We start from the raw sequence: 121,896 nt of genomic DNA on the forward strand, positions 1-121,896 counted from the left end.
AGCTGCTTTCTACATAGCTAAAAAGTACAGATATAGCGTATTTTCTTAGCTTCAGTCTGAAAAGGAGACCTGTTTTCAAAACCCATTGACCTAATAAGGCTTTTTTTGTACAGAAATAAATTTCCCTAAATCTCCTGCAACTGTACAGCAAACATCTCCAGATGAATCAGCCAAAAGCAGTTTTAAAACCCAGTGATAGCGGTGCATCCCCTCTTTTGCAAATGCTGTTTTCATCCCTTAGAGAACAACAGCTGCTTTGTGATCGCTTGGCTCTTTGTGTCTTTGTGCTGGTAGGTCTAAGATTGCCAGTGCCATCACATTCGTATTCCTGAACATCCAGTACAGGAGCTGAGTCATTGCGAGTAGAGCAGCCCCACAAAACTCCGGTAGACAGGCTCCCTTTCTGCAGCTTTGCTCTCTAGAGTGGAAAAAAAGGACTAGAGGAGACAGCAGTAAAAGTGCCATTCCTGGGCAGGGTGCAGAATTCGTATCAGCTAAAACTCTTCACAAATACGGAATAATCAGGGCAAACAATCAACGACATTGTAAACAAAAAAACCACAAATTAAGAATCATGTTCAAAGCATTATTTTAGTGCCTTCACCCTTTCACTCCGAGTTCACACCTCGGGGATTCCTCTAGGATGAAGAGCAAGACTACTCATTCCTTCTATGCTTGATTTAGGGAACAGGTTTAGTTCAATTCCCCTTGCAGACCAGAGCTCAGGTATTCTACAAGATGCTCTCAAGCTGTTCTGCTGAAAACATCCTGTTCCTTTAGTCTAGTCATTGGACTAGAGGAAAAACAAAAAAAAGATTCATATCTAGAGGTGTACAGGGACATGGATCTGTCACAGTGAGTCTAGCCGAGGCCATGAAGATGATCAGAGGACTGGAGCACCTCCCATACGAGGTCAGGCTGAGAGAGTTGGGCTTGTTCAGCCTAGAAAAGAGAAGTATCCAGGGAGACCCTCTAGCAGCCTTAAACAGGAGCCTACAGGGAAATTAGAGAGGGGCTCTTTTATCAGCAAGTGCAGGGATTGGACAAGGGGAAATAGTTTTAAGATGAAAGAGGGGAGATTTAGATGAGATATTAGAAAGAGATTTTTTCCTTTGAGGGTGGTGAAGCAGTGTAATGGGTTTCCCAGAGAAGTTGTACGTGCCCCATTCCTGCAGGTGTTCAAGATCAGGCTAGATGAGGCTTTGAGCAACCTGATCCAGTAGTGGAAGGTGTCCCTGCCTGTGATGGAGGGGTTTGGAACAGGATAATCTTTAAGTTCCCTTGTAACCCAAACTATTTTAAGACTCTACAATGATAATGTAACTAGGGTTTTGCTCCAGTAACTTCATACTCACATGGTACGCATGATGTACAACAGTTCTCCTAAATGGTCATCTACTATTCTTCTAAATAGATACGGTAACAATAACTAAAATCAAAGATGTAATTTTTTTCTCATGTGGCTACAGGAAAAATATAGCTAATTGCACTTCCTAATTTTAAAATTTCTGGTAGCATACACAATTCTTTTTTCTTGTGCTTTCCCTATTATACTGTACCCTTGATCAATAGTGCTATACCCCTCTCTCTTTATCAGCTTGCACCCTTGTTCCTTGTTTGCAAAACACAAGGGTTGCCACAGTGTCACTGTTAAATGCTCATGCATTTATCACTGCAGTGTAAGTATTACACCTCTGGGAGGTACGTGCAAGGCATAGTTTACTTAGGGAGTCTGTCTTGAGAGGTCTGAAAGTACCCAAAAGAAGCTTGAATTTAAGCACGTGCTCTGTGTTAATGCCCAGAAAAATCAGTCTCTCTAGGGAGTCTGAAGAGACTAGGCTAAAAACAGTCATTGCAGAAGCCCTGATGCCCATGACGACAATGATAATGGTATCTGTACCAAACATCTTTATGCCATTGCACTATTTTTTCTAGAAATAACTATCATCTGGTTAGATTTCTTATTGTGACTCCAGGTTGGTGTTGAACCTTAATTCTACATGAGGATACATATTCTGAATACTTTATTACTCTTGGCAGTCACTTAAACCTCTATCAGAACTTTTCTTCATACTGAACTTTCATGACTCTTTCCCCAGTTGGGTGGTTTAGAAGCACGAAACCCCTTTTTTTTAAAAAAAAAATCTTTTATTTTTGAAAGGTTTTGTGTTTTTTTTCTCTGCGTTGGGTAATAGTGTTAACATTTTTTCATACTCAGCACTTAACTATGACATCTGCTATATTTATCTGAAGAGCCACAGGGGTCCTGGAGTATAAGTGTTGCTTTTGACCTCAATTTCAGCCTAACTTTTAGCTTTTCCAATCTGATTCAATAGAAGCAGCAGGTATACTTGTGCAAATAAAAGGAGTGTGACAATTTGGAACAGGGTGTCAGAGTCAGAAACTGCAGACAGAGAAGCTCCCTGGCAAAACCTTCCTGCCAGAGGTTTAACCTGTGAATAAAGATGACAAATAGATACAGCTGTAGGGAAAGCTATAATGGGTTTAAGGATATTTCTTGGATGTAGAGGAAATTCAGAACTAACTAGTAAGGTTAGAAAAAAATGCAGTTTAGCGTTAACTTCTAAATTATTTCATCTTTTTTACATTACGATAAATTATCAAGAAAGTTATCATAGAATCATGGAATGGTTTGGGTTGGAAAGAACCTTAAAGATTATCCTGTTCCAACCACACTGACAAAGGCACAGACACCTTCCACTGGACCAGGTTGCTCAACATCCCACCCAACTTGGTCTTGAACTCCTTCAGGGATGGGGAAGCCAGAATTTCTCTGGGCAACCCATTCCTGTGCCTCACCATCCTTACAGGAAAAACCATCTTCCTAATATCAAACTCAAATCTGCCTTCCTTCAGCTTAAAACCATTACCCCTCATCCTATCCCTGCATTCCCTGATAACAGAGGGAGCCCCCCGGCTTTCCAATAGGTCCCTGTTTAAGTACTAGAAGGCTGCTGAAAGGTCTCCCTGGAGCCTTCTCTTCTCCAGGCTGAACAACATCTGCTCTCTCAGCTTGTCCTCATATGGTAGATGCTCCAGCCCTCCGATCATCTTTGTGGCCTCCTCTGGATTCACTCTAACAGATCAGTATCTTTCCTGTGCTGAGAACTCTAGAACTGAAAATGAGACTCCAGGAGATGTCTCACAAGAGCAGAACAGAGTTGAAGACAGTATGCATGCTGTGATGGCTTTCTGGGCTGCAAGTGCACACTGCCAGCTCATGCTGAGCTTCTCATCCATAAACGCTCCTAAGCCCTTCCCTTCAGGGCGGCTCTCAATCCATTCTCCACCCAGCCTGTAGTTGTGCTTATAGCACGACAGAGACATATTTGGATTCTACCTGGTATATAATTATTATCCTGTACTGTTAAGAGAAGGATTTTGAATTGTCCTTCTACAAGTCTGTTACTTATACAAGGCTTTAGTACCTGTTATGCTTACCTCTGTTACAGACAGTAATATGCAAAGTAGCTTTGCTACTGTTTCATAGAGCTACAGGAGAGACAATCAAAGACCTCAAGAAGTCAGGAAGCTGAGCCCAACCGTCTGTTACCAATTGCAGGTAACAACACAACAGATAACTACATTACTATCACCCACACACTACAAGCCATAAAATCCTACCTTGCACCCATTACAGACTTAAGAGATGTTACAAAGAAAAAACAGGCTGAAGACAAAAATCACAAATAACAAATGCCAAATAAATAGATTCTTTTTAAAATGAGATATGCTACCTGCCAGGTGTAAATTCATAAGTCTCTAAGCCCATACTGTGGTAGTACCTTGAGCCCAATGAAACTGGAACAGCATTATGTGAGCCACTCCTGAAGGATAAAACAAATGACAGTTCCTAGCCTTAATGGCTTACTTTAATTTCTGACAAACTCTTTACACAGCTTTCAAGTGATTCTAAAAGAAGCAGCAAGCAGTTAACGCTACTTAAAAGTCTAATGATGTGTTAAAGATATTCAAGTTATCTTGCACAACTTTTCTTGTGTGCTGAAAACTATTCAGTGACACAATAGCATCAATACAAAGCGCGTGCTGAATTTCTTCATATGTAAAATGTGATTTTAAATAGAAAAGACAAAATAATGAATACATATTGCTGTATAGTATACAAAAAACCATGACAGCCATATGCCAGCATGCTAATAATTTAAAAGCCACAGCATGAAGCTACACTCAGAACTAATTAGAAAATAATTACATATTTTCCTTCCAAAACTATTAAAGTACTTCCATCAACTTAACAGGTCACCTGCAATGTTAATGCATGTATTGTGGAAGAGATTAATTCTGCTACCAGTAAAAACAATGTTTATTGAAAAAAATAACACACTAACACATATATCTCTAAGGAGAAAAAGGAATCAACCCTCTCTCATAGGACAGTTCTAGGTCTTCATTACTACCATTCATACTAACTTATTATCTATCTTATTATCTATCTTGCAACATAAAAAAAGATTAGGCAAAGCTGTGAATGCCCAGGCCTCAGAAATATTCAGATTAGAGCTTACTGGCTACATTTCATTATCAGGTAGAGTAAAAAAAGAGAACTTTTGCACAGCCTCTAGGTAAAAGCGAGTTACTGGTCTAAATATTGTGTTCCCACAAGATATGAGCAGAAACAGGCTGGTCGTGGAACACTTGGTAAAGCAAGTGCAGATAATCATCTTCTTTCTAATCTACTAAAATTTGAGGTCAGCTACCAAGGAGAAAGACCGTATGGCATGTATACAGGACTGTGGACTATTTCCCAGAATTAACCGACCAAATGATACTTAGGGTTTATTTTTTAACTTCTACCCAGGAAAGTAGTTGCATAGTTTGGAAAGACAACCAGGGATGAGTACTCTGCTGGAGAACACTACTCATGCCTGTAGTTTTAGCATAACTATCAGGGTTGATGCTACTACCATCACTTTCAGACATATGTTGCATTACAGACTTTGAACCTACATTGCAAGCATAAGTTATTCTTATTCTAAATAAGCCTACTGAAATCCTCACACAAATTTGACAGTGTTTAACCACTCACAATGAGTTGAAAGTCCCCGCTCGGTAGCTAGAGTGAATTAATAGAACATTTGTATTCTAAGATGAGATGAGTATTTTTTCAACTAAGATTTGACAACACCTCTCTATCAACCTTATCATAGAATGACTTGGGTTAGAAGGAACCTTAAAGATAATCCTGTTCCAATCATCCTGTCATGGGCAGGGACACCTTCCACTGGATCGGGGTGCTCAAAGACTCATCTAACCTGCCTTTGAACGCATCCAGGGAACGCATCCATGACTTCCAGTGCCTCATCACCTTCACAGGAAAAAAATTCTTCCTAATATCTAATCTAAATCTTCCCTCTTTCAGCTTAAAACTGTTCCCTCTCGTCCTATCCTTGCACTCCCTGATAAAGAGCTCCACCCCAGATTTCCTGTAGGCCCCCTTCAAGTACTGGAAAGCTGCTATGAGGTCTCCCTGGAGCCTTCTCTTCTCTATGCAATACAAGCCCAACTCTCTCAGCCTGTCCTCATATGGCAGATGCTCCAGCCCTCTGATTATCTTTGCAGCCTCCCCTGGACTCACTCTAACATATCTATTTCCTTCACATAAACTTCACAATTCATCATCTTCTTATGAGTGTAATGAAACCAGACGTCAATTTTAAGAAAATACTTCATTATGAGCTGCACAACAACCAATACTCATTTACAAAATGAAATTTTTCAATAGTATATGTATAAGAATTCAATAAAAAGTAGGAGTCACAACTAACAGTGATATTAAAAGGGCAAGTGATATCTGTGAAATGAATAAAAAGTGAAGTGTCTGATCTTCTATACATTTGTTGCCGTAAGGGTTTTCAACAAACATTTCTATACTGAGGGTACTAGCAGAGTAGAAATGTTCCAGTGTTAAGACAGAAATATTTTGTCTGACATGCAAGCGCACTCTTCTAAGTAAAATATCAAACACAGGTTTTTCCCTATTGAAACATACTAATCATCCTCAGAAGCTGTGTTAGAAAATCCAGTGATACCAACATTTGCAAAACCTCTAAGAACTGCTTGGAATTATGCAGCTGTTGCAATAAATTAATGTCAAATAAATTAAATCTAATAGAAAATAACTCCTCTGATATGGGTGTGGGAGCCGGACCCCGAGTAACGATGACTCTCAATATGAGTATGGTCGTTCTCCTTTATTCGTAACACAACACTCCTTATATACCTTTACAGCAGAGCATGCGCCAAGAAACAACTTACAATTGGTCCAATTGAACTGTCCACGCCTTAAAAGTTACAGGATTGGCTCAAGAGGTTTGAGCGCGCGAAAGGTACCGGTCCGGCCGTTTCAGGGACTTTCCGGCGCTGAGTCCCAGGCTTTTGGTACGCGCTTCTCTCGGTCAGCATACCGAGGAAGGCTTAAAGGGGAACGCCAGGTTTAATCCTGAATGTTGAGCCCTGGATTGTTCACTGCTATTAAATCATATAATCACCCTTCCACAAATCCCCCTTTTTGTTTTTGAACAAGCCAGGCTTCAACATTACGTGCAACATTATTTTTCTTACATATAACATTACACAGCTAAAAGTGCTGTCCCTTAAATAACCATTATCAACAACATTAATCCAACTATAACAAGTACACAAAACATCAGGGTAACAAACTTCTCATCTCATCACTTATTCACTCGCGTTGTCTTCTTGCGTTGGCAACTGGTCGTGTGCCATAGATGACTCTCGATAGGGTCGAATACTTCTAGCTGGTACCCATTTTGGACCACCCTCTGTGGAAACACACATATACCCTCGACCATTGAATATAACAGTAACAGGTCCTTTCCATACCCCAGTTATCGGATGCCTATATAGCACTTGAAAGCGAGGAATAGTTGTTTTTTCACTTAACTTTATGCTCTGATGGTGTATCACCACTGATGGCTCTTCTCTGTTACCCATTAAACACAAATAATTCAACGTAAACAATGCTTTACTTAACCTCATTTGCGCATCCATGTTTTCCCCTTTTTGCTTTCGCAAATAATCTTTCAAAACTAGATGCGTTCGCTCTACTAAAGCTTGTCCAGTAGGGGAATGCGGAATCCCTGTAAGGTGTCGAACTCCCCATTTAGACAAGAAGATCCTCGTTTTTTGGCTACCATAAGCAGGTCCATTATCTGTTTTTATAGTCTCAGGCACCCCCATAACCGCAAAACAAGATAACAAATGTTTACAAACATGTTGTGCCTTTTCCCCAGGTAATGCAGTCGCCCAGACAAATTTTGAGAAGGTATCAATTGTTACAGGAACATATTTCAACCTTCCAAATTCTGCAATATGTGTAACATCTGTTTGCCAAAGTTCTAACATATAGCGAATCTGTGACAACATTGAGAGGAACATTCAACCAATTTAACAAGGCCCAAGCTACGGCAGTTAACTCCAAAGTCTGAAGAGAATCTTGAGGTTGTCCCTCTTTTAAACTAGAGAATTAAACAAAAATAATTTCTAAAAAAGAGAGACCACTCCCAGATTCTTCTGGAGCCTATCCCTTTGGGACATGAAAACAAATCATTTTTCAGAATATACCAAATTTAAGATGATCTTTAAGGCACCGATTGCAACATTTATGGAAAAGGACACGTGAAAACAAAATATATTACAACATATTAATACAGTTGGAAAATTCTAATTGAATGTGAGGTCATGAGAGATGCTGTTATCTCCCTCTTTCCTTATCCGTTTTCTTGAATTACAGGAAAGGCTAAGTGCATAAGCCCTTCACTGTTATTTGGAGTCATCAAGTGTCCCTGCATTATAGCATCCTTAATGACCCTGCTACCAGATGTGGGTGGCGCTGAAGGAATCAGTTCCTCGATGGGAGGAGTAGAGGGCCGCAGTGAAGGAGGGGCGCCAGAGCGTGGGCGGCGACCGCAGAAAGCCGTTCCTCCCTCCCGACGCACTGCCGCGTCCTCCTCAGTCGAGCCGGAACCGCTCAAAGAATCAACTTCCGGTTCGATCGGCTGTTGCGCGGTGATCCCGTTCCACTCCTCATCTACTTCATCCTCCCTTTTCAAGTCAGTGACAGTTTTACACACAGTTCCTATCATGCCTTTTACCGCAGGCAGTCCGAATAACCGCGAAATCGGACCTGGTTTGGCTGGAACCCTTTCAACGTTAGACGCAGGTCCCAGCATCCGAATTGCTGCACGAGCTACCTCCCTTTCTGCGTTCATCTCCTTTAATGTCTCTAAAACGAGACGCCAATCTGCACGGACGGCTTTAACTGCTTTTCGTTCCTTTTCGGAACCCGAAATAGCTTTATTCCGTAACGTATCCCCGTAGTTTTGCCAGTCCGTGACCGAAAATATCATCTGCAGGTCTTCAAAATGACCCAATCTTTGACCTAACTGTATTAAAACTACTACCTGCTTTACGGGTATATCATGCCCTCTCTTAGAGAGGATTCCCGCCAGCAGAGTGGCCGCAGCATCTGTTTGCATAGCTGCGCCTAAGGGGTGAGTCGCGACCTCACACTCCAGCATCTATCCTGCCCCTTTGGACCCAGATAGTGCTACCCTTAGCCGGATTTTTTCCCAACACCCCCTCCTCTCGCTACTTAGAGTAGTCACGGAGAAATTAAAAAAGAGGAACCTGAACCATCCTCTGCTACCAGATATGGGTGTGGGAGCCGGACCCCGAGTAACGATGACTCTCAATATGAGTATGGTCGTTCTCCTTTATTCGTAACACAACACTCCTTATATACCTTTACAGCAGAGCATGCGCCAAGAAACAACTTACAATTGGTCCAATTGAACTGTCCACGCCTTAAAAGTTACAGGATTGGCTCAAGAGGTTTGAGCGCGCGAAAGGTACCGGTCCGGCCGTTTCAGGGACTTTCCGGCGCTGAGTCCCAGGCTTTTGGTACGCGCTTCTCTCGGTCAGCATACCGAGGAAGGCTTAAAGGGGAACGCCAGGTTTAATCCTGAATGTTGAGCCCTGGATTGTTCACTGCTATTAAATCATATAATCACCCTTCCACACTCACCCATGCATAGATTATTTATAATAGATTCATAGGATTGTTAATGTTGGAAAACACCGAATTTCCTTGCTAGAATATTTCTTGATAGCCTCTTTGACAGTTCTGCCTTATTTAAAAAAATGGATTTTAATAGGATTAAAAGAAATAAATTGTGAAAAATTAATTGACCACTAATTCCTGGGGAAGGAGGTGATGGAGCTTATAAAATATTTATCAAAAGTTTAACTTAGTATTTTTCCTTTGAAATTACACATTATTTGGCTTTTACAACCTTAAATTCATATAAATTTCCTGTAAGCTGGATGAGCAGAAAAGGATGGTGTCTTACTGTGGTGTTAGAAGGAAATTCATGGGCTATGAATGTTACTTCTGCTTGAAATTTGTTGACATTTTTCCCCATGAGGAGAACTTGAGTCACTGTCCCTTTTGGAATCTGGATTACACTTGCTAAGCACTTACTGAGGATATGAGTTATTGGTCTGGGAGGTGTGATCTTCAGAATTCAGTTTTTCTTGGCTTCAGTTAAAAGGTGACAAATCTCTTGAAAGAAGAGAGAAGCTTTGTTGTTGCTGTTTGAGGATATCAGCATGTCAAAAGTAGAGTCAGGCTGTAAACTCTCCTGTTATCCGGGACAAGGATTTCCAACCTACGCATCAGATTAGGCTTGATAATTCTGCACATCTTTATGGGGCACAAAGGATGTTCTGTTGTACTGCTGATGCTATCCAGTGAACTAGTGCTCACTGCCATCCAACAGTCAGAATGGTTACTCTTCCAGAGGCATTTGAAACTGTCCCTGGGGAAGTGCTGTCAACCTCACCTGTCAGCCTCACTTCTGTGCCTGGGAAGATCATGGAACAGATCCTCCTAGAAGCTGTGCTAAAGCACATGAAGGACATGGAGGTGATCAATGGCAGCCAGCACGGCTTCACCAGGGGAAAATCCTGTATGACCAACATAGTAGCTTTCTATGATGGGATGACTGCAGCAGTGGACACAGGTAAACCAACAGATGTGATCTACCTAGACTTCTGTAAAGCCTTTAACACGGTCCCCCACAACATCCTTCTCTCTAAATTGGAGAGATATAGATTTGATGGGTGCATGTTTCAGTGTATAAAAAACTGGTTGGATGGTCGTATTCAATGAGTAGTGGCCAATGGCTCAAAGTCCAGATGGAGATCCGTGACAAGTGCTGTCCCTCAGGGGGCCGTACAGGGATCAGGGCTGTTTAATATCTTCATCAATGATATTGATAGTGAGATCGAGTGTACCCTCAGCAAGTTTGCAGATGACACCAAGTTGAGTGGTGCAGTTGCCACACCGGAAGGACGTGGACAGGTTGGAGAAGTGGGCCTGTGAGAACCTCATGAGGTTCAACAAGGCCAAGTGCAAGGCCATTCATCTGGGTTGGGGCAATCCCCATTTTCATTACAGGATGGGGGATGATGTGATTGAGAGCAGCCCTGCAGAGAAGGACTTGGGGTGCTGGTTGATGAGAAGCTCGATACGAGCTGGTAATGGGTGCTCACAGCCAGGAAGGACAACCGTATCCTGGGCTGCATCAAAAGAAGCGTGGCCAGCAGGTTGAGGGAGGTGATTCTGCCCCTCTATTCCTCTCTTGTGGGACCTCATCTGGAGTACTGTGTCCCGTTCTGGAATCATCAACATAAAAGGGATATGGAGCTGTTCAAATGGGTCCAGAGGAGGGCTAAAAAGACGATTAGAGGGCTGGAGCACCTCCTGTACAAGGACAGGCTGAGAGTGTTGAGGTTGTTCAGCCTGGAGAAGAGAAGGCTCCAAGAAGATCATACAGCAATCTTCCAGTACCTGAAAGGGGCCTACAAGAAAGCTGGGGAAGGACTGTTCACAAAAGCTTGCAGTGATAGGACTAGGGGCAATGAGTATAAACTGGAGAGGGGCAGATTTAGACTAGACATTAGGAAGAACTTCTTCACAATGAGAGTTGTGAGGCATTGGAACAGGTTGCCCAGGGAGGCTGTGGATGCCCCATCCCTGGAGGTGTTCACGGCCAGGTTGGATGGGGCCTTGGGCAGCCTGGTCTAGTGGGAGGCGTCCCTGCTCATGGCAGGGGAGTTGGAATTAGATGATCTTTAAGGTCCCTTCCAACCCAAACTATTCTATGATTCTAAGTGCTGCTGCCAGAGCTACATTTTAACTGGCACTAGGAGAAAACAGCACAGCAAAGGAAGCAGATACATTATTCAAAAATGTGGAATTTTATGGGAGGGTACCAATGCACACACATTTTGTACTTCTGTAGGCAGCGAGCCTTCCCCAGGGGAATAGTCCCAGAGCATCTTTCCCCTTGGAGCAGCAAAATGTGTCTTTCCCAGACCTGCACCACACTGGGCTCAGGTTATATGGGGGCTGTGCAGGACAGTGTAGGTGTGGTAGATTTTATGGGATGTTGGGCAAGGAGGCTGAATGGGATGGTAGCCAGAAGGCTGGTTGAGGAGGCTGTCTAGTGTTGGGGATGATGTAAGGGAGGCTGGGCAGGGATGCTATACAGGATGCTGAGTGGGAATGGTGTATGGGATTCTCAGCTGGAGTTCTGTATGGGATTCTCATTTGGAATAGTGTATGGGGTTCTCAGCTGGACTGGTGTACGGGATGTTCAGCTGGGATGTGTATGGGATGCTGAGCAGAGATGGGGTATGGGATGCTGAGCTGGGATGGTGCAAGTGATGCTGCACTGGGATAGCGTGCAATGTGCTGAGTGGGGAGATTGTACAGGATGCTGAGCTGGGATGGGATGTGGGATGCTTTGCAAGGACGTTTTACAGGATGCTGAGCAGGGATTGTGTTTGACATGCTTAGCAGGGATGGAGTATGGGATGCTGCAGCTGGGATAGTGTATAGGATGCAAACGGGGATGGGTTAGGGGATGCTAAGCAAGGATAGTATACAGGATGATGACCAAGGTTGGGTTGTGGGATGCTTAGCAGGGATGGGGTATGGGCTGTATCATCCACACAGCTCTGCCCTGCAGGGCTATGGGTCCCATGACTCTGCCCTGCATCTCTGCTCCAAGACTCTGCCCTACGGTGCTTTTGGTCCCACAACTTTTAGCCACAGCTCTGCCCTACATCTCTGCCCTATGGCTGTTACCTTCAGATTTGTCCTATGGCTCCTCCCCCAGTGCTTTGGGCACCATGGCTCTGCCCCACAGCTCTGACTTCTGCCTCTGCCTTATAGCCCTCTTGGCTCCACAGCTCTGCCCTACAACTCTGCCCCACAGCTCTGCCCTACGACTCTGCCCCACAGCACTATGGGCACCACCACACTATGACAGCCAAGTACCACTGAAATGGATGCAAAATGGCTTGGAGAAAATCTGAGCAAAATCACCAGTGAGGGGTTGATTGTTAAAACATTCTTAGAAATGGATCATTTATTTAGGAGCATGTCTTTGAAATGCAAGTATTACAGAGGAAAGGGGGTCTTGAACACCAAATCTTTCCTTGCTCAGACAATGAAATAATGCCTTTTTTTTTTTTTCTGCTTTTATTTGCCTTAATTTGAACCTTAAATGTTGTTGATGTCCTTTTCAGGCTGCCCAGAGAAAGAGATCAGGCCTACTGGGTTTTGATCTTTTCAGCATTCTTGAAAGTTCATCTGCTTCTGTAGGCTTCTACAGCTGGATGCTTCTGACTTGAGCAAGTTTCAAGTGCATCTCTCTCATCTCATCAGCACTCATTGTTTCTTTAGCCAGCTGAATTTCAGAATAGTTTCGCTGAGTTAACCACGGGATGTTTTCAAGTGATTTTGGTCTAATTGTTCTCACAGCTGAGAAGAAAGCTATTTGTAGAACTGAACGGACAAACACATTCTCAACAAAGGAGGTGATAGAAGCTAAAAGCCACTCTTCTGAAGTCTGATATCCATATGATAAACCATATAACACAATGAAAGATGAGGATATTCCAGTCACAGCAATAATCAGTAGCCACGAGAGATAGACACCCCACCAACAAGAAACTGTGCATAGTCTCTTACAAAAGGGCATGGAGGGAGTGCTTGGTGGTTTCCTTTCTTTCTGAAAGTTGCCCTCTTCTTCTGCATAATTACTACAATTGGAACCTGATGGTGGCATTCTCTGGCCAGCCTTCGCCAGGGGGTGGAGATTCCCAGACATTGTCTGTGCCTCAATTTCAATTACATTTGCGTCTCTTTCAGAAATGGTGCAATTTTGCCAGCTTTGGGGACCTCCCTTTCTTCTTGTCTTTCTGGAACATGGTGGGCTCCGTGAGTTGCCAGTAGCAGGAAGGTTCTCCACGGAACTAACATTCCTCGATTGTGCTGTAGTTTCAGAAAGGTCCAATTTTCGCAGATGTTCTTTGCTGTTTGTAAGAAGGGAATAAGCCCACACGAGGGGTGAATGTAGCTTTGAGGCCTTGTGAGCCACACCACGAGGAGGAAGCTCCTTCTGGGAATACTTAAATAAGGCATTGATAGTCATTTCCACAGGCATAGTAACCATAGCACATTGAGTTCCCACTGCTACTGATGTCAAAATCCTCAAGTGTTTTGGACAGGCTTTATTCCTCTCAGCATTAAAGAACACAATGTTACCAAGCAAGTTCAATAATAATGTTGCTAAACAAGAAGACAACCTTTGGAACCTGCTGAAAGTGCCACTGAGAACACGAGCGAAAATTGAGAACCACAGATGGTCCTCTCTCAGGCTTTTGGTAAGACTAATCAAAAAGTAGTCCATTTTGGGCACACGTGCCTTGGGGTTTGTGACAGCAAAAGTCCCTGCTAGTAAATGATCACCCTTGTCAAGAGAAAGCCATTTCCTGCACATGAAGAACCAGGTTTTCCTTCTGGATATGTTCTCAACTGTGGCTCTGCTTAAAAACCAGCTTGGAGATGGGCCCTTGTTATTGTGCCAGACCCTGATGGAACAAATGTCTCCCAAGTCTTTCTTAGGAGTTAAGAGAAAGCAATCAATACTTCCTCGTTGGAAAGATGAAAGATGTGGGTGGCATAAACAATGGACATCACTTGTGCCATTCTGGCCAACAAGCTGAAGAAAGACATCTGCTTTTGTTCCAGCTCCCCAGCGACTGCCTGTGTATAACGTGACCAAACAACTGGCTGGATCCAAGGGTTTGTTGTCCGGCAGAACTATCATCTTCTGTTTGCTGTCCCTGTCAGTCCTGTCTTTTCTCATGGCCCAGAGGGACAGACAAAAGTAGATGGCAGAAATCCCAAGCACTGTGCAGAGTGTCACAGGGTTTCGAGATATGTCTGTTAGCAGGATTTTTCCCAGATCTACTGGGTTGGGGCTTACTATTACTTTGGCTGCCAGGAATCTTATGTTGAACACGGATGCATGTGATGCAGCGTGGGCAGACGGACTCGTTTGACTCTGTTCCATGTTGCAGATACAGTGCACCTGCTGCCAATTAGTCTTGGGGCCAAGCCTGCATATATCATCTCTCCATAGACTTTGATCTCCATCCAGAGATAAGCACTGATCACTAAAAATGTGTATGCTCACCAGACTCTGTGTTTGATGCCTGACAACATAGGGAGCCCGCAAGACAATGGAGATGGTAGTAGTGCCTGTACTGCTGCCTAGAGCCATGGCTGTCAGCAATGGCTTTGGGAGGCAGATAAGATAGGGATCCTTAATGAGACAGCCAGAACTACCTGTCTTATTTGTGCTGGCAACTGTTGGTCTGTTGTGAAAAGCAGTGAAGGAAGCTCTGTGGTGAGCATGGGTGATTTTGGTGCCTTTAAATACCAGCACCTGGAAAGATACTTCCAATTTTGTTAGGATCTGGATGTACACTGTTTCAGTATTTCTGTTCACTTTAAAAGAAAATCCTCCCATTGTGTAATTTTGTGTTTTATCAGGTCCTATTGCTAATGGAAAAGTTGAAGAATCCTTCTCTCTCCTTGCTAGAATAACTTCTGCTCCTTCAGGCACGATCCCACGTAGATTGCCATGAGCTTTGTCCTCTGCCAATGCAAATCCCAAGACCATGGTTGGGTTTTCTGATGTGCCTCCTAACCAAGGGAAGAAGTTCTCCTCAAATTCAAAAAGGGCAGTGGAAATGACAGCATCAGGAGGCAATCCTGAATTATTTCCCTTTCTCAGGGATGGATAAAAGCAATTCCTGCAAGTATTTCCAGTAGAGGAAGCATTTGCAATGTTTCCTGCTTCATCTTTCCTCAGAGTGATAGTCCAGTGTTTTGTTTCCATAAGAGTTTCTTTTTCTCCAGGGACTTTGCCCTGTAAGACTATGTCTGTTAATTTTTCCATGATGGAAAAGACTTTTTTCACTTCGCTTCTACTGACATTCCTGTGATGCAGTTCAGCAGCTCTCATAGTGTTGGACAAGCATCTCAGTATTCCACTGCTCTGCATTTCAGCTTCTTCAGATGAATAGCTCTCATTCCTCCGTACCTTCAGCACTGCTGTTACTTCTGCCAGTTTCTTGATGACCAGGTCTTGTGAGCGGGGCTTCACTTCTGCAGCTTCCTCTGTGATTTGAGAAAGAGCTGCAACTACTTGCTTGATTTCCATTGTGGTCTCAGCAGAAATATTCAGGCTGGTTTGAATCAGATTTTCCCGAAACTGAGTCCTAAGGTGCTGGAGAGTTGGTGTGGCTTTCATAGAGTTTAAGACTGAGGCTGTCAGATAAGCTAAATAACTGGCACTCAAAGAATCTCCAGTCTGGAGATAAGATGTCATTGGTGCACTTGAACCGTTCACTGCGGCCAGTAGTTCATGAAAAACAGCAGTTTGTAGCTGACTGTCAGTTGGTTTCCATACAGCAACACATAAACTCACTTGGGTAAATGCCCCAAGGGAATCGTAGACTTGAACATAGAGTGTCAGGGTGTACTTCTGAGAGGGCTCTCCAACTGGTAGAAATGATGGAGGAGTTCTAGGCTGATAACCAAAGTACAGAATCGGACCAAATGTATTTTCCTCCAAAGACGTTATTTTGGTAGTGCTGGGCACACTGGAAGCTACGATCACTTTATATGTCAGAGGTAAATTGCTGTCTGAAAATCCACTGCATTGAACAACAAATTTTGTATGGAAGGCTGTACCCCAGCGTGGGTTGATGGCACACTTGCCACCCCTAGGAGGAGAATTGACTACAAATGTGTATCTGTATATTGAGGACCTGCCATCCCAGGTGGCTGCTTTTAACTGAAGAGTGTAGGCTTGCTCCGCAACCGTTGTAAAAGTCCAAGGGCGTATTGAGAGGTAAGGCCCAGACCTCCCTGTTGAGGTTCTAGAAGACCAGTCCAAGCTGATTTCTGTAGAGTTTCCTGACAAAAGGGACCAGTGGTAGACTGGCTGGCTATTTGTTCTACAATTTAGGCATTTTCCAGACAAGGTAAATCTCTGTGTTGGAATTAGAGTGCTACCACAGTTTTCAAGGCACCTCCCATCCAGAAGGATTGGGGAGCCGGGCTCCACATCTACAGTTTGGTCAGCATAACTCCTCCTACTGTCCTTTTGAATCTCTAGACGAAAGTAGTAGATGGCATGTCCTGGGAGGGATTCTGGTGCCATTGTTTGAACTGAACCTGAGGACTTTAACCATTTCAAATCCTTCTGGGCCGGATGGCATTTCTTTCCTGGGCTGATTTTCATGTTTGTATAGTCTGTCACCTCTTTAGTGCAGTACCAAGTAAATGTGATTCCCTTTGCTCCTTCATGTGAATCAGGATCATAGGATTCAGAGCCATCAAGAGTCCAATTATCAGAAAAACCCACTACGCGATATGCGCCTCCTGCAATCTTTGCCACTAGCCTACTCTTCTCATATTTAACATAAACATGATCTGAGGCCCTGAGGACTAATTTGGTATAGAGCGCGGTTATCTTAGTACTGAAAAGAACCAGATACATCCCATATTCTAAGGTATAACTGGGAATAGTGAACAGTACAATATCCACACCCTGAAACAAAGAACTATTCAGGGGTTTTTCCCAGTCTGGAGGAGTTTTTGTGTCTACAACAGGAAAGACTCTCCACAAGCACCGGACCATTTTCGGGATGTTGCAGTCTATCTTCAGTCTGGCAAAGAAGACATAAGATGTCCCCCTTTTGCATTCCAAGACAGAGGAATAAGGAGGCGTCTGGATATGCAGGCTGTATATGTAACAGGTTTTTTTCTTGGTAGGTGCTGGTGTTCCCATGGCTTTTGCAACATGGCTGTTGGCTCCGGCTACTGAAAGAGCCAGTGGAAGCACAGCTGTGGTACCTTTTGCCACAGAAAAAAGAGGCAAAAGGGTTTGTTTTCCCCAAAGGGGAGCAGGGGCCCCCCAGCCTCGAGAACAGTAGGTGAGCAGCAGAAGGAGGAGAAGCTGGAGCACTGCCATTGCTGTGTGAGCTGAAGGGAAGGAGGCAGCAGAATCCCTGGTGCACAGCCTGGTGGAGGCTGGCAGTTGGGCAGTGCCAGCTGCTGGAAAAGAGCTCTAGAGAAAGTGAGGCCTGCTCCCCACCACCCCCAAGCACAGCCAGAAAGAGAGGTATCGAACCTTGGGAATAGCAGATCTTGTGCAGGTACAGCCAGTTCCAACAGAAAATAGAATTTCAGGGCCAACAACCCACAAAAAACACACTCGCTGGCAGCACCGCAGCCCCTCTGTGCTGATGTGCGCGGTGCTGCCAGCAGGCCAAGTGGCACACGACTCTCTCTGACCCATCCCAAGTGGCTGGTGGCCCCACCCCTAGATGGCCTGCCTCTATGATGTCATAAAACACTACCAGGGAAGGAGACTCCACCACTCCCTTGGGCAGCCTTGTCCTATCACTTGTTACCTCGGAGAATAGACCAATACCTGCCTCTCTACGACCACCTTTCAGGTAGTTGTAGAGTATCACAGAATCATAGAATGGTTTGGGTTGGAAAGGACCAGGAAGGTCACCTAGTCCAACCCCCCTGCAGTGAGCAGGGACATCTTCAACTAGATCAGATTGCTCAGGGGCCCATCCAACCTGAACCTGAATGTTTCCAGGGATGGGGCATCTACTATTTCTCTAGGTAACCTGTGCCAGTGTTTCACCACACACAGCAAAAAAATTTCTTTCTAATATCTAGTCTAGATTTCTCTTTTATTTTAAAACCATTACCTCTTGTCCTATTGCTGCAGGCCTTGATAAAAAGTTTTTTCCCACCTTTCTTATAAGCCCCCTTTATCGCTTGAAAGACCGCAATAAGTTCTCCTCATGGTCTTTTCTTCTCCAAGCTGAACAACCCCAACTTCCTCAGCCGCTTGTCATAGGGAAGTTGTTCTGGGCCTTGATCATTTTGGTGGCCCTCCTCTGTGTGGGGACACAGACTCCAACAGATCTGTGTCTTTCCTGTGCTGAGGACTCCAGAACTGGACACAGTATTCCAAGTGTGGTCTCACCAAAGCAGAGTAGAGAGGCAGAATCACCTCCCTTGAGCTACTGGCAACGTCTCTTTTGATGCAGCCCAGGGTATTGCTGGCCTTCTGTGCTGTAACTGCACATTGCCAGCTCATGTCCTGCTTGTTATCCACCAAGACACACAGGTCCTTCTCTGCAGGGCTGCTCTCGATCTCTTCATTCCCCAGACTGTTGGGTTTGCCCCTACCCAGGTGCAGGACCTTGGACTTCCCCTTGCTGAATCCCATGAGATTTGCACAGGCCTAATTCTCCAGCTTGTCCAGGTCTCTCTGGATGGGTTTGCATTCCTCAGGGGTAAAGAGAGGGAAAAAATAATTTCCATCAACTCAGAGGCTGCCGTCTCACTAATGCAGCCAAGATCTTGGTAAGCATCTTTGCTACAAGGAACCATTGCTGGCTTATATTTCAGCTCATCTGTTAGAGCCCCAGTGTCCCCTTCTGCAAAGTTGCTTTATAGGCAGTCACTCTCTAGCCTGTTCTGGTGCATGGGATTATTCCAGATGTGTGACTTCTCCTTTGACGTTGCTGAACTTCTCAGGGTGTCAACCTCACCACTCAGTTGGTGTGACCCACAAGCTTGATGAGGGTACACTCGATCCCATCATCTATGTCATTGATGAAGATGATCATTGATGATATCTATGTCATTGACGAAGATGTCATTGATGATCATAGATGATGGGATCCACCCAAGGGTATTGAAGGAGCTGGCGGATGTGCTGGCCAAACCCCTTTCCATCATCTTTCCATCAACTGTCCTGGAAGACTGGGGAAGTTCCACTGGACTGGAGGCTGGCTGATGTGCCCATCTACAAGAAGGGTCGCAGAGAGGATCCAGGGAACTACAGGCCTGTCAGTCTGACCTCAGTGCCAGGGAAAGTCATGGAACAGGTGATCTTGAGTGCTATCATGAAGCACATGCAAGAGAACCGGGTGATCAGGCCCAGTCAACACAGGTTCACAAAAGGCAGGTCTTGCCAAACTAACCTGATCGCCTTCTAGGACAAAGTGACTCGGGTGCTGGATGAGGGAAAGGCTGTGGATGTATCTTCCTGGACTTCAGGAAAGCCTTTGACACAGTTTCTCACAGCATTCTGCTTCGGAAACTGTCAGCCTCTGGCCTGGACAGGCGCACACTCTCCTGGGTGGAAAACTGGTTGGATGGCTGAGCCCAGAGAGTGGTGGGAAATGGTGTGAAATCCAGCTGGAGGCCAGTGACAAGTGGAGTTCCCCAGGGCTCGGTGCTGGGTCCAGCCCTGTTCAATGTCTTTATCAATGACCTGGATGAAGGCATCGAGTGCACCCTTAGCAAGTTTGCGGACGACACTAAGCTGGGTGGAAGCGTTGATCTGCTGGAGGGTAGGGAGGCTCTGCAAAGGGATCTGAACAGGCTGGACCGCTGGGCTGAGACCAATGGCATGAGGTTTAACAAGGCCAAATGCCGGGTCCTACACTTGGGGCACAACAACAGACATGCAGCTACAGACTAGGAGAAGTCTGGCTGGAGAGCTGCCTGGAGGAGAGGGACCTGGGTGTGTTGGTTGACAGCCGACTGAACATGAGCCAGCAGTGTGCCCAGGTGGCCAAGAAGGCCAATGGCATCTTGGCTTGTATCAGAAACGGCGTGACCAGCAGGTCCAGGGAGGTTATTCTCCCTCTGTACTCGGCACTGGTGAGACCGCTCCTCGAATCCTGTGTTCGGTTCTGGGCCCCTCACCACAAGAAGGATGTTGAGGCTCTGGAGAGAGTCCAGAAAAGAGCAACAAAGCTGGTGAGGGGGCTGGAGAACAGGCCTTATGAGGAATGGCTGAGAGAGCTGGGGTTGTTTAGCCTGGAGAAGAGGAGGCTGAGGGGAGACCTCATTGCTCTCCACAGCTACCTGAAAGGAGGTTGTAGAGAGGAGGGAGCTGGCCTCTTCTCCCAAGGGACAGGGGACAGGACAAGAGGGAATGGCCTCAAGCTCCGCCAGGGGAGGTTTAGGCTGAACATTAGGAAAAAAAATTTTACAGAAGGGGTCATTGGGCAGTGGAACAGGCTGCCCAGGGAGGTGGTTGAGTCACCTTCCCTGGAGGGGTTTAAGGCACAGGTGGACATGGTGCTGAGGGGCATGGTTTAGTGTTTGATAGGAATGGTTGGACTCGATGATCCGGTGGGTCTCTTCCAACCTGGTGATTCTATGATTCAACAACACTGGTCCCAGAACAGACACCTGAGGGACACGAATCATCACTGATCTCCATCTGGACATTGAGTTGTTGACCACTACTCTCTGAGTGTGACCGTCCAATTTCTTATCCACCAAGGAGTCCTATCAAATCCATGTCTCTCCACTTTAGATCGAAGGATGTTGTGGGGGAATTCTCTAAGTCATAGGCCTTAGAGAAGTCGTAATAGATGACATCCATCGATCTTCCCTTGTTGACTGATGTAGTCACTCCATAAGGCCACTAGGTTGCTAAGGCAGGACTTGCCCTTGAGGAAGCTGTGCTGGCTGTCTCGAATCACCTGCCTGTCCTCCATGGGCCTTAGCGTAGCTTCCAGCAGGATCTGTTCCACAATCTTCCCAGGCACAGAGGTGAGGCTGGCAGGTCAGTAGTTCCCCAGGTCCTCCTTTCTACCCTTTCTAAAAATGCGTGCAACATTACCCTTTTGCCAGTCACCAGGGACTTTGCCTGACTGCCATGACTTTTCAAATATCGTGGAGAGTGGCTTGGTGACTACAGTATTCAGTTTCCTCAGAACTCTTGGATGCATCTCATCTGGTTCCATGGACTTGTGTACATCCACGTTCCTCAGGTGGTTGCAAACCTGATCCACTCTTAAAGGGGGAAGTTCTTTGCTGTACCAGTCTGTGTCTTGCAGCCCACCCCCTCAAGAGATGTGAGAAGTGAGGTTGCTAATGAAGACTGAGGCAAAGAGATTGTTGAGTACGTCAGTCTTCTCATCTGTTGTTGCCAGTGTGGCAGCCTCACTCATCAGAGCTGGTACCCTTTCTTTGACCTTACTTGTCTGATTTACATACCTGTAGAAGCCCTTTGTGTTACTCTTTGCATCCTTCACCTAGTTCAGCTCCAGTTGTACCTTGGCCTTCCTGACCCCATACTTACACAAATGGTTAGTGTCCCTATAATCTTCCCAGGATATCTGACCCTGCTTCCAGTGCCTGTGCATTTCCTTATTGTCTTTTAGTTTGAGCCACAGGTCACAACTCAGCCATGCTGGTCTCACCTTTCTTGCCAGACTTCGTGTACCTGGGGATGGAGAGCTCTTGCCCTCCATGGAAAGCATCCTTAAAGATCTTCCAGCTCTGCTCTGCTCCCTTGTCCCCAAGGGCAGTTTCCCAGGGGGTCCTATTGACTAATTCCTTGAAGAGCTGGAAGTTTGCCTTCCTGAGATTCAAGGTCCTGACTTCACTCTTTGCTTGACCCATGTCCCTCAGGACCACGAACTCCACCAGTCCATGATCAACACATCCCAAGCAGCCTCCAACTTTGATGTCCTCAATCAGGTCACTCGCATTGGTGGTCACCACCTCAAATACTGCATCTCCCCTGGTAGGGGTGTCTTGTACCTGGCTTAAAAAGTTGTCCTCAGCACATTCCAGAATTCTCCTGGATAGCCTACAGCTCGCTGTGCTACTCCTCCAGCAGATATCTGGGTGGTCAAAGCCCCCCAGCAGGATGAGAGCCTGCACGGGCCATGCCTCCTGAAGCTGGAGTAAGAAGGCTTTATTGATCACCTCCTCTTGATTGGTTGGCCTGTAGTAAAATCCAACTGCTAGATTCCCTTTGTTGCCTCAGTCTCTGACTCCTAGCCATAAGCTTTCAACCTGCTCATGGCTATTCCTCAGAGACAGCTCTTCACACTCTATCAATTTCTTGGTGTAGAGGGCAATTCCTCTGTCCCTCCTTCCCCACCTGTCCCTTCTGAACAGCCTGTAGCAGTCAATAGCCGCACTCCAGTCATGGGATTCACCCCACCAAGTTTCAGTAATGGCAGCCAGGTCATAGCTTTCCAGCTGCACGATGTCTTCCAGCTCCTCTTGTTTGTTGCCCAGGCTGCATGCAGTGATGTAGAGGCACTTCAGCTGGGCTGTAGGCTGTATAGCCTTCTTAGAGGAGCACTTCTTATTCCTCTGAGCAACTCTTTATTCCTGTTTCACTGCCGTTTCCCTCAGTACTCCCTCTCTTCAAGAGCTCTGCAGTGTGCTCCGTACATTTCTGAGACATAGGCTGAGGACCCTCACTGCACTGTGGTGAGGAGCACTGAGCACTCAGATAATCCAAGCAGCTGGGCCAGGCAGCAGCTCTGATACTCTCTGCGATGGGATTAGGATTATTGCTGCCCGCTGCTGTGATTACTTCTCTGTCTACGTGGGGCACCAGCCGATTCCAGGACTTTGGGCTTAACTTTAAGACCTGCAAATGAGCTGGGTCCCAGATAATTTTCTCAGTGTCTGGATCCCCAAGGCCAAGAGGATGAAGCTGTGGGAAGCAGGGGTTGGTGGGGCAGGATTAACTCTGCCCCTCCTATGTGTCAAGCGCTGCAGCAAATCTCCCTCTGCCTGGATGGTGGGTGCTGCTCACCCGTATGACACGGCTGCATCTCGGAGGATGTGCAGTGTGGCACACTGCCAGGAGCTTAGCTGTCTTTGGGTCACAAAGTCAGGGATTTAATGTAGGGATCGTTTCTCTTAGGGAGGGGAAGGAGCAGATACAGCCAGGGGTGTGCATTGAAAAACATCGATGTCCAACTTGGTCATCAAACAGAGAATTCTGCCAATTGCGGAGAGGGGCAAGGCAGCCAGTGGGCAGGGACTACCAGCTCCTAGGGAAGGAGGTGATAGACTTTATAAAATATTTGTCCTCCACAGTGGGGGACATCACTGAAGGGAGCTTGGAGGTGCTTTGCTTGCAATAGGCACAATGCAGTCTGGCATCAATGACTTAGATCTGGGAATCTCCTTCAACACTCCATGAGAAACTGGTAGTGGGATGAGTTCAACTACTTAATAACTCCTTCTAACTGTATTCCACAGAGGGGACATAATGAGTAGCAACAAACATGGAGTGGTGAAAGCAGCGATATGGTCAAAGTAGAAAAACAGGAAAACAATCTTACAGTTTTACTTCAGACAGATCTCACCTGTTGAAGACACAACAAGGCCAAAGATGACTTCAGGTGAGGAGGCAATAGATGAATGCACCATTGCTCTCAGCAGAAGCCAGGAGAGCTGGTGAATCTGGGAGGTTCTGCAGCCCAACTTGTCTCGGGCAGAGTGCAAAGTATCCCCAGACCTGGCTCTACAATCCTGCCACAATCAGCCTGGAATCGAGACAAACCATCCAAGACAATAGAGATAGTCCCCAAATGGCCAACTGCTTTACCCAGCAGTTAATTTCTTCTAATTAAATCCTCTTACGAACAAGATGAGTACAGTGCATTGCTGCTGAAATACTCACCTGTGCAGGGATAATTTCCTTGCTGGAAAATTTCTTGATATCTTCTTCTGCCTTTTTTTTTTTAAAAAAAAGGACTTTAACTGGATTAAAAGAATGAAATTCTGAAAAATTAATTGGTATCTCTGTTAAATGACATTAAGTTGCGCAGAGTTACTGCTAACTGTACAGTTACTTGGCAGTGTAATGAAGGGTTTACTCACCAATAAATGCTTCTCCTTTGTCTTTTACTTTAGCTTGGTCTTTTAAGAAAAGCAGGTCCTTGAGCAAATTCAGAGCCATAGTGAAAGACCCACTTGGTATACAATCTCTGTTTCCCACTGCCAGTTGCATCTGCACTTGCAGAACTCAAACATTAAATTGAAGCGAAAAAATCTAAGCTTATAAGACTGATCTAAAAATACTACTTAGCTGTCTTCTATGCATACTATGGCTTCATAACACAAATTTAAAAAATTTTCTGATAAACTGTTCCTGTGGAAAAATCCAGCATAATCTAAATGCTCAGTAATAAATCCATCAGGAGTTAAGCAGATGTCAGTTACTAAACTCTGTCAAAGTTTACACTGCACACTCAAGAACAGCATTATTGCTGAAATAGATTCTTTATTTCTGAAACATTCCAAAACAGCAGTTTACACAGTTGTACTCAAATATTAAGTCATATGCCATTATAAGAAAGCATTGATTAGTGCAAGTGGATTTTGTAAAAGATCTATCAAAAAGATTTATTCACATTAAAACTCATTTTCAATAAGCAACTGTTAATAAAACATTACAATTTTATTCTTTGTCATAAAGTACTGAAAACCAACTGTAGTTTTAGAGATCACTGTATCTTTGTAAGTGCAACGTGACTTATGCTGCCATTTTAAGTATAAAACACTATGACAATAAATTAACAATTGAACAAATGGTGAAAGACCAACAAAACCATGCTGAGCCAGCTGGAAGGCAATTTCCAGTGAATGCTACTTGTTTTGTGCTTCTGCAACATAAATATACTGTTTCATATTGCCAATGGTACAATTTTGTAAGATAGGTTCCTAGCACTAAAAAAGTACATTATCCCAAAAATATTATTTATGGCACAGAAAAGTTAAATTATCTCTCTGTTGTTCAAGGTTCAGGCAAGTTTAAATGGACTCAGGGATACAAAATAAAATGTACTGGAAACACTAGAAAAAAAATCAAGCACATACGTAAGTCCCCCCAAATTCCAAATAAAAAGCACGATGTCTTTACACTGAGTAAATTAGCTTAGAATTTCAGTATGGGAAAGCTGCCCAAAAGCATTATTTCCCAGTTCTCTCCGAGGAAATCTTCTGGTACTTTGCACATCTCTAAGACTTTCTTCAGTTCCAAATGCCAACACTGCCATCGTTAGTCTGCTAACAACACAGCTGGTCAGGGAACTGATTAAGTGCAATATTTAGTATTTCAAAAGATGCTCATGTTTTTAAAATGACATTGTATTAGGGGTTGTTACATATTAAAATCCCAGGGGAAATAATACTGTATGACCCTCCTTTCCCAAACCATTGTTACCCAGCCAGCTGGGTAATGAAATCCAGATTATTTTTCCTCCACTGTTGACGGGCATCCTTCATCAATAGCAGCCATCTCTCCAACTTCCATCCCGCATCGTACTTAGTGATGAAAGAGGCTTTGGAGGCTGAAGAAAACTGTATTAGACAGATAGTAAAAAAAAGACAAAGTCATATTTCATGTGAAAGATCAAGGTAAGAAACACCATTTACTTCTACAGCAAGACGGCCTTTGTGGCTTGCTTGAAGACATCACTCCAAACAAGTGTATTCCTGGGTCTATGCTAATGTGAATGGAAAGCACGATGATGAAATTAAGGCCACCTCTAATGACAGCGCAGTTCTGTTACTGGTCTCAGGAAGATAAAAGCTTTGTAAAAAGCAATTTAGTGAATAATTCTCATGATGCGTGAGATCCCTCTAAGTGGGAGAATTTGGTTCTTCAGGGCTAAAGGCAAAAAGAAGCAAGTTTGTTTGTCACAACAGACAACAGAGATCTGACGGGAAATATTGTCCACAAAGCTGTTGTGCTCAGCACGCTCATCAAAAACCAGCACTTTATTAAAACCCTATGCACTAACACTAAAGAATTTAGGCATCTTAGCAGCTGAAGAACTCTGAAGACCCTTTAGTGCTGATGCAGGCTCTCTCTAGTTTGCCACAACCATATTTTAGTTAAGTCACCAGAGCAGCTTCTTACCTCTCTGCTACGACTGGCTTTTTATGGACAAAACAGAATCACAGAATCACAGAACAACCAGGTTGGAAGAGACCCACCGGATCATCGAGTCCAACCGTTCCTATCAAACACTAAACCATGTCCCTCAGCACCTCATCCACCCGTGCCTTAAACACCTCCAGGGAAGGGGAATCAACCACCTCCCTGGGCAGCCTGTTCCAGTGCCCAATGACCCTTTCTGTAAAGAATTTTTTCCTAACGTCTAGCCTAAACCTCCCCTGGCGGAGCTTGAGGCCATTCCCTCTTGTCCTGTCCCCTGTCCCTTGGGAGAAGAGGCCAGCACCCTCCTCTCTACAACGTCCTTTCAGGTAGTTGTAGAGAGCAATGAGGTCTCCCCTCAGCCTCCTCTTCTCCAGGCTAAACAACCCCAGCTCTCTCAGCCGCTCCTCATAAGGCCTGTTCTCCAGCCCTTTCACCAGCTTTGTTGCTCTTCTCTGGACTCGCTCCAGAGCCTCAACATCCTTCTTATGGTGAGGGGCCCAGAACTGAACACAGGATTCGAGGAGTGGTCTCACCAGTGCCGAGTACAGAGGGAGAATAACCTCCCTGGACCTGCTGGTCACGCCGTTTCTGATACAAGCCAAGATGCCATTGGCCTTCTTGGCCACCTGGGCACACTGCTGGCTCATATTCAGTCAGTTGTCAACCAACACACCCAGGTCCCTCTCCTCCAGGCAGCTTTCTAGACAGACTTCTCCTAGTCTGTAGCACTGCATAGGGTTGTTGTGCCCCAAGTGCAGGACCCGGCATTTGGCCTTGTTAAACCTCATGCCATTGGACTCTGCCCAGCGGTCCAGCCTGTTCAGATCCCTTTGCAGAGCCTCCCGACCCTCCAGCAGATCGACACTTCCACCCAGCTTAGTGTCGTCCGCAAACTTGCTAAGGGTGCAACCGCCCAGACTTAAATAAAAAGGTGGTTAAACTTAAGTTCAGCCAAGTGGTGCAACTCCACTTTGTTGCAGGATCACTTGTCTTTGATATCACAGAATCATCAAGGTTGGAAAAATCCTCTAAGAATGTCAAGTCCAACTGTCAGCACAACATCACTGTACCGACTCAACTATGTCCCAAAGTGTCATGTCTACACATTTTTTGACTTCACCGCTTCCCCAGGCACACTCTTCCAAAGCTTCACCACTCTTTCATAAATAAATTTTAAAGTTTAAAATGACACCAAATCGGGCAGAAATGTCGATCTGCTGAAGGATAGGAAGGCTCTTCAGAGGATCTGGACAGGCTGGATAAACTGTCTGAGGCCAACTGTATAAGATTCAACAAAGCCAAGTGCCAGGTCCTGCACTTGGGTCAAAACAACCCCATGCAGTGCTCCAGGCTTGGGGAAAGAGTGGCTGGAAAGATGTTTGGCAAAAAAGGACCCTGCAGTTGCTGGTCGACAGTGGCTGAACATGAGCCAGCAGTGTGCTCAGATGACCAAGAAGGCCAACAGTATCCTGGCTTGTATCAGAAATGCTGTGGCCAGCAGGAGTAGGGAAGGGATTGTCCTGTACTTGGCACAGGCGAGGCCACACCTCGCATGCTGTGTTCAGTTTTGGGCCCCTGACTCCAAGAAAGACCTTGAGGGGCTGGAGCATATCCAGAGGAGGGCAAGGAGTGGGGAAGGACATGGAGCACAGGAGTTATGAGGACTGGCTGAGGGAATGAGGCCATTTAGCCTGGAAGAGGCTGAGGGGAGACCTTATCGCCCTCTACAACTACCTCAAAGGAGGTTGTAGCAAGGTGGGGGTTGGTCTCTTTTCCCAAGCAATGGAAATGGCCTCAAGTTGTGCCAAGGCAGGTTTTGACTGGATATTAGGAAAAAATTCTTTATTGAAAGAGTGGTGAAGCATTGGAACCTGCTGCCCATTGGGGTGATGGAGTCTCCTTCCCCGGAGGTGTTCAAAAAATGTGTAGATGTGGTGGTTCAGGACATGGTTTAATAGGCACAGTGGTGTTGGGCTGACAGTTGGACTTGATGATCTTGGAGGTCTTTTCCAATCTTAATAATTCTATGGTTCTGTGACACAACTGATGTAAGTTTCTTTTTAAGAAATGTCATCATCTATTAATCACAGAACATACAGCTGACTTTAACTCCCAGCTGCGATAAGGTGATTAAAACACAGTCTCTTTCCTCAGAATTATTTTATTGCTTGCTCTAAAAATATACTCATTTGGGCATTAAAGTCTCTTGGAAAAATGCAAGAATACATTTCCTTAATGGTATAGCTCATTACAAGCATATGGTCCTTCAGGAATTCCCTGTTTGCCTATGGTCTCCCATCTGGAATAGAAAAGTTGCTGGTTCAACCCAAGATCATAATATCCAGGATATTTCCTTCTTCACAATGCTGTAATGTCACAAGTAGCATTTTTACAGTATACTGCTTTATGCAAAAACAGGGATGCAGCTCTTTCTATTTGAATACTTTAAGATGTGCTCATCAAACAGCAGCTGGCACAAGTCTGGAAGAAGGCAAATCACGTATGTCAATGGTATGAGATTTCCATTTGGTTTTATTTCTTATTCATAGATGGCAATCCATTCTTATTTACATGGGATTACATTCTATCAATGATTACAGTTTACTTGGAACCACCAGCTGGCATTGTCCATCACTATTTCTGGAGAGAAATTTTCACTCATTCAGTGACTCAGCATCGGGATCTAGAAACTCTCCATTTTCACAGCCTAGCTGCACATTCAGGAGAACCCCCCTTCACACACTCTAAACCAAAATAATCCACTCAGGGAAGGATGCCTATTTAACGCTTACCTTCGAACTGGCTGTGCAATTTTACTTCTGGGTATGCCACTCCCATTGATGGCCAGTGACGGTCTTGGAAGAGCACTGCGCGCTACAATCCCTTGACTGGCAGTCTTGTTTGGCATTGGGATCCCAGTATTAGAATGTAACTGTAAGTTGTTGGACACTGGAATACTGCTGCTACTACTGTTATTGCTACTACCTTGTACGGTTGGGCTTACGTAGGCAGTAGCTTTGAGAGGCTGTCTGACAGACACTGGAAAATGTCCCACACTGTGAACTCTGTGTTGAAGCTGCCCTGGTGATGGAACTGTAACGAGAAAAAGAAAAGGAAGCAACAAGGTTAGTCTAAAAAAGGTGAGGCCAGATAGTAATGCTCATTCCTAGATAGATCTGAATAGGGATAAACACAACATTATGTAATTTACTTGCTAATTATAAACCACTGAAAACTCCCTTAGATGCAATACTGTATCCAGTAACACTACACTGAATTAAAAGTACTCTGTTCCATCCCCATCCTGAAGAAAAATCCCATCCCATATTCATTGTTCTTTCTCCCCTCAAAGAGGTTTCATTAACCATTACAAGCACACTAATTCCACCTATGCAATTAGGAGAAATTGCTCAAGCTATAATGCAATTATTGTTAGATCACTGAAATTTTTGTCAGCTTGCTTGCAATAACTGCATCTTGGTTAAGGAACATTGCACTAAGAGCCCTATAAAACATCACAGAAGTCTAAGCTTTACGTATAAAATAAATAACAAGGCTATGAAAAGGTCTCAAATATAACAGCATATTCCAAAGCTGATGTTATATGAACTGTCATTTAAAATCCATGCTACAGGTTCCAGAAGCTTTATATATAGATTTTCTGCACAATCCTGCCCTCTGGTGTACGTCAGACACGCATCTGTTTCAGAGTCCACATAGGAAAAGTGAACTGTCGAAGCCTGAAGCACATAAACTAACAGAGCACATACAGGCCAATCCTTTCTCAAGTCTCTGAAAAATGACATCTTAATTTAAAGACACAGAAAAAATAGAAGTATGTGATTAAATTAAACAATACCACCAATATATTCCTACAGAACTCATAATAACACAGCTCCTTAAATACCCAGCACAGAAAATGACTGGAAATGTTTTTAAAAAAATCACTTCAGAAAAATCAAATTTTATACACATGCACACACATACATATGCAAACATATGCACACAGAGAAACAGGTGTTTTTAAAAGAGTGAATAAAGTTAAACTCTCAACACAGTACCATGCAAATTCAAGTGGGAATCTGAGCAACTACTTCCATTCTCCTATTCAAACAGGACAAAAATAAACCAAAAAAAATTCATCAGTCAAGCATATTTTCCAGAAAAGACATACTTTAATAGTTTCGAAGACATTTGTAAATTGTGCTCAAATTTGAAAGAAAACACCTACAGGAAAAGGTTTTGCCAACTTCTCCCTCCAAAACCTCAAAGGACATGGGAGGAAGAAGTTCAATTCTCTCTCCTGTCTCTGTCAAAAGAAATTCACTTCTTCTATTTCCTCTCAGAGTACTTCAGCCAGTGCGCTAGAGAAGATTGGTTTGGATCTTGATATACTTCGGTCACATTCTACATTAATAATTCAATATCCGCTAGATCAATACTCCCTCCATCCACAAGGTGACAAGAAGTCACTTAAATTAAACTAGTTACAGCTTTAATTCCCCCACTCAACAAGTATCTTATACTTGAGGATATAACCCTCTGTTTACCGCATTTGCTTGGAATAAAGTAGCTCAACTTCTGTAGGAAAGAGGTCATGTATTTTAAGGTAGTATTTATGCAGCGTACTGTAAAACCAGCATTGTATAAATTATCCAGAAAAGCAGTTTTCAATTCTAGTACCAAAACTAAAAATGTAAGCTTACATGAATTAATTCCATTACTGGTACTTCTACAGTACTACTAATAATACTTATTCTGTAACTTTAGACACAAAATGAATGGGCAAATAAAAAACAAAGGAGGTGATGAAACTGTCAATACTGAAAAAAAAGACTGGCAGAATTTCCTTTCCAAAATAGAAACTTTGAAAATCCTTTTCAAATCAATCCTTTCAAAAAAACTTTGAAAATGAGCTATATTAAAATCTGGTACAAAATGAACAGAGCCAGCTTTTCATTTTGCACTGGGACATATATTTTACCACTCTATCGATTCTTTGCGCTCAAGCAAAGAACATGGGTACTTACTACACGACTGCATCCTTGAAATCCCATTACTCGCTCCATGCAAACTGGAGTCGAAGCTCTGACTGTTCCTCACAGTGACTGGAGAACTGGCAAAGCCAGTGTTACTACTAATAGTTGGGGTAGTTGGCATCCGAGTGAGGTTAGGCATGCTTCTTCGAAGTTTATCTGAAGCAGAAGAAAACAATATCTATAGTCATATCAGAATTTCCAACAAACACAAGCAGCCTAGGAATAATTTCCGTAGAAAATCAAAATTAAAACAATTACTTCAACGCAAAGAAAAGGTTTCCTCTGCAGGACAAATACAGACAGCCTACTAATTCAACCCTTTTGATGGCTGTTAACAGCATCATTACTCACAAATAATTTTAAAGACACCAATGAGCAGCACAGTTTTGGAATCACATGGGTTTAAACGCTATAGTGTCATAATAAGGATGACTCTCACATAAATGTGTAAAGTAGGTCAGACGAATCCTGCCCTAAATACGCCTGTTTCTTTGCAGTGAATACAAAGCAAAGCTGCAGTGACAAAGTCAGACACAGATATCTACGCTGTATTTGTCTAAAGATAGGTGAGAGGAATTCACCCTAAGTGACTAAATCTTACTTTGATGCTAAAAAATTCCATTCAATACCCAACCTTACTAAAAGAATCATAGAATGCTTTGGATTGGAACAGACCTTTACAAGTCATCCAGCTAAAACTCCCTGTGGTGAGCAGGGACATCTTCAACTAGATCAGGTTGCTCAGAGCCCCATCCATCCTGGCCCTGAATGTTTCAAGGGATAGGGCGTCTACTACCTGTCTGGGCAACCTGTTCCAGTGTTTCACCACCCGCATTGTAAAAAATTTCCTTCTTACACCTAGTCTAAATCAAATGTGTTACATTTCTGCAGGTGGCTATGTGCAAAACCTGCTGAGTTTTGATGCTTAGAGCCCTGGGTTGACATCAGGATTTTCAAATCTGGTTGTTCTCTCTCCTCCCTCACTCTTATGGAACCTTATTTGGCAGGCACTTTCAGAACAGGCCTGTAGGGTGTCTCACAAAAAGAAAGCTGCAAATGCTCCAAATGTTTTGGGGCAGGTTCAACAGCTAAGGCAAGTGTCTGAGAAGTCCGAGGATATCTACAAGCCCTCTCACGCTATTTGATTTGGAGAGAGAAGCTGAAACCAAGTCTGACATTTCAAGAAGCCTTCCCAACCACAACAGCATTGGATAATCTAAGGTGAATCTTTTTTGGTCTCTTCAGCTCTGGGGCCAAAGGGAGATAACTCAGTTCTGTATAATCAGAAGAGATTGACAGGGCCAGAAAGACACACATTGAATGACCTGGTCTGAATGGCCTCCTGTGACATGACAGACTTCAGTAAAGCACCACTGTGGGAAAATTACGAGTCATTCATTAAATTGTCATTGACAACATGACTAATACTGGCCTCTTGGCCAGGTTCAGGAGCACAAGTACTGTGCTCTGCTAAGTAGGCTACGTTTTTCCTGGTACCATCATAAGAGTGGAAGCCACCAGCTCCTGCCCCTGCCGTAGGCTCCAGCGCCTGGCAGCCTGCCTCCAGCCCTTGCACTCTGACAGAAAGCAGGGGTGTGCTTGTCTTCTCATAGGCAGCTATGACTGCTCTCTGCAATGGCAAGCAAGGTATTTCAAGACTGATGTTTCGAATTTATCCACAGCAATGATACATCACACATGGTTTATAACTGCTGGTTTGGGTCAACCAAGCTCACACAGGGCAAGTCCACAGAAACATCGAATTGACATAGGAGTCTCTGTTTATCAGTCCACATAAATATATAACCCATTAAGCACCATCATGAACTCCTCTAATCCTTAAAGCTGCTAACAACTGACAAGTAATAAGAAGTGACAGTACAGTTCTATCTATACAATGTATTAGTAGTCACTAACAGCAACTTTAATGCATGTGATGCCTGTCTAACTCCAGTGAACTGAGGTACAGCAACGCTAAAACTCCAGCTGGTTTTTATGATCAGTTTTCATGATCAGAGCTGGTACAGAATCCTGCAAATAATCAAAAACATCCTTGCACTTCAAGTACAACGTCCTTGTACTTCAAGTGTTCAAGGCCAGGTTGGATGGGGCCTTGGGCAGCCTGATCTAGTGTGACATGTCCCTGCCCATAGCAGGGGGGGTTGGAAATAGATGATCTTTAAGGTCCCTTCCAACCCAAACTATCCCATGATTCTATGACTGATTCAAAGCCCCAGTGTTTCTTATATTTGCATGTCCCAAGTCCCGGTTACTAGTGTTTACCTACCCTTAACACTGTATCATGCACACTTGTCCTGGAACAATGAGACTTTTTTCCTTTCCATCCCAATTAAGAATGACTTTCAGTTACCACAGACAGACTGACACAGAAAATCATCACTGTCTAGGAAACAGTTTAAAACTTCCCATGAATTAAATACAATACATTTTCGTATTTTTTAAATCAAACAGTGGGCATGGGAGGTGAGCTAGGGAGGAGTGCGGTGTAAGAAAAAGAAATGCAAGGTTTGAGTTCCCAGAAACTAGAGTACAGTCAAATCCTAATAAAGAACCACTGTAAGGGTAATCCTTCATCAAATAGTCAGAGGTGCTTCCAGTGTCTCACCACTGACACAGGAAAGCTCAAACTGCTAGAAGTACAGCAATGAACATTAGCAAAGGGATTATCACTGTGGTTCAATCACCTGGTAAGTACTAATATCACTGATAGAACAATGATAAAATAGTTACCAGGCTTCCAACACTGTCATGGGGATGCAAACAATGGCATCCATACAGCTACTACACATCCCTATTTCTGAAAAACTCATGATTTTACAGACTGGAAAGGGAACTCTCTTCCTACGATGCAAGCCTTGGCTCAGGGTGGCAGAAAATTCATGAATACATGTGTAGCTACTGCTAATTTTGGAACCCTAGCCCATCCTTTAAAACCCTGAGTCTTGAAATCCCAGGTTAACATTACAGCACTTGGCAAAAAAGGTTTGAGCAGTAGGATGATGCTAGGGAAGATGGAAGTGCAGAAAATAGCTTTATGTCTAATACTATCCACATATAAGCAGGTATTCCTTGGGATCTACATGATCTTCCACTCAGGGACTGCATCAGCCACCGTAGGCACAATCTGCTCTTTGAATTGCCCAGTGAATGCAGCTACAACAGCAGGAAAAATAGGTACAGAACTGGCTTGGATTCCTTCATGTCTTTTGCCTCCTGTTCATTAGTCCTTTCCCATTCCAGCAGTGTGCTGTGCTGCTGATTCAGTCCTTTGGCAGCACATTCCTGCTGCACCTGCAAATTCTCATTCATTGAGCATCTGCGTTAGTTCTTTGATGGGTCCTTGTGTCTGCTGAGATAAATGGTGTTGAGAAGCAATGAAAATAAGTTTGGTGTTTGGGGAAAACCAAGAAATGCTTGTATTGATAGAATTTTGCAGCTTTCATCTCCTGGGATGCCTTTCATCTCTTTCTTGAAGTTTGTTCTGTCACCTGTTCCCCTCCTAAGAACAGTGCAAAGAGTCTTACAGACACTTTGTAAATGAAACACTGTATTCTGGTTTCAGCTAAAGCAGAATCGGTTTTCTAACTTCAGCTAAGTCTTGTCCGAGTAACCTCATTTTCTGAGAGTTAACTACATAATTTCAGGCAGTTTTGTCTCTAGAAGTGATAACACAGGGCATTGGCATGCAGAAAGACAACTGCTTATACTTACTCCTGTGGAAAATGAGGCTATTCTCAAGTTGGTCAAATGCCACCAGTGAAAGGGGTGAAAAAGGTCCCACCCGTGGGGAGAAGTGGACAGGACAGGTGACCCCAAAACTGACCAACACAGTATTCCATCTCACATACGTCATATTTAGTATAAAACTGAGGGATCACAGGGGTCAGCTTCTCTTCTTTGACAAGTGAGGATCTCGTCTGTCTTTTTGCCTTTATCTTGGGTCTGTGCATTTCTGAGTCCAGTTCCTGAGTCTAGCTCCCTCCTGCCACTAAGTCCAGCCCAGGACCTTTCTTAACGCCTGCTCTGCAGCATCTGTGGTGATGTAGTTACTGAGGGGGGAACTTTGTATATTTGTATATATTTTATTATTTTCTAATTCATAGTATTTTCATTATTATTATTATTATTTCAGTAAAGGTATCTTAATTCTAGTTTCCAGTCCACAAATCTTTTTTCTCTCATTTCCCTTTCCCCTTTCCTTGGTGGGGAAAGGCAATTGTGACCACCAAAACTGCTCCTGTTTAGCTGCCTATTAGGCCAGGCTAGGGCTAAACCATCATACTTGTGAGCTTGATATATGGAAAATGAAAAGGGAAGTTATGTGCTTTTCATATTATTTCAGGCCACTGAGGCACGACTAGATAAAAACCTGCTGGAAATATAAGAGATGAAAATAAAATATTTTTCTAAGCCACTAGCAGAAAACCTTTCATTTCTAGAGCTCTTTGCTCTCCTATGACTGATGAGAAAATTAACAGAGTAGAGGTAAGATGTATTCTCAGGTGAGAAGTAATCTGCTCAAATAGTTTATGATGTTTATGCTGAATGCTGAAATTTGCTACAGATTTTGCTCCCTCTCAAGCACTAATTCGGTTCAGTGGGAAACCTAAAAAATTATCAGTTGCTTACAGTTCGTTCTTTTAGGAAGACATGGCTATAAACACCAGGAACATCAAAAGACCTGCATCCAAGGTTATTGTGACCAACTACTGAGTCTTAACTACAATCTAGGCCAAAACAAAGATACACTGTTTAAATAGGATGCAGCCATATAAAGCATAAGAGATGTAACTTTGCCTGTCCCAGTCTTCTTTGAGATGTAACAGCATGACCTACAGATATCCTCCTACCAAGATATTTGAAAGTGTGAAGAAAATACAAGGACAGGTCATGCAAAGGGGTTAATAATCAGCTCTTGGTTACTGCTGCCTTCAAAGAACAATCCATGCTTATACACACATGCTGGTCACTCCATGAGTGTTCTTTAGGCAGCATACGTTACCCTTGTTTCACAGATCTCCAGCAGAATGACACAACAAAAATTGCCTACTGTACGTTTACACTTTTTTTTGTCAAATGTTACACAAAATTATAGTAAACACTGCAGTTTGCCTCTTTCCCAGCTGCTTCAGTTCTGATTTTGTCCAGAATGTTCTTCCGCTGATGCTGCCTATTCCATGAAGTCAGCCTGGGACTGGCAGCCCAGCTTCTTTCTAGCAGGACATCAGCACAGCAGCATCTGCCTTCTGTCTTCTGGTCCAGGCCCTGCTGGTTGCTGCCCTCATTTGACCGCTTCTTTTTTCCTTCCTTGACCTAATACAATCACCAGCCCAAGATTAATGTCCATGTATCACGTAAATAGACCTTGCCCTCAGGGCAAAGCTGCCACAGAAGAGAATCACAGAATCATAGAATAACCAGGTTGGAAGAGACCCACCGGATCATCGAGTCCAAACATTCCCATCAATCACTAAACCATTCCCCTTAGCACCTCGTCAACCTGTGCCTTAAACCCCTCCAGGGAAGGTGACTCAACCACCTCCCTGGGCAGCCTGTTCCACTGCCCAATGACCCTTTCTGTGAAATTTTTTTTCCTAATGTCCAGCCTAAACCTCCCCTGGCACAGCTTGAGGCCATTTCCTCTTGTCCTGTCCCCTGTCACTTGGGAGAAGAGGCCAGCTCCCTCTTCATGAGGTTCACCCTTCGGTGAGCTGCCAGACTGGAACTGCCCAGGGAAGTGCTGCAGTCACCATTCCTGGACATGTTGAAAAAGTGTGTAGATATGACACTCTGGGACATGGTTTAGTAGGCGCAGTGGTGTTGGGCTGACAGCTGGACTTGACAATCTTAGAGGTTTTTTCCAACGTTAATGATTCCATGACTCCTTGATTCTATGATTCTATGTATCATGTCTCTCCCAAGATACTTCACCCATTAAGGCTCTCCTTGCAAGGAGGACAGCTTAAGTTGACTCTACAGTCAAGTGCCTTAAAACATATTTATTCATTCACTGTTATTCTCTGCAAGCATTGTCAATGTTATTTGCATGAAAGGATCACAAGACTTGCCAGAAGTCCACTACCTTTAAGGAATATGATACCATCAATCATAATTATTAGTATCTCGGACAAATCTATACCACTGTTTAAGCTACATTAACAGTTTCTTACACACATTTAAATCGTTCAAACAATCCTGCAAATTCAGATTTGCCTTATCTGTATTGTATGCACAAACATTTTGGGGGAAAACTATAAGGGAAAAAATCTGTCCTTTTCTGTTTTAAATATTATGTTCTATGTGCTGTAGATATTCAGTTTGTTCTGAAATCCTTAACGTACTTGTAGTCTCAATAATGAGTTTACTTTAAGGGATTAATTTATCTTCCTCATCTTTAAAGACCTGAGTTCAGTGTCTGCATTACATTTGTTATGGTTATAACATTTATGACATCCCAAATACACCAGTGTCTAGTTCAATGTCAGTGGAATTGTCAGTTGACACAACAGGGAGCTCAGTGTGTAAATATACAAATACAGATTTAGAACTAAACTCAAGTCTTCCATTTATGAGAGAGACACCATTCTTCATAACTGTATTAACACTGTACACTTCCATTTTATTTAGAATTATTCTTTCATCTCACTCTGGCTTCACAGGCATGTATCTCTCTCCACAGATAGTTACAGCAAATTAAAAGTTTTTCCATTATCCTTCCATGACTTCTCCCCACTGATCACTATACTCAATATAACTCCAAAGATTACTAAGTAACATTTTCTTCTCCTTTTCTCTAATAGAGTCTGCAACAATTTCCTACAGCAAATTCTCCCTTTATTACTGAACAAGAGAAGTCAGGAGTAGAAAACCTCTGTAAATCAGAAAGAAAAGACCTTTTCCCATGTCTCCAAACACACAAACCAACGTTAGTCTACACTGAACTGATGCCCAAACACCAACCTATTGCCCCTGAAATGCTGCTTTTCTATATCTGCCTTGAGAGTACTTGGAAATAAAAAAGAAGAAAAACATTCACAGCTTTCCAAATGAAGCAACAGCCAATGATGATCACCATATTTCTTTTGGTTCCTGAAGGAAATCTGTAGGAAAACTGGCTCTGGGCTCTTTATCAGGAAGAGCAGGGATAGGACAAGTTGAAATGGTTTTAAGTTGAAAGAGGGGAGATTTAGATTAGATAACAGGATGAAACTTTTTACTGTGAGGGTGGTGAGGCACTGGAACAGGTTGTCCAATGAAGTCATGGATGCCCCATGCCTGGAGGTTTTCAAGGCCAGGTTGGATGGGACTTTGAGCAAGCTGATCCAGTGGAAAGTGTCCCTGCCCATGGCAAGGGGGATTGGAACTGGATGATCCTTAAGGTCCCTTCCAACCCAAACAATTCTATGATACTATTACAAGGAACATGAAAAAAATATTCAAAAAGCATTTGGGGACTATATAAAAAAGATCACAGCACCACACCTTGTCCTTATTCTTGCAATCAAAAATGTCCCATAACTTTCCTTTCTACCTCCCCAAGAGATTTTTCTGCAAGTTTTTCAGTGCTGTTTCATTCTTGCATCTCACCAGCAAAAAAATAACATTGAAAATAATATGGCACACATGTTATACCCACATCGCTCTGCCCTCCGTTAACCTCAGCTGCTTTATACACTGCCACTTGTTGATTTTACTTCCACCCCATGTCTTACTTTGAATGTAAGTGCTTTTGGTACCAACCTGTCATGTTGTATTTGTCAGGAAAGCAACATGCATACCTGTAGTGCTCTATATGTAGCTCTCGTGCCCAGAAAAGGGCTGCAAAGCTGGTGAAGGGTTTAGAGCACAAGCCTTATAAGGAGCAGCTCAGGGAGCTGGGGTCATTTAGCCTGGAGAAAAGGAAGCTGAGGGGAGATCTTATCGCTCCCTGCAGCTACCCAAAAGGAGGTTATAGCAAGGTGAGGGTTGGTCTCTTCTCCCTGGTAGCCAGTGACAGGACACAAGGAAATGGCATTAAGATGTGCCAGGGGGGATTTAGGTTGGATATTAGGAGGAATTTCTTTACTGAAAGAGTTGTCAAGCACTGGAATAGGCTGCCCAGAGAGGTGGTTGAGTCACCATCTCTGGAGGTGTTTATAAGACAAGTAGATGCTGTACTTGGGAACATGGTCTAGAGGTGGACTTAGCAGGCCATTGATGGATTGATGGAGGGACTCAACGATATCAAAGGTCTTTTCCAACTAAAAACATTATATAACTACATAACTAGTAACTGTTTCAAAGAACGCATTTATTTTCTTGCACAAAGGTAAGCTGTAACCTGTAATGTTACAAACAAGACCTTGACTGAAAACTGACTGGTCTGAATTAGCTTGGTGAAAAGACAGAAGGAACAGGAAAGGAAGATGCAGCAGGAGGAATAAAATTGTGATCATAATAAGGAATGACAGGAAGGTAACAGCAACTACAGAGGGAAACTTCAGTTTTGAGTAAGCACTGAGGAAGAGATGTTTCAGAGATTCTGTAATGCATTTCAAAAAGCAGCAATGGCTCATGGTAGTTTAGGAGTGACATTATCTCCCACTACTTCAGCAGCTTTCCCTACCAGGCCTGGAACAGGAGTAAAGTGCCAGAAGCACTCACTGCAGATACTGGAGTCCTCAGCACAGGAAGCACATGTATCTGTTAGAGCCCAGGGGAGGGCCACAAAGATCATCCAAGGGCTAGAGTATCTCCCATACAAGGACAGGCTGAGAGAGTTGGGCTTGTTCAGCCTAGAAAAGAGAAGGCTCCAGAGACACCTTATAGCAGCCTTCCAGTACTTAAATAGGAGCCTACAGGAAAGCTGGGGAGGGCTCTTCTATCAGAGGACAATGGCTTAAGATGAAAGAGGGGAGATTTAGATGAGATATTAGGAGGAGACTTTTTCCTGTGAGGATAGGGAGGCAATGGCACAGGTTGTCCAGAAAAGTCACGGATACCCCATGTCTGGAGGTGTTCCAGATCAGGCTGGATGAGGCTTTCAGCAACCTGATCCATTGGAAGGTGTCCCTACCCATGGCAAGGGGGTTGGAATTGGATGATCTTTAAGGTCCCTTCCAAGCCAAACCATTCTATGATTCTTTCTCTTATTCTATGATTCACAACACAGTTACATTACCAGCAAAGACAGGAATAAGAAGTAGAATGAAAAATCTGAAAACTCTATTTTATGTTTTACTGTACCCATTATAGACATGTGTAGGCCACACTTGACAGCCTAATTGGTTGATTCTAACCAACTATTAGCCTGCTAAACGAAGCTCTTCTTTCCTTTTTTTCTTTGTTCACTTGTAGTCATATCTGCAGCACTTCAAAACAGACTAAAGCAATGACTTCCATGACTAGGTCATAGATTACATTATATGGCAAATTACTTAACAGTAACATACCCCAATCATTTGCACAGGTTTAAATTGCTTGTCACCATTCATAGACTGATCTAGCTGTTATACGCTGAACACACTTCACTCATTTGAAACAACTTTATATTTAAAACGGCACTAGCACTTCACCCAGAGAAAAGACCACTTCTCAGAAAAGCACATGACCCACCTCCATTAATCCTGTTTGGTTGCTGCTCTGGAGTTTGGGCTTGAGGAGAATAATAGGGCTGCTGATAAGTATTTGAAGGAAAGTGCGGGGAGGTAGGACTCCTCCTGCAGTCCCGCATACTGGAGAAAGTCTGTGAGTGAGGAATCCCTCTCTGGAAGGGGGAGCAGCGAGTCAGCCTTGGCTGTGGGGGTGGAAGGTGGTCAAACTCTTCTTCATCCTCAAGACTATAGCAGTCGTACTCCTGGTCACCACACGTCCCTTTCTTCCCCGTGTGCAGAGAGATGCTCGAACTGTGCCTTGACACAGATGCTGAAGTCGAAGCGTAATCTTGCCTAAGGCCTGTAAATTCCAAGAAAAGGATAATTTGGCTTCTGCTAAATGATTAACTCTTCACATGCACTTCAATCTTGAAATATAACTGAGTAAACAGACAGCAAGAATTGGATTTACAATGTCACCATGCTGAAGAACTGAAGTAGGATTCATCTGATGTAAATTTCAGTATCTACCTTTCAAGCATCTAGGCCTGAGCTACTTCCCTCAAGATGTCTTTTTAATAAACAATAAAAAAGAATACAGACATCACCAAAATGCAGTACCTGCGAGACACGTTACACACCTCTTTTCAAATTAGATTAACTGCTTTTAGGAAGTGCCTATTTCCCTGACAACAGAAAGACTACATGAGTATTAAGTATTTAACTTTTAAACATCCTAAATTAGAGAAAGTAACACTCACTCTATCAATTTTTCGATGAAAATGCTGACAATGACATATCCTAAACTTACAATCCACGTAGATGTTCTGACTGTCCAACTTCTCTGAATCAGAATTAGTTCCTGCCAGCAGCAGGTCTCATGGACAAGGCTTAGTGGTAACATGGCTGTATTTTAGACATCTACCCATCCTACCACCCCTTCTCAGAATGCCAAGTTTTGAAAACCATCCCATTATTAGCACTACCCCAGAAAAGCATATTTGGTCCACATCAAATGAGATGGAAACATCCACATCTCTTGTACATCCCCCTCTTTTCCCACATGCACAGTAGTGAGGGGAAAAGGGGACATATGTAACATTTCCAGGAGCCAAGTACTTCTGCCAACAACTGCAGATAACAGATTCCCTAGGTGTATAAAAAGCCCTCAGCCTTGACAGATATCTTTGCTTCAGGATGGAAACTTTTTAATATGCTTCCTCTCCCACCCTGAGAGGGCATTTCTACTCATGGCCATGAAGAAAGCATGCTTGTGCATACATATAACACTACCACTTTTCATGTGATAAAGTGGACAACAACCCTAACTATTCTATGATTCTATGATTAATTTCAAAATTCATCTAAGAATTAAGAAAAATCAAAGTAGAGACAGAGAAATCCATGACAGTTGTTTATTTTTAACTTTCTCATGAAACATATGCATGAGAAAAATGCTTCAGCATCTTCCCTCTGAAGAAATACAATAATTTTAATTAATGTGGCAAGATATTATAAAGCTTCTAAAGCTAGATGAACTCAGCAGTTATGGAGCTACCAGCTGGGATTCAGAAATATATAAGCAACAGGTTTTGAAAGACCCGTTTTTGAAACTATCATTAATCTGAAGTGTGTATTTTCTCCTTGCAGATGGAGAGCTTTTCCACCTGCCACCCAAGAGGTGGCACCGTTTAAGAAAGATCCACTTGACCAAGACCAGACTGGAGCAGTTCTGACTATTAATGAGAAATCTTTCTCAGATTGTTTTGAAAAATTAAAAAAAGCCACTTACTCTCCTCTTGTAGACGAGCCATGATCTGAACATCGGTGAGGTCCTGCAGCTTGTATCCCATGGAGATGGAATCATCTTCCAGCTCTGAGGTGCTCAGTTCACTGTCTATTGATGACTGTGGGCTCAAAGGGGAACTTCTAGAAATGTAACCTGTGTAAGCAAACATAACCTTTAGTCTGTGAATACATCTAGCCAGCTTTCATTCACAACTATCTGCCCATTTATGTTACCCTAGCTTAAAATATGTTCTGTATAACAGATAATTTTCGGAAGTGCAGTGCAATCCACAAACAATTAGCAAAGGGCTCAGAAGTATTAAGTGTAGCAAGACATAATGAATTCCACTGCTTATTCCCAAAACAGGACATAGCCCAATGAATAGTTTACCCAACAGAGTTCTGATACAGCTCAGATTAGTTAATGTATTCTAAACACATCTGCATTTGAATCTTTCTTATGGGATCGTGGTTCTCCCTATTCTCTTTCGAAACTCAAGCATGTATGTGCCACCAGCTTCTGCTCAGTACTCAGATTCCACACCAGAGCCATTTTTCTAAATTTTATTTGGTTTTAATTGTTTAAAATCATCACATAAATCAACGATTATAACAATTAAGACTGAATTATGCAGCAACAGAGAAAGTATTGCCTCCCTCACAGAGCTATGTTTTGCAGAGGGCTCTGGAGTCTTCTTTTTCCCTGCGCAACAGTAAAAAATAAACTAAATTGCCATTAGTTGCATGAGCTAGTTGTTGTCCAGCTTTAAAGAAAAAATTCCTCAAATAAAAAGTAAATGACTTTTTAGTATCCTCTGGACCACCAGCCTGCAGAGCAAGAACTGCTGTGACAATGGCTCATTGAATGTGCTTGTATCACTGATGTGTTTGCATCCTCTAGCACTGCTCAAAGCAGCCACCAAAAATTCATCCCAAATTCAGCTGTTTCCTAATAATACCTCCAACAGAAAAGGACATGCAGGAGATTACTTTGCTTTGGAAGGACTGTAAGGAGTAAACGTGTTTGTTTTATATAATTTGCAAGTTACAACGGTCACTGAGGTTTGCAGAGGTAGGAACAGCTGTGCCTTTTTGGACCAGCAGTAGGAAGCTAGACCAAATACCTGAGGGTATCTCAAATAGCAAAATACGCCTTCATTTAGGGACTAAACTACATTCCATTGAAAGGAGGAGCTTAGATATTTTGTTCACACAAACACTTACACCAGGTGTTCAGTGTGGAGCTGTATCTCATCCATAGTGACCACATCCCAAACAGGGCTTTCTGCACTGATTTAATGTGTTGTATAAAAAACAATGTGACACTGATGTTAATAACTTCCTGAGACTACACCTACTCCCACCAGCAATAAAACTTTAATGCCTCTTCCCCAGAAGACTATTTTCTCCACTAACAGTGCAGCTTAAGAGAAGTCACAGATACAAATAAACTCATAATACATGTAGCAAAGAAGGAAAAATGCAACTCTTTGCACCTTACAGCCCATAGGAATATTGTATTTCTCCTGAAACTCCTTTGTACCCTGAAAATTATATAACCACACAATGGTTTATGTTGGAAGGGACCTTAAAGATCATCCAGCTGCAACCGCCCTGCCATGGGCAGGGACATCTTCCACTTGATCAGGTTGCTCAAAGCCTCATCCAGTGTGGATGGGGCATCTACAACTTCTCTGGGCAACCTGTGCCAGAGCCTTATCACATTCAGAGGAAAAAACTTCTTCCCAATATTGAATCTGAAGCTCTTTCAGCTTAAAACCACTATCCCTCATCCTATTCCTGCACTCCCTGATAGAGACCCCCTCCCCAGTTTTCCTGTAGGACCCCTTTAAGTACTGCAAGGCTGCTATAAGGTGTCCCCTGCCCCTTAGCCCCACGCTACACAAGCCCAAATCTCTCAGCCTGTCCCTGCGTGGGAGGTGCTCCAACCCTCGGATCATCTACATGGCTTTCCCCTGGACTCGTTCTAACAGATCCATGTCCTTCCTGAGCTGGGGACTCCAGAAGTCAATGCAGGACTCCAGATGAGATGAAAGCAGAGTAGAGGGGCAGAATCACCTCCCCTGATCTGCTGGTCACACTTTTTCTGATGCAGTCCAGGATACAGTTGGCTCTCTGGGCTGTGAGCGCACATTACTGGCTCAGGTTGAGCTTCTCAACCACCAGCAACCCCAAGTCCTTCTCTTCAGGGCTGCTCTCAATCCTTTCTCTGCCCAGCCTGTAACTGTACTTGGGATTGCCTCAACACAGGTGTAGAACCTTGCACTTGGCCTTGTTAAACTTCATGAGGTTCTCACAGGCCCACTTTTCAAGCCTGTCAGGGTCTCTCTGGATGGCATCCTTTCCCTTCAGCGTGTCAACTGTGTCACACAGCTTGATGTTGTTGGCAAACTGGGTGAAGGTGCCCTCAGTTCCACAGTTCATATCTCTGACCAGCTTTCTTGGAGCCCCTGCCCTCCTGGGCTTTATCTCATGGTACCCTATGAAGCAGATCCCTGAAAAGGCCAAAGTCTTCTCCCATGAAGTCCAAGGTAGTAAGTTTGCTGTACAATGTCCTCGCTGCCCTAAGGATCTCAAACTCCAGCATTTCACGGTCAAGGTTTTCTTGAGCTTCACATTCCCCAGCAGCCCTTCCTTGTTGTTGAGAACAAGGTCCAGCACAGCACCCCTCCTCATTGGCTGTTCTATCACTTGGAGAAGGAAGTTGTCATCAATGTACTCCAGGAACCTCCTGGATTGTTTGCGCCCTGCTATGTTGTCCTTCCAACAGACATCAGGGAAGTTTAAGTCCCCCATGAAGACCAAGGCTCGTAAATGTGAGGCTGCACCTATCTGTCTCTAGAGGATCTCGTCTAATCAGCCATTCTGGTCAGGTGGCCTGTAGCAGACCCCCCACTGTAACGTCACCTGTCTTTGCCTGTCCTTTAATCCTGACCCACAGGTTCTCAGTTGGCTCCTCATTCATCCCCAGGTGGAGCTATGTCATTGACATAGAGGGCCACCTCCCCTCCTTTTCTCACTTGCCTGTCCTTCCTAAAGAGCCTGTATCTCTCCATCCCAACACTCCAATCACGGGATCCATCCCACTATGTCTCTGTGACACCAATAAGATCGTAGGCCTATAGGTGTGCACACATCTAACTCCTCTTGTTGATTCCCCATGCTACGTGTGTTTACATACAGGCACTTAACCTGGGTCCCCAGTGTAACTGACTGACTGGATGGAGATCCTTTGTGTTGCTCTCCAGGTGCTCTCCTGCTGACCAGCAAATCAGTGGCAAACAAAAAAAAAAAAATCTTTGATAGCAGCAACAATGCCAGCTTGCAAACAGCCATGACTCTGCCAGCTATTTTTATTATAAATTCTTTACACAGTTGCACAAATGTTTCTGTAGAAAAAAGGGGCAGAAACGAGTAACAAAGGGCAGACAAAGCTGGGGACTGTTTAAGGCGACACAGTTGCAACAATACTCTCAGTTAAATCATTATTGAGAAATAGGCTCGGTTAACTAGCATCCCTTTACTATAACACGGTGTGTAACACAGAAGATAAACTACACTGCCAGTTAATTGCCAATTCTAGATCATTTTTTAAAAGACCTCCCTTTGAAATGAGAGTCATAGAATCATTAAGGTTGGAAAAGACCTCTAATGTCATCAAGTCCAACCATCAGCCTGACACCTCCATGCCTACACTTAACCATGTCACCTGAACAGCGTATTGCTGTTAAATTCTACCAAGAACAGACTAAATTAAGCATTTTTGTAAGCACTGTAAATCAATAAAAAGAGAAGCATTACCTGTACGTTCAGGTGTTAGTATTGCTTTACTGGAGGTTTTAGAGAAGCTGGGACTATTACAGCCATTGGTAAATGGAGTGAGTCTCGCAACAGGGCTATAGGGAAAAGCCAAGGAGACAGGTGTAGAGAAGAGGTTCCGCCATCGGTTGGCTGTTACAGATGCGAGGGAGGAGGGAGAAAAAAAGAGATTTATGGTTATAAACAGAATAGTGCTGTTAAGAGAGAAAAATAATCTAATCTTAATGTGTTTATTATAGAGTTTTCACTTATAGCAAAATGAAAATAATTGTCAAAGTTCAGCAGCAAAACAGAAAATCAGCACAGCCTTCTGCATTTAAGAGTGAGCTCCAAAACATTTCCTAGGAAGTATATCTTGTTTACCATCTTCTACGTATACACTATTCTGGTATATATCTTTTACATACGTTGTTTTGTACCAACGCACAAAGTAACAGAGGAAGTAAAACCTACTACTGTTAATAGAGAAACACACATGACGTTTGTAGCACGTTTCAAGTAATTGTTCATAGCAATTGAATTAGCAGTTAAATTGTCAGTTATGGGAGTTCAGAGACACAGCAGTAAAAGACGCTTAACCATCTAGTGCTAAAAACAACCATAATCCCATAGCAAGCTTTTAAGCTACCATATTTTCATTCTCTTTTTACAGCATCCAATTCCTGATTACATAAGCATGATTTTCTTTTTTCACTGTTTTTGGAAAATCAACCAAACAGAAGAACACAGCACCTCTTTTCCTACATATCACTCACAAAGAGCTCAGAGTAGGCAAAACAAGCTAAAGGCTTATTTAATTTAATTTTGCTTAGCTCATCCTGTAAAATATGAATACAACTGCCTTTTGGTTGGCCTGGTTTTTTAACACAACTTCAAAAGGTAAATTAAAAAATGTCCATAGGCTTTTCAGAAAAACAAAAATACTATAAAGCTGCTTTAAGTAGAAGGGAAAATTTTAAAAATGTGAATTTCAGAGAACCCATCCAGATACAAGCAAAGTTTGTACAGATAAAAAACAAATTATAGTATTACATGTTTATTTGTGATAGAATCTATTTTGTCCTGATAGATGTTATGTACACAAGGGAGGGAGCTAGGAACATACCCATACCTAACTTAGAAATCAATGGCATCACCTTCATTCTTAGGAAGCATACTCTGCTGCATCAGAAGCCATGAAACAGTTTTCAAAACTAGAAGGGGTCAAAAGCCCCCAAAAGGTGTTCTCCATCACAGGTAATGCAACAAATCTGTCCCGTTATTTGAACCCATTGATCCAGTTATTTTAAACACTCTCAGATATTCAAATAATATTCAGGTCCTCTCTATTTTAAAACCTTAGTGTAACCAAAATGATTTATTTTGGTAGGGTATATGAGCTTTATTCCTTCTTGCTAACGTCACCACCAAGTGCCCATGGGGAACAGCAGGGAAGCATATCTTGCTGGCAGGCTGTCAATCACATCATTAAACTTTTTGGGGTCATCAGTTCATCATCAGTCCAGAAGATGCTATTTCCCTTCTGCTCCCTTTGGCTTTGACACGCTCAAAGGTATTTCTGGGTTTGTAAGGAATAAACAGACTTTCTTGCTTTTTCAACTTGTACTACTAAGCTTGGAGTGAAGGCAACTGTCTGGTTCCAGCACCAGCACAAGGCAGTCTGCTGAGGAAGGGGCATGCCTGCAAGGCTGTCTCTGTGGGAAGAGAGTGGAACTACACACTAGTAAGATACAAAAATGCAAATTGTGATCTATGCTGTCTCCACATGAAAGAGTTATTGCCATTTGCTCATTTGTGATTATTCTAGTTTTCAAGCTTAAAGAAACCTACAAGACAGATCTTCACTAGGAGCAGCATCAGCACCACTTCCTTGCCTACAGGAAAGCTGGGGAGGGGCTTTTTATCAGGGAGTGCAGGAACAGGACAAGTGATAAAGTCTTTAAGATGAAAGAGGGGAGATTTAGATCAGATACTAGTAAGAAATGTTCTGCTGTGAGGGTGAGGAGGCACTGGCACAGGTTGCTCACAGAAGTCGCGGATGCCCCATCCATGGAAGTGTTCAAGGCCGGGTTGAATGAGTCTTTGAGCAACCTGATCCAGAGGAAGGTGTCCCTGCTGATTGGAACTGGATGATCTTTAAAGTCTCTTTCCATCCCAATCCACTCTATAATTAAATTCTATGATTCTAGGAAACAGCTCCATGCCAAGAAACACAAAACAGACTTCCAGGCAGGGCTATGTCCTTAACATTCCCTAATGCTACTAGTTCAAAAATCAAGTACACAAATGTTCCAGGACAAAAAGGAGAGCAAATGCTGATGGACACAGCTCTGCAAATTAGTAATTAACAGAGATTGCTGGGGATGATACTAACTGTCAAGAAGTTAATAACTGCAAATTGATTTGATGCATTCATTGAGAGAAATGCATATGACAGAGTAGATCTCAGTATCATATCCATAGCAAGCGTTTGCCACCTCCACTAGAAACCATTGGTAAGGAGCAAGAGATGACAGTCCCTTGTGATTTTATTTTTCTGCCTCACACAAGGTCCTGTCTGATCATTTGCCAGGCCAATTAGCTGCCAGCATGTTCTCATCCCCAGATGTGGTCAATTGTGCAGCACAAATAAACATCATTCATTACTCTCTACAATAACTGCTGTGAGCTGGCCTGCTAAGCAAAAAGCAACTGACGTTGTGGCTATGAAAGCAAGAACCCGCACAAAGAATACAGTAAGTATTTATGGCAAACCAGATTCCAAACTCCTCTTTCAAATAGCATGTATTCTCAAAGCAAGAAGGACAAAGGCGCCAAGAAACCCCATCTACATTAATCTCTCCATATACTAAATCTCTAGATATACCTCCAGATAGATCCCTTTTGCCACTGTGCCTAGAATAAAACTTCAGACTATTTAAGGGTCAGCAAAGGATTGACACTTATTAGTCATAGGATTCACTCCACTGAATCAAAACCATTCTATGATTCTATGAAATATACGTCAACATTTTCCTTTTTTGTTTCTATCATAAATCTCAAGTTCTTAACATAGGTTAGATAGTGAAAGTGCAATTACCAGTGGGTTTTGGCAATTTGTGACAAAATGTTAGCATCATAGAACAGTTTGGGTTAGGAGAGGCCTTAAAGAGCATCCGGTTCCAAACCCCCTGCCATGTCCAGGGAAACCTTCTACTGGATTAGGATGTTTAAAGACTCATCCAACGTGGTCTTGAATCTCCAGGGGGTTGTGGATCCATGACTTCTCCGGGCAACCTGTTCTAGAGCCTCACCACCCTCACAGGGAAAAATTTCTTCCTAATATCAAATCTAAATGTTCCCTCTTTCAGCTTAAAACCATTCCCCTTTGTCCTTTCACTGCACTTTCTGATAAAGAGACGCTTCTTCAGTTTTCCTGTAGGCCCCTGTTTAAGCACTGGAAGGCTGCTAAAAGGTATTTCCAGAACCTCCTCTTCTCTAGGCTAAACGAGCCCAAGTCTCTCAGCTTGTCCTCATATGGGAGGTGCTCCAGCCCTCTGATCATCTTCATGGCCTCCTCTGGATTTGCTCTAACAGGTCCATGGCCTTCCTCGGCTAAGGACTCCATAATTCAACACCACACTTCATGTGAGGTCTCACGAGAGCAGAGTCTTCCTCCAGCTCTTGCCATGCCAGCTGGATAAACCTCCTGCCTCAGCTTGTTCTGGCTATAAATTATTAGGTCTCTGGTTAAGCTCACCCAGGATGTACACTAACTGAGATGGGCAAGTAAACCACCATCTAATCATGTCGGCTCATAGGTCTGAAGGGGCAGCAATTCCTCCTGCAGGCACAAATGACACATATCCCTGCCAAAGACAAAGTGGGTTACATTCCCAACTAAAAGGATGAGAGGAGGACTCAACCACAGCAACTTATGATCATCTTATTTCAAACAGAGTGGATCCACAAGAGACTTGCAGGTTTGTTTATACCGTACACTAGAGCAGAGCGTTTGACAGCCCTAAAGAAGCTCTGAGAAGGCTGGTGTGCCTTTCTCTAGGCAGGACCTTTGACAGCTACTGTGATAGATTATTAACATCACAGTTCTGTGGAGCATAGAATTTAGAAAAAAATAGGAGGACCGAAATCTGTTTTTTTCTGACTCAAATCTGCCCTATTGCCATCATCTCTCAGAGGTGCCTTTACTGTAACAGGATCGATGACATATGCTTGTGGAGGGGGAAGGAGGTGCAGTCTTGGCAACATCGCCTGAAATCAGAGTTTAAGCAGTGGTTGTATTTTACAGTTGTCCCTGTGCAAAGGTTTTATACAACTATAGTGTGCTGACCAGAATATACACAGTTAATATTTCCTATTTCTGTATAAAGCATACCATTATTTCACTAATTTTCAGGTTTGCTGTAAAGAAACAAAGAAAGCCTGAAGTCAGGCCCATAATCTAATCAAGGTATTAAATATAAATGCTAATTAAACTGCCTTAATCAGAGAGAAGGCAGAAATTCTGTGTGCCTCAGAAGAAGCACTTGCTGTTCCAGTACCAAATCACAAGGATGGGTCATTCCACTTTGAGACAGAGAGTAGTTACCAGTGTTCCTATTTTAAGAGACTTTGCAAATCACTTTACAGAAAGGATTTGGGGAGCTGTAGCTCTACAGACCTTCCTGGGCATGCTGAACTCTCTAACTCGCCACTCTCACTCGATCATTCAAGATCAATGAAGAGAGAAACCTGGTATCATATATAAGCTTAAACGCATGCTGAGGTAGAGGGTTTGCTCGTAATACGGGCCCATGATAGTAAATCTGTGCACTTAAGTAAGTACTCCATCATCCTAAAAATCATCTGGCGGTGAAGCTGACTCAAGAGAAATCTGGCCTGTCACTTCTTTGGACACATTTATCTATTATTCAGGAGCAGGCTTTCAAGCTACCAATCCATCTGGTACACATATTGCGTATGTGACTCTTGTTACAGGTCCTCATCTTCCCCAGCCACACAGTCTGTCCCTCAGGGCTACCCTTCCACGTGGAGTTTGCCTCAGCATCCATGGGCAAGGAGAAGCAGTTTCATGCCCCCTTTCCACAGAATGGTTTCATCCACACTATACAAGTCATGTAGGTACAGTGACAATTTTTTTCATTTGCCGTAAAGCTGATGAAGGTAAATTCATTTTTGTACAGTTCTCTCACTCCTTGAATTTATGATAATGATGCTTTTATTAGGAATTTCTCTTGCAGTTCAGAGATACCTGATCGCCCCCAAACCACTCTACTTCACACATCCACTTAATTCTTTCTTTGAATTACCTACTCAAGAGCCACTACAGTACAGCAGCACCTGTAAATGGACTTTTACACCACTAAGGAAAGCCAATTTTCATTTCAACACTCTACAAGCATTACTATGAACTAAGATAGTTATACAGAACACTAGTATTGTAGAGTGGTTTAGGTTAGAAGGGACATTAAAGATCATCCTGTTCCAAACCCCTCCATCACAGGCAGGGACACCTTCCACTGGATCAGGTTGCTCAAAGCCTCATCTAACCTGGTCTTGAACACCTCCAGAGACTGGACATCCACAACTTCTCTGGGAAACCTATGCCAGTGCCTCACCACCCTCAGAGGAAAAAATCTCTTCCTAGTATCTCATCTAAATCTCCCCTCTTTCAGCTTAAAACTGCTCCCCCTTGTCCAATCCCTGTACTCCCTGATAAAAACCGTCCCTCCCTGACTTTCCTATAGGCCCCCCTTAAGTACTAGAAGGCTGCTGTAAGGTCTCCCTGGAGCCTTGCTTTCTCTTCTCTTCTCTTCATAGCAGAAGGTTCTTCTCAAACTTATTTGACATTCGTATCCAAAAACATACAATTAGCAGGTGAAATATCTTAAGGAGCTAACATAAGGACAACGCACAATCCAGGAGAAAGTCAGTTAAAGAATTACAGTGATTTCAATATGTTTTGCATCAACATGTTTTTTTTCCTACTATATTTCTGCTACAATACGTTTTCTACTATTTCTATTTCGTATGTGGGAAGTAATTACAAAAGATTTCCTTAACACCATTTTTTTAATACTATTTAGTTACTTCCCCTCCTTCCACAGGACTGGACACACTTCACTTGATTCTTGTCTCAGGTTAATTTTACAGTGGTGGAAGGCCTGCTTTCAACAGAAATAATTCCAGTTTGCCACAGCGTAAGCAAAAATTGGAAATTAATATTATTGGATGGCTAAAAATTCTTTAAAAAGGCATGGGTATGGACACCAATCTGAATTTTAGCCATGGAGGAGGGGAGAGGTGGAGGAAGAAGGTTTTGCAAAATGCAGCATTTCCTTCACCTTTAATAAACTCTGTGGTCTGCATTAACCTCAACTAATTTTCAGTGTTGAAATTTGACCTTCAGTCCTACCTAACAACTATGGTCCTCTGTCTCTCCCCACCACTAGAGGAAGACAGGTGTCATGTGCTGTAGATGTCTGGTTTTCAATCAGTCCTTCACTTCAAGTCTGAAGTTTAAGATGGCTTAAATATAGTATGAACTTTGTCTTCGAAGCAGTTAGAGCACATACAACACACAGAAAGAGAGACAAATATGTTAGCTAGAGAAGATGTGACCTCAAAGCTGAAGTACCATTGCATTCATTCAAGTTGGACCAAAGTGACAGACAGATTGATGTGTATCATCCATGTGGCATTGCACTGCGGTTTGTGGATATATCAGAGCTAGGCTGTTTGATGGACCTCTGCATGGCGTAGACAGGTTGTATGCATCGACAGACTCTTACAATCTACATTTTTTTTGATAACACAGCAAGGAGGGGTGAGGGCTTCTGAGTGCCTGCCTGGTTTTCATATGTAAGCTTATCCTTCAAGGCTATTAAGCTTTTATGTTGACAGCAAGCTGCTTTCTACATAGCTAAAAAGTACAGATATAGCGTATTTTCTTAGCTTCAGTCTGAAAAGGAGACCTGTTTTCAAAACCCATTGACCTAATAAGGCTTTTTTTGTACAGAAATAAATTTCCCTAAATCTCCTGCAACTGTACAGCAAACATCTCCAGATGAATCAGCCAAAAGCAGTTTTAAAACCCAGTGATAGCGGTGCATCCCCTCTTTTGCAAATGCTGTTTTCATCCCTTAGAGAACAACAGCTGCTTTGTGATCGCTTGGCTCTTTGTGTCTTTGTGCTGGTAGGTCTAAGATTGCCAGTGCCATCACATTCGTATTCCTGAACATCCAGTACAGGAGCTGAGTCATTGCGAGTAGAGCAGCCCCACAAAACTCCGGTAGACAGGCTCCCTTTCTGCAGCTTTGCTCTCTAGAGTGGAAAAAAAGGACTAGAGGAGACAGCAGTAAAAGTGCCATTCCTGGGCAGGGTGCAGAATTCGTATCAGCTAAAACTCTTCACAAATACGGAATAATCAGGGCAAACAATCAACGACATTGTAAACAAAAAAACCACAAATTAAGAATCATGTTCAAAGCATTATTTTAGTGCCTTCACCCTTTCACTCCGAGTTCACACCTCGGGGATTCCTCTAGGATGAAGAGCAAGACTACTCATTCCTTCTATGCTTGATTTAGGGAACAGGTTTAGTTCAATTCCCCTTGCAGACCAGAGCTCAGGTATTCTACAAGATGCTCTCAAGCTGTTCTGCTGAAAACATCCTGTTCCTTTAGTCTAGTCATTGGACTAGAGGAAAAACAAAAAAAAGATTCATATCTAGAGGTGTACAGGGACATGGATCTGTCACAGTGAGTCTAGCCGAGGCCATGAAGATGATCAGAGGACTGGAGCACCTCCCATACGAGGTCAGGCTGAGAGAGTTGGGCTTGTTCAGCCTAGAAAAGAGAAGTATCCAGGGAGACCCTCTAGCAGCCTTAAACAGGAGCCTACAGGGAAATTAGAGAGGGGCTCTTTTATCAGCAAGTGCAGGGATTGGACAAGGGGAAATAGTTTTAAGATGAAAGAGGGGAGATTTAGATGAGATATTAGAAAGAGATTTTTTCCTTTGAGGGGTGGTGAAGCAGTGTAATGGGTTTCCCAGAGAAGTTGTACGTGCCCCATTCCTGCAGGTGTTCAAGATCAGGCTAGATGAGGCTTTGAGCAACCTGATCCAGTAGTGGAAGGTGTCCCTGCCTGTGATGGAGGGGTTTGGAACAGGATAATCTTTAAGTTCCCTTGTAACCCAAACTATTTTAAGACTCTACAATGATAATGTAACTAGGGTTTTGCTCCAGTAACTTCATACTCACATGGTACGCATGATGTACAACAGTTCTCCTAAATGGTCATCTACTATTCTTCTAAATAGATACGGTAACAATAACTAAAATCAAAGATGTAATTTTTTTCTCATGTGGCTACAGGAAAAATATAGCTAATTGCACTTCCTAATTTTAAAATTTCTGGTAGCATACACAATTCTTTTTTCTTGTGCTTTCCCTATTATACTGTACCCTTGATCAATAGTGCTATACCCCTCTCTCTTTATCAGCTTGCACCCTTGTTCCTTGTTTGCAAAACACAAGGGTTGCCACAGTGTCACTGTTAAATGCTCGTGCATTTATCACTGCAGTGTAAGTATTACACCTCTGGGAGGTACGTGCAAGGCATAGTTTACTTAGGGAGTCTGTCTTGAGAGGTCTGAAAGTACCCAAAAGAAGCTTGAATTTAAGCACGTGCTCTGTGTTAATGCCCAGAAAAATCAGTCTCTCTAGGGAGTCTGAAGAGACTAGGCTAAAAACAGTCATTGCAGAAGCCCTGATGCCCATGACGACAATGATAATGGTATCTGTACCAAACATCTTTATGCCATTGCACTATTTTTTCTAGAAATAACTATCATCTGGTTAGATTTCTTATTGTGACTCCAGGTTGGTGTTGAACCTTAATTCTACATGAGGATACATATTCTGAATACTTTATTACTCTTGGCAGTCACTTAAACCTCTATCAGAACTTTTCTTCATACTGAACTTTCATGACTCTTTCCCCAGTTGGGTGGTTTAGAAGCACGAAACCCCTTTTTTTTTAAAAAAAAATCTTTTATTTTTGAAAGGTTTTGTGTTTTTTTTCTCTGCGTTGGGTAATAGTGTTAACATTTTTTCATACTCAGCACTTAACTATGACATCTGCTATATTTATCTGAAGAGCCACAGGGGTCCTGGAGTATAAGTGTTGCTTTTGACCTCAATTTCAGCCTAACTTTTAGCTTTTCCAATCTGATTCAATAGAAGCAGCAGGTATACTTGTGCAAATAAAAGGAGTGTGACAATTTGGAACAGGGTGTCAGAGTCAGAAACTGCAGACAGAGAAGCTCCCTGGCAAAACCTTCCTGCCAGAGGTTTAACCTGTGAATAAAGATGACAAATAGATACAGCTGTAGGGAAAGCTATAATGGGTTTAAGGATATTTCTTGGATGTAGAGGAAATTCAGAACTAACTAGTAAGGTTAGAAAAAAATGCAGTTTAGCGTTAACTTCTAAATTATTTCATCTTTTTTACATTACGATAAATTATCAAGAAAGTTATCATAGAATCATGGAATGGTTTGGGTTGGAAAGAACCTTAAAGATTATCCTGTTCCAACCACACTGACACAGGCACAGACACCTTCCACTGGACCAGGTTGCTCAACATCCCACCCAACTTGGTCTTGAACTCCTTCAGGGATGGGGAAGCCAGAATTTCTCTGGGCAACCCATTCCTGTGCCTCACCACCCTTACAGGAAAAACCATCTTCCTAATATCAAACTCAAATCTGCCTTCCTTCAGCTTAAAACCATTACCCCTCATCCTATCCCTGCATTCCCTGATAACAGAGGGAGCCCCCCGGCTTTCCAATAGGTCCCTGTTTAAGTACTAGAAGGCTGCTGAAAGGTCTCCCTGGAGCCTTCTCTTCTCCAGGCTGAACAACATCTGCTCTCTCAGCTTGTCCTCATATGGTAGATGCTCCAGCCCTCCGATCATCTTTGTGGCCTCCTCTGGATTCACTCTAACAGATCAGTATCTTTCCTGTGCTGAGAACTCTAGAACTGAAAATGAGACTCCAGGAGATGTCTCACAAGAGCAGAACAGAGTTGAAGACAGTATGCATGCTGTGATGGCTTTCTGGGCTGCAAGTGCACACTGCCAGCTCATGCTGAGCTTCTCATCCATAAACACTCCTAAGCCCTTCCCTTCAGGGCAGCTCTCAATCCATTCTCCACCCAGCCTGTAGTTGTGCTTATAGCACGACAGAGACATATTTGGATTCTACCTGGTATATAATTATTATCCTGTACTGTTAAGAGAAGGATTTTGAATTGTCCTTCTACAAGTCTGTTACTTATACAAGGCTTTAGTACCTGTTATGCTTACCTCTGTTACAGACAGTAATATGCAAAGTAGCTTTGCTACTGTTTCATAGAGCTACAGGAGAGACAATCAAAGACCTCAAGAAGTCAGGAAGCTGAGCCCAACCGTCTGTTACCAATTGCAGGTAACAACACAACAGATAACTACATTACTATCACCCACACACTACAAGCCATAAAATCCTACCTTGCACCCATTACAGACTTAAGAGATGTTACAAAGAAAAAACAGGCTGAAGACAAAAATCACAAATAACAAATGCCAAATAAATAGATTCTTTTTAAAATGAGATATGCTACCTGCCAGGTGTAAATTCATAAGTCTCTAAGCCCATACTGTGGTAGTACCTTGAGCCCAATGAAACTGGAACAGCATTATGTGAGCCACTCCTGAAGGATAAAACAAATGACAGTTCCTAGCCTTAATGGCTTACTTTAATTTCTGACAAACTCTTTACACAGCTTTCAAGTGATTCTAAAAGAAGCAGCAAGCAGTTAACGCTACTTAAAAGTCTAATGATGTGTTAAAGATATTCAAGTTATCTTGCACAACTTTTCTTGTGTGCTGAAAACTATTCAGTGACACAATAGCATCAATACAAAGCGCGTGCTGAATTTCTTCATATGTAAAATGTGATTTTAAATAGAAAAGACAAAATAATGAATACATATTGCTGTATAGTATACAAAAAACCATGACAGCCATATGCCAGCATGCTAATAATTTAAAAGCCACAGCATGAAGCTACACTCAGAACTAATTAGAAAATAATTACATATTTTCCTTCCAAAACTATTAAAGTACTTCCATCAACTTAACAGGTCACCTGCAATGTTAATGCATGTATTGTGGAAGAGATTAATTCTGCTACCAGTAAAAACAATGTTTATTGAAAAAAATAACACACTAACACATATATCTCTAAGGAGAAAAAGGAATCAACCCTCTCTCATAGGACAGTTCTAGGTCTTCATTACTACCATTCATACTAACTTATTATCTATCTTATTATCTATCTTGCAACATAAAAAAAGATTAGGCAAAGCTGTGAATGCCCAGGCCTCAGAAATATTCAGATTAGAGCTTACTGGCTACATTTCATTATCAGGTAGAGTAAAAAAAGAGAACTTTTGCACAGCCTCTAGGTAAAAGCGAGTTACTGGTCTAAATATTGTGTTCCCACAAGATATGAGCAGAAACAGGCTGGTCGTGGAACACTTGGTAAAGCAAGTGCAGATAATCATCTTCTTTCTAATCTACTAAAATTTGAGGTCAGCTACCAAGGAGAAAGACCGTATGGCATGTATACAGGACTGTGGACTATTTCCCAGAATTAACCGACCAAATGATACTTAGGGCTTATTTTTTAACTTCTACCCAGGAAAGTAGTTGCATAGTTTGGAAAGACAACCAGGGATGAGTACTCTGCTGGAGAACACTACTCATGCCTGTAGTTTTAGCATAACTATCAGGGTTGATGCTACTACCATCACTTTCAGACATATGTTGCATTACAGACTTTGAACCTACATTGCAAGCATAAGTTATTCTTATTCTAAATAAGCCTACTGAAATCCTCACACAAATTTGACAGTGTTTAACCACTCACAATGAGTTGAAAGTCCCCGCTCGGTAGCTAGAGTGAATTAATAGAACATTTGTATTCTAAGATGAGATGAGTATTTTTTCAACTATGATTTGACAACACCTCTCTATCAACCTTATCATAGAATGACTTGGGTTAGAAGGAACCTTAAAGATAATCCTGTTCCAATCATCCTGTCATGGGCAGGGACACCTTCCACTGGATCGGGGTGCTCAAAGACTCATCTAACCTGCCTTTGAACGCATCCAGGGAACGCATCCATGACTTCCAGTGCCTCATCACCTTCACAGGAAAAAAATTCTTCCTAATATCTAATCTAAATCTTCCCTCTTTCAGCTTAAAACTGTTCCCTCTCGTCCTATCCTTGCACTCCCTGATAAAGAGCTCCACCCCAGATTTCCTGTAGGCCCCCTTCAAGTACTGGAAAGCTGCTATGAGGTCTCCCTGGAGCCTTCTCTTCTCTATGCAATACAAGCCCAACTCTCTCAGCCTGTCCTCATATGGCAGATGCTCCAGCCCTCTGATTATCTTTGCAGCCTCCCCTGGACTCACTCTAACATATCTATTTCCTTCACATAAACTTCACAATTCATCATCTTCTTATGAGTGTAATGAAACCAGACGTCAATTTTAAGAAAATACTTCATTATGAGCTGCACAACAACCAATACTCATTTACAAAATGAAATTTTTCAATAGTATATGTATAAGAATTCAATAAAAAGTAGGAGTCACAACTAACAGTGATATTAAAAGGGCAAGTGATATCTGTGAAATGAATAAAAAGTGAAGTGTCTGATCTTCTATACATTTGTTGCCGTAAGGGTTTTCAACAAACATTTCTATACTGAGGGTACTAGCAGAGTAGAAATGTTCCAGTGTTAAGACAGAAATATTTTGTCTGACATGCAAGCGCACTCTTCTAAGTAAAATATCAAACACAGGTTTTTCCCTATTGAAACATACTAATCATCCTCAGAAGCTGTGTTAGAAAACCCAGTGATACCAACATTTGCAAAACCTCTAAGAACTGCTTGGAATTATGCAGCTGTTGCAATAAATTAATGTCAAATAAATTAAATCTAATAGAAAATAACTCCTCTGATATGGGTGTGGGAGCCGGACCCCGAGTAACGATGACTCTCAATATGAGTATGGTCGTTCTCCTTTATTCGTAACACAACACTCCTTATATACCTTTACAGCAGAGCATGCGCCAAGAAACAACTTACAATTGGTCCAATTGAACTGTCCACGCCTTAAAAGTTACAGGATTGGCTCAAGAGGTTTGAGCGCGCGAAAGGTACCGGTCCGGCCGTTTCAGGGACTTTCCGGCGCTGAGTCCCAGGCTTTTGGTACGCGCTTCTCTCGGTCAGCATACCGAGGAAGGCTTAAAGGGGAACGCCAGGTTTAATCCTGAATGTTGAGCCCTGGATTGTTCACTGCTATTAAATCATATAATCACCCTTCCACAAATCCCCCTTTTTGTTTTTGAACAAGCCAGGCTTCAACATTACGTGCAACATTATTTTTCTTACATATAACATTACACAGCTAAAAGTGCTGTCCCTTAAATAACCATTATCAACAACATTAATCCAACTATAACAAGTACACAAAACATCAGGGTAACAAACTTCTCATCTCATCACTTATTCACTCGCGTTGTCTTCTTGCGTTGGCAACTGGTCGTGTGCCATAGATGACTCTCGATAGGGTCGAATACTTCTAGCTGGTACCCATTTTGGACCACCCTCTGTGGAAACACACATATACCCTTGACCATTGAATATAACAGTAACAGGTCCTTTCCATACCCCAGTTATCGGATCCCTATATAGCACTTGAAAGCGAGGAATAGTTGTTTTTTCACTTAACTTTATGCTCTGATGGTGTATCACCACTGATGGCTCTTCTCTGTTACCCATTAAACACAAATAATTCAACGTAAACAATGCTTTACTTAACCTCATTTGCGCATCCATGTTTTCCCCTTTTTGCTTTCGCAAATAATCTTTCAAAACTAGATGCGTTCGCTCTACTAAAGCTTGTCCAGTAGGGGAATGCGGAATCCCTGTAAGGTGTCGAACTCCCCATTTAGACAAGAAGATCCTCGTTTTTTGGCTACCATAAGCAGGTCCATTATCTGTTTTTATAGTCTCAGGCACCCCCATAACCGCAAAACAAGATAACAAATGTTTACAAACATGTTGTGCCTTTTCCCCAGGTAATGCAGTTGCCCAGACAAATTTTGAGAAGGTATCAATTGTTACATGAACATATTTCAACCTTCCAAATTCTGCAATATGTGTAACATCTGTTTGCCAAAGTTCTAACATATAGCGAATCTGTGACAACATTGAGAGGAACATTCAACCAATTTAACAAGGCCCAAGCTACGGCAGTTAACTCCAAAGTCTGAAGAGAATCTTGAGGTTGTCCCTCTTTTAAACTAGAGAATTAAACAAAAATAATTTCTAAAAAAGAGAGACCACTCCCAGATTCTTCTGGAGCCTATCCCTTTGGGACATGAAAACAAATCATTTTTCAGAATATACCAAATTTAAGATGATCTTTAAGGCACCGATTGCAACATTTATGGAAAAGGACATGTGAAAACAAAATATATTACAACATATTAATACAGTTGGAAAATTCTAATTGAATGTGAGGTCATGAGAGATGCTGTTATCTCCCTCTTTCCTTATCCGTTTTCTTGAATTACAGGAAAGGCTAAGTGCATAAGCCCTTCACTGTTATTTGGAGTCATCAAGTGTCCCTGCATTATAGTATCCTTAATGACCCTGCTACCAGATGTGGGTGGCGCTGAAGGAATCAGTTCCTCGATGGGAGGAGTAGAGGGCCGCAGTGAAGGAGGGGCGCCAGAGCGTGGGCGGCGACCGCAGAAAGCCGTTCCTCCCTCCCGACGCACTGCCGCGTCCTCCTCAGTCGAGCCGGAACCGCTCAAAGAATCAACTTCCGGTTCGATCGGCTGTTGCGCGGTGATCCCGTTCCACTCCTCATCTACTTCATCCTCCCTTTTCAAGTCAGTAACAGTTTTACACACAGTTCCTATCATGCCTTTTACCGCAGGCAGTCCGAATAACCGCGAAATCGGACCTGGTTTGGCTGGAACCCTTTCAACGTTAGACGCAGGTCCCAGCATCCGAATTGCTGCACGAGCTACCTCCCTTTCTGCGTTCATCTCCTTTAATGTCTCTAAAACGAGACGCCAATCTGCACGGACGGCTTTAACTGCTTTTCGTTCCTTTTCGGAACCCGAAATAGCTTTATTCCGTAACGTATCCCCGTAGTTTTGCCAGTCCGTGACCGAAAATATCATCTGCAGGTCTTCAAAATGACCCAATCTTTGACCTAACTGTATTAAAACTACTACCTGCTTTACGGGTATATCATGCCCTCTCTTAGAGAGGATTCCCGCCAGCAGAGTGGCCGCAGCATCTGTTTGCATAGCTGCGCCTAAGGGGTGAGTCGCGACCTCACACTCCAGCATCTATCCTGCCCCTTTGGACCCAGATAGTGCTACCCTTAGCCGGATTTTTTCCCAACACCCCCTCCTCTCGCTACTTAGAGTAGTCACGGAGAAATTAAAAAAGAGGAACCTGAACCATCCTCTGCTACCAGATATGGGTGTGGGAGCCGGACCCCGAGTAACGATGACTCTCAATATGAGTATGGTCGTTCTCCTTTATTCGTAAACACAACACTCCTTATATACCTTTACAGCAGAGCATGCGCCAAGAAACAACTTACAATTGGTCCAATTGAACTGTCCACGCCTTAAAAGTTACAGGATTGGCTCAAGAGGTTTGAGCGCGCGAAAGGTACCGGTCCGGCCGTTTCAGGGACTTTCCGGCGCTGAGTCCCAGGCTTTTGGTACGCGCTTCTCTCGGTCAGCATACCGAGGAAGGCTTAAAGGGGAACGCCAGGTTTAATCCTGAATGTTGAGCCCTGGATTGTTCACTGCTATTAAATCATATAATCACCCTTCCACACTCACCCATGCATAGATTATTTATAATAGATTCATAGGATTGTTAATGTTGGAAAACACCGAATTTCCTTGCTAGAATATTTCTTGATAGCCTCTTTGACAGTTCTGCCTTATTTAAAAAAATGGATTTTAATAGGATTAAAAGAAATAAATTGTGAAAAATTAATTGACCACTAATTCCTGGGGAAGGAGGTGATGGAGCTTATAAAATATTTATCAAAAGTTTAACTTAGTATTTTTCCTTTGAAATTACACATTATTTGGCTTTTACAACCTTAAATTCATATAAATTTCCTGTAAGCTGGATGAGCAGAAAAGGATGGTGTCTTACTGTGGTGTTAGAAGGAAATTCATGGGCTATGAATGTTACTTCTGCTTGAAATTTGTTGACATTTTTCCCCATGAGGAGAACTTGAGTCACTGTCCCTTTTGGAATCTGGATTACACTTGCTAAGCACTTACTGAGGATATGAGTTATTGGTCTGGGAGGTGTGATCTTCAGAATTCAGTTTTTCTTGGCTTCAGTTAAAAGGTGACAAATCTCTTGAAAGAAGAGAGAAGCTTTGTTGTTGCTGTTTGAGGATATCAGCATGTCAAAAGTAGAGTCAGGCTGTAAACTCTCCTGTTATCCGGGACAAGGATTTCCAACCTACGCATCAGATTAGGCTTGATAATTCTGCACATCTTTATGGGGCACAAAAGATGTTCTGTTGTACTGCTGATGCTATCCAGTGAACTAGTGCTCACTGCCATCCAACAGTCAGAATGGTTACTCTTCCAGAGGCATTTGAAACTGTCCCTGGGGAAGTGCTGTCAACCTCACCTGTCAGCCTCACTTCTGTGCCTGGGAAGATCATGGAACAGATCCTCCTAGAAGCTGTGCTAAAGCACATGAAGGACATGGAGGTGATCAACGGCAGCCAGCACGGCTTCACCAGGGGAAAATCCTGTATGACCAACATAGTAGCTTTCTATGATGGGATGACTGCAGCAGTGGACACAGGTAAACCAACAGATGTGATCTACCTAGACTTCTGTAAAGCCTTTAACACGGTCCCCCACAACATCCTTCTCTCTAAATTGGAGAGATATAGATTTGATGGGTGCATGTTTCAGTGTATAAAAAACTGGTTGGATGGTCGTATTCAATGAGTAGTGGCCAATGGCTCAAAGTCCAGATGGAGATCCGTGACAAGTGCTGTCCCTCAGGGGGCCGTACAGGGATCAGGGCTGTTTAATATCTTCATCAATGATATTGATAGTGAGATCGAGTGTACCCTCAGCAAGTTTGCAGATGACACCAAGTTGAGTGGTGCAGTTGCCACACCGGAAGGACGTGGACAGGTTGGAGAAGTGGGCCTGTGAGAACCTCATGAGGTTCAACAAGGCCAAGTGCAAGGCCATTCATCTGGGTTGGGGCAATCCCCATTTTCATTACAGGATGGGGGATGATGTGATTGAGAGCAGCCCTGCAGAGAAGGACTTGGGGTGCTGGTTGATGAGAAGCTCGATACGAGCTGGTAATGGGTGCTCACAGCCAGGAAGGACAACCGTATCCTGGGCTGCATCAAAAGAAGCGTGGCCAGCAGGTTGAGGGAGGTGATTCTGCCCCTCTATTCCTCTCTTGTGGGACCTCATCTGGAGTACTGTGTCCCGTTCTGGAATCATCAACATAAAAGGGATATGGAGCTGTTCAAATGGGTCCAGAGGAGGGCTAAAAAGACGATTAGAGGGCTGGAGCACCTCCTGTACAAGGACAGGCTGAGAGTGTTGAGGTTGTTCAGCCTGGAGAAGAGAAGGCTCCAAGGAGATCATACAGCAATCTTCCAGTACCTGAAAGGGGCCTACAAGAAAGCTGGGGAAGGACTGTTCACAAAAGCTTGCAGTGATAGGACTAGGGGCAATGAGTATAAACTGGAGAGGGGCAGATTTAGACTAGACATTAGGAAGAACTTCTTCACAATGAGAGTTGTGAGGCATTGGAACAGGTTGCCCAGGGAGGCTGTGGATGCCCCATCCCTGGAGGTGTTCACGGCCAGGTTGGATGGGGCCTTGGGCAGCCTGGTCTAGTGGGAGGCGTCCCTGCTCATGGCAGGGGAGTTGGAATTAGATGATCTTTAAGGTCCCTTCCAACCCAAACTATTCTATGATTCTAAGTGCTGCTGCCAGAGCTACATTTTAACTGGCACTAGGAGAAAACAGCACAGCAAAGGAAGCAGATACATTATTCAAAAATGTGGAATTTTATGGGAGGGTACCAATGCACACACATTTTGTACTTCTGTAGGCAGCGAGCCTTCCCCAGGGGAATAGTCCCAGAGCATCTTTCCCCTTGGAGCAGCAAAATGTGTCTTTCCCAGACCTGCACCACACTGGGCTCAGGTTATATGGGGGCTGTGCAGGACAGTGTAGGTGTGGTAGATTTTATGGGATGTTGGGCAAGGAGGCTGAATGGGATGGTAGCCAGAAGGCTGGTTGAGGAGGCTGTCTAGTGTTGGGGATGATGTAAGGGAGGCTGGGCAGGGATGCTATACAGGATGCTGAGTGGGAGTGGTGTATGGGATTCTCAGCTGGAGTTCTGTATGGGATTCTCATTTGGAATAGTGTATGGGGTTCTCAGCTGGACTGGTGTACGGGATGTTCAGCTGGGATGTGTATGGGATGCTGAGCAGAGATGGGGTATGGGATGCTGAGCTGGGATGGTGCAAGTGATGCTGCACTGGGATAGCGTGCAATGTGCTGAGTGGGGAGATTGTACAGGATGCTGAGCTGGGATGGGATGTGGGATGCTTTGCAAGGACGTTTTACAGGATGCTGAGCAGGGACTGTGTTTGACATGCTTAGCAGGGATGGAGTATGGGATGCTGCAGCTGGGATAGTGTATAGGATGCAAACGGGGATGGGTTAGGGGATGCTAAGCAAGGATAGTATACAGGATGATGACCAAGGTTGGGTTGTGGGATGCTTAGCAGGGATGGGGTATGGGCTGTATCATCCACACAGCTCTGCCCTGCAGGGCTATGGATCCCATGACTCTGCCCTGCATCTCTGCTCCAAGACTCTGCCCTACGGTGCTTTTGGTCCCACAACTTTTAGCCACAGCTCTGCCCTACATCTCTGCCCTATGGCTGTTACCTTCAGATTTGTCCTATGGCTCCTCCCCCAGTGCTTTGGGCACCATGGCTCTGCCCCACAGCTCTGACTTCTGCCTCTGCCTTATAGCCCTCTTGGCTCCACAGCTCTGCCCTACAACTCTGCCCCACAGCTCTGCCCTACGACTCTGCCCCACAGCACTATGGGCACCACCACACTATGACAGCCAAGTACCACTGAAATGGATGCAAAATGGCTTGGAGAAAATCTGAGCAAAATCACCAGTGAGGGGTTGATTGTTAAAACATTCTTAGAAATGGATCATTTATTTAGGAGCATGTCTTTGAAATGCAAGTATTACAGAGGAAAGGGGGTCTTGAACACCAAATCTTTCCTTGCTCAGACAATGAAATAATGCCTTTTTTTTTTTTTCTGCTTTTATTTGCCTTAATTTGAACCTTAAATGTTGTTGATGTCCTTTTCAGGCTGCCCAGAGAAAGAGATCAGGCCTACTGGGTTTTGATCTTTTCAGCATTCTTGAAAGTTCATCTGCTTCTGTAGGCTTCTACAGCTGGATGCTTCTGACTTGAGCAAGTTTCAAGTGCATCTCTCTCATCTCATCAGCACTCATTGTTTCTTTAGCCAGCTGAATTTCAGAATAGTTTCGCTGAGTTAACCACGGGATGTTTTCAAGTGATTTTGGTCTAATTGTTCTCACAGCTGAGAAGAAAGCTATTTGTAGAACTGAACGGACAAACACATTCTCAACAAAGGAGGTGATAGAAGCTAAAAGCCACTCTTCTGAAGTCTGATATCCATATGATAAACCATATAACACAATGAAAGATGAGGATATTCCAGTCACAGCAATAATCAGTAGCCACGAGAGATAGACACCCCACCAACAAGAAACTGTGCATAGTCTCTCACAAAAGGGCGTGGAGGGAGTGCTTGGTGGTTTCCTTTCTTTCTGAAAGTTGCCCTCTTCTTCTGCATAATTACTACAATTGGAACCTGATGGTGGCATTCTCTGGCCAGCCTTCGCCAGGGGGTGGAGATTCCCAGACATTGTCTGTGCCTCAATTTCAATTACATTTGCGTCTCTTTCAGAAATGGTGCAATTTTGCCAGCTTTGGGGACCTCCCTTTCTTCTTGTCTTTCTGGAACATGGTGGGCTCCGTGAGTTGCCAGTAGCAGGAAGGTTCTCCACGGAACTAACATCCCTCGATTGTGCTGTAGTTTCAGAAAGGTCCAATTTTCGCAGATGTTCTTTGCTGTTTGTAAGAAGGGAATAAGCCCACACGAGGGGTGAATGTAGCTTTGAGGCCTTGTGAGCCACACCACGAGGAGGAAGCTCCTTCTGGGAATACTTAAATAAGGCATTGATAGTCATTTCCACAGGCATAGTAACCATAGCACATTGAGTTCCCACTGCTACTGATGTCAAAATCCTCAAGTGTTTTGGACAGGCTTTATTCCTCTCAGCATTAAAGAACACAATGTTACCAAGCAAGTTCAATAATAATGTTGCTAAACAAGAAGACAACCTTTGGAACCTGCTGAAAGTGCCACTGAGAACACGAGCGAAAATTGAGAACCACAGATGGTCCTCTCTCAGGCTTTTGGTAAGACTAATCAAAAAGTAGTCCATTTTGGGCACACGTGCCTTGGGGTTTGTGACAGCAAAAGTCCCTGCTAGTAAATGATCACCCTTGTCAAGAGAAAGCCATTTCCTGCACATGAAGAACCAGGTTTTCCTTCTGGATATGTTCTCAACTGTGGCTCTGCTTAAAAACCAGCTTGGAGATGGGCCCTTGTTATTGTGCCAGACCCTGATGGAACAAATGTCTCCCAAGTCTTTCTTAGGAGTTAAGAGAAAGCAATCAATACTTCCTCGTTGGAAAGATGAAAGATGTGGGTGGCATAAACAATGGACATCACTTGTGCCATTCTGGCCAACAAGCTGAAGAAAGACATCTGCTTTTGTTCCAGCTCCCCAGCGACTGCCTGTGTATAACGTGACCAAACAACTGGCTGGATCCAAGGGTTTGTTGTCCGGCAGAACTATCATCTTCTGTTTGCTGTCCCTGTCAGTCCTGTCTTTTCTCATGGCCCAGAGGGACAGACAAAAGTAGATGGCAGAAATCCCAAGCACTGTGCAGAGTGTCACAGGGTTTCGAGATATGTCTGTTAGCAGGATTTTTCCCAGATCTACTGGGTTGGGGCTTACTATTACTTTGGCTGCCAGGAATCTTATGTTGAACACGGATGCATGTGATGCAGCGTGGGCAGACGGACTCGTTTGACTCTGTTCCATGTTGCAGATACAGTGCACCTGCTGCCAATTAGTCTTGGGGCCAAGCCTGCATATATCATCTCTCCATAGACTTTGATCTCCATCCAGAGATAAGCACTGATCACTAAAAATGTGTATGCTCACCAGACTCTGTGTTTGATGCCTGACAACATAGGGAGCCCGCAAGACAATGGAGATGGTAGTAGTGCCTGTACTGCTGCCTAGAGCCATGGCTGTCAGCAATGGCTTTGGGAGGCAGATAAGATAGGGATCCTTAATGAGACAGCCAGAACTACCTGTCTTATTTGTGCTGGCAACTGTTGGTCTGTTGTGAAAAGCAGTGAAGGAAGCTCTGTGGTGAGCATGGGTGATTTTGGTGCCTTTAAATACCAGCACCTGGAAAGATACTTCCAATTTTGTTAGGATCTGGATGTACACTGTTTCAGTATTTCTGTTCACTTTAAAAGAAAATCCTCCCATTGTGTAATTTTGTGTTTTATCAGGTCCTATTGCTAATGGAAAAGTTGAAGAATCCTTCTCTCTCCTTGCTAGAATAACTTCTGCTCCTTCAGGCACGATCCCACGTAGATTGCCATGAGCTTTGTCCTCTGCCAATGCAAATCCCAAGACCATGGTTGGGTTTTCTGATGTGCCTCCTAACCAAGGGAAGAAGTTCTCCTCAAATTCAAAAAGGGCAGTGGAAATGACAGCATCAGGAGGCAATCCTGAATTATTTCCCTTTCTCAGGGATGGATAAAAGCAATTCCTGCAAGTATTTCCAGTAGAGGAAGCATTTGCAATGTTTCCTGCTTCATCTTTCCTCAGAGTGATAGTCCAGTGTTTTGTTTCCATAAGAGTTTCTTTTTCTCCAGGGACTTTGCCCTGTAAAACTATGTCTGTTAATTTTTCCATGATGGAAAAGACTTTTTTCACTTCGCTTCTACTGACATTCCTGTGATGCAGTTCAGCAGCTCTCATAGTGTTGGACAAGCATCTCAGTATTCCACTGCTCTGCATTTCAGCTTCTTCAGATGAATAGCTCTCATTCCTCCGTACCTTCAGCACTGCTGTTACTTCTGCCAGTTTCTTGATGACCAGGTCTTGTGAGCGGGGCTTCACTTCTGCAGCTTCCTCTGTGATTTGAGAAAGAGCTGCAACTACTTGCTTGATTTCCATTGTGGTCTCAGCAGAAATATTCAGGCTGGTTTGAATCAGATTTTCCCGAAACTGAGTCCTAAGGTGCTGGAGAGTTGGTGTGGCTTTCATAGAGTTTAAGACTGAGGCTGTCAGATAAGCTAAATAACTGGCACTCAAAGAATCTCCAGTCTGGAGATAAGATGTCATTGGTGCACTTGAACCGTTCACTGCGGCCAGTAGTTCATGAAAAACAGCAGTTTGTAGCTGACTGTCAGTTGGTTTCCATACAGCAACACATAAACTCACTTGGGTAAATGCCCCAAGGGAATCGTAGACTTGAACATAGAGTGTCAGGGTGTACTTCTGAGAGGGCTCTCCAACTGGTAGAAATGATGGAGGAGTTCTAGGCTGATAACCAAAGTACAGAATCGGACCAAATGTATTTTCCTCCAAAGACGTTATTTTGGTAGTGCTGGGCACACTGGAAGCTACGATCACTTTATATGTCAGAGGTAAATTGCTGTCTGAAAATCCACTGCATTGAACAACAAATTTTGTATGGAAGGCTGTACCCCAGCGTGGGTTGATGGCACACTTGCCACCCCTAGGAGGAGAATTGACTACAAATGTGTATCTGTATATTGAGGACCTGCCATCCCAGGTGGCTGCATTTAACTGAAGAGTGTAGGCTTGCTCCGCAACCGTTGTAAAAGTCCAAGGGCGTATTGAGAGGTAAGGCCCAGACCTCCCTGTTGAGGTTCTAGAAGACCAGTCCAAGCTGATTTCTGTAGAGTTTCCTGACAAAAGGGACCAGTGGTAGACTGGCTGGCTATTTGTTCTACAATTTAGGCATTTTCCAGACAAGGTAAATCTCTGTGTTGGAATTAGAGTGCTACCACAGTTTTCAAGGCACCTCCCATCCAGAAGGATTGGGGAGCCGGGCTCCACATCTACAGTTTGGTCAGCATAACTCCTCCTACTGTCCTTTTGAATCTCTAGACGAAAGTAGTAGATGGCATGTCCTGGGAGGGATTCTGGTGCCATTGTTTGAACTGAACCTGAGGACTTTAACCATTTCAAATCCCTCTGGGCCGGATGGCATTTCTTTCCTGGGCTGATTTTCATGTTTGTATAGTCTGTCACCTCTTTAGTGCAGTACCAAGTAAATGTGATTCCCTTTACTCCTTCATGTGAATCAGGATCATAGGATTCAGAGCCATCGAGAGTCCAATTATCAGAAAAACCCACTACGCGATATGCGCCTCCTGCAATCTTTGCCACTAGCCTACTCTTCTCATATTTAACATAAACATGATCTGAGGCCCTGAGGACTAATTGGGTATAGAGTGCGGTTATCTTAGCACTGAAAAGAACCAGATACATCCCATATTCTAAGGTATAACTGGGAATAGTGAACAGTACAATATCCACACCCTGAAACAAAGAACTATTCAGGGGTTTTTCCCAGTCTGGAGGAGTTTTTGTGTCTACAACAGGAAAGACTCTCCACAAGCACCGGACCATTTTCGGGATGTTGCAGTCTATCTTCAGTCTGGCAAAGAAGACATAAGATGTCCCCCTTTTGCATTCCAAGACAGAGGAATAAGGAGGCGTCTGGATATGCAGGCTGTATATGTAACAGGTTTTTTTCTTGGTAGGTGCTGGTGTTCCCATGGCTTTTGCAACATGGCTGTTGGCTCCGTCTACTGAAAGAGCCAGTGGAAGCACAGCTATGGTACCTTTTGCCACAGAAAAAAGAGGCAAAAGGGTTTGTTTTCCCCAAAGGGGAGCAGGGGCCCCCCAGCCTCGAGAACAGTAGGTGAGCAGCAGAAGGAGGAGAAGCTGGAGCACTGCCATTGCTGTGTGAGCTGAAGGGAAGGAGGCAGCAGAATCCCTGGTGCACAGCCTGGTGGAGGCTGGCAGTTGGGCAGTGCCAGCTGCTGGAAAAGAGCTCTAGAGAAAGTGAGGCCTGCTCCCCACCACCCCCAAGCACAGCCAGAAAGAGAGGTATCGAACCTTGGGAATAGCAGATCTTGTGCAGGTACAGCCAGTTCCAACAGAAAATAGAATTTCAGGGCCAACAACCCACAAAAAACACACTCGCTGGCAGCACCGCAGCCCCTCTGTGTTGATGTGCGCGGTGCTGCCAGCAGGCCAAGTGGCACACGACTCTCTCTGACCCATCCTAAGTGGCTGGTGGCTCCACCCCTAGATGGCCTGCCTCTATGATGTCATAAAACACTACCAGGGAAGGAGACTCCACCACTCCCTTGGGCAGCCTTGTCCTATCACTTGTTACCTCGGAGAATAGACCAATACCTGCCTCTCTACGACCATCTTTCAGGTAGTTGTAGAGTATCACAGAATCATAGAATAGTTTGGGTTGGAAAGGACCAGGAAGGTCACCTAGTCCAACCCCCCTGCAGTGAGCAGGGACACCTTCAACTAGATCAGATTGCTCAGGGCCCCATCCAACCTGAACCTGAATGTTTCCAGGGATGGGGCATCTACTATTTCTCTAGGTAACCTGTGCCAGTGTTTCACCACACACAGCAAAAAAATTTCTTTCTAATATCTAGTCTAGATTTCTCTTTTATTTTAAAACCATTGCCCCTTGTCCTATTGCTGCAGGCCCTGATAAAAAGTTTTTTCCCACCTTTCTTATAAGCCCCCTTTATCGCTTGAAAGACCGCAATAAGTTCTCCTCATGGTCTTTTCTTCTCCAAGCTGAACAACCCCAACTTCCTCAGCCGCTTGTCATAGGGAAGTTGTTCTGGGCCTTGATCATTTTGGTGGCCCTCCTCTGTGTGGAGACACAGACTCCAACAGGTCTGTGTCTTTCCTGTGCTGAGGACTCCAGAACTGGACACAGTATTCCAAGTGTGGTCTCACCAAAGCAGAGTAGAGAGGCAGAATCACCTCCCTTGAGCTACTGGCAACGTCTCTTTTGATGCAGCCCAGGGTATTGCTGGCCTTCTGTGCTGTAACTGCACATTGCCAGCTCATGTCCCGCTTGTTATCCACCAAGACACACAGGTCCTTCTCTGCAGGGCTGCTCTCGATCTCTTCATTCCCCAGACTGTTGGGTTTGCCCCTACCCAGGTGCAGGACCTTGGACTTCCCCTTGCTGAATCCCATGAGATTTGCACAGGCCTAATTCTCCAGCTTGTCCAGGTCCCTCTGGATGGCTTTGCATTCCTCAGGGGTAAAGAGAGGGAAAAAATAATTTCCATCAACTCAGAGGCTGCCATCTCACTAATGCAGCCAAGATCTCGGTAAGCATCTTTGCTACAAGGAACCATTGCTGGCTTATATTTCAGCTCATCTGTTAGAGCCCCAGTGTCCCCTTCTGCAAAGTTGCTTTATAGGCAGTCACTCTCTAGCCTGTTCTGGTGCATGGGATTATTCCAGATGTGTGACTTCTCCTTTGACGTTGCTGAACTTCTCAGGGTGTCAACCTCACCACTCAGTTGGTGTGACCCACAAGCTTGATGAGGGTACACTCGATCCCATCATCTATGTCATTGACGAAGATGTCATTGATGATCATAGATGATGGGATCCACCCAAGGGTATTGAAGGAGCTGGCGGATGTGCTGGCCAAACCCCTTTCCATCATCTTTCCATCAACTGTCCTGGAAGACTGGGGAAGTTCCACTGGACTGGAGGCTGGCTGATGTGCCCATCTACAAGAAGGGTTGCAGAGAGGATCCAGGGAACTACAGGCCTGTCAGTCTGACCTCAGTGCCAGGGAAAGTCATGGAACAGGTGATCTTGAGTGCTATCATGAAGCACATGCAAGAGAACCGGGTGATCAGGCCCAGTCAACATGGGTTCACAAAAGGCAGGTCTTGCCAAACTAACCTGATCGCCTTCTAGGACAAAGTGACTCGGCTGCTGGATGAGGGAAAGGCTGTGGATGTATCTTCCTGGACTTCAGGAAAGCCTTTGACACAGTTTCTCACAGCATTCTGCTTGAGAAACTGTCAGCCTCTGGCCTGGACAGGCGCACACTCTCCTGGGTGGAAAACTGGTTGGATGGCCGAGCCCAGAGAGTGGTGGGAAATGGTGTGAAATCCAGCTGGAGGCCAGTGACAAGTGGAGTTCCCCAGGGCTCAGTGCTGGGTCCAGCCCTGTTCAATGTCTTTATCAATGACCTGGATGAAGTCATCGAGTGCACCCTTAGCAAGTTTGCGGACGACACTAAGCTGGGTGGAAGCGTTGATCTGCTGGAGGGTAGGGAGGCTCTGCAAAGGGATCTGAACAGGCTGGACCGCTGGGCTGAGACCAATGGCATGAGGTTTAACAAGGCCAAATGCCAGGTCCTACACTTGGGGCACAACAACAGACATGCACCTACAGACTAGGAGAAGTCTGTCTAGAAAGCTGCCTGGAGGAGAGGGACCTAGGGGTGTTGCTTGACAGCCGACTGAACATGAGCCAGCAGTGTGCCCAGGTGGCCAAGAAGGCCAATGGCATCTTGGCTTGCATCAGAAACGGCGTGACCAGCAGGTCCAGGGAGGTTATTCTCCCTCTGTACTCGGCACTGGTGAGACCGCTCCTCGAATCCTGTGTTCAGTTCTGGGCCCCTCACCACAAGAAGGATGTTGAGGCTCTGGAGAGAGTCCAGAGAAGAGCAACAAAGCTGGTGAGGGGGCTGGAGAACAGGCCTTACGAGGAATGGCTGAGAGAGCTGGGGTTGTTTAGCCTGGCGAAGAGGAGGCTGAGGGGAGACCTCATTGCTCTCCACAGCTACCTGAAAGGAGGTTGTAGAGAGGAGGGTGCTGGCCTCTTCTCCCAAGGGACAGGGGACAGGACAAGAGGGAATGGCCTCAAGCTCCACCAGGGGAGGTTTAGGCTGAACATTAGGAAAAAAAATTTCACAGAAAAGGTCATTGGGCAGTGGAACAGGCTGCCCAGGGAGGTGGTTGAGTCACCATCCCTGGAGGTGTTTAAGGCACAGGTGGACATGGTGCTGAGGGGCATGGTTTAGTGTTTGATAGGAATGGTTGGACTCGATGATCCGGTGGGTCTCTTCCAACCTGGTGATTCTATGATTCAACAACACTGGTCCCAGAACAGACACCTGAGGGACACGAATCATCACTGATCTCCATCTGGACATTGAGTTGTTGACCACTACTCTCTGAGTGTGACCGTCCAATTTCTTATCCACCAAGGAGTCCTTCTATCAAATCCATGTCTCTCCACTTTAGATCGAAGGATGTTGTGGGGGAATTCTCTAAGTCATAGGCCTTAGAGAAGTCGTAATAGATGACATCCATCGATCTTCCCTTGTTGACTGATGTAGTCACTCCATAAGGCCACTAGGTTGCTAAGGCAGGACTTGCCCTTGAGGAAGCTGTGCTGGCTGTCTCGAATCACCTGCCTGTCCTCCATGGGCCTTAGCGTAGCTTCCAGCAGGATCTGTTCCACAATCTTCCCAGGCACAGAGGTGAGGCTGGCAGGTCAGTAGTTCCCCAGGTCCTCCTTTCTACCCTTTCTAAAAATGCGTGCAACATTACCCTTTTGCCAGTCACCAGGGACTTTGCCTGACTACCATGACTTTTCAAATATCGTGGAGAGTGGCTTGGTGACTACAGTATTCAGTTTCCTCAGAACTCTTGGATGCATCTCATCCGGTTCCATGGACTTGTGTACATCCACGTTCCTCAGGTGGTTGCAAACCTGATCCACTCTTAAAGGGGGAAGTTCTTTGCTGTACCAGTCTGTGTCTTGCAGCCCACCCCCTCAAGAGATGTGAGAAGTGAGGTTGCTAGTGAAGACTGAGGCAAAGAGGTTGTGGAGTACGTCAGTCTTCTCATCTGTTGTTGCCAGTGTGGCAGCCTCACTCACGAGGGCTCATACCCTTTCTTTGACCTTATTTGTCTGATTTACATACCTGTAGAAGCCCTTTGTGTTACTCTTTGCATCCCTCACCTAGTTCAACTCCAGTTGTACCTTGGCCTTCCTGACCCCATACTTACACAAATGGTTAGTGTCCCTATCATCTTCCCAGGATACCTGACCCTGCTTCCACTGCCCGTGCATTTCCTTATTGTCTTTTAGTTTGAGCCACAGGTCACAACTCAGCCATGCTGGTCTCGCCTTTCTTGCCAGACTTCGTGTACCTGGGGATGGAGAGCTCTTGCCCTCCATGGAAAGCATCCTTAAAGATCTGCCAGCTCTGCTCTGCTCCATTGTCCCCAAGGGCAGTTTCCCAGGGGGTCCTATTGACTAATTCCTTCAAGAGCTGGAAGTTTGCCTTCCTGAGATTCAAGGTCCTGACTTCACTCTTTGCTTGACCCATGTCCCTCAGGACCACCAACTCCACCAGTCCATGATCAACACATCCCAAGCAGCCTCCAACTTTGATGTCCTCAATCAGGTCACTCGCATTGGTGGTCACCACCTCAAGTACTGCATCTCCCCTGGTAGGGGTGTCTTGTACCTGGCTTAAAAAGTTGTCCTCAGCACATTCCAGAAGTCTCCTGGATTGCCTGCAGCTCGCTGTGCTACTCCTCCAGCAGATATCTGGGTGGTCAAAGCCCCCCAGCAGGATGAGAGCCTGCACGGGCCATGCCTCCTGAAGCTGGAGTAAGAAGGCTTTATTGATCACCTCCTCTTGATTGGTTGGCCTGTAGTAAAATCCAACTGCTAGATTCCCTTTGTTGCCTCAGTCTCTGACTCCTAGCCATAAGCTTTCAACCTGCTCATGGCTATTCCTCAGAGACAGCTCTTCACACTCTAACAATTTCTTGGTGTAGAGGGCAATTCCTCTGTCCCTCCTTCCCCACCTGTCCCTTCTGAACAGCCTGTAGCAGTCAATAGCCGCACTCCAGTCATGGGATTCACCCCACCAAGTTTCAGTAATGGCAGCCAGGTCATAGCTTTCCAGCCGCACGATGTCTTCCAGCTCCTCTTGTTTGTTGCCCAGGCTGCATGCAGTGATGTAGAGCCACTTCAGCTGGGCTGTAGGCTGTATAGCCTTCTTAGAGGAGCACTTCTTATTCCTCTGAGCAACTCTTTATTCCTGTTTCACTGCCGTTTCCCTCAGTACTCCCTCTCTTCAAGAGCTCTGCAGTGTGGTCCGTACATTTCTGAGACATAGGCTGAGGACCCTCACTGCACTGTGGTGAGGAGCACTGAGCACTCAGATAATCCAAGCAGCTGGGCCAGGCAGCAGCTCCGATACTCTCTGCGATGAGATTAGGATTATTGCTGCCCGCTGCTGTGATTACTTCTCTGTCTACGTGGGGCATCAGCCGATTCCAGGACTTTGGGCTTAACTTTAAGACCTGCAAATGAGCTGGGTCCCAGATAATTTTCTCAGTGTCTGGATCCCCAAGGCCAAGAGGATGAAGCTGTGGGAAGCAGGGGTTGGTGGGGCAGGATTAACTCTGCCCCTCCTATGTGTCAAGCGCTGCAGCAAATCTCCCTCTGCCTGGATGGTGGGTGCTGCTCACCCGTATGACACGGCTGCCTCTCGGAGGATGTGCGGTGTGGCACGCTGCCAGGAGCTTAGCTTTCTTTGGGTCATAAAGTCAGGGATTTAATGTAGGGATCGTTTCTCATAGGGAGGGGAAGGAGCAGATTCAGCCAGGGGTGTGCATTGAAAAACATCGATGTCCAACTTGGTCATCAAACAGAGAATTCTGCCAATTGCGGAGAGGGGCAAGGCAGCCAGTGGGCAGGGACTACCAGCTCCTAGGGAAGGAGGTGATAGACTTTATAAAATATTTGTCCTCCACAGTGGGGGACATCACTGAAGGGAGCTTGCAGGTGCTTTGCTTGCAATAGGCACAATGCAGTCTGGCATCAATGACTTAGATCTGGGAATCTCCTTCAACACTCCATGAGAAACTGGTAGTGGGATGGGATAGTGTCTATTGCTTTGTAAAAGAGTTCAGCTACCTAATAACTCCTTCTAACTGTATTCCACAGAGGGGACATAATGAGTAGCAACAAACATGGAGTGGTGAAAGCAGCGATATGGTCAAAGTAGAAAAACAGGAAAATAATCTTACAGTTTTACTTCAGACAGATCTCACCTGTTGAAGACACAACAAGGCCAAAGATGACTTCAGGTGAGTAGGCAATAGATGAATGCACCATTGCTCTCAGCAGAAGCCAGGAGAGCTGGTGAATCTGGGAGGTTCTGCAGCCCAACTTGTCTCGGGCAGAGCGCAAAGTATCCCCAGACCTGGCTCTACAATCCTGCCACAATCAGCCTGGAATTGAGACAAACCATCCAAGACAATAGAGATAGTCCCCAAATGGCCAACTGCTTTACCCAGCAGTTAATTTCTTCTAATTAAATCCTCTTACGAACAAGATGAGTACAGTGCGTTGCTGCTGAAATACTCACCTGTGCAGGGATAATTTCCTTGCTGGAAAATTTCTTGATATCTTCTTCTGCCTTTTTTTTTTTAAAAAAAAGGACTTTAACTGGATTAAAAGAATGAAATTCTGAAAAATTAATTGGTATCTCTGTTAAATGACATTAAGTTGCGCAGAGTTACTGCTAACTGTACAGTTACTTGGCAGTGTAATGAAGGGTTTACTCACCAATAAATGCTTCTCCTTTGTCTTTTACTTTAGCTTGGTCTTTTAAGAAAAGCAGGTCCTTGAGCAAATTCAGAGCCATAGTGAAAGACCCACTTGGTATACAATCTCTGTTTCCCACTGCCAGTTGCATCTGCACTTGCAGAACTCAAACATTAAATTGAAGCAAAAAAATCTAAGCTCCTAAGACTGATCTAAAAATACTACTTAGCTGTCTTCTATGCATACTATGGCTTCATAACACAAATTTAAAAAATTTTCTGATAAACTGTTCCTGTGGAAAAATCCAGCATAATCTAAATGCTCAGTAATAAATCCATCAGGAGTTAAGCAGATGTCAGTTACTAAACTCTGTCAAAGTTTACACTGCACACTCAAGAACAGCATTATTGCTGAAATAGATTCTTTATTTCTGAAACATTCCAAAACAGCAGTTTACACAGTTGTACTCAAATATTAAGTCATATGCCATTATAAGAAAGCATTGATTAGTGCAAGTGGATTTTGTAAAAGATCTATCAAAAAGATTTATTCACATTAAAACTCATTTTCAATAAGCAACTGTTAATAAAACATTACAATTTTATTCTTTGTCATAAAGTACTGAAAACCAACTGTAGTTTTAGAGATCACTGTATCTTTGTAAGTGCAACGTGACTTATGCTGCCATTTTAAGTATAAAACACTATGACAATAAATTAACAATTGAACAAATGGTGAAAGACCAACAAAACCATGCTGAGCCAGCTGGAAGGCAATTTCCAGTGAATGCTACTTGTTTTGTGCTTCTGCAACATAAATATACTGCTTCATATTGCCAATGGTACAATTTTGTAAGATAGGTTCCTAGCACTAAAAAAGTACATTATCCCAAAAATATTATTTATGGCACAGAAAAGTTAAATTATCTCTCTGTTGTTCAAGGTTCAGGCAAGTTTAAATGGACTCAGGGATACAAAATAAAATGTACTGGAAACACTAGAAAAAAAATCAAGCACATACGTAAGTCCCCCCAAATTCCAAATAAAAAGCACGATGTCTTTACACTGAGTAAATTAGCTTAGAATTTCAGTATGGGAAAGCTGCCCAAAAGCATTATTTCCTAGTTCTCTCTGAGGAAATCTTCTGGTACTTTGCACATCTCTAAGACTTTCTTCAGTTCCAAATGCCAACACTGCCATCGTTAGTCTGCTAACAACACAGCTGGTCAGGGAACTGATTAAGTGCAATATTTAGTATTTGAAAAGATGCTCATGTTTTTAAAATGACATTGTATTAGGGGATGTTACATATTAAAATCCCAGGGGAAATAATACTGTATGACCCTCCTTTCCCAAACCATTGTTACCCAGCCAGCTGGGTAATGAAATCCAGATTATTTTTCCTCCACTGTTGACGGGCATCCTTCATCAATAGCAGCCATCTCTCCAACTTCCATCCCGCATCGTACTTAGTGATGAAAGCGGCTTTGGAGGCTGAAGAAAACTGTATTAGACAGATAGTAAAAAAAAGACAAAGTCATATTTCATGTGAAAGATCAAGGTAAGAAACACCATTTACTTCTACAGCAAGACGGCCTTTGTGGCTTGCTTGGAGACATCACTCCAAACAAGTGTATTTCTGGGTCTATGCTAATGTGAATGGAAAGCACTATGATGAAATTAAGGCCACCTCTAATGACAGCGCAGTTCTGGTACTGGTCTCAGGAAGATAAAAGTTTTGTAAAAAGCAATTTAGTGAATAATTCTTATGATGCGTGAGATCCCTCTAAGTGGGAGAATTTGGTTCTTCAGGGCTAAAGGCAAAAAGAAGCGGGTTTGTTTGTCACAATAGACAACAGAGATCTGACGGGAAATATTGTCCACAAAGCTGTTGTGCTCAGCATGCTCATCAAAAAACAGCACTTTATTAAAACCCTATGCACTAACACTAAAGAATTCAGGCATCTTAGCAGCTGAAGAACTCTGAAGATCCTTTGGTGCTGATGCAGGCTCTCTCTAGTTTGCCACAACCATATTTTAGTTAAGTCACCAGAGCAGCTTCTTACCTCTCTGCTACGACTGGCTTTTTACGGGCAAAACCCCCCAGACTTAAATAAAAAGGTGGTTAAACTTAGGTTCAGCCAAGTGGTGCAACTCCACTTTGTTGCAGGATCACTTGTCTTTGTTATCACAGAATCATCAAGGTTGGAAAAAACCTCTAAGAATGTCAAGTCCAACTGTCAGCACAACATCACTGTACCGACTCAACTATGTCCCAAAGTGTCATGTCTACACGTTTTTTGACTCCACCGCTTCCCCAGGCAGACTCTTCCAAAGCTTCACCACCCTTTCATAAATAAATTTTAAAGTTTAAAATGACACCAAATCGGGCAGAAATGTCGATCTGCTGAAGGATAGGAAGGCTCTTCAGAGGATCTGGACAGGCTGGATAAACTGTCTGAGGCCAACTGTATAAGATTCAACAAAGCCAAGTGCCAGGTCCTGCACTTGGGTCAAAACAACCCCATGCAGTGCTCCAGGCTTGGGGAAAGAGTGGCTGGAAAGATGTTTGGCAAAAAAGGACCCTGCAGTTGCTGGTCGACAGTGGCTGAACATGAGCCAGCAGTGTGCTCAGATGACCAAGAAGGCCAACAGTATCCTGGCTTGTATCAGAAATGCTGTGGCCAGCAGGAGTAGGGAAGGGATTGTCCTGTACTTGGCACAGGCGAGGCCACACCTCGCATGCTGTGTTCAGTTTTGGGCCCCTGACTCCAAGAAAGACCTTGAGGGGCTGGAGCATATCCAGAGGAGGGCAAGGAGTGGGGAAGGACATGGAGCACAGGAGTTATGAGGACTGGCTGAGGGAATGAGGCCATTTAGCCTGGAAGAGGCTGAGGGGAGACCTTATCGCCCTCTACAACTACCTCAAAGGAGGTTGTAGCAAGGTGGGGGTTGGTCTCTTTTCCCAAGCAATGGAAATGGCCTCAAGTTGTGCCAAGGCAGGTTTTGACTGGATATTAGGAAAAAATTCTTTATTGAAAGAGTGGTGAAGCATTGGAACCTGCTGCCCATTGGGGTGATGGAGTCTCCTTCCCCGGAGGTGTTCAAAAAATGTGTAGATGTGGTGGTTCAGGACATGGTTTAATAGGCACAGTGGTGTTGGGCTGACAGTTGGACTTGATGATCTTGGAGGTCTTTTCCAATCTTAATAATTCTATGGTTCTGTGACACAACTGATGTAAGTTTCCTTTTGAGAAATGTCATCATCTATTAATCACAGAACATACAGCTGACGTTAACTCCCAGCTGCGATAAGGTGATTAAAACACAGTCTCTTTCCTCAGAATTATTTTATTGCTTGCTCTAAAAATATAGTCATTTGGGCATTAAAGTCTCTTGGAAAAATGCAAGAATACATTTCCTTAATGGTATAGCTCATTACAAGTATGTGGTCCTTCAGGAATTCCCTGTTTGCCTATAGTCTCCCATCTGGAATAGAAAAGTTGCTGGTTCAACCCAAGATCATAATATCCAGGATATTTCCTTCTTCACAATGCTGTAATGTCACAAGTAGCATTTTTACAGTATACTGCTTTATGCAAAAACAGGGATGCCACTCTTTCTATTTGAATACTTTAAGATGTGCTGATCAAACAGCAGCTGGCACAAGTCTGGAAGAAGGCAAATCACGTATGTCAATGGTATGAGATTTCCATTTGGTTTTATTTCTTATTCATAGATGGCAATCCATTCTTATTTACATGGGATTACATTCTATCAATGATTACAGTTTACTTGGAACCACCAGCTGGCATCGTCCATCACTATTTCTGGAGAGAAATTTTCACTCATTCAGTGACTCAGCATCGGGATCTAGAAACTCTCCATTTTCACAGCCTAGCTGCACATTCAGGAGAACCCCCCTTCACACACTCTAAACCAAAATAATCCACTCAGGGAAGGATGCCTATTTAACGCTTACCTTCGAACTGGCTGTGCAATTTTACTTCTGGGTATGCCACTCCCATTGATGGCCAGTGACGGTCTTGGAAGAGCACTGCGCGCTACAATCCCTTGACTGGCAGTCTTGTTTGGCATTGGGATCCCAGTATTAGAATGTAACTGTAAGTTGTTGGACACTGGAATACTGCTGCTACTACTGTTATTGCTACTACCTTGTACGGTTGGGCTTACGTAGGCAGTAGCTTTGAGAGGCTGTCTGACAGACACTGGAAAATGTCCCACACTGTGAACTCTGTGTTGAAGCTGCCCTGGTGATGGAACTGTAACGAGAAAAAGAAAAGGAAGCAACAAGGTTAGTCTAAAAAAGGTGAGGCCAGGTAGTAATGCTCATTCCTAGATAGATCTGAATAGGGATAAACACAACATTATGTAATTTACTTGGTAATTATAAACCGCTGAAAACTCCCTTAGATGCAATACTGTATCCAGTAACACTACACTGAATTAAAAGTACTCTGTTCCATCCCCATCCTGAAGAAAAATCCCATCCCATATTCATTGTTCTTTCTCCCCTCAAAGAGGTTTCATTAACCATTACAAGCACACTAATTCCACCTATGCAATTAGGAGAAATTGCTCAAGCTATAATGCAATTACTGTTAGATCACCGAAATTTTTGTCAGCTTGCTTGCAATAACTGCATCTTGGTTAAGGAACATTGCACTAAGAGCCCTATAAAACATCACAGAAGTCTAAGCTTTATGTATAACATAAATAACAAGGCTATGAAAAGGTCTCAAATATAACAGCATATTCCAAAGCTGATGTTATATGAACTGTCATTTAAAATCCATGCTACAGGTTCCAGAAGCTTTATATATAGATTTTCTGCACAATCCTGCCCTCTGGTGTACGTCAGACACGCATCTGTTTCAGAGTCCACATATGAAAAGTGAACTGTCAAAGCCTGAAGCACATAAACTAACAGAGCACATACAGGCCAATCCTTTCTCAAGTCTTTGAAAAATGACATCTTAATTTAAAGACACAGAAAAAATAGAAGTATGTGATTAAATTAAACAATAGCACCAATATATTCCTACAGAACTCATTATAACACAGCTCCTTAAATACCCAGCACAGAAAATGACTGGAAATGTTTTTAAAAAAATCACTCCAGAAAAATCAAATTTTATACACACGCACACACATACATATGCAAACATATGCACACAGAGAAATAGGTGTTTTTAAAAGAGTGAATAAAGTTAAACTCTAAACACAGTACCATGCAAATTCAAGTCGGAATCTGAGCAACTACTTCCATTCTCCTATTCAAACAGGACAAAAATAAACCAAAAAAAATTCATCAGTCAAGCATATTTTCCAGAAAAGACGTACTTTAATAGTTTCGAAGACATTTGTAAATTGTGCTCAAATTTGAAAGAAAACACCTACAGGAAAAGGTTTTGCCAACTTCTCCCTCCAAAACCTCAAAGGACATGGGAGGAAGAAGTCCAATTCTCTCTCCTGTCTCTGTCAAAAGAAATTCACTTCTTCTATTTCCTCTCAGAGTACTTCAGCCAGTGTGCTAGAGAAGATTGGTTTGGATCTTGATATACTTCGGTCACATTCTACATTAATAATTCAATATCCGCTAGATCAATACTCCCTCCATCCACAAGGTGACAAGAAGTCACTTAAATTAAACTAGTTACAGCTTTAATTCCCCCACTCAACAAGTATCTTATACTTGAGGATATAACCCTCTGTTTACCGCATTTGCTTGGAATAAAGTAGCTCAACTTCTGTAGGAAAGAGGTCATGTATTTTAAGGTAGTATTTATGCAGCGTACTGTAAAACCAGCATTGTATAAATTATCCAGAAAAGCAGTTTTCAATTCTAGTACCAAAACTAAAAATGTAAGCTTATATGAATTAATTCCATTACTGGTACTTCTACAGTACTACTAATAATACTTATTCTGTAACTTTAGACACAAAATGAATGGGCAAATAAAAAACAAAGGAGGTGATGAAACTGTCAATACTGAAAAAAAAGACTGGCAGAATTTCCTTTCCAAAATAGAAACTTTGAAAATCCTTTTCAAATCAATCCTTTCAAAAAAACTTTGGAAATGAGCTATATTAAAATCTGGTACAAAATGAACAGAGCCAGCTTTTCATTTTGCACTGGGACATATATTTTACCACTCTATCGATTCTTCGAGCTCAAGCAAAGAACATGGGTACTTACTACACGACTGCATCCTTGAAATCCCATTACTCGCTCCATGCAAACTGGAGTCGAAGCTCTGACTGTTCCTCACAGTGACTGGGGAACTGGCAAAGCCAGTGTTACTACTAATAGTTGGCGTAGTTGGCATCCGAGTGAGGTTAGGCATGCTTCTTCGAAGTTTATCTGAACCAGAAGAAAACAATATCCATAGTCATATCAGAATTTCCAACAAACACAAGCAGCCTAGGAATAATTTCCGTAGAAAATCAAAATTAAAACAATTACTTCAACACGAAGAAAAGGTTTGCTCTGCAGGACAAATACAGACAGCCTACTAATTCAACCCTTTTGATGGCTGTTAACAGCATCATTACTCACAAATAATTTTAAAGACACCAATGGGCAGCACAGTTTTGGAATCACATGGGTTTAAACGCTATAGTATCATAATAAGGATGACTCTCACATAAATGTGTAAAGTAGGTCAGATGAATCCTGCCCTAAATACGCCTGTTTCTTTGCAGTGAATACAAAGCAAAGCTGCAGTGACAAAGTCAGACACAGATATCTACGCTGTATTTGTCTAAAGATAGGTGAGAGGAATTCACCCTAAGTGACTAAATCTTACTTTGATGCTAAAAAATTCCATTCAATACCCAACCTTACTAAAAGAATCATAGAATGCTTTGGATTGGAACAGACCTTTACAAGTCATCCAGCTAAAACTCCCTGTGGTGAGCAGGGATATCTTCAACTAGATCAGGTTGCTCAGAGCCCCATCCATCCTGGCCCTGAATGTTTCGAGGGATAGGGCGTCTACTACCTGTCTGGGCAACCTGTTCCAGTGTTTCACCACCCGCATTGTAAAAAATTTCCTTCTTACACCTAGTCTAAATCAAATGTGTTACATTTCTGCAGGTGGCTATGTGCAAAACCTGCTGAGTTTTGATGCTTAGAGCCCTGGGTTGACATCAGGATTTTCAAATCTGGTTGTTCTCTCTCCTACCTCACTCTTATGGAACCTTATTTGGCAGGCACTTTCAGAACAGGCCTGTAGGGTGTCTCACAAAAAGAAAGCTGCAAATGCTCCAAATGTTTTGGGGCAGGTTCAACAGCTAAGGCAAGTGTCTGAGAAGTCCGAGGATATCTACAAGCCCTCTCACGCTCTTTGATTTGGAGAGAGAAGCTGAAACCAAGCCTGACATTTCAAGAAGCTTTCCCAACCACAACAGCATTGGATAATCTAAGGTGAATCTCTTTTGGTCTCTTCAGCTCTGGGGTCAAAGGGAGATAACTCGGTTCTGTATAATCAGAAGAGATTGACAGGGCCAGAAAGACACACATTGAATGACCTGGTCTGAATGGCCTCCTGTGACATGACAGACTTCAGTAAAGCACCACTGTGGGAAAATTACGAGTCATTCATTAAATTGTCATTGACAACATGACTAATACTGGCCTCTTGGCCAGGTTCAGGAGCACAAGTACTGTGCTCTGCTAAGTAGGCTACGTTTTTCCTGGTACCGTCATAAGAGTGGAAGCCACCAGCTCCTGCCTCTGCCGTAGGCTCCAGCGTCTGGCAGATAACTGCCTCCAGCCCTTGCACTCTAACAGAAAGCAGGGGTGTGCTTGTCTTCTCATAGGCAGCTATGACTGCTCTCTGCAATGGCAAGTAAGGTATTTCAAGACTGATGTTTCGAATTTATCCACAGCAATGATACATCACACATGGTTTATAACTGCTGGTTTGGGTCAACCAAGCTCACACAGGGCAAGTCCACAGAAACATCGAACTGACATAGGAGTCTCTGTTTATCAGTCCACATAAATATATAACCCATTAAGCACCATCATGAACTCCTCTAATCCTTAAAGCTACTAACAACTGACAAGTAATAAGAAGTGACAGTACAGTTCTATCTATACAATGTATTAGTAGTCACTAACAGCAACTTTAATGCATGTGATGCCTATCTAACTCCAGTGAACTGAGGTACAGCAATGCTAAAACTCCAGCTGGTTTTTATGATCAGTTTTCATGATCAGAGCTGGTACAGAATCCTGCAAATAATCAAAAACATCCTTGCACTTCAAGTACAACGTCCTTGTACTTCAAGTGTTCAAGGCCAGGTTGGATGGAGCCTTGGGCAGCCTGATCTAGTGTGACATGTCCCTGCCCATAGCAGGGGGGGTTGGAAATAGATGATCTTTAAGGTCCCTTCCAACCCAAACTATCCCATGATCCTATGACTGATTCAAAGCCCCAGTGTTTCTTATATTTGCATGTCCCAAGTCCCGGTTACTAGTGTTTACCTACCCTTAACACTGTATCATGCACACTTGTCCTGGAACAATGAGACTTTTTTCCCTTCCATCCCAATTAAGACTGGCTTTCAGTTACCACAGACAGACTGACACAGAAAATCATCACTGTCTAGGAAACGGTTTAAAACTTCCCATGAATTAAATACAATACATTTTCATATTTTTTAAATCAAACAGTGGGCATGGGAGGTGACATAGGGAGGAGTGTGGTGTAAGGAAAAGAAATGCAAGGTTTGAGTTCCCAGAAACTAGAGTACAGCCAAACCCTAATAAAGAACCACTGTGAGGGTAATCCTTCATCAAATAGTCAGAGGTGCTTCCAGTGTCTCACCACTGACACAGGAAAGCTCAAACTGCTAGAAGTACAGCAATGAACATTAGCAAAGGGATTATCATTGTGGTTCAAACACCTGGTAAGTACTAATATCACTGATAGAACAATGATAAAATAGTTACCAGGCTTCCAACACTGTCATGGGGATGCAAACAATGGCATCCATACAGCTACTACACATCCCTATTTCTGAAAAACTCATGATTTTACAGACTGGAAAGGGAACTCTCTTCCTACGATGCAAGCCTTGGCTCAGGGTGGCAGAAAATTCATGAATACATGTGTAGCTACTGCTAATTTTGGAACCCTAGCCCATCCTTTAAAACCCTGAGTCTTGAAATCCCAGGTTAACATTACAGCACTTGGCAAAAAAGGTTTGAGCAGTAGGATGATGCTAGGGAAGATGGAAGTGCAGAAAACAGTTTTATGTCTAATACTATCCACATATAAGCAGGTATTCCTTGGGATCTACATGATCTTCCACTCAGGGACTGCATCAGCCACCGTAGGCACAATTTGCTCTTTGAATTGCCCAGTGAATGCAGCTACAACAGCAGGAAAAATAGGTACAGAACTGGCTTGGATTCCTTCATGTCTTTTGCCTCCTGTTCATTAGTCCTTTCCCATTCCAGCAGTGTGCTGTGCTGCTGATTCAGTCCTTTGGCAGCACATTCCTGCTGCACCTGCAAATTCTCATTCATTGAGCATCTGCGTTAGTTCTTTGATGGGTCCTTGTGTCTGCTGAGATAAATGGTGTTGAGAAGCAATGAAAATAAGTTTGGTGTTTGGGGAAAACCAAGAAATGCTTGTATTGATAGAATTTTGCAGCTTTCATCTCCTGGGATGCCTTTCATCTCTTTCTTGAAGTTTGTTCTGTCACCTGTTCCCCTTCTAAGAACAGTGCAAAGAGTCTTACAGACACTTTGTAAATGAAACACTGTATTCTGGTTTCAGCTAAAGCAGAATCGGTTTTCTAACTTCAGCTAAGTCTTGTCCGAGTAACCTCATTTTCTGAGAGTTAACTACATAATTTCAGGCAGTTTTGTCTCTAGAAGTGATAACACAGGGCATTGGCATGCAGAAAGACAACTGCTTATACTTACTCCTGTGGAAAATGAGGCTATTCTCAAGTTGGTCAAATGCCACCAGTGAAAGGGGTGAAAAAGGTCCCACCCGTGGGGAGAAGTGGACAGGACAGGTGACCCCAAAACTGACCAACACAGTATTCCATCTCACATACGTCATATTTAGTATAAAACTGAGGGATCACAGGGGTCAGCTTCTCTTCTTTGACAAGTGAGGATCTCGTCTGTCTTTTTGCCTTTATCTTGGGTCTGTGCATTCCTGAGTCCAGTTCCTGAGTCTAGCTCCCTCCTGCCACTAAGTCCAGCCCAGGACCTTTCTTAACGCCTGCTCTGCAGCATCTGTGGTGATGTAGTTACTGGGGGGGGAACTTTGTATATTTGTATATATTTTATTATTTTCTAATTCATAGTATTTTCATTATTATTATTATTATTATTTCAGTAAAGGTATCTTAATTCTAGTTTCCAGTCCACAAATCTTTTTTCTCTCATTTCCCTTTCCCCTTTCCTTGGTGGGGAAAGGCAATTGTGACCACCAAAACTGCTCCTGTTTAGCTGCCTATTAGGCCAGGCTAGGGCTAAACCATCATACTTGTGAGCTTGATATATGGAAAATGAAAAGGGAAGTTATGTGCTTTTCATATTATTTCAGGCCACTGAGGCACGACTAGATAAAAACCTGCTGGAAATATAAGAGATGAAAATAAAATATTTTTCTAAGCCACTAGCAGAAAACCTTTCATTTCTAGAGCTCTTTGCTCTCCTATGACTGATGAGAAAATTAACAGAGTAGAGGTAAGATGTATTCTCAGGTGAGAAGTAATCTGCTCAAATAGTTTACGATGTTTATGCTGAATGCTGAAATTTGCTACAGATTTTGCTCCCTCTCAAGCACTAATTCGGTTCAGTGGGAAACCTAAAAAATTATCAGTTGCTTACAGTTCGTTCTTTTAGGAAGACATGGCTATAAACACCAGGAACATCAAAAGACCTGCATCCAAGGTTATTGTGACCAACTACTGAGTCTTAACTACAATCTAGGCCAAAACAAAGATACACTGTTTAAATAGGATGCAGCCATATAAAGCATAAGAGATGTAACTTTGCCTGTCCCAGTCTTCTTTGAGATGTAACAGCATGACCTACAGATATCCTCCTACCAAGATATTTGAAAGTGTGAAGAAAATACAAGGACAGGTCATGCAAAGGGGTTAATAATCAGCTCTTGGTTACTGCTGCCTTCAAAGAACAATCCATGCTTATACACACATGCTGGTCACTCCATGAGTGTTCTTCAGGCAGCATACGTTACCCTTGTTTCACAGATCTCCAGCAGAATGACACAACAAAAATTGCCTACTGTACGTTTACACTTTTTTTTGTCAAATGTTACACAAAATTATAGTAAACACTGCAGTTTGCCTCTTTCCCAGCTGCTTCAGTTCTGATTTTTTCCAGAATGTTCTTCCGCTGATGCTGCCTATTCCATGAAGTCAGCCTGGGACTGGCAGCCCAGCTTCTTTCTAGCAGGACATCAGCACAGCAGCATCTGCCTTCTGTCTTCTGGTCCAGGCCCTGCTGGTTGCTGCCCTCATTTGACCGCTTCTTTTTTCCTTCCTTGACCTAATACAATCACCAGCCCAAGATTAATGTCCATGTATCACGTAAATAGACCTTGCCCTCAGGGCAAAGCTGCCACAGAAGAGAATCACAGAATCATAGAATAACCAGGTTGGAAGAGACCCACTGGATCATCGAGTCCAAACATTCCCATCAATCACTAAACCATTCCCCTTAGCACCTCGTCAACCTGTGCCTTAAACACCTCCAGGGAAGGTGACTCAACCACCTCCCTGGGCAGCCTGTGCCAGTGCCCAATGACCCTTTCTGTGAAATTTTTTTTCCTAATGTCCAGCCTAAACCTCCCCTGGTGGAGCTTGAGGCCATTTCCTCTTGTCCTGTCCCCTGTCACTTGGGAGAAGAGGCCAGCTCCCTCTTCATGAGGTTCACCCTTTGGTGAGCTGCCAGACTGGAACTGCCCAGGGAAGTGCTGCAGTCACCATTCCTGGACATGTTGAAAAAGTGTGTAGATATGACACTCTGGGACATGGTTTAGTAGGCGCAGTGGTGTTGGGCTGACAGCTGGACTTGACAATCTTAAAGGTTTTTTCCAACGTTAATGATTCCATGACTCCTTGATTCTATGATTCTATGTATCATGTCTCTCCCAAGATACTTCACCCATTAAGGCTCTCCTTGCAAGGAGGACAGCTTAAGTTGACTCTACAGTCAAGTGCCTTAAAACATATTTATTCATTCACTGTTATTCTCTGCAAGCATTGTCAATGTTATTTGCATGAAAGGATCACAAGACTTGCCAGAAGTCCACTATCTTTAAGGAATATGATACCATCAATCATAATTATTAGTATCTCGGACAAATCTATACCACTGTTTAAGCTACATTAACAGTTTCTTACACACATTTAAATCGTTCAAACAATCCTGCAAATTCAGATTTGCCTTATCTGTATTGTATGCACAAACATTTTGGGGGAAAACTATAAGGGAAAAAATCTGTCCTTTTCTGTTTTAAATATTATGTTCTATGTGCTGTAGATATTCAGTTTGTTCTGAAATCCTTAACGTACTTGTAGTCTCAGTAACGAGTTTACTTTAAGGGATTAATTTATCTTCCTCATCTTTAAAGACCTGAGTTCAGTGTCTGCATTACATTTGTTATGGTTATAACATTTATGACATCCCAAATACACCAGTGTCTAGTTCAATGTCAGTGGAATTGTCAGTTGACACAACAGGGAGCTCAGTGTGTAAATATACAAATACAGATTTAGAACTAAACTCAAGTCTTCCATTTATGAGAGAGACACCATTCTTCATAACTGTATTAACACTGTACACTTCCATTTTATTTAGAATTATTCTTTCATCTCACTCTGGCTTCACAGGCATGTATCTCTCTCCACAGATAGTTACAGCAAATTAAAAGTTTTTCCATTATCCTTCCATGACTTCTCCCCACTGATCACTATACTCAATATAACTCCAAAGATTACTAAGTAACATTTTCTTCTCCTTTTCTCTAATAGAGTCTGCAACAATGTCCTACAGCAAATTCTCCCTTTATTACTGAACAAGAGAAGTCAGGAGTAGAAAACCTCTGTAAATCAGAAAGAAAAGACCTTTTCCCATGTCTCCAAACACACAAACCAACGTTAGTCTACACTGAACTGATGCCCAAACACCAACCTATTGCCCCTGAAATGCTGCTTTTCTATATCTGCCTTGAGAGTACTTGGAAATAAAAAAGAAGAAAAACATTCACAGCTTTCCAAATGAAGCAACAGCCAATGATGATCACCATATTTCTTTTGGTTCCTGAAGGAAATCTGTAGGAAAACTGGCTCTGGGCTCTTTATCAGGAAGAGCAGGGATAGGACAAGTTGAAATGGTTCTAAGTTGAAAGAGGGGAGATTTAGATTAGTTAACAGGATGAAACTTTTTACTGTGAGGGTGGTGAGGCACTGGAACAGGTTGTCCAATGAAGTCATGGATGCCCCATGCCTGGAGGTTTTCAAGGCCAGGTTGGATGGGACTTTGAGCAAGCTGATCCAGTGGAAAGTGTCCCTGCCCATGGCAAGGGGGATTGGAACTGGATGATCCTTAAGGTCCCTTCCAACCCAAACAATTCTATGATACTATTACAAGGAACATGAAAAAAATATCCAAAAAGCATTTGGGGACTATATAAAAAAGATCACAGCACCACACCTTGTCCTTATTCTTGCAATCAAAAATGTCCCATAACTTTCCTTTCTACCTCCCCAAGAGATTTTTCTGCAAGTTTTTCAGTGCTGTTTCATTCTTGCATCTCACCAGCAAGAAAAATAACATTGAAAATAATATGGCACACATGTTATACCCACATCGCTCTGCTCTCCGTTAACCTCAGCTGCTTTATACACTGCCACTTGTTGATTTTACTTCCACCCAATGTCTTACTTTGAATGTAAGTGCTTTTGGTACCAACCCGTCATGTTGTATTTGTCAGGAAAGCAACATGCATACCTGTAGTGCTCTATATGTAGCTCTCGTGCCCAGAAAAGGGCTGCAAAGCTGGTGAAGGGTTTAGAGCACAAGCCTTATAAGGAGCAGCTCAGGGAGCTGGGGTCATTTAGCCTGGAGAAAAGGAAGCTGAGGGGAGATCTTATTACTCCCTGCAGCTACCCAAAAGGATGTTATAGCAAGGTGAGGGTTGGTCTCTTCTCCCTGGTAGCCAGCGACAGGACACAAGGAAATGGCATTAAGATGTGCCAGGGGGGATTTAGGCTGGATATTAGGAGGAATTTCTTTACTGAAAGAGTTGTCAAGCACTCGAATAGGCTGCCCAGAGAGGTGGTTGAGTCACCATCTCTGGAGGTGTTTATAAGACAAGTAGATGCTGTACTTGGGAACATGGCCTAGAGGTGGACTTAGCAGGCCTGGATTGATGGATGGACTCAATGATATCAAAGGTCTTTTTCAACTAAAACCATTATATAACTACATAACTAGTAACTGTTTCAAAGAACGCATTTATTTTCTTGCACAAAGGTAAGCTGTAACCTGTAATGTTACAAACGAGACCTTGACTGAAAACTGACTGGTCTGAATTAGCTTGGTGAAAAGACAGAAGGAACAGGAAAGGAAGATGCAGCAGGAGGAATAAAATTGTGATCATAATAAGGAATGACAGGAAGGTAACAGCAACTACAGAGGGAAACTTCATTTTTGAGTAAGCACTGAGGAAGAGATGTTTCAGAGATTCTGTAATGCATTTCAAAAAGCAGCAATGGCTCGTGGTAGTTTAGGAGTGACATTATCTCCCACTACTTCAGCAGCTTTCCCTACCAGGCCTGGAACAGGAGTAAAGTGCCAGAAGCACTCACTGCAGATACTGGAGTCCTCAGCACAGGAAGGACATGGATCTGTTAGAGCCCAGGGGAGGGCCACAAAGATCATCCAAGGGCTAGAGTATCTCCCATACAAGGACAGGCTGAGAGAGTTGGGCTTGTTCAGCCTAGAAAAGAGAAGGCTCCAGAGACACCTTATAGCAGCCTTCCAGTACTTAAATAGGAGCCTACAGGAAAGCTGGGGAGGGCTCTTCTATCAGAGGACGATGGCTTAAGATGAAAGAGGGGAGATTTAGATGAGATATTAGGAGGAGACTTTTTCCTGTGAGGATAGGGAGGCAATGGCACAGGTTGACCAGAAAAGTCACGGATACCCCATCTCTGGAGGTGTTCCAGATCAGGCTGGATGAGGCTTTCGGCAACCTGATCCATTGGAAGGTGTCCCTACCCATGGCAAGGGGGTTGGAATTGGATGATCTTTAAGGTCCCTTCCAAGCCAAACCATTCTATGATTCTTTCTCTTATTCTATGATTCACAACACAGTTACATTACCAGCAAAGACAGGAATAAGTAGTAGAATGAAAAATCTGAAAACTCTATTTTATGTTTTACTGTACCCATTATGGACATGTGTAGGCCACACTTGACAGCCTAATTGGTTCATTCTAACCAACTATTAGCCTGCTAAACGAAGCTCTTCTTTCCTTTTTTCCTTTGTTCACTTGTAGTCATATCTGCAGCACTTCAAAACAGACTAAAGCAATGACTTCCATGACTAGGTCATAGATTACATTATATGGCAAATTACTTAACAGTAACATACCCCAATCATTTGCACAGGTTTAAATTGCTTGTCACCATTCATAGACTGATCTAGCTGTCATACGCTGAACACACTTCACTCATTTGAAACAACTTTATATTTAAAACGGCACTGGCACTTCACCCAGAGAAAAGGCCACTTCTCAGAAAAGCACATGACCCACCTCCATTAATCCTGTTTGGTTGCTGCTCTGGAGTTTGGGCTTGAGGAGAGTAGTAGGGCTGCTGATAAGTATTTGAAGGAAAGTGCGGGGAGGTAGGACTCCTCCTGCAGTCCCGCATACTGGAGAAAGTCTGTGAGTGAGGAATCCCTCTCTGGAAGGGGGAGCAGCGTGTCAGCCTTGGCTGTGGGGGTGGAAGGTGGTCAAACTCTTCTTCATCCTCAAGACTATAGCGGTCGTACTCCTGGTCACCACACGTCCCTTTCTTCCCCGTGTGCAGAGAGATGCTCGAACTGTGCCTTGACACAGATGCTGAAGTCGAAGCGTAATCTTGCCTAAGGCCTGTAAATTCCAAGAAAAGGATAATTTGGCTTCTGCTAAATGATTAACTCTTCACATGCACTTCAATCTTGAAATATAAGCAAGTAAACAGACAGCAAGAACTGGATTTACAATGTCACCATGCTGAAGAACTGAAGTAGGATTCATCTGATGTAAATTTCAGTATCTAACTTTCAAGCACCTAGGCCTGAGCTACTTCCCTCAAGATGTCTTTTTAATAAACAATAAAAAAGAATACAGACATCACCAAAATGCAATACCTGCGAGACACGTTACACACCTCTCTTCAAATTAGATTAACTGCTTTTAGGAAGTGCCTATTTCCCTGACAACAGAAAGACTACATGAGTATTAAGTATTTAATTTTTAAACACCCTAAATTAGAGAAAGTAACGCTCACTCTATCAATTTTTCGATGAAAATGCTGACAATGACATATCCTAAACTTACAATCCATGTAGATGTTCTGACTGTCCAACTTCTCTGAACCAGAATTAGTTCCTGCCAGCAGCAGGCCTTATGGACAAGGCTTAGCGGTAACATGGCTGTATTTTAGACATCTACCCATCCTACCACCCCTTCTCAGAATGCCAAGTTTTGAAAACCATCCCATTATTAGCACTACCCCAGAAAAGCATATTTGGTCCACATCAAATGAGATGGAAACATCCACATCTATTGTACATCCCCCTCTTTTCCCACATGCACAGTAGTGAGGGGAAAAGGGGACGTATGTAACATTTCCAGGAGCCAAGTACTTCTGCCAACAACTGCAGATAACAGATTCCCTAGGTGTATAAAAAGCCCTCAGCCTTGACAGATATCTTTGCTTCAGGATGGAAACTTTTTAATATGCTTCCTCTCCCACCCTGAGAAGGCATTTCTACTCATGGCCATGAAGAAAGCACGCTTGTGCACACATATAACACTACCACTTTTCATGTGATAAAAGTGGACAACAACCCTAACTATTCTACGATTTTATGATTAATTTCAAAATTCATCTAAGAATTAAGAAAAATCAAAGTAGAGACAGAGAAATCCATGACAGTTGTTTATTTTTAACTTTCTCATGAAACATATGCATGAGAAAAATGCTTCAGCATCTTCCCTCTGAAGAAATACAATAATTTTAATTAATGTGGCAAGATATTATAAAGCTTCTAAAGCTAGATGTACTCAGCGGTTATGGAGCTACCAGCTGGGATTCAGAAATATATAAGCAACAGGTTTTGAAAGACCCGTTTTTGAAACTATCATTAATCTGAAGTGTGTATTTTCTCCTTGCAGATGGAGAGCTTTTCCACCTGCCACCCAAGAGGTGACACCGTTTAAGAAAGATCCACTTGACCAAGACCAGACTAGAGCAGTTCTGACTATTAATGAGAAATCTTTCTCAGACTGTTTTGAAAAATTAAAAAAAGCCACTTACTCTCCTCTTGTAGACGAGCCATGATCTGAACATCGGTGAGGTCCTGCAGCTTGTATCCCATGGAGATGGAATCATCTTCCAGCTCTGAGGTGCTCAGTTCACTGTCTATTGATGACTGTGGGCTCAAAGGGGAACTTCTAGAAATGTAACCTGTGTAAGCAAACATAACCTTTAGTCTGTGAATACGTCTAGCCAGCTTTCATTCACAACTATCTGCCCATTTATGTTACCCTAGCTTAAAATATGTTCTGTATAACAGATAATTTTCGGAAGTGCAGTGCAATCCACAAACAATTAGCAAAGGGCTCAGAAGTATTAAGTGTAGCAAGACATAATGAATTCCACTGCTTATTCCCAAAACAGGACATAGCCCAATGAATAGTTTACCCAATAGAGTTCTGATACAGCTCAGATTAGTTAATGTATTCTAAACACATCTGCATTTGAATCTTTCTTATGGGATCGTGGTTCTCCCTATTCTCTTTCGAAACTCAAGCATGTATGTGCCACCAGCTTCTGCTCAGTACTCAGATTCCACACCAGAGCCATTTTTCTAAATTTTATTTGGTTTTAATTGTTTAAAACCATCACATAAATCAACGATTATAACAATTAAGACTGAATTATGCAGCAACAGAGAAAGTATTGCCTCCCTCACAGAGCTACGTTTTGCAGAGGGCTCTGGAGTCTTCTTTTTCCCTGCGCAACAGTAAAAAATAAACTAAATTGCCATTAGTTGCATGAGCTAGTTGTTGTCCAGCTTTAAAGAAAAAATTCCTCAAATAAAAAGTAAATGACTTTTTAGTATCCTCTGGACCACCAGCCTGCAGAGCAAGAACTGCTGTGACGATGGCTCATTGAATGTGCTTGTATCACTGATGTGTTTGCATCCTCTAGCACTGCTCAAAGCAGCCACCAAAAATTCATCCCAAATTCAGCTGTTTCCTAATAATACCTCCAACAGAAAAGGACATGCAGGAGATTACTTTGCTTTGGAAGGACTGTAAGGAGTAAACGTGTTTGCTTTATATAATTTGCAAGTTACAACGGTCACTGAGGTTTGCAGAGGTAGGAACAGCTGTGCCTTTTTGGACCAGCAGTAGGAAGCTAGACCAAATACCTGAGGGTATCTCAAATAGCAAAAGATGCCTTCATTTAGGGACTAAACTACATTCCATTGAAAGGAGGAGCTTAGATATTTTGTTCACACGAACACTTACACCAGGTGTTCAGTCTGGAGCTGTATCTCATCCATAGTGACCACATCCCAAACAGGGCTTTCTGCACTGATTTAATGTGTTGTATAGAAAACAATGTGACACTGATGTTAATAACTTCCTGAGACTACACCTATTCCCACCAGCAATAAAATTTTAATGCCTCTTCCTCAGAAGACTATTTTCTCCACCAACAGTGCAGCTTAAGAGAAGTCACAGATACAAATAAACTCATAATACATGTAGCAAAGAAGGAAAAATGCAACTCTTTGCAACTTGCAGCTCATAGGAATACTGTATTTCTCCTGAAACTCCTTTGTACCCTGAAAATTGTATAATCACAGAATGGTTTATGTTGGAAGGGACCTTAAAGATCATCCAGCTGCCACCGCCCTGCCATGGGCAGGGACATTTTCCACTTGATCAGGTTGCTCAAAGCCTCATCCAGTGTGGATGGGGCATCCACAACTTCTCTGGGCAACCTGTGCCAGAGCCTTATCACATTCAGAGGAAAAAACTTCTTCCCAATATTGAATCTGAAGCTCTTTCAGCTTAAAACCATTATCCCTAATCCTATTCCTGCACTCCCTCATAGAGACCCCCTCCCCAGTTTTCCTGTAGGACCCCTTTAAGTACTGCAAGGCTGCTATAAGGTGTCCCCTGCCCCTCAGCCCCACGCTACACAAGCCCAAATCTCTCAGCCTGTCCCTGCGTGGGAGGTGCTCCAACCCTCGGATCATCTACATGGCTCTCCTCTGGAATCGTTCTAACAGATCCATCTCCTTCCTGAGCTGGGGACTCCAGAAGTCAATGCAGGACTCCAGATGAGATGAGAGCAGAATAGAGGGGCAGAATCACCTCCCTTGATCTGCTGGTCACACTTTTTCTAATTCAGTCCAGGATACAGTTGGCTTTCTGGGCTGTGAGTGCACATTACAGGCTCATGTTGAGCTTCTCAACCACCAGCAACCCCAAGTCCTTCTCTTCAGGGCTGCTCTCAATCCCTTCTCTGCCCAGCCTGTAACTGTACTTGGGATTGCCTCAACACAGGTGTAGAACCTTGCACTTGGCCTTGTTAAACTTCATGAGGCCCACTTTTCAAGCCTGTCAGGGTCTCTCTGGATGGCATCCTTTCCCTTCAGTGTGTCAATTGTGTCACACAGCTTGATGTTGTTGGCAAACTGGCTGAAGGTGCCCTCAGTTCCACAGTTCATATCTCTGACCAGCTTTCTTGGAGCCCCTGCCCTCCTGGGCTTTATCTCATGGTACCCTATGAAGCAGATCCCTGAAAAGGCCAAAGTCTTCTCCCATGAAGTCCAAGGTAGTAAGTTTGCTTACTACCTCGCTGCCCTAAGGATCTCAAACTCCAGCATTTCACGGTCAAGGTTTTCCTTGAGCTTCACATTCCCCAGCAGCCCTTCCTTGTTGTTGAGAACAAGGTCCAGCACAGCACCCCTCCTCATTGGCTGTTCTATAACTTGGAGAAGGAAGTTGTCATCAATGTACTCCAGGAACCTCCTGGATTGCTTGCGCCCTGCTATGTTGTCCTTCCAACAGACATCAGGGAAGTTTAAGTCCCCCATGAAGACCAAGGCTCGTAAATGTGAGGCTGCACCTATCTGTCTCTAGAGGATCTTGTCTAATCAGCCATTCTGGTCAGGTGGCCTGTAGCAGACCCCCCCACTGTAACGTCACCTGTCTTTGCCTGTCCTTTAATCCTGACCCACAGGTTCTCAGTTGGCTCCTCATTCATCCCCAGGTGGAGCTATGTCACTGACACAGAGGGCCACCTCCCCTCCTTTTCTCACTTGCCTGTCCTTCCTAAAGAGCCTGTATCTCTCCATCCCAACACTCCAATCACGGGAACCATCCCACTATGTCTCTGTGACACCAATAAGATCGTAGGCCTATAGGTGTGCACACATCTAACTCCTCTTGTTGATTCCCCATGCTACGTGTGTTTACATACAGGCACTTAACCTGGGTCCCCAGTGAAACTGACTGACTGGATGGAGATCCTTTGTGTTGCTCTCCAGGTGCTCTCCTGCTGACCAGCAAATCAGTGGCAAACAAAAAAAAAATCTTTGATAGCAGCAACAATGCCAGCTTGAAAACAGCCATGACTCTGCCAGCTATTTTTATTAGAAATTCTTTACACAGTTGCACAAATGTTTCTGTAGAAAAAAGGGGCAGAAACGAGTAACAAAGGGCAGACAAAGCTGGGGACTGTTTAAGGCGACACAGTTGCAACAATACTCTCAGTTAAATCATTATTGAGAAATAGGCTCGGTTAACTAGCATCCCTTTACTATAACACGGTGTGTAACACAGAAGATAAACTACACTGCCAGTTAATTGCCAATTCTAGATCATTTTTTAAAAGACCTCCCTTTGAAATGAGAGTCATAGAATCATTAAGGTTGGAAAAGACCTCTAATGTCATCAAGTCCAACCATCAGCCCGACACCTCCATGCCTACACTTAACCATGTCACCTGAACAGCGTATTGCTGTTAAATTCTACCAAGAACAGACTAAATTAAGCATTTTTGTAAGCACTGTAAATCAATAAAAAGAGAAGCATTACCTGTCCGTTCAGGTGTTAGTATTGCTTTACTGGAGGTTTTAGAGAAGCTGGGACTATTAAAGCCATTGGTAAATGGAGTGAGTCTCGCAACAGGGCTATAGGGAAAAGCCAAGGAGACAGGTGTAGAGAAGAGGTTCCGCCATCGGTTGGCTGTTACAGATGCGAGGGAGGAGGGAGAAAAAAAGAGATTTATGGTTATAAACAGAATAGTGCTGTTAGAGAGAAAAATAATCTAATCTTAATGTGTTTATTATAGAGTTTTCACTTATAGCAAAATGAAAATAATTGTCAAAGTTCAGCAGCAAAACAGAAAATCAGCACAGCCTTCTGCATTTAAGAGTGAGCTCCAAAACATTTCCTAGGAAGTATATCTTGTTTACCATCTTCTACGTATACACTATTCTGGTATATATCTTTTACATACGTTGTTTTGTACCAACGCACAAAGTAACAGAGGAAGTAAAACCTACTACTGTTAATAGAGAAACACACATGACGTTTGTAGCACGTTTCAAGTAATTGTTCATAGCAATTGAATTAGCAGTTAAATTGTCAGTTATGGGAGTTCAGAGACACAGCAGTAAAAGACGCTTAACCATCTAGTGCTAAAAACAACCATAATCCCATAGCAAGCTTTTAAGCTACCATATTTTCATTCTCTTTTTACAGCATCCAATTCCTGATTACATAAGCATGATTTTCTTTTTTCACTGTTTTTGGAAAATCAACCAAACAGAAGAACACGGCACCTCTTTTCCTACATATCACTCACAAAGAGCTCAGAGTAGGCAAAACAAGCTAAAGGCTTATTTAATTTAATTTTGCTTAGCTCATCCTGTAAAATATGAATACAACTGCCTTTTGGTTGGCCTGGTTTTTTAACACAACTTCAAAAGGTAAATTAAAAAATGTCCATAGGCTTTTCAGAAAAACAAAAATACTATAAAGCTGCTTCAAGTAGAAGGGAAAATTTTAAAAATGTGAATTTCAGAGAACCCATCCAGATACAAGCAAAGTTTGTACAGATAAAAAACAAATTATAGTATTACATGTTTATTTGTGATAGAATCTATTTTGTCCTGATAGATGTTATGTACACAAGGGAGGGAGCTAGGAACATACACATACCTAACTTAGAAATCAATGGCATCACCTTCATTCTTAGGAAGCATACTCTGCTGCATCAGAAGCCATGAAACAGTTTTCAAAACTAGAAGGGGTCAAAAGCCCCCAAAAGGTGTTCTCCATCACAGGTAATGCAACAAATCTGCCCCGTTATTTGAACCCATTGATCCAGTTATTTTAAACACTCTCAGATATTCAAATAATATTCAGGTCCTCTCTATTTTAAAACCTTAGTGTAACCAAAATGATTTATTTTGGTAGGGTATATGAGCTTTATTCCTTCTTGCTAACGTCACCACCAAGTGCCCATGGGGAACAGCAGGGAAGCATATCTTGCTGGCAGGCTGTCAATCACATCATTAAACTTTTTGGGGTCATCAGTTCATCATCAGTCCAGAAGATGCTATTTCCCTTCTGCTCCCTTTGGCTTTGACACGCTCAAAGGTATTTCTGGGTTTGTAAGGAATAAACAGACTTTCTTGCTTTTCCAACTTGTACTACTAAGCTTGGAGTGAAGGCAACTGTCTGGTTCCAGCACCAGCACAAGGCAGTCTGCTGAGGAAGGGGCATACCTGCAAGGCTGTCTCTGTGGGAAGAGAGTGGAACTACACATTAGTAAGATACAAAAATGCAAATTGTGATCTATGCTGTCTCCACATGAAAGAGTTATTGCCATTTGCTCATTTGTGATTATTCTAGTTTTCAAGCTTAAAGAAACCTACAAGACAGATCTTCACTAGGAGCAGCATCAGCACCACTTCCTTGCCTACAGGAAAGCTGGGGAGGGGCTTTTTATCAGGGAGTGCAGGAACAGGACAAGTGATAAAGTCTTTAAGATGAAAGAGGGGAGATTTAGATCAGATACTAGTAAGAAATGTTCTGCTGTGAGGGTGAGGAGGCACTGGCACAGGTTGCTCACAGAAGTCGCGGATGCCCCATCCATGGAAGTGTTCAAGGCCGGGTTGAATGAGTCTTTGAGCAATCTGATCCAGAGGAAGGTGTCCCTACTGATTGGAACTGGATGATCTTTAAAGTCTCTTTCCATCCCAATCCACTCTATAATTAAATTCTATGATTCTAGGAAACAGCTCCATGCCAAGAAACACAAAACAGACTTCCAGGCAGGGCTATGTCCTTAACATTCCCTAATGCTACTAGTTCAAAAATCAAGTACACAAATGTTCCAGGACAAAAAGGAGAGCAAATGCTGATGGACACAGCTCTGCAAATTAGTAATTAACAGAGATTGCTGGGGATGATACTAACTGTCAAGAAGTTAATAACTGCAAATTGATTTGATGCATTCATTGAGAGAAATGCATATGACAGAGTAGATCTCAGTATCATATCCATAGCAAGCGTTTGCCACCTCCACTAGAAACCATTGGTAAGGAGCAAGAGATGACAGTCCCTTGTGATTTTATTTTTCTGCCTCACACAAGGTCCTGTCTGATCATTTGCCAGGCCAATTAGCTGCCAGCATGTTCTCATCCCCAGATGTGGTCAATTGTGCAGCACAAATAAACATCATTCATTACTCTCTACAATAACTGCTGTGAGCTGGCCTGCTAAGCAAAAAGCAACTGACGTTGTGGCTATGAAAGCAAGAACCCGCACAAAGAATACAGTAAGTATTTATGGCAAACCAGATTCCAAACTCCTCTTTCAAATAGCATGTATTCTCAAAGCAAGAAGGACAAAGGTGCCAAGAAACTCCATCTACATTAATCTCTCCATATACTAAATCTCTAGATATACCTCCAGATAGATCCCTTTTGCCACTGTGCCTAAAATAAAACTTCAGAGTATTTAAGGGTCAGCAAAGGATTGACACTTATTAGTCATATGACTCACTCCACTGAATCAAAACCATTCTATGATTCTGTGAAATATACGCCAACATTTTCCTTTTTTGTTTCTATCATAAATCCTATGGCTTCTCAAGTTCTTAACATAGGTTAGATAGTGAAAGTGCAATTACCAGTGGGTTTTGGCAATTTGTGACAAAATGTTAGCATCATAGAACAGTTTGGGTTAGGAGAGGCCTTAAAGAGCATCCTGTTCCAAATCCCCTGCCATGTCCAGGGAAACCTTCTACTGGATTAGGATGTTGAAAGACTCATCCAACGTGGTCTTGAATCTCCAGGGGGTTGTGGATCCATGACTTCTCCGGGCAACCTGTTCTAGAGCCTCACCACCCTCACAGGGAAAAATTTCTTCCTAATATCAAATCTAAATGTTCCCTCTTTCAGCTTAAAACCATTCCCCTTTGTCCTTTCACTGCACTTTCTGATAAGGAGACCCTTCTTCAGTTTTCCTGTAGGCCCCTGTTTAAGTACTGGAAGGCTGCTAAAAGGTATTCCCAGAACCTTCTCTTCTCTAGGCTAAACGAGCCCAAGTCTCTCAGCTTGTCCTCATATGGGAGGTGCTCCAGCCCTCTGATCATCTTCATGGCCTCCTCTGGATTTGCTCTAACAGGTCCGTGGCCTTCCTCTGCTAAGGACTCCATAATTCAACACCATACTTCATGTGAGGTCTCACGAGAGCAGAGTCTTCCTCCAGCTCTTGCCATGGCAGCTGGATAAACCTCCTGCCTCAGCTTGTTCCGGCTGTAAATTATTAGGTCTCTGGTTAAGCTCACCCAGGATGTACACTAACTGAGATGGGCAAGTAAACCACCATCTAATCATCTCGGCTCATAGGTCTGAAGGAGCAGCAATTCCTCCTGCAGGCACAAATGACACATATCCCTGCCAAAGACAAAGTGGGTTACATTCCCAACTAAAAGGATGAGAGGAGGACTCAACCACAGCAACCTATGATCATCTTATTTCAGAGTGGATCCACAAGAGACTTGCAGGTTTGTTTATACCGTACACTAGAGCAGAGCGTTCGACAGCCCTAAAGAAGCTCTGAGAAGGCTGGTGTATCTACCTAGAGAAAGGCAGGACCTTTGACAGCTACTGTGATAGATTATTAACATCACAGTTCTGTGGAGCATAGAATTTAGAAAAAAATAGGAGGACCGAAATCTGTTTTTTTCTGACTCAAATCTGCCCTATTGCCATCATCTCTCAGAGGTGCCTTTACTGTAACAGGATCGATGACATATGCTTGTGGAGGGGGAAGGAGGTGCAGTCTTGGCAACATCGCCTGAAATCAGAGTTTAAGCAGTGGTTGTATTTTACAGTTGTCCCTGTGCAAAGGTTTTATACAACTATAGTGTGCTGACCAGAATATACACAGTTAATATTTCCTATTTCTGTATAAAGCATACCATTATTTCACTAATTTTCAGGTTTGCTGTAAAGAAACAAAGAAAGCCTGAAGTCTGAAGTCAGGCCCATAATCTAATCAAGGTATTAAATATAAATGCTAATTAAACTGCCTTAATCAGAGAGAAGGCAGAAATTCTGTGTGCCTCAGAAGAAGCACTTGCTGTTCCAGTACCAAATCACAAGGATGGGGCATTCCACTTTGAGACAGAGAGTAGTTACCAGTGTTCCTATTTTAAGAGACTTTGCAAATCACTTTACAGAAAGGATTTGGGGAGCTGTAGCTCTACAGACCTTCCTGGGCATGCTGAATTCTCTAACTCACCACTCTCACTCGATCATTCAAGATCAATGAAGAGAGAAACCTGGTATCATATATAAGCTTAAACGTATGCTGAGGTAGAGGGTTTGCTCGTAATACGGGCCCATGATAGTAAATCTGTGCACTTAAGTAAGTACTTCATCATCCTAAAAATCATCTGGCGGTGAAGCTGACTCAAGAGAAATCTGGCCTGTCACTTCTTTGGACACATTTATCTATTATTCAGGAGCAGGCTTTCAAGCTACCAATCCATCTGGTACACATATTGGGTATGTGACTCTTGTTACAGGTCCTCATCTTCCCCAGCCACACAGCCTGTCCCTTGGGGCTACCCTTCCACGTGGAGTTTGCCTCAGCATCCATGGGCAAGGAGAAGCAGTTTCATGCCCCCTTTCCACAGAATGGTTTCATCCACACTATACAAGTCATGTAGGTACAGTGACAATTTTTTTCATTTGCCGTAAAGCTGATGAAGGTAAATTCATTTTTGTACAGTTCTCTCACTCCTTGAATTTATGATAATGATGCTTTTATTAGGAATTTCTCTTGCAGTTCAGAGATACCTGATCGTCCCCAAACCACTCTACTTCACACATCCACTTAATTCTTTCTTTGAATTACCTACTCAAGAGCCACTACAGTACAGCAGCACCTGTAAATGGACTTTTCACAGAATCACAGAATCACAGAATAACCAGGTTGGAAGAGACCCACCGGATCACCGAGTCCAACCGAGTCCAACCACTAAGGAAAGCCAATTTTTATTTCAACACTCTACAAGCATTACTATGAACTAAGATAGTTATACAGAACACTAGTATTGTAGAGTGGTTTAGGTTAGAAGGTACATTAAAGATCATCCTGTTCCAAACCCCTCCATCACACGCAGGGACACCTTCCACTGGATCAGGTTGCTCAAAGCCTCATCTAACCTGGTCTTGAACACCTCCAGAGACTGGACATCCACAACTTCTCTGGGAAACCTGTGCCAGTGCCTCACCACCCTCAGAGGAAAAAATCTCTTCCTAGTATCTCATCTAAATCTCCCCTCTTTCAGCTTAAAACTGCTCCCCCTTGTCCAATCCCTGTACTCCCTGATAAAAACCGTCCCTCCCTGACTTTCCTATAGGCCCCCCTTAAGTACTAGAAGGCTGCTGTAAGGTCTCCCTGGAGCCTTGCTTTCTCTTCTCTTCTCTTCATAGCAGAAGGTTCTTCTCAAACTTATTTGACATTCGTATCCAAAAGCATACAATTAGCAGGTGAAATATCTTAAGGAGCTAACATAAGGACAACGCACAATCCAGGAGAAAGTCAGTTAAAGAATTACAGTGATTTCAATATGTTTTGCATCAACATGTTTTTTTTCCTACTATATTTCTGCTACAATACGTTTTATACTATTTCTATTTTGTATGTGGGAAGTAATTACAAAAGATTTCCTTAACACCATTTTTTTAATACTATTTAGTTACTTCCCCTCCTTCCACAGGACTGGACACACTTCACTTGATTCTTGTCTCAGGTTAATTTTACAGTGGTGGAAGGCCTGCTTTCAACAGAAATAATTCCAGTTTGCCACAGCGTAAGTAAAAATTGGAAATTAATATTGTTGGATGGCTAAAAATTCTTTAAAAAGGTATGGGTATGGACACCAATCTGAATTTTAGCCATGGAGGAGGGGAGAGGTGGAGGAAGGTTTTGCAAAACGCAGCATTTTCTTCACCTTTAATAAACTCTGTGGTCTGCATTAACCTCAACTAATTTTCAGTGTTGAAATTTGACCTTCAGTCCTACCTAACAACTATGGTCCTCTCTGTCTCTCCCCACCACCAGAGGAAGACAGGTGTCATGTGCTGTACACGTCTGGTTTTCAACCAGTCCTTCACTTCAAGTCTGAAGTTTAAGATGGCTTAAATATAGTATGAACTTTGTCTTCGAAGCAGTTAGAGCACATACAACACACAGAAAGAGAGACAAATATGTTAGCTAGAGAAGATGTGACCTCAAAGCTGAAGTACCATTGCATTCATTCAAGTTGGACCAAAGTGACAGATAGATTGATGTGTATCATCCATGTGGCATTGCACTGCGGTTTGTGGATATATCAGAGCTAGGCTGCTCGATGGACCTCTGCATGGCATAGACAAGTTGTATGCATCGACGGACTCTTACAATCTACATTTTTTTTGATAACACAGCAAGGAGGGGTGAGGGCTTCTGAGTGCCTGCCTGGTTTTCATATGTAAGCTTATCCTTCAAGGCTATTAAGCTTTTATGTTGACAGCAAGCTGCTTTCTACATAGCTAAAAAGTACAGATATAGCGTATTTTCTTAGCTTCAGTCTGAAAAGGAGACCTGTTTTCAAAACCCATTGACCTAATAAGGCTTTTTTTGTGCAGAAATAAATTTCCCTAAATCTCCTGCAACTGTACAGCAAACATCTCCAGATGAATCAGCCAAAAGCAGTTTTAAAACCCAGTGATAGCGGTGCATCCCCTCTTTTGCAAATGCTGTTTTCATCCCTTAGAGAACAACAGCTGCTTTGTGATCGCTTGGCTCTTTGTGTCTTTGTGCTGGTAGGTCTAAGATCGCCAGTGCCATCACATTCGTATTCCTGAACATCCAGTACAGGAGCTGAGTCATTGCGAGTAGAGCAGCCCCACAAAACTCCGGTAGACAGGCTCCCTTTCTGCAGCTTTGCTCTCTAGAGTGGAAAAAAAGGACTAGAGGAGACAGCAGTAAAAGTGCCATTCCTGGGCAGGGTGCAGAATTCGTATCAGCTAAAACTCTTCACAAATACGGAATAATCAGGGCAAACAATCAACGACATTGTAAACAAAAAAACCACAAATTAAGAATCATGTTCAAAGCATTATTTTAGTGCCTTCACCCTTTCACTCCGAGTTCACACCTCGGGGATTCCTCTAGGATGAAGAGCAAGACTACTCATTCCTTCTATGCTTGATTTAGGGAACAGGTTTAGTTCAATTCCCCTTGCAGACCAGAGCTCAGGTATTCTACAAGATGCTCTCAAGCTGTTCTGCTGAAAACATCCTGTTCCTTTAGTCTAGTCATTGGACTAGAGGAAAAACAAAAAGAAGATTCATATCTAGAGGTGTACAGGGACATGGATCTGTCACAGTGAGTCTAGCCGAGGCCATGAAGATGATCAGAGGACTGGAGCACCTCCCATACGAGGTCAGGCTGAGAGAGTTGGGCTTGTTCAGCCTAGAAAAGAGAAGTATCCAGGGAGACCCTCTAGCAGCCTTAAACTGGAGCCTACAGGGAAATTAGAGAGGGGCTCTTTTATCGGCAACTGCAGGGATTGGACAAGGGGAAATAGTTTTAAGCTGAAAGAGGGGAGATTTAGATGAGATATTAGAAAGAGATTTTTTCCTTTGAGGGGTGGTGAAGCAGTGTAATGGGTTTCCCAGAGAAGTTGTACATGCCCCATTCCTGCAGGTGTTCAAGATCAGGCTAGATGAGGCTTTGAGCAACCTGATCCAGTAGTGGAAGGTGTCACTGACCGTGATGGAGGGGTTTGGAACAGGATAATCTTTAAGTTCCCTTGTAACCCAAACTATTTTAAGACTCTACAATGATAATGTAACTAGGGTTTTGCTCCAGTAACTTCATATTCACATGGTACGCATGATGTACAACAGTTCTCCTAAATGGTCATCTACTATTCTTCTGAATAGATACGGTAACAATAACTAAAATCAAAGATGTAATTTTTTTCTTATGTGGCTACAGGAAAAATATAGCTAATTGCACTTCCTAATTTTAAAATTTCTGGTAGCATACACAATTCTTTTTTCTTGTGCTTTCCCTATTATACTGTACCCTTGATCAATAGTGCTATACCCCTCTCTCTTTATCAGCTTGCACCCTTGTTCCTTGTTTGCAAAACACAAGGGTTGCCACAGTGTCACTGTTAAATGCTCGTGCATTTATCACTGCAGTGTAGGTATTACGCCTCTGGGAGGTACGTGCAAGGCATAGTTTACTTAGGGAGTCTGTCTTGAGAGGTCTGAAAATACCCAAAAGAAACTTGAATTTAAGCACGTGCTCTGTGTTAATGCCCAGAAAAATCAGTCTCTCTAGGGAGTCTGAAGAGACTAGGCTAAAAACAGTCATTGCAGAAGCCCAGATGCCCATGACGACAATGGTAACGGTATCTGTATCAAACATCTTTATGCCATTGTACTATTTTTTCTAGAAATAACTATCATCTGGTTAGATTTCTTATTGGGACTCCAGGTTGGTGTTGAACCTCAATTCTACATGAGGATACATACTCCGAATACTTTATTACTCTTGGCAGTCACTTAAACCTCTATCAGAACTTTTCTTCATACTAAACTTTCATGACTCTTTCCCCAGTTGGGTGGTTTAGAAGCACAAAAAACCTTTTTTTTTTTCAAAAAAAATCTTTTATTTTTGAAAGATTTTGTGGATTTTTTCTCTGCTTTGGGTAATAGTGTTAACACTTTTTCATACTCAGCACTTAACTATGACATCTGCTATATTTATCCAAAGAGCCACAGGGGTCCTGGAGTATAAGTGTTGCTTTTGACCTCAATTTCAGCCTAACTTTTGGCTTTTCCAGTCTGATTCAATAGAGGCAGCAGGTATACTTGTGCAAATAAAAGGACTGTGACAACTTGGAACAGGGTGTCAGACTCAGAAACTGCAGACAGAGAAGCTCCCTGGCAAAACCTTCCTGCCAGAGGTTTAACCTGTGAATAAAGATGACAAATAGATACAGTTGTAGGGAAAGCTATAATGGGTTTAAGGATATTTCTTGGATGTAGAGGAAATTCAGAACTAACTAGTAAGGTTAGAAAAAAATGCAGTTTAGCGTTAACTTTTGAATTATTTCATCTTTTTTACATTACGATAAATTATCAAGAAAGTTATCATAGAATCATGGAATGGTTTGGGTTAGAAAGAACCTTAAAGATTATCCTGTTCCAACCACACTGACACAGGCACAGACACCTTCCACTGGATCAGGTTGCTCAACATCCCACCCAACTTGGTCTTGAACTCCTTCAGGGATGGGGAAGCCAGAATTTCTCTGGGCAACCCATTCCTGTGCCTCACCACCCTTACAGGAAAAACCATCTTCCTAATATCAAACTCAAATCTGCCTTCCTTCAGCTTAAAACCATTACCCCTCATCCTATCCCTGCATTCCCTGATAACAGAGGGAGCCCCCCAGCTTTCCAATAGGCCCCTGTTTAAGTACTAGAAGGCTGCTGAAAGGTCTCCCTGGAGCCTTCTCTTCTCCAGGCTGAACAACATCTGCTCTCTCAGCTTGTCCTCATATGGTAGATGCTCCAGCCCTCCGATCATCTTTGTGGCCTCCTCTGGATTCACTCTAACAGATCAGTATCTTTCCTGTGCTGAGAACTCTAGAATTGAAAATGAGACTCCAGGAGATGTCTCACAAGAGCAGAACAGAGTGGGAGACAGTATGCGTGCCGTGATGGCTTTCTGGGTTGCAAGTGCACACTGCCAGCTCATGTTGAGCTTCTCATCCATAAACACTCCTAAGCCCTTCCCTTCAGGGCGGCTCTCAATCCATTCTCCACCCAGCCTGTAGTTGTGCTTATAGCATGACAGAGACATATTTGGATTCTACCTAGTATATAATTATTATCCTGTCCTGTTAAGAGAAGGATTTTGAATTGTTCTTCTACAAGTCTGTTACTTATACAAGGCTTTAGTACCTGTTATGCTTACCTCCGTTACAGACAGTAATATGCAAAGTAGCTTTGCTACTGTTTCATAGAGCTACAGGAGAGACAATCAAAGACCTTAAGAAGTCAGGAAGCTGAGCCCAATCGTCTGTTACCAACTGCAGGTAACAACACAACAGATAACTACGTTACTATCACCCACACACTACAAGCCATAAAATCCTACCTTGCACCCATTACAGACTTAAGAGATGTTACAAAGAAAAAACAGGCTGAAGACAAAAATCACAAATAACAAATGCCAAATAAATAGATTCTTTTTAAAATGAGATATGCTACCTGCCAGGTGTAAATTCATAAGTCTCTAAGCCCATACTGTGGTAGTACCTTGAGCCCAATGAAACTGGAACAGCATTATGTGAGCCACTCCTGAAGGATAAAACAAATGACAGTTCCTAGTCTTAATGGCTTACTTTAATTTCTGACAAACTCTTTACACAGCTTTCAAGTGATTCTAAAAGAAGCAGCAAGCAGTTAACGCTACTTAAAAGTCTAATGATGTGTTAAAGATATTCAAGTTATCTTGCACAACTTTTCTTGTGTGCTGAAAACTATTCAGTGACACAATAGCATCAATACAAAGCGCGTGCTGAATTTCTTCATATGTAAAATGTGATTTTAAATAGAAAAGACAAAATAATGAATACATATTGCTGTATGGTATACAAAAAACCATGACAGCCATATGCCAGCATGCTAATAATTTAAAAGCCACAGCATGAAGCTACACTCAGAACTAATTAGAAAATAATTACATATTTTCCTTCCAAAACTATTAAAGTACTTCCATCAACTTAACAGGTCACCTGCAATGTTAATGCATGTATTGTGGAAGAGATTAATTCTGCTACCAGTAAAAACAATGTTTATTGAAAAAAATAACACACTAACACATATATCTCTAAGGAGAAAAAGGAATCAACCCTCTCTCATAGGACAGTTCTAGGTCTTCATTACTACCATTCATACTAACTTATTATCTATCTTATTATCTATCTTGCAACATAAAAAAAGATTAGGCAAAGCTGTGAATGCCCAGGCCTCAGAAATATTCAGATTAGAGCTTACTGGCTACATTTCATTATCAGGTAGAGTAAAAAAAGAGAACTTTTGCACAGCCTCTAGGTAAAAGAAAGTTACTGGTCTAAATATTGTGTTCCCACAAGATATGAGCAGAAACAGGCTGGTCGTGGAACACTTGGTAAAGCAAGTGCAGATAATAGAGAGGAGGGTGCTGGCCTCTTCTCCCAAGTGACAGGGGACAGGACAAGAGGGAATGGCCTCAAGCTCCGCCAGGGGAGGTTTAGGCTAGACGTTAGGAAAAAATTCTTTACAGAAAGGGTCATTGGGCACTGGAACAGGCTGCCCAGGGAGGTGGTTGAGTCACCTTCCCTGGAGGTGTTTAAGGCACGGGTGGATGAGGTGCTGAGGGATATGGTTTAGTGTTTGATGGGAACGGTTGGACTCGATGATCCGGTGGGTCTCTTCCAGCCTGGTTATTCTGTGATTCTGTGATTCTGTGATAATCATCTTCTTTCTAATCTACTAAAATTTGAGGTCAGCTACCAAGGAGAAAGACCGTATGGCATGTATACAGGACTGTGGACTATTTCCCAGAATTAACCGACCAAATGATACTTAGGGCTTATTTTTTAATTTCTACCCAGAAAAGTAGTTGCATAGTTTAGAAAGACAACCAGGGATGAGTACTCTGCTGGAGAACACTACTAATGCCTGTAGTTTTAGCATAACTATCAGGGTTGATGCTACTACCATCACTTTCAGACATATGTTGCATTACAGACTTTGAACCTACATCGCAAGCATAAGTTATTCTTATTCTAAATAAGCCTACTGAAATCCTCACACAAATTTGACAGTGTTTAACCACTCACAATGAGTTGAAAGTCCCCGCTCGGTAGCTAGAGTGAATTAATAGAACATTTGTATTCTAAGATGAGATGAGTATTTTTTCAACTATGATTTGACAACACCTCTCTATCAACCTTATCATAGAATGGCTTGGGTTAGCAAGGAACCTTAAAGATAATCCTGTTCCAATTATCCTGCCATGGGCAGGGACACCTTCCACTGGATCGGGGTGCTCAAAGACTCATCTAACCTGCCTTTGAACGCATCCAGGGAACGCATCCATGACTTCCAGTGCCTCATCACCTTCACAGGAAAAAAATTCTTCCTAATATCTAATCTAAATCTTCCCTCTTTCAGCTTAAAACTGTTCCCTCTCGTCCTATCCTTGCACTCCCTGATAAAGAGCTCCACCCCAGATTTCCTGTAGGCCCCCTTCAAGTACTGGAAAGCTGCTATGAGGTCTCCCTGGAGCCTTCTCTTCTCTATGCAATACAAGCCCAACTCTCTCAGCCTGTCCTCATATGGCAGATGCTCCAGCCCTCTGATTATCTTTGCAGCCTCCCCTGGACTCACTCTAACATATCTATTTCCTTCACATAAACTTCACAATTCACCATCTTCTTATGAGTGTAATGAAACCAGACGTCAATTTTAAGAAAATACTTCATTATGAGCTGCACAACAACCAATACTCATTTACAAAATGAAATTTTTCAATAGTATACGTATAAGAATTCAATAAAAAGTAGGAGTCACAACTAACAGTGATATTAAAAGGGCAAGTGATATCTGTGAAATGAATAAAAAGTAAAGTGTCTGATCTTCTATACATTTGTTGCCATAAGGGTTTTCAACAAACATTTCTATACTGAGGGTACTAGCAGAGTAGAAATGTTCCAGTGTTAAGACAGAAATATTTTGTCTGACATGCAAGCGCACTCTTCTAAGTAAAATATCAAACACAGGTTTTTCCCTATTGAAACATACTAATCATCCTCAGAAGCTGTGTTAGAAAATCCAGTGATACCAACATTTGCAAAACCTCTAAGAACTGCTTGGAATTATGCAGCTGTTGCAATAAATTAATGTCAAATAAATTAAATCTAATAGAAAATAACTCCTCTGCACATACATCTGCACTCCAAGCACTAAGCCCCTACTGCTGCAGAAGACAGCTATGCATCCTGTCTTCTGAGTTGTTGCATTTCCTGAAAGGCACTCAGATGCTGATAGGAGTTACAGCTGCCCAACACCTTTTATTACCAGAAACATATAAAAAAAGGAACCAAGTCACCAGTGCCACTTCCTTCATTCCTTCAAGAGCTTCAGACATTTTATTATTTATAATGGGAAGAACAATTTAATCGTCTGCAAGCTTCAGCACATTATCATTTGCTACCCCAAAAGGATTTTACATAAAACTTTAATCTCCATTGCATACAAAAAATAAGGATGAGAAGGCTGTACTAAATCTTATCAACTCAGTTCCGAGTGCCACAACATACATCTCTGATGCATCAGTGGGCAGCAAATAAACATAAATTAATTTTAGAATAAGAAAAACATCCCACCTTGCACTGGATGCAACACTGGATCCAGCTCAAGAATACAAAACAACAGCTTCCACCCATCTGTCAAGACAAGTTGTGCATGCCCCACCCCTGGAAGTGTTTAAGAGCAGGCTGGATGAGGCTCTGAGCAACCTGATCCAGTGGAAAGTGTCCCTGCCCATGGCTGGTGGGGGAGTGGAACTGGGTGATCTTTAAGGTCCCGTCCAACACAAATCATTCTATGATTCTATGTACAGTATTTTCTGTCTGCTTCTGCTGTTAACAGACTACATGATAAAAGTTCCCTCTGACAGTAATTCTTAACAATTGATGAAATGTATTTTATATCTTAAAGGCTCCAAAATAAATGACACCACTATAAACTCTTGGGAAGCAGAAGAGAGTCAGGAGAATGGGAGAGAACCTTGCCTCTTTCAGTGTAAGCAAGAAACTGCCCATCCAGGTAAAACCTTCTGCCTGGGGCCCTACCAGCTGTAAGATTTTTTTTTCTTTACAGGTAGAAAAAATATAGCACCATCAAATTATATAGTTTGTTTTGGTTGTCATCCTGCTCCCTCCTCGAATTTTTTCTTCCGTTATATGTTTGGACATCAAATTTAATTGACATATGACAGAGGGTTCCAGCACACTAACGGCTAAAATTTCACTAATGAGATTCTTGGGTTTTGTGATATCATAAGCACTTGGAGAGGAACTACAATGGATCTGTTTCACAACATATCTTATCACTCATATAACACCATTCATGCTGAAATATGTTACTTATTTTAAGAAATGAAGCAGAGTTCAATCTTAAAATTATAAATTACTGCAGCTAACCACAAAACCTATAGACTTCTGTTGCCTACTCTTTTTAAACATCTGAAGAAGCATTTCTGAATAAGAACTCATCTAAGTTAAAAACTGAACCTAGCCAATATTTCATATTCTCTGAGAAAGATGAGTTTTCTGTCTGGAAAGCTGAATTGGATGAAATATGCTTTCAAGCACTACATAAAAGCTGAGCTCCTACAGACTGACTCCTTGCTAAGCCTCTTAACTCCTCAGTTTATCCACCGGCCTGCTCCACAGCATTTTACAGAAGTAAAGCTATACAGGGTGTCAATCAACAACATCTCCTCAATTTCAGATGGGTTATTCCCATCCACACCAGCTACGAAGTTTACTCATCGTATCTCTGCTCAATACTGGCAATGTCCCAACATCTTCAAGTACTACCAAGAAAATATAGCAGCAGCTCCACCGCACCCTTAAGACTGTCATGTGGCCCAGTTGATTTGAATGAATCTGAAGGAATAAAAACAGACAGCAAGAATAAAAACCAAAGGGAATTGACCCTACAGTAGATAGGGAACTGCTGTATAGAAAACAAACCAGAAAGTTTTCAAACAAAAGATGACTGAACAAGAGCAAAAAGAAATAAATGATCCAGGTTAGGCCACAGAAAAAAAAAAAAACAGAACAAAAAAAAATCCCAAACAACCCAAACAAAACAACCCACAAGCAAATGTTACCTGAACACCAGAACTGCTCATGGAAAACAGGAACAATTCCAAGCAAAGATCTTATCGTAGGCAGCTAGCATGCTTAATCCACAGCAACAGGTCTTGTAATAAGCCTAATTCATTCTAAACTAGATACAAGCTTTACCTACTTTGTGGTAGACCAGAGGAACGCTTAGAAGCTTGTCCAAAAACCACCTTCTGGCAACCACCACTGTGCTTACAGCTTAAAGATTTAGGCCAAGACAAAATCTTATTTCCACCATGAAATACTTAAAACAGACACTTTTACCAGAAAAGAAATAGGTTCACGAGCACAACAAGATGAAAAGTAAACTAGCATCATTCAAGTGATTCTCTAGCCTAAAAAGCCAAGTAGCCTGTATTTTATTCCATCATCTAGGATTGCTTTGGCAGAAGTCTCACACAAGACCTTTAGCGTTGTTATGAGTTATCCAAATGCTGGGATATTTCAAAGATCAAACAAATACTTTTATGAAAATTAGGATACAAATAGAACTTACACGAGCAAGAATGAATGAGCACAGATTTAAAATCTTAAATAAGAGAACAGAAATCAGTAAAAACTCAGAAAAACAGTTTGGCAAAGTTTTACTTCTTCTGGCTCACATATCTCTCTGTGTGCACTTATTCAGACACACTGACCTTGCAGGAAAAAAAAAAATCAATTTTTACTGCTTTTTTTTCTATACACACTATAGCATCTAAAGACCTATGAGATTCTAAACTGGATTAATATTTGGCTGATGTACCATGAACAAAATTACTAAGCATATTCTACCTATGAGCCATTTCAGAAATCACAGACTGGTACATTACAAATTTTTGACTACACATTTAATAATTAAGTACTTCAGCATTACCATTGACTCAGTGTAAACATAAAAGGCACAACTAGATTCCAGAATCCCTCTAAAATGCCCTTTCAAAGCATATGGCTAAAGAAGGAAAGCACTGTTCAACTTAAAAGTACAAAGTGCAAACTTTAGTACCAGAAAAGACGACTGCTATTCCTACCGAGACACTTTTATAACCAGGTTAAAATTATGTGCACATATTTATACACAAATGCTTGCTGATAAAGAATGCAAACCAAATCCCAGGGAAGACAGATTACAGAAAAGTTTGCTGTACTTCAAAACACAATTATCAGATTCTTATGAAAACCTCACATATAGTTTCAAAACTGAGGAAGAAATAAATGTTGTGAAACAAACTTCTGCAAAGTTAGAGTAAGAAATAGGACAGTTGCTTATTACTTATTATTTGTAAAGTTACAGGTGATAAAAAGAAAATCTTTAGAAATACAGAATCACAGAATCACAGAATAACCAGGTTGGAAGAGACCCACCGGATCATCGAGTCCAACCGTTCCTACCAAACACTAAACCATATCCCTCAGCACCTCGTCCACCCGTGCCTTAAACACCTCCAGGGAAGGTGACTCAACCACCTCCCTGGGCAGCCTGTTCCAGTGCCCAATGACCCTTTCTGTAAAGAATTTTTTCCTAACGTCTAGCCTAAACCTCCCCTGTCGGAGCTTGAGGCCATTCCCTCTTGTCCTGTCCCCTGTCACTTGGGAGAAGAGGCCAGCACCCTCCTCTCTACAACGTCCTTTCAGGTAGTTGTAGAGAGCAATGAGGTCACCCCTCAGCCTCCTCTTCTCCAGGCTAAACAACCCCAGCTCTCTCAGCCGCTCCTCATAAGGCCTGTCGAGAGTTAATTAAGCCTGAGTTATTAATCAAAACAATTTCAGCATAGAATTGCTGCAGTAGAAACACAAGTCCATTCCCTCTTTGATCATGCTGGTTTTGTACATGGCCTATAATTTCTCAGAAACCTTCCAGAGAGCCCACAAAATTCATGAGCCCATCACCATGAGCAGACCATAGGAATCAAAGCAACTCACTGCCAACTTAACTCTCTGTGACATATGCCACTCATTGCAACTTCAGCATAGAGTGAGACTGAATTGATAACCATAGTGTGATTTAAATTAGAAACAATAAATTTGCCTTTCTATTGTCTTTATTGCCTATTAAATAATACCTTGTAAGGTAAAAATAGGTCACAACACACACTCCTCTGGCTTGTTTCTACATTCACATTATGGATATGATTCAGTTGCCAAAACCCAGATGCGCTGGCCCTATCCAAGAGCCCATCTGGAGGCCAAGATATCATCCAAAGGATGACAAAGAAATGTCATAGGACCTATGGAAGCTCTCTGTCTGTCTGGAGTGTAAGTTGGAGGTCAGCCACAATAACTGAAGCCATCTCAAAAGGCACTGGATGCTTGCGTGGGGTAATTTAAATGCAATTTCCATAACAGGATTCATCTCCAGACTGGGATGCCCTACACCACGGAGACATACCATCAAGTGTGTCAGACTGGAGTTGAGTGGCAAGCACCCATTACTGTCAGCGGGATCGAGAGAGCAATTGGCTTCACCCAAGACCAACGCTTGCACCTCATCACCCAAGTAGCTCCCCAGGTTCCTCTGACCCTATGGACAGAACTCCAGTTGACTGCTGAGCATGGACACCCAGCTCACACAAGAGGCGCCTGAACTCAGTTGTCTGAGCTACAAGCCAAATACCACGCTAAGGCTAGGTGGGATGATTGCCAACATAGGAATCTCAATTCTACCCACCTAACTTCAGGCAAAAGAGGTCAACTAAACATTGCAAGGACAGTAACCATTGTAGGATGTTTTATAGTTAATGCAAAGAGACAGATGACTTCAGAGGCTGGTTCATTTAAAACCTCTAATTTTGGTTAAGGCTAACCCACAGCTACCCATACCTCCAAAGCATATAGGAACATGCTCAATCTTTCTTAATGATGGCTGTAACAGGCTTACAGAACCACATGCTTGTAATATCAATAACTTTCTTTCCTGCTCCCATCATCCTCCTACATTGTCCTTTTGCTTCTCCTTTCCTAATGAGTCATAAACCTTAAGATAATATTCCACCTTAATTGCTTTCTTCAACATTTGTTACAATCTTAATGGGACTCTAGATGATAAAAAAGTAAAAATAATGGCAGCTGACACTTATTGAGAAGAAAATTCAGCACATGCAGATACAACTCGTCAAGTTCACTGGCATCAAACAACAACCAGATTGATGCCAGGACTTGAGACTACCAGGAGCCCAGTAAAGCAGTACTAGCAGTTAAATCATAGCTCTTCTTGGTCTGTCCAATACTTTGTACAGTCCTGATACTATGTTACATGTGGATAAATATGTGTTTGAAAATGTATAGCACCATGACAACATTGGCTGTATCGAAAAAAAAGCCCGAAAGCACTGTTTTTCAAATCTCAATAGAGATACCAATAGTAAAATTGGCATCAAAGTTTTCTTGCCAAGAGGTCACTACTTTATGCAATGGATAAAAACTTCCAAGTTTAAAAAACGTAAGTTATGCAGAGGAAAAAAAACCATAACAAAAGGAAAATACTTTAAAAGGTACATGAACAGAAAGAAAAAAATATCAAATAATAGTTACCATTTATGTAGTAAAGAAGACTTGCATATATATAGGAAAAAAACACGTCTGCTATTCTTAAAAGTTTGCTAAATTGTGAAAAACGCCAAACATGAGTGAAATGCCAGACCAAAAATGCCACTTTACTAGCAGAGAAATTCAAAGCATAAGATTACCTTGTTCCAATCTAAAGCATAGGGAACGTTTTGCAGCCTCTATCTCTGGACTTGGATGATCCAGAACACGCCTGCACCACTGTAGAGGACTCAGTGACTTCTCTTGAGGAGCAAGAGTCGTAGTAGGCAAGACGTACAACCTTAACCAAAACACAAAGAAAGATCAGCAGGACACTCAATACTGAAACATTTACTTTTGTATTCTCAATTCCGTGCCCACTAATAACTTATAACAGTGCAAAATCCTGCAATATGATACTCTAATAACACAAGATATTCTAAAGTAGAAGAGGACATTAGTTCAGGCAAAACCTGAACTCTGCAGGTCTGGCATGCCAAATGAAAGTTCAAGGAGACTACTCATAAAAATCTTATATATCACCACTACCACACACAGAGTTTCAGCACTCCCTGAAGTTCAAGTGCATTAAGTACACACACCGAAGATGCTATCAGATTTCCCCTTTACATTTATGCCCCTTTACTTTTACCTGTACTAGAGATAATTTCAGTACCTGACTTAACACTTAAATCACAATTTCATTGTTATCGAGTTTACTCTTTTACCTGTAACAACGTAATCAACTTGTCAAAGTGCCAATTATAATTTAATTTTCATATACTGTCTTCTCCGAGATGAACCAAGTGTCACACAAGTCAGATCTTAAAGATTAGAAAACATTAGAAACAATGACAATCCAATTTTGATATTCAATTCCAGCAGAAAAAAAAAATAGGCAAGAAAAACTAGTGTATACATGTTAGATGAGAGTAGGCAACTAATCAGAGGGTCAAGCACATTAGGAAGCCAAATATCAAAGCAGATTTCACGGGGAAATTCTTGAAGCTGGGGTCTGTGTTGCTGCTGCTTCACTTGCAGATTAGTGAACATAAGAATACACCTGGGAAAGTGCAGATCCTCCTGGAAGGGAATTATTCTTGGCCACCAGAGAGCTCGCAGGTACTTGGCCTGACCAATTCTGACTGATGGAACTGCAAAGGCAGATTCCCAAGCACCTGCAAAATGCTCTATGGGCTGCAAACCAACCCGGAGTGTACACAGGGGGTGTAAGAGGCAACAACAGGAAAAAAAATGGGATTGAGCCCCTCAGATGACCACTAACAGCTAGCAGCCTTTCACCTTCAGGGTTTTGGCTCAACAGCTACTCAAGTCCCCTGAGAGGAACTGTTTTCCAGTGTCTGCTCAATGGTTTCTTTCCCTGTGAAGTCAATCAGCACTCTGTCCAGTTCACATGGAATAAACACGATCGCTGCAATCCCTATCTCCCCTGGCAATCACAGCAGAAATAAACTACTGAATTTCTCTGAGGAGAGGACCCATTTCCCCCAACTTCCTGCTACACATTTAAAAACCAACCAACCAACCAAACAAAAAACCTGCAAAAAATGAAACAGGGAGGAATAAAATAAAAGCTTTCAGGTTTCTTGTTAACCTGCAGAAGTGCTTCAAAATTGAAACAACTTACTGATGAATTTACAGTGATCAGACATCTGTGTAGAAACCCAAACAGGGAAGAAAAAAAAAAGGTTTTGAATTGTCTGCAATAATGCTAATTGTACATTTTTTGGTAATTACAGTTTAAAAAAAAAAGGAAAAGTGTTTAATGCCTACTAATACTAATCAACAACCAGCAAACGCATTAGTCCTTGGCTTTCCAGATAGCAGTTGGTTTTACAGACTAATACTACAAAAAATCCCCAAGCAGCGGACATCACATAGCTGACTTTTCAGGGAAAACAAGAGAAATTTACCATTGAAACTAAAAACATTCAACAACTAAACCAATTCCCTCTTAGTCCAATACATTTGTTAGAAAATCCCTGTTATCAAATTCTTCCTGTGGACACCTATGAAGGTAAGTTTTGGCCCCAAAAAGCATTTACAGAACTTTACTGAGGCACATAAAATAATGCTTTATACCGCCCTGAAACATTAAAAGGAAAAACATTTTATTTAACGGGATGAAATCAAACAAATTTGATATTCTTTGGTGTGAAGGAAAATTAGGGGTTAGGACCAACGTAGGATTTTATTCAAGTCCGGACTGACAACTCCCAAAAAGCCGTTTCCAGACTAACTGTAAATACTACCCAACAATACTGACAAAAATTTCCACACCATTTGCTGATGAATCTCAAAAGCAATTTTTCAACCCTGCAGCATCATATTATTTGTACCACGAAGCACAGACAACCAGCACTCAGGAAATATTTATAGTATTTAGATTAATTTAAAAATCCTCTCTGCTACCCAAAGATCAGGATGTTTAAACGCATCTCAGCTGCATCACACTGTATTTTATTCTCAGCTGACGTAAACTTCAGGCCAATTTAAAAATAACCACATAGAAAACCATGCTGGAGCTTTACTCAGACACTGAAGCCAGTTATTTAAGTATTAATAATTTACATTTTATTACAGATACTTTAAAACCATCGAACATCAATTACGTTTAACGTGGTTATGCAGCCAATGATTTCCACAGTTTTCCACCAGGGTCCCTACAATGTTGGCCCACGTTGCTGGGACAAGTTCTAAGGCACCAGGCTCACTTATTTATTTACACGTCCAGGCTATAATTTTCCCTCCTGTTTGTTTTTAAGTGAGCACAACGATTCCTCTAGGTCGATTTTATTTTCAGCTTAATTAATTTGCTATCAATTCCTGGTTTATTCCATTTACTAGCAGCCCACCGCGCCTTCTGGAGCTCCCTGGGCGCTTAAGACACCCAACCAACCATTTAGAACAACGTGTAAAAGACAAAAGCCGAATCCCCGAAGATGGAGACGAACGGGCAGAGATTTTAGGATGGCGAGGATAGAGCCGCTCAGATAAAGGCTTTCCGGGAACAATTCCGCTATTTTTAATTCCTTATGTAAACAGGAGGCTGAAACTAGGCTGAGACCCGATATCAAAGCAAGACGATGCTCCTCAAAGGGGAAAACGCGCACCAACCTCCCGCCGAGAGGGGGGAGACCCGAATCCCATCCCACACACGGCCCCTTCTCTCCGAAGGTTTAGGAGGGGGGAACAGCCCCCAAAAGGCAGATTGGAGTTGAAGCAGCGCGAGCTGAAGCGGGTCTGGGGGCTAACGCCGCTCAGAGCCCGCAGCGCGTCCCCGGGATGCGGGAGGAGCCGCCGGCCGGGCCGGGGCCGAGGGGGGCGCCGGGGGTCGGGTCCGAACCGCGCGTACCATGAGTCCTCGTCCTCCCCGCAGCCGCCGTCCTCGAGGTCCAGCACCGCCGCTTCGTCCAGCGCCGGGAGGCCGGGAGAGGGCTTGAAATAGGCGAGGGGCTCTGGCGGGCAGAGCGGGGCGGGCGCGGCGGGGCCGGCGGGGGCCGGCGGCAGGTGCGGCGGCGGCGGCGCCGCGGGGCTGAGGGGGGCGGTGGTGGCGGCGGCCGCGCGGCTTCGCAGCTGCTCGTTCTGCTTCTCCAGCTTCCTCACCAGCTCCTGCAGCTTCTTCACCTCCAGCTCGGCGCTGGGGACGACGACAACGCCGCCGCCGCTCCCTTTCACCTCCGCCATCACCGCCGGTTGCAGCACCGCCGCCTCCATCCCCGCCGCCGGAGGGCAGCGCCCGGGGGACGCGGGGGAAGCCGCTCCCCGCGCCGGGAGCCCGGCCCAGCCCCGCCCCAACGGTGACGGGCGGCGCGGGGGGTGCGAGCCCCGTCCCCACCTTGGGAACAAAGGGATGCGGGGCCGGGACCCTCCCTGCCGGCGGGGGGGGCTTCGAACAAAGGTGTCGCTGCCTTTCCCCGAGGGCGC

At 43.0% G+C, this 121,896-nt stretch overlaps 2 protein-coding genes and 2 pseudogenes across 5 annotated transcripts; all 4 read right to left on the minus strand.

Moving 5' to 3' along the window:
* Positions 1–12,653: 12,653 nt before the first annotated feature.
* LOC138720457 (polycystin family receptor for egg jelly-like) lies at positions 12,654–24,257 on the minus strand (annotated as a pseudogene).
* A 316-nt stretch (positions 24,258–24,573) lies between these two features.
* On the minus strand, positions 24,574–46,524 carry LOC138716818 (SLAIN motif-containing protein 1-like). Of its 3 annotated transcripts, XM_069849999.1 has the most exons (6): positions 46,486–46,524; positions 42,668–42,817; positions 40,898–41,236; positions 31,274–31,438; positions 29,036–29,336; positions 24,575–25,660 (listed from the first exon to the last, which is right to left on the minus strand). In XM_069849999.1, the coding sequence occupies exons 2-6, from the start codon at positions 42,726–42,728 to the stop codon at positions 25,585–25,587; spliced, it is 942 nt and encodes a 313-aa protein (XP_069706100.1). In that variant the 5' UTR covers positions 42,729–42,817; positions 46,486–46,524; the 3' UTR covers positions 24,575–25,584. The 3 variants fall into 3 exon arrangements, with proteins under 3 accessions (XP_069706098.1, XP_069706100.1, XP_069706099.1); XM_069849997.1 differs by lacking the exon at positions 46,486–46,524 and having other exon boundaries at positions 24,574–25,660; positions 42,668–43,367; XM_069849998.1 differs by lacking the exons at positions 24,575–25,660; positions 46,486–46,524 and having other exon boundaries at positions 28,522–29,336; positions 42,668–43,361.
* Positions 46,525–66,063: 19,539 nt separating this feature from the next.
* On the minus strand, positions 66,064–70,689 carry LOC138720513 (polycystin family receptor for egg jelly-like; annotated as a pseudogene).
* Positions 70,690–77,981: 7,292 nt separating this feature from the next.
* Positions 77,982–121,686, minus strand: LOC138733065 (SLAIN motif-containing protein 1-like). Of its 2 annotated transcripts, XM_069879954.1 has the most exons (8): positions 121,325–121,686; positions 118,110–118,249; positions 98,982–99,131; positions 95,179–95,328; positions 93,408–93,746; positions 83,782–83,946; positions 81,544–81,844; positions 77,983–79,065 (listed from the first exon to the last, which is right to left on the minus strand). In XM_069879954.1, exons 1-8 carry the CDS (start codon positions 121,684–121,686, stop codon positions 78,990–78,992), a joined length of 1,683 nt encoding a protein of 560 aa, XP_069736055.1. In that variant the 3' UTR covers positions 77,983–78,989. The 2 variants fall into 2 exon arrangements, with proteins under 2 accessions (XP_069736064.1, XP_069736055.1); XM_069879963.1 differs by lacking the exon at positions 98,982–99,131 and having other exon boundaries at positions 77,982–79,065.
* Between the last annotated feature and the right edge of the window lie 210 nt (positions 121,687–121,896).

The sequence above is a fragment of the Phaenicophaeus curvirostris genome, chromosome 1 (genome assembly GCF_032191515.1).
Source record: "Phaenicophaeus curvirostris isolate KB17595 chromosome 1, BPBGC_Pcur_1.0, whole genome shotgun sequence".
NCBI classification, from domain to species: Eukaryota; Metazoa; Chordata; class Aves; order Cuculiformes; family Cuculidae; genus Phaenicophaeus; species Phaenicophaeus curvirostris.

Excerpts from the sequence above, each read along its gene's own strand:
- LOC138716818 (XM_069849997.1), bottom strand. The coding sequence starts at position 42,833 with ATGTTTGCTTACACAGGTTACATTTCTAGAAGTTCCCCTTTGAGCCCA. Across the intron at positions 31,439-40,897 it reads ACCAAACAGGATTAATGGAG|ATAAACTTCGAAGAAGCATG; the intron begins GTGGGTCATGTG and ends CTTCTGCTTCAG. Across the intron at positions 25,661-29,035 it reads ATTGCACAGCCAGTTCGAAG|TTTTCTTCAGCCTCCAAAGC; the intron begins GTAAGCGTTAAA and ends TGTCTAATACAG.
- LOC138733065 (XM_069879954.1), bottom strand. The coding sequence starts at position 121,686 with ATGGAGGCGGCGGTGCTGCAACCGGCGGTGATGGCGGAGGTGAAAGGG. Across the intron at positions 118,250-121,324 it reads GGGGAGGACGAGGACTCATG|GTTGTACGTCTTGCCTACTA; the intron begins GTACGCGCGGTT and ends GTTTTGGTTAAG. Across the intron at positions 93,747-95,178 it reads GGCTCGTCTACAAGAGGAGA|GCCTTAGGCAAGATTACGCT; the intron begins GTAAGTGGCTTT and ends TGGAATTTACAG.